Source organism: Amia ocellicauda, chromosome 11, assembly GCF_036373705.1.
Source record: "Amia ocellicauda isolate fAmiCal2 chromosome 11, fAmiCal2.hap1, whole genome shotgun sequence".
NCBI lineage: Eukaryota > Metazoa > Chordata > Actinopteri > Amiiformes > Amiidae > Amia > Amia ocellicauda.
In genome coordinates this window covers 3,433,339-3,562,461 of record NC_089860.1, presented here as the reverse complement: position 1 = coordinate 3,562,461, position 129,123 = coordinate 3,433,339, and the positions used below count along the sequence as shown (strand labels likewise).

The 129,123-nt window shown below is 39.6% G+C and overlaps 1 protein-coding gene across 2 annotated transcripts; it reads left to right on the top strand.

Moving 5' to 3' along the window:
- The first annotated feature begins 16,436 nt into the window (after positions 1 to 16,436).
- pfdn1 (prefoldin subunit 1) lies at positions 16,437 to 117,017 on the top strand. 2 transcript variants are annotated; one of them, XM_066716386.1, is made up of 5 exons: positions 16,437 to 16,582; positions 18,199 to 18,365; positions 49,427 to 49,511; positions 97,406 to 97,462; positions 116,418 to 117,017. In XM_066716386.1, exons 1-5 carry the CDS (start codon positions 16,445 to 16,447, stop codon positions 116,499 to 116,501), a joined length of 531 nt encoding a protein of 176 aa, XP_066572483.1. In that variant the 5' UTR covers positions 16,437 to 16,444; the 3' UTR covers positions 116,502 to 117,017. The 2 variants fall into 2 exon arrangements, with proteins under 2 accessions (XP_066572483.1, XP_066572484.1); XM_066716387.1 differs by lacking the exon at positions 97,406 to 97,462 and having other exon boundaries at positions 16,439 to 16,582.
- The last annotated feature ends 12,106 nt before the right edge of the window (positions 117,018 to 129,123 follow it).

Sequence of the window (129,123 nt, the reverse complement as noted above, 5' to 3'; positions counted from 1 at the left end):
CCTTTTGTTATTCATATTGCAAAGACTTATGTCTGGCACTGCAAAGACTGGCACTTTAACATTTTGTTGTGTTTGATATTGTTGGTGCATATAAAGAAAGTATTTATTTTGACCTATTGGCTTAATCTAGTCTTTTTGATAACCTTGATGGTTTTAATATTCAACTTGCACTTAAACACTTTGTTTATAATGTTGCTGCATTCAATATATTTGATGGGAATGACTACTCTGTAGTTCTGAGGAGAGTCTGTTTACAGTTAATTTAATTAGGTGATTCTACGTTTAAATATTGATGATTACAAGCTTGGGGAAAAAATGTGATTAATTGCGATTAATCACAGCAAATTGTGCAATTAATTAGTCAATTTTTTTAATCGATTCCCAACCCTAATATATATAAGTTTTGCCTTATAGTCTGCAATTACAATGCATTACAAAATGCATTTTGTAATGCATTTTAATTGCAGACTATAAGGCAAAACTAACTTTTTAAAGGGGGTGTAGACTTTCTATAGGCACTATAAGGCTTTGGAAGAGACCACTCCAAGTTCAGAAATCAATGTTAAGTGGTCTCTTATTTTTTTCCAGAGCTGTATATATATACACTAACCTAAAGGATTATTAGGAACACCTGTTCAATTTCTCATTAATGCAATTATCTAACCAACCAATCACATGGCAGTTGCTTCAATGCATTTAGGGGTGTGGTCCTGGTCAAGACAATCTCCTGAACTCCAAACTGAATGTCTGAATGGGAAAGAAAGGTGATTTAAGCAATTTTGAGCGTGGCATGGTTGTTGGTGCCAGACGGGCTGGTCTGAGTATTTCACAATCTGCTCAGTTACTGGGATTTTCACGCACAACCATTTCTAGGGTTTACAAAGAATGGTGTGAAAAGGGAAAAACATCAAGTATGCGGCAGTCCTGTGGGCGAAAATGCCTTGTTGATGCTAGAGGTCAGAGGAGAATGGGCCGACTGATTCAAGCTGATAGAAGAGCAACTTTGACTGAAATAACCAGTCGTTACAACCGAGGTATGCAGCAAAGCATTTGTGAAGCCACAACACGTACAACCTTGAGGTGGATGGGCTACAACAGCAGAAGACCCCACCGGGTACCACTCATCTCCACTACAAATAGGAAAAAGAGGCTACAATTTGCACAAGCTCACCAAAATTGGACAGTTGAAGACTGGAAAAATGTTGCCTGGTCTGATGAGTCTCGATTTCTGTTGAGACATTCAGATGGTAGAGTCAGAATTTGGCGTAAACAGATTGAGAACATGGATCCATCATGCCTTGTTACCACTGTGCAGGCTGGTGGTGGTGGTGTAATGGTGTGGGGGACACTTTAGGCCCCTTAGTGCCAATTGGGCATCGTTTAAATGCCACTGCCTACCTGAGCATTGTTTCTGACCATGTCCATCCCTTTATGACCACCATGTACCCATCCTCTGATGGCTACTTCCAGCAGGATAATGCACCATGTCACAAAGGTCGAATCATTTCAAATTGCTTTCTTGAACATGACAATGAGTTCACTGTACTAAACTGGCCCCCACAGTCACCAGATCTCAACCCAATAGAGCATCTTTGGGATGTGGTGGAACGGGAGCTTCGTGCCCTGGATGTGCATCCCACAAATCTCCATCAACTGCAAGATGCTATCCTATCAATATGGGCCAACATTTCTAAAGAATGCTTTCAGCACCTTGTTGAATCAATGCCACGTAGAATTAAGGCAGTTCTGAAGGCGAAAGGGGGTCAAACACAGTATTAGTATGGTGTTCCTAATAATCCTTTAGGTGAGTGTATATACAGTTAAGTCCATAATGTCTTGATCTGGCCAACAGTTGTGAAGTGTTTTTTTCTTCACCAGGGAAATAATTAGTCTGTCATTCACCACAGCTATTTTCCATGTAACTACCCTCAAAGATGACAGTCTACACTTAAAGAACATCTTGATTGTTGAATGATGACAATTGTGTCACTGTCCAGATATTTCTGGACCTAACTGTATGCAGCAGCAGTCTATATCTCTATGCTGGTGCATGAATGCCTTCCCGAAGATGTTTCAATCTATAGCTTCTCTTTTCCATGTCAAACCTGTAAAGTTGATTATTTAATCTTCGTATCTTTGATGTGGTCTTCTTCTATGTCTTTTTTTTATCTCTTGGCATCTATTAAATAGCTTCCTTTGCCCATCTGTGATCTGTTCTTCTTGCAATGTGTCAGGCCTATTGCCATTTTAACATTTTTACTCTTTCAGTGATGTATCATATTTTAATTTGTTCTCAGATCCATTCTTTTATATTTCTATATCTTCTTGTTATGCCAAGTATCTCCCCGTACTTCTTTGTGTTGTCTGCAGTCTCTGTAACATTTGTGTATTTACTGACAAGGGCTGGGATTAAATCAAAACTTGGACCCACCTGCTAATAGAAAACTACAGATCTGTATTCAGTTGCAGCATCATTTTTATTTAGATGCCACTTTCTTCTAATCATAAATGTAACCACTATGATGTACAGGTTTGTAGTTTGATATTAGCGGGTGGGTCAAAGTTTTGATTTAATCCGGCCCAAGGTATCAGAGGCATAAGTGAGTACTGGTAGTATGCATTGATCAAAAACTTTTCTCTTCAGCCAAATGGGGAGATTTCCTTTCAACAGAGTTCTGTTTCTTCCAAATGTTCTCAATCCCATTTTCACTATTCTTTTGATTTCTTCCATATCTCCATTTGTACTGATTTGTTTTCTAAAGTAGATATAATTTTTGACTTCTTTAAGTATCTGTTGATCTGCTTAAATTGTGTTAGATTTACAAACAAACACGAATCACCAGATTTGTCTTCCTCACAGCAAAAGGTATTATGAAGTAAATTCAGTCAATGGAAACTGCAATAAGATAGGAGTTTAATCCACAGAGGGGATTGCAAGTAAGCAATCTATTTTTTTTTAAATGATCACTTTTATCGCCTATGCTGGTTTGGATGAAATGTTAAATGATAAATCTGGTGATTCATAGTTTTTTTTCTGCTCAGCAGGATGTTATGACATGACATATCCGCAATAACTCAAGAGAGAGCTTACATGCTGAAGTTTGATATCTGCCATTATTTAAGTTTTAAATTTTACATTATAAAAAGTTGCTCATATGATGGACTTGATCTGGAATAGTGGTATGTATCTTACCTATACAATATAACAAGATATAAAGATGCATAAAACTGTGATTTTAGATCTAGTGGGACCTTCATTTTAACCAGCAGTAAACATAAGATAAGACTGGACTGGACTCCTAAACAGATTCAATACTTGAAGTGACCACAGAATGGTTTGGTGTAGAATTAATCTGAAAACCAAAGAGGAAAGAAGAAAACTAATGACGAAACCAAAAAAGCCAATCAATGAACCTCAGAAATCGTCAAGTGAAGAACCAATTTTAGTGTATTTCATGATCAACAAGAAGACCTAGATGCATCACAGTTTGCAATAGAATTATGAACACTATTGAAATTGCAATATAGTATAATATAATATATAATATAATTTGGAGGGCTCAATAACTCTAATACCTGATCTTCGTGAAACAAGAGAACTTATGATGAAAAGAAGAAAAATATAAATAGTCAAGACCCCAAATCAAAGGTTATATTACATAATTACATAGAGCTGTACAAAACAATAATACACAATGTATTACTGAAGATGTAAAAAATTTTAACTACACACACACACACACACACACACACAAACATTTATAAAACAGAAAAGCGATATTCAATGTTTAGGGTATGTTCTTCTCTTTTCTGTCTGCAGTCTGTTTAATTATAGTTACTCAGCATGACTTCCCTTCAGAGGAAGAGTAAAAGGAAGACAGATTAAAAAAACAAAAAGAAAATTAATCCTAATGCAGGTTGTCTAGTTACAGATATACAATATTGCATGATCATTGCTGATTTCTTCATTGAGAAAGAAAAATATAAATTCCTTGCTGAGTTTATTTCAGAAAGATAAACCACTTGCCAGGCAGTGAAAGCTATCAAGGATTGTTTCATTAGTGGAGCTGTGTTACAATGAAATCCCCATTGTATTAAAAACCACCTGTTAATACAGCATAGAAAGATGTGCTCTAGAAACTAAAAATTATGTAAGCGTGAAGATATGAAAAGTGATATTTTGTATATTGCTTCATAGGTGGTTATAAGATTTTAAAATAAACTGCTGATTAGATGCAATGAATTAGGTTAACAAGGAATAGATGTCACAAGAGCATAGATATAAAGATTGGCTTACCTGTACATATTGCAAAATATAGTATGGCATATAATAGTAAAGGTCAAAATCACGTTCTTATGTTCAATTTTATGATGGCTGAACAAATACCAAAATAAAGAAATATACTTGTGAAGATTTGCATTATTTTACACCGAGGAAAATCACCATAGGACTACATATTGTACGTGTTCATTTACAATGTTAGCACTTTTTTGGTTCCATTGCAATCTATTTAATTATGCGTAAGTTTGGGTGAGTTATTGGCCCTTGTCCAATAAAAATATCCTCAGCTCTTTGACGTGAGTAAATTCAAGTGTATTCAAAAAGCTGAGTTTCCTGGCAGGTTTTGCTTCCTTTCAAATCCACCCAGAACATTTTAATTAGACCAAAGTCTAGATAAAGTTGTGCTTTTTTAGTAAAAAAAAAAAAATCCCTGAGGTGAAAATTAAGAACCATAGAAATACCTGAATAACTGCTTATTTTGTATGTATGTATTTGTTTATTTATTTATTTACTTAGTTGTTCATTAATTTTACATGTCTAATGAAGCAAATCCATCCACCTTGTATTCTAGCCACACCCCTTCAATTTCCTGCCATGAGCTACTGATGTCAGACTGATTTCTCATAAATTGCTTGCTACACCTCTTGACCGCTATAGAAATATTGCACATTTAAAAAAAAAAAAGTTTTTTAAGCATCCTGCAGTTTTGCAACAAAACAAACTGCTGTGTTTTCCTGACATAAAAGAAAAGGATGTCATTTGATTTAGACTGCTAATGTTTCCTGTCAAGCCCAGTACCTATTGTATCAGCTAGGTCAACAAACTCAATTGAAAAAAAGGCGTGCAAAATTTTTAATACTGCCTTATAAAGGAATGGCATTGGTTGCAGCTTCGGTACCTCAAAGTGTTCTTATCCTTCTGAATATTTGCTATGATGTTATAGGCAGACTTAATTCAATTCAATTCAATTCTATCTATCTATCTATCTATGAGAGGCTCAGCTTTCATGGGATACCAAACACTTGGCAAACACAACAGTGAAGAGTACACATGGGATTAAAGAGAAGCACACTTATTTGGGGCCCTTTCAAGGGTACCAGAGGGGTTTGTCAGCTGATGCCCTGATCCAGGTCTGGGAGGAGATCCCCCAGGACACCATCCGCCGTCTCATCAGGAGCATGCCCAGACGTTGTCGGGAGTGCATACAGGCACGTGGGGGCCATACACACTACTTAGTCACATTATGAGTTGCCGTGATGAAATTCATGTAAGTTGGAACAGCCTGTGATTTCAATTGTTTACTTTGATTTTCTTTGTGAGTTTGAATCCAGCCCTCAATCGGTTGGTGATTTTGGTTTCCATTGACCGTTGTTAAGTCATTTTGTTCTCAACAAATTACACAATGTACAGTAAAGATTTTGATGTTTAATATATTTCATTCATCGAAATCCGATGTGTGATTTAAGTGTTCCCTTAATTTTTTTTGAGCAGCATTTCTTTAACAATCCATTTGAATTATTTTATGGCAATACGTCCCACTAGAATTACCTCTGTTAGCTGTCTCCTGCAATGTGCTGTCAAATATAACCATCCATTTTCAACTGAATCTGTATCCAGTGTGCTCCACTTAGAAGAGTTAGACTGGCGCACATTGGATACAGATTCAGTTGAAAATGGATGGTTATATTTTAAGAATATACTACTTGAGGCTCAGGAGAAATTTGTACCAAAACTTAGCAAATTGAGGACCAAAAAACATTGGCCAAAATGGTTTAATAGAGGCATGCATAAAGAGAAATGTTGTATAGCGCATACAAAAGGGATGGAGACAAAACAAAATACAAAGAATATTTTGATCTGCAAAGAGATCTTAAGAAAGGGATCAGGAAAGCAAAGAGGGAAATAAAAAGAAACATAGCTCTTGGAGCTAAAACTAATGCAAAGAGCTTTTTTTAATACTACAACAGCAAGAGGTCAATAAAGGAGGAAGTGAAACAGCTAAAGGGCAAAAATTGAAGTATCTTGGAAAACGAACAAGATGTGGCAAATATTCTAAATGAGTATTTCACAGAGGTTTTTACAAAAGAAAAAACGGATAACATACCACAGGTTAACAATCAGTCCAGTCAAACCCTAAGAGAGATCAGGATAAATAAGGAGGAGGTACTAAAGGGACTAGCAGAATTAAAAACAAACAAATCACCAGGGCCAGATGATATATTTCCAACAGTAATTAAAGAAATGAGGGAAATTATTTATATGCTGTTAACTCAAATATTCCAATTGACACTTAGAACAGGGGATGTGCCAACTGACTGGAAGACAGCAAATGTCATACCAATCCACGAGAAAGGGGACAAAACTGAGCCAGGAAATTACAGACCAATCAGTCTCACCTGCATCACCTGTAAAATGTTAGAAAAAATAGAAAATAGAGGAACATCTTAATGAAAACCATATTCTTGGAGATAGTCAACATGGGTTTAGATGAGGCAGATCATGTCTTACTAATTCATTAGAATTTTTTTAACATGCAACTGCAGCTGTAGATCATGTGAATGTATATGATATGATATACTTAGATTTTCAAAAAGCTTTTGATAAGGTTCCACACCAAAGACTGATCCTCAAATTGGATGCTGTAGGCATTCAGGGTAATGTAAGTAGATGGATTATGAACTGGTTGATGTATAGGAAACAGAGGGTGTCAATTAGAGGAGTTGCTTCTAACTGGAGTGAGGTTGTTAGTGGAGTTCCACATGGATCAGTACTAGGGCCTTTGCTATTTCTAATCTATATTAATGATCTGGACTCTGAAACTTGACAAATTTGCAGATGATACTAAAATAGGTGGCTCAGCAGATACAATCTCGGCGGCATAGGTTATTCAAAGGGACTTGGATAATATTCAGTTGTGGGCCGACACCTGGCAGATGAAATTAAATGTGGACAAGTGCAAGGTAATATTTGAAGATAACAAAAATGTCCACTATAATTACACTATGGGAGGAATAGAACTAGATGAAGTAACGCATGAGAAAGACCTAGGAGTCTACATGGACTCCCCACTTTCTCCATCCAAACAATGTGGGGAAGCAATAAAAAAAGGCAAACAGAATGTTAGGGTATATTATCAAAAGTGTAGAATTTAAAACAAGGGAAGTAATGTTAAGACTGTACAATGCACTAGTTATACCTCATCTGGAATACTGTGTACAGTTCTGGGCACTACACTTCAAGAAGGATATCGCTGCTCTAGAGGCAGTTCAGAGGAGGCAGTTCTGAAAAAGCTACTCTGGTTTGATGTGGTTGATGCCCTTTGTTACGAACCCGCACTTACTGCACAAGTGTGGGGTCGTTGTTTTCTTGTTGGTGCTGTGTTTCCCCCGCTGTCTCTCTCAGGTCCGGGTTCCTCCATCGTCACTCGTCATTGGTCTGTTTGTTTCCCGTGCTGTCCTGGGTCGTCCAATCAGAGGAGGATCACTGACTACTTGAACCCTCCCGTTTCGTCCCGCTAGAGGCTTGTCATTTTGAGTGTGTTGTCTGTGCTGTCCAGAGTTTTGTGCGGGTCTGGAAGCTCAACACCTCCCTGCTCGATGACCCTCATGTTATTAAGACCTTTAGCAGACGCCTCGAGGAGTGGAGGACCCTGAAGGACCTTTTTGATTCTCCCATAGAGTGGTGGGAGATGGTGAAGAAAAGGACCAAGGGCTACTTCATTCAGCTGGGGAAACGGAAAGCTCCTGAGAGGCGGGCGAGATATTCCCATCTAAACGCCCGCCTCCAGCGCCTGAGTCTTTTACAGCTCAGAGGCTTCGACCTAGCTGAGGAGGTGGCTTGGGTCAAACTGAGTCTCTCCGCCCTCTATCGGGAGGAGCAAGAGAAGATCAAGGTCCTTTCCAGGGTCCGCATCATGGAGGATGATGAGAAATGCAGCCGCTTCTTCTTCAAGAAAACGAAGGAGAGGCGGCCTGCAATGTCCTCCATGATCGACTCCTCGGGGCAAGAGGTGGAGGGCAGAGAGGCTGTTGAGACAGTGGTGCGGGATTTCTACAGGGAGTTAAGATCATTTACAGCGGTCTAAGCAGCAGGGTCCTTGTGAACCGCCACCTGACCGAACCATTTCCGGTCAGGTCGGGGGTCCGGCAGGGTTGTCCCCTGTCGGCCCTGATGTACGTCCTCTGTCTGGAGCCGTTCATGCAGGCGATCCGCTGGGACGTCCGGGTGACAGGTTTCCATCTCCCGGGTTCCGGCGGAGAGCAACTGAAGGCCCTGGCCTACATGGACGACGTGGCCGTGGTTTGCACGGACGCTCCGTCCGTGGCCAGGGTCGAGGAACTGCTGGACGGCTTCTGCAGGGCGACGGGGGCCGCTGTCAACAAGGCCAAGAGCGAGGTCTACCTCTCCAGGGCATGGCCTGTCGGCCGGGGCCCGCCGACCGTGTTCCCTGTGAAGCCGTTTATCAAGGTTCTGGGGATCACGATCGACGGGACCAACACGGGCACCCGGAGCTGGGAGGAGGCCATATCGAAGGTCCAAAAGAAGATCCACGGCTGGAGCACAAGGACCTTGACGATGGCTGGTAGGGTGCTGGTCGTAAAGGCCATCCTCTTCCCGATACTCCTCTACGTAGGAATGATCTTCCCCCCAGACAAGGTCATCGCAAAATTAGTGACCCGAATTATATTTCGGTTTGTCTGGGGGAGCAAAATGGAGAGGCTGAAAAGAGTGCAGATGGTGAAGGGTACCCTGGATGGAGGCAGGGGGGCTGGCCTATGTGGTCAAGAACATCCAGGCTGCTGGCAAGAAAGTGAGTTTCATGAACCGCTTTTATTTTGCCAGCAGCCTGAGACCATTCGGCCTCTGCGCCATGGATAACACCAGGCCGCACTCGTGGGATCCCCCGCCGTTCTACAGGGCGCTCCGAGCCTTTGCGCTCGAAGTAGGCCTCCATAAAGTCGTGCTGGCCTCCTGGGATTATAAGACCATCTGTAGCCAGATGAGATCTACCCAGGAGACCAGCCGGATAGAAGATTTCCTTCCCGAAACCTGCCGGTTTATCTGGGCTAACGCTACGCACGTTTGCCTCACGAATACGCAGAAAGATGTCTCCTGGATGGCTGTGAGTCGGTGTCTCCCCACCCGAGTGTTCATGCACAGAAGGGGCATAGCTCCTTATGACACCTGCCCCTATAAGGGTTGCCTGGGGAAGGAGACGGAGGCTTATATCTTTAGGGATTGCCCCTCCGCCTACAGGGTCTGGCTCCTGTTTTCTCCGTTCCTCCACAGGTTTGCCGTTCCTGCGCGGGCGACCGCCCAGCAGATCTTGTACGGTCCTACCAGGGGACTAACATCTTCCACCCTGAGGTGCTGGTGGCGTGTCGTCTGCGCAGTGAAGCAGGCCCTGTGGGAGGGACGGAACATCTGTCTATTCAATAAGCAGGAGCTGAACCCGATTGTCATCGCGCGGAGGGGCATGGTGCTCGTGAGGGACTTCGTCAATCTGGAGGTCCACCAGAGGGGCAAGGAGGAAGCCTATAAGAACTGGCACATACAAGATCTGGGGGAGCTCAGGATCCCATGATGGGACCCACCTCCGGGGACGGTCATTTCCCCCTGCTGGAGCCCGAGTCCAAGATCTTTTAACCATTTTATGGATGATTGTTTTTAAAATGCCTTTTAAAATGAATCTTAACTGTTTTTAAAGATTTAGTTGTTTTTAAATCACTAATTGTTTAGGGGTTTGTTGGTTTAGTTTTGTTATATTTTTTTGTCAAATACATTGCCCATTTTGGATTTAATTTTAAATGCATTGGACCTTTTTGTTTGTTTTTTATTTTTACCTTTTTAATTGTTTCTTTATTTTGTCCAATGCATTTTCAGTTATTTTCAATGTATTTGACTTTTATGTTGGTGAGCAGTTTTGCTTTAATCACGTTTGTTTTGTTGTTTTGTGCACATGTTTATTTAAAGTTAAGTTTTTTTTGTTCTTAATTTTGTTAAATCACAAAGATTTAAAATTTTTTAAGTGATTTTAAGAATTGATTTTAAATTTTTTTAATCATAAGTATTAAAAATTGAATTGATTTTATGTGTAATGTAAAATACTACACACAATAAAACAGAGTTTTGTGCGTGTGCTATTGTAATACCTGCGGGTTTCGTGTGTATTGTTGTTGTGTATCTTATCTGTGTCAATCCTACTGTCACCCATCCCTGTAGTAAGCCTGGGGAGGGCGAGGTAGGTAAGACGCCCCAGGGCTTACATATTCATCACGCAGGAGTGGGTTTTGTTGAAATACACCAGGTTAGTGCATCGCAGGGTGCCGCAATGTGTATTTTTGGGCTTAAATAGGTTGGGGTTTTGTTTATTTTTTTTTGATTTGGCACCCATCCTCCCTTTGGATCGGTGTTATTGTTCATTATTGTGTTTTATCCGGGGTAATTATCATGCCCCGGTATTCAGTATTATTGTGTTAACAATAAATATTTATTATTTTACCCCATTGTCCGTGGCCCCATCTGTCTCCCCACTGCTCGCTCCTCTCACCACACTTTCTCCAGCCATTTGTGCAGGCGCGTTATGTTGCGTTTTCCCCCCACACTTTCTACCCCTAGATCCTAAACCAAGAAGGGGGGGGAGCTCGTAACACCCTTCATGATTTTGAAGAGCATCAACCACATAAAACCTGAGGAGCTTTTTCAGATCAGCAGGGACACACGCACCCGGGGACACAAATGGATATTGGGCTTCAAGGCATTCAAAACGGAAAACAAGAGACACTTCTTCACACAGACAGTAGTCACAATCTGGAACAAACTCCCCAGTGATGTGGTAGAAGCAGAAAATTTGGGAACATTTAAAGTCAGACTGGATAGGATCCTTGGATCACTTAGTTATTAATGGACACCAAACGAGCAAGATGGGTCGAATGGCCTCCTCTCGTTTGTAAACTTTCTTATGTTCTTATCTGCTTCAGGGGAGATCATTAACTCATCTCCCAGGGGCCGTCTTTGCATTCTGTTGCCGGTGGCATGGTGAACTGGTGTGGCGGTCTGCTGCTTGCAGTCATCTGCTTCAGGAGAGGCGGAGGGCATTTTCCCCCATCTCCTCTGGCGCCAAACTCTCACGGCCATAGATGTGGTGGCCTGCCGAGAGGTTTCCTCATTGCTACCACCAGGGAATGTGAGTCGCGGTGCTAGGAAGTCCAACTTCGCCCCCAGGTTGGTGAAGAAATCTAGTCAAAGGAAACAGGCGTCACAGATCGGGGCCAGCCAGAACTTGTGCTGGAGCCAACGGCTGCTGACTTCCACCCACATCTGCTTACTCCCTTGCATCCGTGTCTCCTCAGATTCAGAGAGGTCACTTCCCCGTCACCTATGGAATAACGATGGCCCTGGAGTGTAGCAGAAAGATGGTGGAGCCCGAATCAACGAGGCCTTGACAGGTTTGTCCTTCTATGGTGCAGGGGAGATACAGGCTGCGGCCTTGTCCGATCCGGACCACTTCTGCAGCATCATCAGGCGCGGCTATTGAATCATATCCAGGCTTTGTGGCCTCTCTTGCCGCAGCGTTGGCAGTAAATGTCCAGGGTCCGGGGTCTTGGGGGCCAGCTCTGTAGCTTCGTAAGATATTCTTTGAAACTTTTTGTTTTGTTTTTGCAGCTTCAATTTGTCAAAATCAAAATTCCAGAGGGCTTTGGTGTTTTCTGGCTTTTGTTCCACTCAAACTCCCAGCAACTGAATGCATTAACTGGAATAATGCAATCGAAAGAATATGTTTATAAGATCTCAGATCACAGGTGTGGTGTACTTTATTACCATGTAGGAATGTAAAATCTCTTAAATGTATTTTAACGCTCACAAAACAATAACTAAAACAATAATTCCAGGTGTTTCCCTCTATCAGCAAGTATCAAGAAGTACACTGGTGTAAGTGAGTTGGTGAGGCCTACATAGGCCTAGACCAAATCAAAATTTTGACCTGCCAATTAATCACAAACTTAGGAATTTGTACTCAATCCCATTTTTTTGAGAGTATGAGTATGAGAAAGTAGCCTCTGGCAAAATAAAACAAACTAAGATTAGGTATGAGCTGGGAATTTGTGATTCACAACTAGGTCAAAGTTTTGATTTGGTCTAGGCCATAGTGGATACAAAAAGTTTGTACAAGGATAATGCCAGTTTGCAAAGGAGTTTAATTCAAGTTTTACACACTGTAAACTCCTTTAAACCCCTTTTTGTGATTTTTTGGGACTTATCCCGTAGGTAAAACCCTTTTTAATATATATAATTAACTCAAGAAAGATGTGCAATACAAGACTTTGTACCGAGAAAACACAATAATTGAATGATTATGCTTCATTATGGCTTCGCTCAACATCTTACTAGTGGCAAACCTTGCTTAACAGGAAGAATAGTCAAAGGACATGAGAAGAAAAAAGTGCATGTGCTGTGTGGAAACTTCACTGACAGCGTGGACTGCGCAACACAACAGTGAGCATCTGTTCAAACATTTATTTATTTATTTATTTATTTCCTTAATAGACAACAGACACAAGTAAGCTGTGTTTGATTTGTTACCTAATACAAAATATTTAAAAGTTTATTTGTGTTGTTTTCTTCTGAACAAACTGATGTCACCTTAGTTTGGTTGTAAATGGATGCTTATAAATTAAAATTGAACTAGGCCCAGTTTTTCAAAACTATTCTGCAAGGATTTAAGTAATTGGATTGGATTAACTTGGAGAATTGGGTATTTCAAAAATGAAAAAGGAGATTCTGATCTCTGAGATTGGGATTTGGATCTGGTAATCCAATCCTACCTTTAATCAAGCTTAAAGGGTGTTTTTGGGGTTCTCAAAATTCAAGGGTGAGATAAGGATAGTTTTGATGCTGAAAATCAGGATAATCTTGATTGCACTGGAAGGGTGGATTCAGGGTGGATTTAGACACATATTATGATGTTACTACAGTGGGGAATTTTGGAAAATATTGACTATAACTTGACTATAAATCATAAACAGTACTTAATGTTTACATATTATTAAATTGACACCATAAATGAGATGTTCCAATAATTAACAAATGCCTCAATATATAAACCAAAAATGTACCATTTAAGCAACAGAAAATAATAGCTGCAAAAAACTAATTGTTCTTCATTTGAAAAATTAACCCCAGCATCTTGCAGTTGTTTTTGAAGAAGACTAATGCACAATTTTGCTTCTTTATGTTGGAGCAAGGTGAGCTTGATTTGCTCTCCAGCTAGACAAATCTGTTTTTCAGCTTTTTCAGTTTCCCTCTTCACAAGTTCCCCATAATGATCATTATTTTTCTCAACATGTTTTCTTATTTTTGGGGGTGGATCTACCTCTGGAGAATGAGGATCCTCTAATTGTTGTGGTATGCCACTAGCTGGTCTCCACAGGAGTTAGGATGATGGAGGTCAGGAGGTGATCTTCTGACTCATTAAGGGATTCAGAATCCCTAAAATCATTCTCAGTCCCACAAAGCCCTGACTCACCTCCTTGTGAGACAGATGAAATGCCATGCAGAGCCTGAGATCTTGGTCCACCAATGATGTCAAGAATGATATCTGTGAATTCTCCTTGTTTGTGTGGCTTGTTCCCTGGGGGTATTTTGACTCACTGTGGTCTTTGGTGGCCTTCTGCTTTAAACTCTTCCATTGTAGTTTCACTTGCTCTACTGTTCGCAGCTGACCAGTTCCTGTGGCATTAAAATTGCTGATAATGTCAATCCACATGCCATGCTTCATCTTGGCTGTCACTGGGGTTCTCTGACCTGAGGTGTTGAATGTGCCCATTAGGTTGTCATAATTGGCCCGTACTCCCTCCAGTAGGGCATGCATTTCAGCAAAGGTGAAATTGGTCATCTTCGAGCTAGTTGCTGGTACATCCATTTTCTTTCTGTCTTTGCAGCTGTAACTGATTGTTTGTATTGACATGCTAAATCATGTTCAGGTGTCAAACCAGGAGAGGTTCATTGAGCAGTCTTTAAAGCAATTGTAGAAACAAGGGACCATTCCTCAACAATTACATCCATTGTTCACCATCATTTTACCAAGTAATTGGAGACAATTTGCGCCTCCATATATCCGCAATCAGTTCTTTGTTACACAGAGTTTCTTCTGCATTGGTCAGCCTTGTCAGCCAGTTTGTTTCTTTTCCAACTAATCCAGAACACATCAAGAGGATCAAGGGAAAAATGCCTAATATTATTGGGGTGATAGATTGCACCCATGTCCACATCCAGGCACCCCATGAGAGGGAATGGGAGTTTGTGATGCAGACCTCATCATCACCAACTGCATGGTGAAATGGCCAGGGTCCGTCCATGATGCACAAATTCTGAGAGAGAGTAATATCTTCCAAATCTTTAAACAAAACCCCCCAGAGGGCATCGTACTAGGTGACAGTGCGTGCCCAATCTTACCATGGCTAATGACACCTTTTGCCACAGCAAGCACTGATGCAGAGGAAAGATTCAACAGCGCCCATGGAACAACCAGGAACACAACTGAGCACCTAAATGTAGTGTTGAAGAGGCGCTTTGCATGCCTGAACTACCTACATGTTGAGCCACAGGGAGCATGCAATATAATTCTTGCCTGTACTGTCCTTCATAACATAGCTCAAACACGCGAAGTTCCTCTCCATGATGACAGTAGTGATCTTCCACATCCCCAAGTGGATGGCCCTGACAAACCACTGGCAGCATTGCAGCGGAATGGACCAGCTGGAAGGTCAATGAGAGATGCTCTAGTGAAACTTTGTTATTAAAAGGGTCCTTGAATTAATTAATTAATTATAACAGTTTTCACAGAAATGTGAAGTTTTGTTTTGTTAATTATTCTGTTATCCATTGAGAGTTGAATTTTGTCTATAAGTTATCTTATGCATTACATGTATGTATATGTGAATAAAAGTAATGTACAAACTTTGTGTTATACTGTTTTAGTCTAGTTCACTCACTCATTTATTTTTGGCTTAACATGCTAAACAGCGGCATATTCAAATCTGGATTCTGTAATTTTGATCTTGTGGTATGAATGATTATATCTGATTATTTTCTGAAAAACCAACCCAAAATCAGATAGATTACTCTAATCCTGGATTGCAGGAAAGGGGATTACAAAATCTGGATCATTCTGAACCAGATCAAAAGTTTTGAAAAACTGGGCTCTGGGTGATTGATTAAACCCAAAGATTATCTTCATATTTATTTAATTTGTTTTCTTTTATTATATTTGTCTGAAGAAAATTGATTTTTATGCAATCTAGAAGCTATACATAATTTCTAAATGTGGGCTCCACACTTCAAGAAACATTCTGCTGCTCTAGAGGCAGACTAGATTTATTTCAGGTTGGAAGGTTAAGGAATGTCCTACTCTGAAAGACTGAGGGAACCTTTTCACCCTGGAACAGAGGATACTACATGGGGACTTGATTCAAGTCTTCAAAATTATGAAAGGCATTGACCACATCAAACCAGAGGAGCTTTTCCAGATCAGCAGGGACACACGCACCTGGGGACACAAATGTAAATTGGGCTTTGAGGAATTCAAGATAGAAAACAATAGACACTTCTTCACATAGAGAGTTGTAACAATCTGGAACAAACTCCACAGTGATGTGGTTTAAGCTGAAAATTTGGGAACATTCAAAAATAGACTGGATAGGATCCTTGGATCACTTAGTAATTTATGGACACTAAATGAGCACGAAGGACCTCCTCTCATTTGTAAACTTTCTTATGTTCTAATATTTATTTCAGTTTTTTTTTAAATAATATAATAATGATTCTAAGGAATCGGGCCAACTCAGCATTGCAGGTGCAACAATAAGTCAATTTTATTTACTATCCACAGCAACACTACACTCAGAAAAATGCACACAATAGCACAGTGACTTACACTCCCCTTTCCTTTCGCTTCCATTCTGTTATCCCCGCTCTCTACGCTCCTCCCCACCGCGCCGTCTTTACCCATTAACCCTTCATGGTGCGGTGGCAAGCTACATAATAATAATAATAATAATAATAATAATAATAATAATAATAATAATAATAATAATAATAATAATAATATTATTGTATGTTTAATTGCATGTATATATATGATGTAGTGTAAGTATGTTTATCATGAAGCTTGTTGTCGACGTACTAGATCCCCTTGGCAACACAACGAGCACCATTCGTTCATGCAACCTACATACCTATCACTACGCATGCTCAGGCAAATCAAACATGGCAGCCCCCGTAGATTTAGAACTGAAAAAGGTAAAATGTTATATTTCTTTATTATTAAACACTACATGAGAAAATGTATTATGTTCGACAATATATATTAATAGTATTAGCATTGAGCAATGTCAGCTACTGCTTTATACGATGTTTAATATGATGTAGAGTCGGATATATTTTCTGAGAGCGTGAGCATGAATTGTCTGATGAAAAATAGAGAAACGAGCATAGCCCTCGTGTCAATATTATTTCATTTCTTGTATGCTTGTATTAATTTTGCGTAAACTTGCTTTCTTATTCTATTCGCTTACTCCGTGATTCGCATGCTTTAGTAGTAATACTAATTTAGAGTAATACAGTATCAATACTAACCATTTTCTCTTGGCTTTAATTAATTAATTTTAACATTTATTTCACACGACCAAAAATGAAGCTAACAGATTTACTAGGAAACTCCGGTAGTGTCAGTGCGTTTTTTTACAGTAAAATATTCATAACCTCACTCTCATGTAGGGCTACATGCAACTAAAAACGATTAAACCAAAAACATACATCTATGTAATAAAAGGCTTTTGTTTTCTTATAGACAAACGTGTGCAGATCCTTAGCAGACACAGTAACAGACATTGCAGCAGATATTCCGATTGACAGAAATATGAATAACATTGATTAAAATTGAAAACGCACAGATACAGACACATGTTCTGGAAATGTAGATGCTTGATATGGATTACAAATGACATGGGTAGTAGCATTCTAACTCAGCCCCGATTGTCAACTATATAAAGCATATAGGCCCTCGACACATAGCTGTCTATATACACTCCCCACAGGCCTGCTTGTGTTTTGGAAAAGAAACGTAGTTTGAACGTTGATTGCTGGCTAAATATAGGCAGACCTGTTTTTTTTTTTTGTCAAACACTAAAAGAAATAAACAGCAGTTTTTTTTCTTAAATTATGTTTTCCTACAGACATTTACTGCTTTAAACAGTTGCATGAGTGAAATACAGTTTAAAAGCCAAATAATGCAAAACACAGGGCCTTATGTGTGACTTATTGCAGCTCTTTATCAGTCTATCAAGTTCAAGTATTGTGTACATTTTTCCAGGGAACCCCTAAATATGAAACCCTATTGGTATGTAATGTTTCAGACTTGGATTACCAATCTGTGAAAAGTGCAGACCTTTGTGCTGGATTGCGTAGACAGACTTGGCAAAAGCAAATGCCTTTAATCATAAATTCCAACTAAATCAAAGTTGATTGAATTGATTGGATAGTAGGCCAATTGGTAGGGTGGTGAATACAATTTAAAAATATGAACAAAAACACTATTTTCTTTGTTTGCTTTTTTTGAATTCTGTAGGTCGAGTTTTAAGATGTATAAGTAAATATCCAACACTTTGCAGAAGTGTCACTTAATACTCAGCGCCAGCTCTGTCCAGAGCATGAAATCAAACAAACTGCACATAATCGTAATAAGGAAATCAAGTTCTTGTTAATATTAATTAAGGGTTAATTGTAATTTTAAACCAGTGCTTTCAATGCATTCAGTAATAAAGTGGTAAACAAAAAGGCTGATCTCTTGTGTAGGATTGTGCAGTATTCCTTCCCAACTGCAGCACTGTAAACTTGCCTTGTGTTTTGAACGGCAGGCCTTTGCAGAGCTGCAGGCGAAGGTGATTGACACCCAGCAGAAGGTGAAGCTGGCGGACCTGCAAATTGAGCAGCTTAGCCGCATGAAGAAGCATGCCCACCTGACAGACACCGAGATCACCACGCTGACTAATGACACGCGCATGTACGAGGGAGTGGGCAGGATGTAAGTACTCTTGTGCAAGTGTCACAGGACCCCTGTGTGCAAGAGCCTGTTATGTTGATATTACTCTACTACAGAGTAAAATCCTTCTCCACATCGGGGACTAGTATTTCAAAACATTTCATATCCAGCTGTTATCTGGTTTAAGATAATATATAACACATTTTCTGATTAGTTTTATTTAGATTTTTTTTCTTCTAAAGTTATTGGTGCTATATGTGAGACATTGAAAAACTATACCAAAATAACAGAAATCAGAAATGCAGGATTCCAGCTCCAGATCACTGATATCACGTCTTTTGGACATTTGTTGTCCGTTTTGGGGCTATGCAGATTTTCAGTATAGTTTAATAGAAAGTATGGATATGGTTTAAGTCTTGTCAGCTGCTGCATTCTTATATAATGGCAGTAGACCTCTGGTCAGTGAGGATTGTGTCTGCTGGCTGATTTTACTTGATTCCTATTACAATGTACAATGTATCTGGTCATATCTGCTTTCCATATTACCTTTTATGTTCTTATTCTGCATCATGAATGGTGATTGTTCAGCTTACTTGTAATTCAGCCTTGCAGACACTGCAGTAATTGTAATTATAGCTGACCCCAGCTCTGTGATACAGCTCTACAATCTTGTATATAATGGGCTTGCGCCAGCTTTGTCTCAACCAATTTGTTTACATAAATAGTACAGTCCGTCATCGTCATGCAGCTACTATTAAAGTAACAGAGGCTTAAAGTGTAAAGGAAACAGATACGTTTCTTTTTCTGTGTTGTAGCTTGTATGGAGTGGGAGTCAATGGGGGTTGACTACATGATAGTGCGGGAGAGGGTGGAACTGGACATTCAGAACAGGTGCTTATTAAATCCACTTGTATACACGAACCGCAACCAAAACTTTTTCTCTATATATATATATATATATATATATATATATATATATATATATATATGTTTCACATATAATTCTCTATAGAATTACATAGCATGAACCGCGACACACGCCCCTCTCCAAACCCAGCAGCCTGCCATCAGTTACTTGAGCTTTTTACACACACTACAATAAAATTCCACTACAACAAAATTAATTTTCTCATTTCACAGTACACATTACATGTAAATCATGAAATTATTATTCTATTTAGTTAGTAAGTTAAGGCAAGTATGACTTTACACTCATTTTAGCATCTTCCACTTACATGTCATGTGAACACTTTTCCAATCATGTGTCCATGCCTGCAAAGTTGAGCTCTTCAGTTATCTCAAGATGGCTAATAACCCTGAAATTGCAGACCCTCCCGGCACATACAACTCAGTAGTATGGGAATATTTTGGTTATCCAGTGGAGTATAGGGATGGCAATCATGTCGTAGACAGAGCACATACAATTTGCCATAAGTGTTTCACAAAACTTCCTCAGGTGACAGGCAACACATCAAATATGCACACGCATATCAGAAGACATCATCCCGACATTGATCTAAGCGGTACACGGAAGAAATCTCAACATCAGCAGGTTACTCTTCCTAATGCCTTTCAAATGAAGTTACCAGCCAACTCTGACTGTGCTCAAAATATTACCAACGCAATCAGCGCAATCTTCAGAATTAAACAAAACTAAATAATAAAAACATTTCTGTGTAAACATAGTTCAAGTAAGTTTAAAGTTTTTCTTTAGGAACACCATCATGTCCACATGTATTTGAATATTACAGTAACATCATGTACAATATATTACTGAATTTAAATTTACAGTATCTAACTGGCAGCAGGGTTGCCGGCATAGTACTGTTTTTTGTATTACTGCATCATTACTGTAAGCTAAGCATAATCTTACTGTAACCATAAATACAGTATCTTGTCATTTGAGTAAATATAGTAGATTACTATCTGTTGGTGACAGCCAATTATTGTACAGTTTACTGTAATCTAAATAAGCAGAATGCATGGTTTCAAATTATATATAATGTATTTAATTCTGAAGAGTACTGTTCACAAAGAGATATATATAAGTTATTTACTTAGTTCAGCTGGCCTGTTACCTCAGAGTGTGGAAGAGAATTTCAAATGATTTATCACTATTTATTTTCCTTATTAGTTTATGTGAACAGTTAATCTTGTTATTTAGTGTTATTTAGTCAATCTAGGTAATTATGTTGTTCATATTCTGTTCTTCTAGTGTTCCAAATTGTTGAACCTATTGGTGATTTAATAAAGAAACTTTTTTTTCTTATTCTCCCACCCCCACCAAAAAAGTAAAAAAACATATCGAGGTATGAACCGAACCGTGGCTCACTAATTGAGGTGTGAACCGAACCGTGGATTTTTTGTATCGTTACAGCCCTGATATTAACTGATATCAATCAATCAATCGATCAATACATTTTTATTTGTATAGCGCCCTTCGCAGGGTAGCCACAGAGCACTTTACAGACTGGTAAACATACAACAAACGTACAGCAAAATAAAAACCATAAATACAATAAAATAAAATATAGACCTGTAAACATTTTACATGATCTAGAATAAAGTGAGTGAACATTTAAGTAAATAAACCATTTAGGCACGGAGGAGAAAAAACAAAACAAAAAAAAAAACCTATGGATGGCATGTAGGAGAAAATGAATCTCTGGGGGTCCACGGCTTAGGGCCTAGGCCTAATGGTTGCCTCCCCTCCAGGCAGAAAGTTCTTTATCGGTGCTGCTGGCTGTGGTCTTCCCTCTCGCTGGCCATCGGGGGTGGGGGGGTTTGGACCATCAACAGGCTTTGGGTTGCGATGGCTCGTCAAACCTTGGGTGTGGATGCCCCGTTGACCCTCTGTGGTGAGGTGCCTCTGGGATGGATTGTGTCTCATCAGACTTCCATGGTGGGGGACGAAGTGCCTCGTTGGACCCTCAGAGGGGGCTGTTGCTGGAAGACAAGAGGGCAGTCGTGCTCAGATACTGGTCTTGCAGTGCAGGACATTTCCAAAGGCAGTTGTGCAATTGCATGTCCATGGCACACCGGCGGCACAATGGGCTAGAAAAACAGAGACTAAACAGATGAGTCTTCAGCCGTGATTTAAAGGCTAAGACAGAGGGGGCATCTCTTACATTACGCTTCGGGGCCCTACAACTGAATTCTCTACCACCTTATCTTATTGATATTATGACTCCATTGTCATCTTCTAGAGCCCAGCTATTCAGGATTAATAAGAAAGTGTCCAAAGTCTGATGTCTCATTCAGTTGCTGATAGTATTCTACACTGATCAGCCATAACATTATGACCACTGACAGGTGAAGTGAATAACACTGATAATCTCGTTATCCTGGCACCTGTCAGTGGGTGGGATATATTAGGCAGCAAGTGAACATTTTGTCCTCAAAGTTGATGTGTTAGAAGCAGTAAGAATGGGCAAGCGTAATGATCTGAGCGACTTTGACAAGGGCCAAATTGTGATGGCTAGATGACTGGGTCAGAGCATCTCCAAAACTGCAGCACTTGTGGGGTGTTCCTGGTCTGCAGTGGTCAGTACTGGTCAGTGGTCCAAGGAAGGAAAAGCGGTGAACCGGCGACAGGGTCCTGGGCAGCCAAGGCTCAGCGATGCACGTGGGGAGCAAAGGCTGACCCGTGTGGTCCGATCCAACAGATGAGCTACTGTAGCTCAAATTGCTGAAAAAGTTAATGCTGGTTCTGATAGAAAGGTGACAGAACACACAGTGCATCGCAGTTTGTTGTGTATGGGGCTGCGTAGCTGCAGAGCAGTCAGGGTGCCCATGCTGACCCCTGTCCACTGCCGAAAGCGCCTACAATGGTCACGTGAGCATCAGAACTGGACCACGGAGCATTGGAAGAACCTGGTCTGGTCCAATGAATCACAAGTTCAAGGTGTTGACTTGGCATCCAAATTCCCCAGATCTCAAGCCAATCGAGCATTTGTGGGATGTGCTGGACAAACAAGTCCGATTCATGGAGGCCCCACCTTGCAACTTACAGGACTTAAAGGATCTGCTGCTAACGTCTTGGTGCCAGATACCACAGCACACCTTCAGAGGTCTAGTGGAGTCCATGCCTCGATGGGTCAGGGCTGTTTTGGCGGCAAAAGGGGACCTACATGATATTAAGCAGGTGGTCATAATGTTATGGCTGATTGGTGTATATGACAATTCCATGTGATGTCACTAGTATAAGTAGGCTGCTGGCATCCCTGCCTCCAAAAAAAAATCTCACTCTCACTGTACATACTACGTAGGATTAAATGGGATTGTGTTGCAGGGAACGATGTTGCACAGACTCCTTGCATAGATAACCAAATGTTTAAGACTTCATCATTCTTTATACGTAGAGCTCCAGGACTTGCTATAGCCAGCAAGTCACACACAATCTTAAATAAGGAAATACAGTGGATAGTGTTAATATTGATTTGGTTTATGGAGTACTGCTCAGTAGAGCTTTAAGAGCATGAAGAGAGAAGGAAAACCAAAAAAGAAATCATTTTGTCAGTCTTGCTAATCCACATGCTGGTATTCTCTTTCTGATACCAAATTTTGTTTGTATTACATTTATTCTTTTATTTCATTCCATGCATCTGTACCTCTTTTTACTCCACTTCTGAAAATTCCATTGCTGCAGTCTGGACCTTGGTCTTGTTTTGACATGGAAGTATACGTTTGGCGCAATATTTTGGGAATGTTTTTCAGAATTTGTAATGCCTTGATGAAGCTGTCCCCAAGTGTACCCAACAGTATTGCTGATTTAGGATCGCTATATTTTGGCAGAGGCAGTAGAATTATGGTGGGAGGATGTGGTCAATATGTGCAGTATGTTAAAGCTAGGGTGTGCAATCCTGAGAAGCCAGCAGTTAGCAAGCTTGTTTTAAAGCATAGAGCCCGCCTTCGCTTCAGAGACGTCTCCAAAGCCACGCCCCCTCTATCACACATGCGCACACACACAGCAGAGTCTCAGCGCCAGGAGGAGAGATGTGTGGGTGGAATCAATCTCAACAGTTTCAGATTACCGCATGTCTCATTCATAGGTCAGACATTTTAAAAATAGTAGCTGCGGCTCGCCTTCCTTTCTTGCGCTCGCTCTGCACAGCGTCAAGGTTCCCGCGCTGATGACGTGTGATTGTCTGCGCAAACAAGTTGCGCGGCGGTATACGGTATATAGATTGACAGACAGGAAGGACATCCTATCATTACATTCGGACCGATTGCAATGATTGGTCGATTCTTTTTTAGTCCTGTCCCTTCCACAGAAGATATATATATATTTACATTTAGACCACTTAAATTATTGACTGCTATTAGGAAGTGAAGAGACTTTCAACCAGTATAACAAAAAATGTTTCTGGAAAAGATTGCATACCCTACCTTTAAGTTAGGAAGGTTACACTTGTGGTTGTAGAAAGATTCCAGCAACACTGCATTCCTGTGAGGAAATACCATGGTGCAGTGCTCTTCAAACGCAGTCCTCAAGGGCAAAAATCCAGCAGGTTTGTATAGGTCCCTTTAAACCATCACCTTCATCTGACAAAGGAAAGTTAGTAAACTAGTTCAATTTAAGGGATGCAAACCTGAAGTGTAGTGGACTATCCCTGTGTCTTCTGGGTTTTATTCAAGCTGAGCTCTAAATGACAAAATTGAACATTTAATTGAAGTAAAACCTTAACTGAGATCTCAGCTGGAACAAAATACGGAAGAGACCGCTATTCCAGGAGAAGGGTTGTGGTATGTAGAAGGGTAGAATAGTGGCCAGCAGTTATAAACATCAGTCACATAGGCAGTACCCCTCCTACCCAGATCGTTTGTCATGGCTTGTCTGCTAAACTGAAGGTAGAAGAGCTAAGGGAGCTGTGAGGAAAAGCAGTACTGTGACTAGCTGGCTTGGGCACAGGTAGAGGAGAGGGAGTGCTAATCCTCAGCTCAGGACAGACAGTATCATGTTCCACTTTCTCACTGGGGTCGATGGCCTTGGGTGGGCATTCTCCCTATATAGTACGCCATGACTCTCTGGGTCTTTGTTGCCTCCCTTGTGTAAGGGGACATTGTAGCATCATCACTCAGTAGTAAGTTAGGCAACATTAGCAAGTAAAATGAAAAACCAACCAACCAAAAAAAAGTAATGTTTTCAACATCTCTGGGCTTCATCTGCATTTTATTTTTGATATTGGTCTGTTCTCCGTTCTAAACCATAATTAAAAAAATTGCTATGTTATAGGTTTCCTCACTCCTGGACAAGGCTTTATGGATTACATTGGCATGTTAAAAAAAAAAACCCATTAGGTTAACTGGTAAGTAGTGTACATATGTGGCTGTCCTCCACCTAAGGTTGAGTGTTTGATTGAACAATTTTCCATCCAGCATTTTTTTTCTGTCCATTTTAAGCTACTGCTGTGTAGAAATCCTGATTCCTGTCCCAGAGTCTCAGCTGCAGCCTGTTGGAAGGCATTCTTATTGTCTGATAGGAGGAAGTGCTGGTGTTCTGATGGCATAGCGAACAATTCAAACAATGGGTCTTTTCCATAACAAATCATGGAAACACGCACACAGAGCCTTTTGCACTACAGTTGGAAATCTAATCATATTAGTTAACAGCTAGGACTGGGAGTTTGTTGCACCTTTATGGAACTATGGTATTTTATATATATATATAGTCATACTTACTGTTGGGTTTTTTATAGATCTCTTTATTTTCCAATAAACAAGTTGAATACAGTTTGATAGTCTCAAAAAAGATTTTTGACAGACAAATGCCTAACTAAAAGCATGTAAAACAAAACGGTGTAACAGATGCTAGCATTTCCTTTCCTTTATGAGCTCGGCACGGTTGTTGTGCTTGTTTGGTTTTCCCTGTGTTTTTTTGCTGTCACTGCCAAGTTTCTCTGTGTTGGATTTAGGGCTGGGAAGTGAGAAGTTTAAACTATTTATAACTGTACATTTTTCAAAGTTGACCTTACCTTGGTAGAATGCTTTGATTGGAATTTGCTCATTTGCTCTGTTTTAATAAAGGAATCTTAACCAATTGCAGGACATGATAAGGAAACAGATGACCACAGGCTGCTTTTTGCATAATGTGAGCCTGGTTGGCACCTAAACATGCTTTGGTGCCTACTCTCAACCTGTGGAAGCCATTTAAGGGAGAGTGCAGTGACTTAATGATACTGATGATTACCTTGTTTTTGTTATGGTCATTTTTTTTCTTAAAACACAGGAATTCGTAGAAACTTTTAGTTTACTTTTTTTTTTCTGACAAGGAGTGAGGCCATCTGAGAGGGCTATTCAGTAAAAAGCATTCCGATTTGTATAACTGGCTAGACAGTTTGTTCCCAACCAACTTATTTTGCTGTTTTTAGCTTGTTCTCACAGGATGCTCTTAACATAACATGCCCCTTCTCACCTGTTGATGCTAACCTGATGCATGGCTGCTTAACTGCTATACTACGGACTCCTATAGAAAACACCACTATAACCTCTGCTAACCGCTGAGCTGCTTTCCAGAAATGCTATGTGAAGCTGTAGGAGGTACACTCATTTGACTCACAATGTGGTGACATTTTGCGAAAAGTGATGAATGAGGTGCCGATCAGCCCATTATGGAAAACCGTGCTGTGAATAGTAAATGTCAGAGGAGTGAGTATGTATTTCAGCTCTGCGTCTGTCTTCTGTTTGTCTAAAGGATAATGATGGGTTGAGGAACAGGGCTGTGATGGATAGTCAGAGAGGGAATTCTGTACAGGATAAGTAACTGTCACTGTACTGGTATTCAAGTTTGTAGTCAAAATCAGGACATCATAAGCTTATTTATTTTCTTTATGTATTCATGTAGCCAGGCCCATTCTAAAATACTAACATAGTTTACTGTAGAGACTTGGCACCAGTTTTTTTTTAAGTTTGCTTGATGAAGGCAAAGGTTTGCTTTTTGATCTTGAGAAGAGTACTATCTACCTAACTGAAAGTGGAAAAAAATTACCGCATTCAAACCAAACCATATAATATTGTTTATCATTTAAAATATATGGACATTGTGATAGTTATTTACGACCAGAATAATTAAAAAATGTTTGTGTTAAGTGGAACTGGAAGGGACAACTTTTTAATAGACTACACAAAAGCACTTCTTGCCCTTTCCAGAGGATTTTAGCAACCAAATAAAAGACAATTGGCGATTACAGCATGAATTATTCTGTGCTAATAAAAATTGAACACAATATGCTCATCTCTCTTTTTAGAACCTTGCCTGTTATTGATATTTTTTGTCTGTGTTGTGATTCAACTCGGATAGGTAGGATTACACTAAGGAGAAAAGAACCTGCAGTACATTGTCTGATGTTAGTCATGCTTTTGGGACTTTTGTAGCTATAGCCTTACTAAACGCTGTGCAGTAGATTTTGGCTGGAAACCTTGCAGGGAGTGTACTGCTGGTTGGAAGGGAGTCATAGCCATCTCAACAGATGAATTGGAGTAGGCACTGTTTACTGGGTGTGACTTCAGTGCTTTGGAAAGGTTAGGAATCTCCAGAAGAAAAGAGGATCAACTTAGTACAAGAGTTTAGACAACCCTTGGTAAGATGTAGCCTAAATGTTAGAAGATAAAAATAAATTATTTGTTTTTAGCTGACTTGGCTGAGTAAAAATCTGTCTTTTCAGTCTTGAGGATGAGAATGTAACCCCCCACCAGGTGAATTGAGCCAGTGAGCTGCCTGCAGAGTTGGTTGTTTAAGCAGAGATGCGAGGCAATGATGGGAGGGGGTGCTTGTTACCTGGTTGGATGACTGTGAAAGTAGAGTGCTTGATTGGGGTTTACCCTTCTCAACTTTTTTTCAAATCTTAATTTAGTAAAAAGAGGAATGAATGTATTTTCCTGTAAATTCTTCCACATCTATGTTGCTTGCCTGGATAATCCAAAAACAGTTGCTGCAGAATGTGTATGGGTTGACCAAAAACAGATTAAAAAAGAAAAAGAAAACATCTCTCCAGTCTGGCATCCCTATTTACCCGTAGTTTGATTTACTAACCAGAATAAATACTTTCAGCAAGCAACATTAGTTGGTCTCTTCAGACTAAATGGTCACTTTTTCATAGTTGCCTCTTTGTTCATTGTCCCAATGGTGCTAAATGACCTTCTCTATATCAACTGCCAGTGAAGAATTTCTGAAATGCTTGTGTTTGATGCTACAGAACGAATTCACACTGATCAGAGGAGTGCTGCAGAAGCATGTTTCTGCGCAGTGTTAAATTGGTATGGATGGAGGTTCAGAAGGTTGCTGCCATATGGAAATAAATAACCACTGTACTGGCAAATATACTACTGTTCTGAAGCCTGCCAGCACATTCTCTGTTTGTTACTTCATCTTCCGAGGACGGCCATGTTATGTGTCCTGATAGTACTATACATTTCTGCCGGTCTATTTAAGACCGAGGTCCAAGGCCTGACTTCATCATGTTACAAAGACAGGCCTGAGGAGATGGAGGAGGGGAAACAGGATTTTTTTAAGCTTTTGTTTAGGAACTCTCCCACATGGGAAAGAAAGGCATTTGGCAGGGGAGCCTTCCCTTTTATGTCTGCAACCTTGAATGTGCAGAAACAGCTTCTCAGGGCAGTGCGGGAATACATCCAACAGCATTACATGTGTCATTCCAGTTGTTTGGGAAGACTGCAGAGGATGAATTTCACAAAGGCACATTTGTGAAAGCTTTGTGCTTGCAGAGGGGCAATGAAGCCAGCTGTACAGAAGCTTTTTTTTGTTGTTATTGTTTTGCTTGGTTTTTTTGCTTTGTGAAGGCAGGCAATGACAGAACAGCTCCAAAAGCTCTCAATTAAATTAGAAATGGAAAACAGTATGAACATTGCAAACACACACACACTTAAAATTGAAGTTTCTCTGGGCCGATTAATCTATGAATATCTAAACTGTTGAAAAGTTAGGCTACCTACATTGTACATTATCAACACACTATATCAGACCTTATCTAATTAAATGCACTAACTTACTGACACCGGTTGCTTCAGTCATCTAATTTGATGCAATAAAGACCATGTTTGACCTTTATCTACATCTTTTTATTCAGTACAACTTTATCTATAACTTTAGCAAGCATTTTGTCAGTATGCTTTTGCAGGCACTGCAGTTTCTACGCTTGCTGTACAGCTAAAATAAAAAGTCAATCAGCATCTCTGCTGATTCTCTTAGCAAAATACATTTTAGACAAAGTGTAATAGGTATAGTAAGCATCTTAGGTAAAATATGAGCCAACAGATTTTAGACTTTACCTATAGCATATGTTTTTGTATATGCATAACATATATTCCTTAGATGTGGAATTAACTAACAGGTTTAAGGTGGAATGTTGATCAAGAAATGACAGTGACAGCAGCTAATATTTTACTAGTTCACTAATGTTGTGACTGATAGTTGATTGATACATTTCCAATAATTGATAGGTACTGAAATTAATGACTGAGGTATGTTTTTCACTTCAGATACTACAGTTCTGACATCTTTATTAATGCCATGCTCTGGGTTTTTCAAGATACACTGCAAATTAAATGTTTTCACTGTGTTCTGCACAATACCCTGATAATATCACATCAGTTAAGATAACACTACATTAATTACAAATGAATCTCCATAGCTGATGACATGTTTAAGTGGGTGCTGTGACTTAAATGTAGTTGGAATTGATATCAGCACACGTCACAGACCTTCCACACACACAAGTAGAATTTTAATTAATAAAAAGCACTGAGGTGAGAGGCTGAGAGACTGGACAAACTGTTTATACCACTTGCCTGGGAGATGGAGCCCCACTGAGGGGCCAGTATGGGATCTATAGCATATATATATAAACAGAGCATTTTCAATCTTCGAGGTTCTGGTGGGAAATTAAGTCCATCTGCACATTCATTAAACAATGTTTAATGTCAAATTTGCATGTTCAACGCATGGACTGCTTTAATAGCAGTCATCAAATTAATGTCTCCTAGAGGTGGACCTAATATGAATTGTGGACAGTAACTGTTCTGAGGAAATAGTACTTAATGACTACTGCAGCATGTAGGGTCTAGCCTATTTTTCGCCTAAGTTCTCAATTAAATATTATTCAATAAGAATAAATTAAAATATTTAGTATTTGTTTTACCTTGTTCGCCATTAATTATTAATTAAAAACATTACATCTGTTTTGACATTTTATTTTATAAATACTACTTAAAGCCTAAATATTTATTTACAATATTTCTAGCTTCATCATTACTGTTAATGTATCAAACCAAAAAACAAACTTCTGAAATCAGGAATAAAATTATCAGAAAATTGAAAATAATTAAACTGATTTCATAGTGCCCTACTCAAAGTTACTATGACTATTGACAATGGCAGGAGCTTCAGTCACAAAGACTGCTCAGCTGGCTAGTGTTCTTGACAAGTGGGCGAGTGAATGTGTGGCATACACCAAGAGAACGGTACAGGCCTGACTGCTTGACCCCTACAGTGATGGTGTCCAGAGGGTCTTTTCATGCTGTCGGGGGCATTTTCTAGGCATAGTTTGGGTCCACTTGTCCTCTTAGAGGGAAGGGTCACTGCACTGTGATCACCTTTATCCTATGGTGAAACATTTCTATCCTGATGGGAGTGGTCTCTTCCAGCATAACAATGCCCCCATTAACGGGGCACAAGGGTTCACTGAATGGTTTGATAAGTATCAAAATTATGTGAATCATATGCTATGGCCTTCGCAGTCACCAGATCTCTACCAAACTGAACACCTATGGGAGATTTTGGACTGATGTGTTAGACAGCGCTCTCTACCACCATCATCAAAACACCAAATGAGGGAATATCTTTTGGAAGAATGGTGTACCATCCCTCCAGTAGAGTTCCAAGGTGCATTGAAGCTGTTCTGGTTGCTCGGGGTGGGCCAACACCTTGCGGATACACTTTGTTGGTTTTTCCTTTAATTTGTCACCTGTGTGTGTGTGTGTATGTGTGTGTATATATATATATATATATATATATATATATATATATATATATATAATTATATGTATGTATGTGTATGTATATATATATATATATAATTATATGTATGTATGTGTATGTATATATATATATATATATATATATTATATGTATGTATGTATGTATGTATGGTAGAGTTTAAGGGATGCATTAAATCAATTGCAGTTACATCTGGTTAATATTGTATGTGGGAAATAACCTGTCAGGAGGAAATACCATAATGTGAAATGCAGCAGGGGGTGGATGATGTGAATTCTGATGGTGCCTAACAATGACAAATGACCAGACAGAACTTCCTGGCTTGCATTAGAATACATTAGAAGTGGGAACTATTCCTTTAAGAGATGTCCCCCTTCTCTCTGTCCATATCAAACCCTAAATCAACAGCAGATGAGTGACAAGACTTTTTCTAGGACATAAATCTCCCTGCAGCTTTTCACTTCACAGCTCCTCTTTCCTCACATGTTGCTCCATTGAGTTGCAGTGACATTTGCAGTAATCTGAGGCTATAACTGTGTTGTGACGCTATAAACGGCAATTCTCTCCTTTCACTGTTTGTGCTTTTTCAGTTGGACAACGGTCAGGAGCTCATTGCTAGTCATCAATGAACTTAAGTTAAATTTTAGCTGCCTCTCTCTTGGAGGTGCTTTGGAATAATAGTTCAGCTCACTGGAGCAGGTCAGAGTCTAAGAATGTTAGGACTTCATGTGAGAAGCTTAGGGGAATTTCAGCGAGGTGAGGTAATTGAAAATATCCGGCATTACTGAAACAAAGATGTTTCTTCTTTCTCCAACTTGTACTGACAGGAGAGCGACTTTACAGTGGAACCTATTATGTCTGAAATACAAAAGCGTAGTTTATTCAAACAAAAAAAACTCTGAATACTATGTACCACCCCTAAAATGACATCTGTTGAGGGCTTTCAGTTGCATTGGAGGTCTGGATGTGTGGACAATTTATAAACCTCAAACATGTTACTGGTTAACCTTGAGGTTGATGTCATGTGCTGATTTCTCTCAGTGTAACATGTTTTAATATATAGGCCTATGTTGAAGTTATTGTGGGTAATCTAATCTAAGTGTGGATGTGTGTGTACTGGTTCAGCATTCAGTCTATAAATCAGAAGGCACATATTAGTCTTGAATTATTTTACTAAAGTACAATACTTATCTGAATCTTAAAACTTGCCCTTCTTAACCCTCCATGACCTCATGCCCACTAGCCAATCACTAGTACCTCCTCACTGGCCAATCACTATTAATCTATTTTTTTTATTTTTTATTAAAAAAAAAACAGTTGGCTGGTTATCATAATATAAACCTTGGGGATGGGGGCATGTGGCTGTCTAGGCCCATTATTTTTTTAATCACCTTAAATGAGAAAATACTAAACCCATATTTTTTATAATGTCTTCCACATTGTATTTGGTAGAACATCTGAAAAGCAACCTTTATGGTGGCATTTATTATAACTGTGATATGTAGGATAAGTGTAAGATAAAGGAAGACTGTAAAGTTCATCATATACACAAGCATGAGAATTCCAATTCTGATTTTTCCTGCAAAAGAGATGGAACATGCATCACATGTTCAAACTAATCTTCATTTCTGCATAGACCACTACTGCCTTAGTGTGAGTAGAATTGCTCTCCTAGATAAAAAAAAAAATTATACCTCTTCTTTACAATCCCTGAGTCCTAGCTTTTATAATAAAAGATAAGTTATTTATTTGCAAATTGTATTTACATTTAACAGCCTCCCCTATACACATACAGGTTAATATAAAGTTGCTGTCCATAAATTACATGGAAACAGCCTATTGTAACCTGTATCTTTTTTTCACAGTAGGTAGTTGTATCTTACATACTTTATCAAATGTTCCACAGTATTGGTTTTGAATTACATTAACATCAGTGAGTTATTGTACACTGGGTATAGAAACAGGCCTATGTGTTGGAGTCCTTTCATGTGTACTGTATACACCTTGTTGAAAAGTCACAAGAACTGACCTTTTAGATGGTTTCCCTGATGGTCATTTTCAGTTCTGGGGTTTTCCCATCCTATTCTTGACATTCCTTTCAAGGTAAATCCAGTACATAAGTCAACACTGCACAGAATTGTCTTGCTTAATAGAACAGAAATTTCCCTTTAAAAAAAAAAAAAGGTTCTTAAAAGTTTCTACCATGAGACGATAAGCACTTTCATTTGACTTTCACTAGAGATATTTTTCAGGAGTGAAGTAAGATTTATCAGAAAGAAGTGTGAAAGGGTGAAATTTGAAAACAAAGACAGTTGCGTGGGGCCTGACCTTCTGTTAATTGAACCTCTTTCAGGAGAAAGATTCAGCTTTTCTTTGAAGCTGAATGTCAGGGTATGCAGGCTTGAGGCTGCCCCACCCTCCCAGGTTTTAAGGCGAAAGGTCTAATTTTTAAGTTTTAAGCCCGCCATTGCCTACCTTTGTCCTGCTCAAGTTTCCTCTTTGTGATTAAGTCAGCTTAGCAAATGAATAACAAGGTCATCCAGTTTGTTAGTTCTGTGTGTAGAAATATTATTTTCAATAATAAATATTGCTGATTCTGGGTAGTGCAGATGGTATGTGCACAATTTGTTTCTTGCGTATTCTGCAAGCTCACACATGCACACACACTACCTAGAACAGAGTACAACATACTAACAGTTGGGCAGCCTTCTAAATGGTATCTTGTGAGGTGTGCATCCATATTGCAGTAACAACAATATCTCATATGTCAGTAACCACAGATTTGAGTTAAACACATTACTATCTATTATTCTCCAAGTCCACAGTGTTTGTATTTGGTTTCAAGCTTTTTCTGATTTCTAGCTTTCCCTATCCGCCTCTTGAATCATAACTGGTGTGTTTTGATAGTTTTCATACTTGGCAGGCACTGTATTGAAACAAGATCTGCAGATATAGTTGTGATTCAGACTGCAAATGACTCTAGACTGGAAACAGCATTTTTTCTCATTGGCACAGAATACAGAACTCCACTGTCAATTTAATATCACATTTGTGGTACTGACCTTCAAATGACTATTAAGAAAGGGGTCTAGATATTTGCTGAATCTGCATCCTGTTGACAATTAAGAACAGCTGTTTAAAATGAATAAGCTATGCAATCAGATAAGTACTTTAAATCAATTTGAAATAATATAAAAACTGTCCTTTGTTTTTCTACATCTATGATATACATTTACGGTCTTCTCACTTAAAGCACATTCTTGCTCTTGAAAAGATTCAAATATGATTGACTGCATTGATAGCATGCTTACAATGCACACTATGCTCTGAAAGCTTATGAAAATCGCATGTCTCTAACTTTGAACACAGAAACCCAGGTTAGTAAACACATTTTTCTTTTAAGAAATTTTGAATTACAAAATATTTGGCTGATTAATCTGTTTTGTAGAATTATTTTTTACCTTTTTTCTCTCAACATTATACTTCCTTTTTGGGCTGCATTTTTACTGAAATGTTGTTTCTTTACAAAGCAATCATTCAACATTTTTTCCTTTCTGAGTATTATTCGGAAAGAGTTATACTGAGTGTGGGTTTGTCTGGGTCCCATAGAATTTGATGACTCGCTTCTCTGAGCCACACCGCCCATTGTAGAGTGGCAGTCTGGTGAACTGGGCTGAATGCCAATTGAGCTGAGCCTCTGTATTTGCTGGGTCCTATAGCTTGACATTGGCACACTTTCTTCAGTCTCTCTGGGTGGCTGGTGAAAACTGCTATGATAAGTGTGTGAGTTGATTGCATGTTTTCCATACTAAGGAAAACAAAAAACAGCAGTGAGGGAATATTCAGAATTTAACCTGTATAGTATACCAATGTACAAGCCACATTCCCTCCATGACATCACTCTGTTAACCCTTTGTCCTCTTATGTCCATATGCAATGTGCATAGAATGGCTGAGCTATTTTTGGCATGTTGTATTTGAAATTTAAACAATAGTCTGTGCTGATGCAACAGACTTTCTGTTGTCAACTCCTGTTATTCCCAGTAAGCAGACTTTCATCTGATACACTTTGTGGAATTGGGGGTAGTCTATGTAAATCAGGGGTGAGGAACCTTTTTCCTATCAAGGGTCATTTGAGTGTTCACAAATGTATTCACGGGCCGCAACCTTAATTAATACACCTACATCAAAACATCAATACAGATGAAACTTACATTCTAATGCAAGAACAAATCACTTTTTTCTAAACGCAAACACTGCAGTCAAAACATAAATAACTATATAGCCTACAATAAGCAAAATGCTCAAAAATGGCACACAATAAGATAATGAAACAAGTGTAAATGTAAATATTGGAATAATGCTCAAAAGCAATATTTTATAGTTCAAAAATAACTGCATTAATATTGCATTTATCAAACATAATTGTACACTAAAGTAAACATTTTCAACATACAAAGCTCCAGTGAATAAAACCAGTGTATTTCAATAAACTATTTACTATATATTTAGCCTGCATACAGCTCGGGACAGTCCACACAGGACATGTTTCTGCACTTTCCCTGCATGAGCCCGTACCTCACACTGCATTTTGACAGCCCTCTCCAGGTGAACACTTTTACTCCACGAATATATAGCATCGCAATCAATGCTCCTCCGCTGATAATGTCCATGCATCACTCTGTACTTGTGTGCAGTAGCAATCGTGTATTGATCTGTAGAGTAAAAGCACTTGGTGCCATTTGGACTTGGTGTTTCACTTTCAATGTTTTCACACCACTGGCACAAGCCCACGAATGATCTGTCATTCCCAGTATCACTGATACCCCTGAATCAGTCATGTTCATATACATGGCATTTCCAAAATGCACTCTCTTCAATCTCCGTTTCGAGTCCATGTTTATTTGCGGGTAATCACTGTATCAACTTAATCTGGCTGTAAGAAAACACCTGTGATGCTGTACGATGCGTGTGTTTTTCAAGCACATGAAAAACTGTAGCCAGGTAGAGATCGCCACATGAGCACCAGACTGACTTTATGGTAAAGGGCAGGCAGGAATATGCGTTATATTTGATTTATTATGTATTTTAATGACCGGTCAAAATAACCCGATTTTGGCTATTCTATGTAAATGTGTTTATAACTTATTTATTTTCATGTTTATGCAGTTAATACGCAGTAGAGATGTTTATTACATAAGCTCGGCGCTTCTAGTCTTAAGTATATGTCACCACATTTTTTTTTTTTCAAATGGACTCTAGGGCCAGAGCAAACAGCCTCAGGGGCCGTATACGGCCAGTAGGCTGGACAGTCCCCACCCCTGATGTAAATCTTCATAAATGGTTAATGGTTTGATTATCAGAGGATAGGATATGCAGACTTCACTGATACAAAAGGTTCTTATTTTATTTTACATTTTTGGTCCATTTACAATGCATTTTGAAAATGTGCACCTGTGTCATGTCCTTAAACACAAAAGCAAGACCATACAGGAATTTTGTAACATGTTTTATTAGACTCAACAGGCATTCACCTTTTCGTTTCCCTTTTTGGACTCCTGACTTGAAATCCTGTCATAAACAATACATCTTTTGATTTCTCCTTTACCCTCCTGCCCCCATCTATCTTCTTCCTTTCCTCTCCAAAGCTCTCATTTCGTCTTCTCTTTTTTAATCCTTCTTTTGTTTTCAGTTGCTTCTCTGGCCATGAAATTTCAGACTTTTTTTCTGGATGTCTTCCAATACCTCCCTGACTGCTCATCCCTTCCACATTTTATGGTAAAGTTAATCTCACCTTCTCTCCACTGATGTTCCCCAAACAGCATTGGCTATGCTTACATGCAGAGAATTTTGTCAATCCAAATTAATTCATTCCGATTGAAGATTCTGAATGAACTGTTTTGAACCGCAATGCCAATTTGATTCAGATTATTAGCTTGATGCACTTGCAACACCTCAAAGTCTGCTTTTGTCCCAACCCCCATTCTATTTTACACCGCTTCCTCTTATCTCCATATCAATGTTACCCCTGATTCCATCACCAACACGCCCCGCATATGCCAAGATATTTTGCTTTCGATCTCCAGCTTTCCTACTCCTTCTCTTGCCACTTGCTGGTGTAGCCAGTGCGGTGGGACCTTCCCACTCAGGATTCGAACCGCACTTCCACTCAGTAGAGTGTTAAACACTGTACTGATATTTTCTGAGGGTTGCGCCACTTGTAATGTGATCATATACTATATGGTGCTGGCATGCTTGTGCTGTCTCTTTCTACAGAACACCTTCAGGAATCTTGTTTTCTTAATAACCTGCTCCATTCACCTGCTGTTTAAAACCCCTAATTTTTTCAAGACTCTAATATAGTTCTCACCTGGCTATACTCATTGTGTTTGTATCTCATCTTCCTTAATTCATGGAAAAACTCTACTGCTTGCTTGGTATCTGTCTGCCTTGCTTCATCATGCAGTTCCTTTCACTTCTAACTTTTCACTGGCTACTTGTTTGTTTAACTAACTTTGTTTGTTTTAATCAGTTACTTAGTTCCTTGCATGTGAGTAGCTTTGGATAAGGGAGTCAGTCAAAGAAAACCTTAATTAATATACATTAAAGCGCAGACTGAAATGTAAAGCACAAACTTACATCCAATACACAGTTATTCAGTACCCAAAACCAATTAGCCTACATTTTATTATAGGGAAAACTGAAACTGGATAAGTGCAACAAGGCTGTGTCACCTGTTTCTGTCTAATGGATCCAAAGAATGACAAGCCTGCTGTTGTCTTTTGATATATTTTGATTTGTTCCTTCATGATATTTTGAAATCAAGAGTTGATTTTCTGTTTAGTGCACTTACAACCCTAAAAGTACAATAATCATTGCCAGCTGTCCAATGCCAAATACTCATTGTCCTTAAATTAATTAAAACACATTTGTAAAGAACATGACATACTTTTCTTTTCTTTATATGCTTAATAGACCAAACTAAGTTTAATTGTGTTATAGTTTGGAAATCCCAGTGCCCTGTTTCACCTTGCTCTTTTTATAAGATGGGCAGATGAATGCTCTCTGATTTTTGTATTCATATTTTGTGTCAGTACTCATATCCCTATAATTAGACAGGGTGTGATTTAGGATGGGTCTCTGCTGTACAACATGACAAAATGCCAGTGCCTGCACCACTGTACTAATAACACAGTGGTTAGTCAGTACATTCTGCCAGGGAGTTTCCACCTTCCTGTCTCCATTCCTCACAGGAGATGAGACTCCTTACCTTAATGGGAATCTGCACCTGAATACCCTGATTGTGTGATATTGTGTGGTTCTTATAAATACCTTCTAACTATATGATTACAATAGGAAGAGTATCTCTCTTTATTACACCTGTAGAAACAGTATCTGCCTGACACTGAGTTGTGACATTTATTTTCCAGTAAGAATACCTTGCTTCTGTTGTTTTAGTGACCACAATGTAGTCTCAAATTAACTATATCAGAAAATAAGGAGTTTCTTTGTCCATAGAGCCCATATTGGAATAACATGGACAGTAATGCACATTCAGAGAAAAATAGAATAGTTAGTAATAGTTAGACATACTAACAGTATATATGCCTAACTAACTTTTTTTTGTCAAAATATTTAATTTGTTAGTCTGACTATCTGCTTGAAATAGTATTTTGTCAACAAAAACTTAAATTTCAGGTTCTTTTTGTGGCGTGCAAGAAAATAATTACATTAAGGTCAGGATGTCTTTATCAATCCCACTAATTCTTGATTAATCATCTACTATTTACTAATTATTTCAATAATTAAATTACTCCAGGCATGAAGTTGTCATACATTTTGCAGACCCAAGGCTGGGATCAGCAGGGATCTGCTTCTTTCAAGGGTAGTGAAAGAATTCGAAGGTTTCAAATGAAGTCTGTTACTCAGATGAAACTCAGTTTGAAGTATAAGTTGCAATAAAGTTATTTTGCTCAATGGGACTCAAAAATGATTTGTTTGCTGTAATTCAAGGCTAGGCTGTAACCTTGTCTGTGGTGACTGAACAGTTGAAATTAATGGGCTGTGACCTGAGGCAACACGCTAGTTCTTAATTGGCTTTCCAATTAGAGGGCAGCACACCATTGTTGATTGGTCAAGTGTAAAACCAATGTGTGATGGCTGATATGCATTTATCAGCAGATTTATGACTTGTCAGCCCACCCTCTCTGTTGATGTTTTTGGTTGTCTTCTGGATACACAACTAAAATTAAGTGTCCTGGTCTCCATTGTGTTTGGGACATGCTCTCACCTTGTATACATAAACCTGTATTTCATGATAACAAGGGGTCAGCCTAGATTTTTGTATTAATCAGCTCCATTCAGAGGACAAATGTAGAGACAGAGAGTAATTTGGCTTCAAATCCATCATCATATTTAATTTGTTATTTCACAATCAGTTATCGGTTGGTATAATATTAACTGCATGATGCTACTCTACTAATTAATACTAATTAATCATCCCTATGAGGCTTCAAGCTCCATAGGGTTTTCAGGACAGTAGGTAATGGGGAATTCAAGGTTAAATAGTTTAAACAAATTACTGATTACACCTTTTGATTGAGCTCCATTAAAAGGCTGGTAAAGGAAAAAAGTGGACTTAGAAGTCTACAATAATTCTAACTAGCAAATACAACAGAATAGTACAGTAGATATTTCTGCGGAAATTGTTAAAATCTGTTGTCAAGAAATGGAACAATAGGCTCTCAACACCATTTGTGTGACAAGGAAAGAAATCCCAATTAAACCATAATAAGTGATTGGAAGCAAGCAGGAGTTGGAGGAAACTGCTTCCATGTGTGACTTAGCAGGGTTGGTTTGTTGTAGGTGGGAGTAAAGACTATTTCAGATATTGGTTGACTAAAACAAAAACAAAAACTTCATGACAGAAACAAGAGGACAGGAGATAGTTAGCTCTTCAAAGATCCTTTAAAACACTGATCAGATTCTATAAATAGTTTATACTATATGCAATTTATTGTATTTAACTATTTGAACTCAGTCCCTTTTTTCTCCATTAAAGTCTATGGGAATGTTTGAGATGAAGATTTTATGTTGAAATACCACTCATTGAAATTTGTAGAAGTTGATTGATGACAATAGTATAAGAAATGAAGGAATAATGTGGATTTTAAAAAAAAACAGCCAATGCGGAAAGTTTTCGAGAATTTGTATCACATTTGTAATTTGTAACTACTAGCAAAAGGGCCAATTTTCCATTATAAGGGCCACAAGCATGTGGGCCACTCAAATGAAAGCATACAAACTACAGAATCAGGTTATGCATTGTATGTCATGATTAGACGCACTATATTGCAACACTGCAATCAGTTTTTCAAAGATAAATAATAACATAATTATTAATTATTAATAATGACATTTGGGGATTTTATGAAAAATAATTCAATGTAAACTTACTTTTCTTACAATTGTTGCTTAAAGTACTAGTCAAATTACAACTTTTAAGACAAACTGGGTGAAAATTTGATAAAAACTGAAGGAATTATGATCATTTATTTAAAATTGGCCGAAAATGTCTTTTTTTTTTCCTCCCCTACATTTCACAGTCTATCTCCTCACAGCAACATCAGATCTTAACAATCTTGGTATCATTTGAAAGCCCAAAGTCTCTAGTTTTCAGGCTATAATAATACCAGTGTTAATATATATGTATCTCTATGACAACAATAGGGGTGGGTATTGGCAAGTACCTTGCAATACGATATATATCACGATACACGTTACCATTCAATACATCAGGATTCATCACAATATCACAACCAAATCACGATACTTGCTGAAGTGCTAAATAAAACCTCAAATAATATTAGGCTATATACTTCAAAGGACAATCTTTATCTAATCCCCATTAGCAACCCCTAATGAAAAAAACAACCACTCAATTTGAAATTACTAAATTACTATTTTCTAAATTTAAGGATTGACCTTCAGGACAGTTTAACACAAAGACTTTAGCAGTGTACAATTCTGCAAAATACATTATTAGAGAAACCTTAAGCAACTTAATAATAATAATAATAATAATAATAATAATAATAATAATAATAATGCTGACGTTGATTTCTCCGGTAAGACCGGGGGGTGCTGACGGTGTTTTCGTATTATGTTTTCACACGTCAGCATAATATAATCACGCAGAAATGCCGTTATGGGAAATAATCAGAATTGGATCAAAGACCCGTGGCTGTTACTAAGAGACCCAGGGCTTAAGTCCCGGAAGCCTGGGTCTAATGACGCCGATGGTCTGAAACCATCGTTTTCCACAACGCTATATGGGTGCATGTCTTTACAAATGAAATATACTACAGACTTTTTCTTTGCACGCTCTGATCCCGGAGGTAATTTTGCGGTGTGCATTGTGTCTAATCGTTGTTGCATAGGGTCAACACGTTTCATTTGCCTCTGTTTGCCATACCTCAGGATGGTGTCTTTATAAATGTGCACGCAGATTGGTCGTGTTTCCAGAATATTTGATTCTGATATGACACATTTTGCAAATGTCCGTGTCCAAATCATGGCTGTCTGTTTTTTTTGAGGAATCCAAAATGCGCCCATACATTCGATTTAAATGTCGCAGGTGCTGGTCAAATTATCTCTGCCATAATGGCGTTTGTGACATTGGCTGATTTCTAGAAATGAGTGTTCCTGGGTAAGGGGGACCAGAACTCCAAGCGGCTCCCCTGCTTACTGCCATCTATAGGATTGTGCTTAATACTACATTCGTGTTACTTCAACTGCAAACCTTATTTCTCACATATTACTGGCATAAAAAATAAAATAAACATCAATTCTAGAGATCAGAGTATCGATACAATATTGTGAAAAAACAAATCGCGATTCTACATTAAATCGTCAAATCGGCACAGCACTAAACAACAATAGGGGTGAGTATAATGGGTTCAGAATGTGCAGGTACTCACTCAGGACATTATTCCATGATATGGAGTACTATTGTACTTGCATACATATGCTGTTTTTAGCATTGATGATTATTGTTCAAAAATATTTATTGAGTACTTGTCTTGTAGTCTTTTTCAGTACTCTAATTTTTTTTCAGTACTGGCTCATTTGTAAAGGATGGTTCTGTGCTGACATAGGGCAGTGTAAACACTACTGTTGGAACAAACCTCACCCCTTGTTATCATCCATTGCTGTAGTATGTTTGCCATTTTAGGGGATGTCCCAATTCCAGAATGATTGAAGGGAGCTCTATATACAAGTAATATGTAGAAGAAATTACATAGCCTATATTCTTGCCAAATAGAACAGTTAATGATTTAAAATTGTCATGCATTTGTTTTTTCTTCCACTTGGCAGTGTTGCCTAAAAATTATGCTTTGAAGTCATAATTCATTGCCTATAAGAACATGATAAAGTTTACAAACGAGAGGGGGCCATTCGACCCGTCTTGCTTGTTTGGTGTACATCAATACTATAGGTGATATAATTGATACATTTCTATTTGTCATCTTATCTTTTTGGTTAGAACTTTTGTCTAGCTTTGAGTAATCCCTTTAAAAAGTTGATCAAAAAAGCAGGCATACTATTAAATAAGAAAAATAATTGAAAGCGACCATACAAGTATTGCAATGCACATAATGTAGGCTACGTACTTTTTTAAACTATTAATATGTATTACCATTCTGGAGTAAAATTGTCTCAGCCTCACCGTTACAATTCCATGCATTTTATTTCAAAATTCTTATACTTAATGTCTAGGGTGTGTCCTTTGTATTAAATAGACCCTCAGTACTGCTTGGTATAGGCTGTGACTCAGAAGGAGTAAAGATTGTTGCAACACTAATACTCTCCCATGAAGTCATTGCCTATTAAATTAAAAACCACTGGAAGTGTAGGAGGCAGCAGGCAAGAAGAGAGGGTTCTTCAGAAGGAGCAGCTGTAACTAAGTGACCCTGACCAACAGCACTTTCCCTATTGGTAAAACAAACAAAAAAAATGCCAGAGATCTGGAACCTGTTCCTAATTAATTAACCTTCAGGGCACATTCTTCACCTGATAGTGAAGAATGTTTATGCTTATTATTTTTCACAAATGGAAAGTGAAAATTGTTAAACAAGAAGCAAAAGATGAATAGGTTGTAGGTTAGGTTCTTCTTTGCCTTCAAGACTACAACAAGGTAGTGCTTACACTGTGGATGCTTTACCCACTTAACCTTATAATTATAATAAAAGAGAAAGGAAATTTAGTGTTTGAGTGCCGCTGACATTGTGAACATGGAGTTTTGGAAATGTGTAGTTTCTGTATCTAATATAAGTTAGGCTTATTGAGATTCATGAATGTTGTATTTTAGGGGGTGTTCATCATACTAGGTAAATATTGCCCCACAGTAGTACTGCATTCCCACCGAATGAACTGTGTGATTGAACATGGTTGAACACCTGGCATGGGTGATCAAAACCACCAGCTTTTTTTCACATCAGGTAAGTATTAGTGCTTTTCAGTTGCTCCCAGTAGTAAAGCAATGCAGGACTATACATAGAAATTGGAATGTGTACATTTCAGCCAATGACGCACATGACCTGGCTTTTCTCTTATGACTGAGGTCTCACACACAGTGGTGGGGGAATATTGATCATAGCCTGTCCCTCTTGGAAGGAAATACCAAGGGCCAAGATCTACCAAAGTGACACCCACCCTCATCTCAAATCCCACATAAAGACGACCTCTTGCTGTGCGATATTGAGTGTGTTTATGCTGGTGGAATCCCCCTGCTCCCTCCTGTGAGAATCCACATATTTGGAGTCAGTCAAAGCATTAATGACATCAGATACTTATGTTTCGGGTTTTCATTTTGATTCATCATCTGTGAATTCCAAAAAGATAACTCATAAAATCCAGTTATGCTTTAGTGTGGTTAACAGCAGCAGTCCCTGCGAGATGGGAATTAGAGTAAGTTTCAGCCACAGGTGTGCAATATCCAGTTAGTCATTCAGCTCTTAGGTAGTTGCAACAGAATCCTGCTCCTCTCATGGTAAAATTGGGTCTAACTTAAAGGTGAAGGAAGAACTTTAACTTCATCCAATGTCAGATTGGAGACTGTAGACAAATTCACAAGGAAAAAAAAAGATCCCCTTCGATGTTGTGCTTCATTGCATATGCATATCTTTTCAGTGGCAGTTCATAGAGGAAGTAGCATGCATTTCTGTACGAAATCCTCACTAACTAGGTATTTAACTGCGTTACTTCATCAATGTTATTTATACAACAGTACTCATTTTATAATTCTTCATTGTTACCTGAAGATCAGCACTGAAAATGTGGTAGGCTCAGAGCTTTGAGTAGCTAATCAGCATTGAACTTTAGATGTTTGGAAGTTCTGTATGGCACATAATTATAGGTTTTTATCATAACCTCAGATCCCTGAAAAAGAAAGACAGTCATTACCAAATGGGAAGAGCCTTCTGATCTGCCAGTAATGAAAACATGTACCAAAGCTGCCCTATAGGGGCCCAGCTGGCAGGAGGAAGTCCCACCACCGGTGGGTCTCCTTCCTGCCAGCTGCCATTTCTTCATCATGAAGGTTGTTTGGCCGAGCGATCCCTGAAGGGTAATGGCTGTCTTTCTTTTCAGGGAATCTGGGGTTAATGATAATAACATATGTGATGTGATGAGATGTATTCAGGCATGGGGACTTTAGCAGTCTCATAGGTGATCCGGATCGTGTCCACCACGAAGTGTGCCAGTCAGTTTTTGGAAAGAGCCTGGTGGGAGAACTGAGTCTGAGAAGAAGGATGCTCGATGCAGCCACCATCAGACCCAATAATTTTTGGAATTGGACCAGTTGGAGAGTTGATGCCCTCTTGAATAACGCAAGGCAGGTCTCCAACAACTTGAACATGTATTACGACAGATAGGCAAGCATGTCCACAGAGTCTACCTGCGTTCCCAAGAACACTATAGTCTGTGCGGACTTGAGAGAGCTCTTCTACACTCACCTAAAGGATTATTAGGAACACCTGTTCAATTTCTCATTAATGCAATTATCTAACCAACCAATCACATGGCAGTTGCTTCAATGCATTTAGGGGTGTGGTCCTGGTCAAGACAATCTCCTGAACTCCAAACTGAATGTCTGAATGGGAAAGAAAGGTGATTTAAGCAATTTTGAGCGTGGCCTGGTTGTTGGTGCCAGAATTTGTAATGATTGATGCCTTTTACTTAACTGTATTTTTGCACTGTGTTTTACACTTATGTTGTAAGTCGCCCTGGATAAGGGTGTCTGCCAAGAAATATTAATAATAATAATAATAATAATAATAATAAAGAAGACACTTCTATTTATAGTAGTATAGAGAGTTATTGGTTAAAAATAAATAAATAAAATAAACATTTTCTGTTGTTTATTATAAAGATGTTTACCTAACATAATTTTATACATTACACATGCTTTCCAAAATTGCATCTGCTCCTCATCTAAACACATGCTTTGTTTTTCATCATGTGACAATGAAGATCATGGGTGAAGGGGTGACACCTCAGGAAGTGTTTTTGCAGGTCACGCCCATCACACCCATATATATATATATATATACACTCACCTAAAGGATTATTAGGAACACCTGTTCAATTTCTCATTAATGCAATTATCTAATCAACCAATCACATGGCAGTTGCTTCAATGCATTTAGGGGTGTGGTCCTGGTCAAGACAATCTCCTGAACTCCAAACTGAATGTCTGAATGGGAAAGAAAGGTGATTTAAGCAATTTTGAGCGTGGCATGGTTGTTGGTGCAAGACGGGCCGGTCTGAGTATTTCACAATCTGCTCAGTTACTGGGATTTTCACGCACAACCATTTCTAGGGTTTACAAAGAATGGTGTGAAAAGGGAAAAACATCCAGTATGTGGCAGTCCTGTGGGCGAAAATGCCTTGTTGATGCTAGAGGTCAGAGGAGAATGGGCCAACTGATTTAAGCTGATAGAAGAGCAACTTTGACTGAAATAACCACTCGTTACAACCGAGGTATGCAGCAAAGCATTTGTGAAGCCACAACATGTACAACCTTGAGGCGGATGGGCTACAACAGCAGAAGACCCCACCGGGCACTACTCATCTCTACTACAAATAGGAAAAAGAGGCTACAATTTGCACAAGCTCACCAAAATTGGACAGTTGAAGACTGGAAAAATGTTGCCTGGTCTGATGAGTCTCGATTTCTGTTGAGACATTCAGATGGTAGAGTCAGAATTTGGCATAAACAGAATGAGAACATGGATCCATCATGCCTTGTTACCACTGTGCAGGCTGGTGGTGGTGGTGTAATGGTGTGGGGGATGTTTTCTTGGCACACTTTAGGCCCCTTAGTGCCAATTGGGCATCGTTTAAATGCCACGGCCTACCTGAGCATTGTTTCTGACCATGTCCATCCCTTTATGACCACCATGTACCCATCCTCTGATGGCTACTTCCAGCAGGATAATGCACCATGTCACAAAGGTCGAATCATTTCAAATTGGTTTCTTGAACATGACAATGAGTTCACTGTACTAAACTGGCCCCCACAGTCACCAGATCTCAACCCAATAGAGCATCTTTGGGATGTGGTGGAACGGGAGCTTCGTGCCCTGGATGTGCATCCCACAAATCTCCATCAACTGCAAGATGCTATCCTATCAATATGGGCCAACATTTCTAAAGAATGCTTTCAGCACCTTGTTGAATCAATGCCATGTAGAATTAAGGCAGTTCTGAAGGCGAAAGGGGGTCAAACACAGTATTAGTATGGTGTTCCTAATAATCCTTTAGGTGAGTGTATGTGTGAACTGAAAAGACCTGTAGTCACGTGACATATGACTTCTGCCGTCTGTTCTTCCGCCTGAAGCCTGGAGTCTGCGCACACCAGGCAGTCATCCATGTAGTTCAGGAACCTTATCCCCTTCGCTCTGAGTGGGGCCACAGCTGCATCCATGCATTTTGAGAAGTGCAGTGCGCCAGCGACATGCCGAACGGCAACACACAGAACTCATACACCTGGGCCTGGAAGGTGAAGATATTTCCTGTGCGCTGGGAGAATGGGGACATGGATGTAGGCATCACTGAAGTAAATTGACGTGAACCAGTCTCACGGCCAGATAGACTGGAGGATACAATGTGCAGGAATTTACGCAAGTTTCTTTTCTTCAGAAACATGTTGAGGCCCCTCAGATCGAGAATGGGCCTGAAGACTCCATCCTTGTTTGAGTAGAACCCTGTTCGGAGTCCTCTGTCTCCACTAGTTGTATCGCTCATTTCTCCCACGTCGCAGAGATCTCCTGCGACAGGGCTCTCACCCTTTCAGGGCATCCGACAACAGTGGCTAGCACCCCCCTGAAGGGTGGAATTGGAGGGCGTATCCGTGGGTCATTGTCCTGCGTGTAGTCTTGCCAAGGGTTGTTTCCCGGTGGGGGTGGTGGCATTGGAGATGGTGTCCATGCAGCTTCAGGGACGCTCTTCCTGAGGCTTCGCGGGTAGTTTATGGGTGTCGCTCCTTTCTCTAGGCCTCCAACCCAAAAGCCTGTTTTTTCCCCTCGCCTGTGTCTGGCCCTTGCGGTGGAAGTCCAGTTGTGGGCTGCCGCTTGGTTGTGGCCTTTGGGGAGGTTTTGACGGCCTGGGCCATTGCCTGCCTGCCTGGCTGCTGCTGGTATAGCCAGTGGTGTTGTTGTGGTTGCCTGCTGGAGGTCAGCATATTTGGAGGCAATCTCCTTAGCCTTGGCTAAGCGCTCAGTGCTGAGATCGACCATTTTGCCGAACATCTTGCCTGGTGCGATAGGTGCGTCCAGGAGCACGGCCTTCTCAGAATCCTGCAGTTTAGCCTGGGTATGTTTTTTTTTTCTGTGGTCCTGCACTGCTTGTTCGGACACAAGGGCTGCTTGCCCAGCAGTGCATTTGCCTGGACCAGTTTCGCAACCGAGTCCCCCATTAGTGAAAAAGCCCCAGGACCCTTCTGGTCAGCTTCTGCCATAGTGAACAGGGCATCTGCCTGTCTGGATGTTGCTGGCGCCGAGGCCAGGTGCGACCACGAGGACTGCATGATGTCAGAAATGTTTTCAAAGAGAGGGAGGGTTTCCGTTAGGTTTTGACGGCTTCTCCCTCATCAGCCTGTTTCTCTGGGCCTCCTCTGCAGGGGACCACGGGATGTCGACTGCCTCCGTCGCATGCCTCATCAAGGCCCTGAACAGTGCACTCAGGCCTGCGTAGTGCTCTGTTGTAGAGTTGGCCTCCTCCGTGTCTCCCCTCGATGGAGGGGGTTCTGAAATATGTGAGAGGCAGGTGGTGAAGGAGAACTTCTCCTCAGTCACTGTAGGGGGGGTGGGAGGGACGGTGATGGTTGAGCCTCCTGTTGGGTTGACATGCTCTTCTCCGCCCATATGGCGTCCATCATGTGCTGGTGGCTCGCCATGGTCTAGGAGATCTCCCCCATTTTTTGGAGCAGCGTGGTCTTGAACATCTCCTCCTCTTCCCTCCAGGATGGTTACGTCCCTCATCTCCTCAGAGTCGGGGCATCGATGTCGATCTGTTGAGGTCGACATTGAGGTGTAGAGCATCGATGGAGAAGTCAAGGTCGAAATGTTTGAGGTCAACGCGAAGGTCAATGTTGACGTGGATGAAGGTGGAGCTCCTTGATGACGTCCGGCGGTGTTCCGTTGACGGAAGGTCGAGGAGTCGACGCGGGTGTTCAGAAGCTCCTGTTGATCTAGATGCCGACAATTTTTGAAGGGGTTGACCAGGGAGGTTGCTCCAACAGCGGTGTGTCGACTTAGAGGGATTCTCGACGACAAAGATGTCGAGAAGTGGACGTGGGTCGAGACCAAGGTTGCATGAGGGCCGTTGGGTAAGGGGGTATAGAACGACCTCTCTTCTTCTCTTATCCACGAGTTTCTGTATGGAAATATTACAGGAGGTTTCAATCATACAGCAGATTTCATATAGAGGGACCGAAGTCGGCTACTTGGGAGACTGCTGCTGTACACTTCCCTCCATAGAGAAGTAAAGCTCCTGAATAAGCAAACCAAAGTAGCATTAAAACTCAGAAGAGTGCAAACATTTTTTTTGAATACTCTGAAGAGATGTGTAGAAAAACGGCAGAGGAGCACACTTCTCATACAAACAGAAGTGAAACTGCTAAGCTCATTCACTGGCAAGGAGAAAGAAGAAATGTCAGGTTGCAGGGTGGGACTTCCTCCTGCCATAAGGTCCCCTTTATGGCAGCTTTGGTACGTGTTTTCATTATTGGCAGGTCAGAAGGCTCTTCTCATTTGGTAATGCTGTCTTTTGACTTGCAAGGGAACAAAGTTGTTAAATAATTCACAAAGTTACTGACACATGTTTTATGTAAATCCTCAAGTGCCTATTGGATTTGTTCTATGACGTTACATTAACTTTACAGTAGGGGAATGTATGTAATATCCAATTGCTCATTGTCAGATCATGCCAATACTGTAAAATTAAAATAAGTTTGTATTGTTTACATTAACCCACAAATCCCTTGAAAAACACTTCACAGTTAGAATTAATGTAGAACTAGGGCCTGTGATATTGTCCTTGTGTCCTATACTTCAGTTTTAAGATGCAGTTGAATCAATAGAAAATGACAATAGAATGTGCCAGTCTCATTACTGTTTAAGGAGCAAATAGACTGATACAATTCGCCTATGTCTCCCCAAATATTGACCAACTGTTACTGTGAATTTCTCTCAGATTCCTGATTGCTCATCAGTGTAATTTAGTAGCACCCTTTTAATGGAAATGTAGAATCCATTCTCTTGGTGGTTTTATTGTAAACTGCATATTTTATTTATGCGGATTGTGTGCAGATTTGCAACTGAACTAAAGTTCTACTTTGTGTACTGTGTTTTAAATTCCAGTTAAAACATTTATCAAACTAAAATGGACATGATAAAGTACTGCTATTATGAATTTCCATTCTTTGTTAAACAGACAGGTCTTTGCCTTCTAAAGCTAGACTTCCTTTGCTGTGAATACTGCTTTTCTTTTGCGAGCCTCATGTCGGATCCCTTTATTTTTTTTTGTAGGTTCATCCTGCAGTCAAAGGATGTGATTCACAGTCAGCTTCTGGAGAAGCAGAAAAGCGCTGATGAGAAGATCAAAGAACTTGAGGTGAGATCAGTAAACTGCAGGACACAACCCTGTCTTTTTGCTCTGGATAAATCACACCTTAGGGAACACATACACTGTATAGTACATAGCTCAGACTGTCTCCTACGTCTTGGAAAACGAGAGATAGAGATGAAAATGTCCAAGTCTTGAATTGTGAGTTTTTGTCTGCATTTTAGTGAATGTAGTCTTCTCTATAGTTTTAATCCTTTATAAAGGACTGTGTGCTTGTTTTCATTAAAAAAATATATAAAACAAGTCTATATGACAGAGAGAGAAACTTTGTGACTGTTAAAAACTCTTGTTGGCAGCAATGGCTGATATTACCGGACAGATCCTAGGCGTGAGAAATAGAGGAATTTAGGGCCTGACTGCCTACTTGAGCCAAGCATTCTGAAACCACATTTTTGTAATTTCTTTGAATTTCATTTATCAAAATCAGGGGCTATTCTTTACTCCGAAAGAAGACCTTTTGTGAATAGTTTTATCCATTCTCTTTTAACTATGTGTTGTCCAGGACATAGCTATACCACAACTAGCAGAGCTGCTGAGCTTCTGGCAAAATATATGAACCTCATTGATCACTTGCATGCTAGGATTGTCTAATCCCTGTGAAAGGATCCTAGTATGTACACTTTCCAGGACTCCCTCATACAAACACAGTGCCAGGAATGTGGTTTCGAAACAATGATGTAACCAGCTGGAAATTGGAAAGGTGAGGCAATCCTCATAATATTTTGTTACTGTATTGAAAACCTTTTAGGTGCACTGGGTAATCTCATTGGGTTTGAAGTATTTTGGAGAAAATTAAGCTCTCATTTTACAATGCATTCATAGTTGAGGCATTTTTAAAAGGGAGTTTAAGAACATAAGAAAGTTTACAAACGAGAGGAGGCCGTTCGACCCATCGTGCTCGTTTGGTGTCCATTAATAACTAAGTAATCCAAGGATCCTATCCAGACTATTTGTAAATGTTCCCAAATGTATTAATTGCTCAGTCTAATTTGGAAGAATATTTTACCATTTGTAATTACAGCAGTGTATTCTTTGAGTGCTGTTTAATAGAAATATTTGGTAGAAGTATGTTGTTGCTGGCCCTGTACTGTAAGTTTAATAATATACATAATTTGTCACGGGGGTTAAGGACAGAGAGAATTCCTTTCATATAGTTTATATTTATTCTAGGTGTCCAGAACACTTGTATGGCATACATTGGTGTAACACATTTCAATTACTTAATGCCAATCATATGTGTTTTAATAAGTCTTCCTAATAATTAGTATTTGCCATCAGTGTGAATTTATAGCATAATTTGGTCCTGCCAATTTATCTTGCATTAAGCTCACAATTTTCCTCACATTTGTTGATTCATATTTGGTCCAGTCATTTAAAAAGCATAAGCATGTTTTTAACCCTAACATTTGCTGATTATTATTCACTTCACCTTGTCAACTAAGACCATTAAAAAAAGTATTAATTGTGGCCATCATTATCTTCAGTGTGGCTGAGAAATACCCAAGTGAAGTCCAGTCTGAAAATGGACAGATACATTTCAAATTCTAAGACTTTTTAAACCTTTTTCCAAATGGACTGGACTCTAAAGCAGCGAGCATATGGTGACATGATTTTTTTCACCTTTTATTTGTCATCTTTTCCTATTTTTCTTGAATGTAACTCTTCTTCTCAGGCCATCTTTAGTAGCTGTGTCACTCCCCTCCCACACGCCCAGACAAGAAGGAAAAAGCTCAGTGTTATTGGAGAGATGGCAGTGTGCAAACATTTTGAGTCTATTTGCAGCCAGTGTCAATGAGGTTATCAGGCCAAGGGGAAGAGGGGACCACAACACATTGTCTCTCAGGAAATGTTAAAGCACTTCTGTTCTGTGTCCGTTTTCCCTATATATGGTCATATTGAGTGTCACAACCCTCTGACGCTCTGTTGCTTTTGAAAGAGGAAAACACTTTTTTTTATTTGGAAAAGGAAGAGATTGTTATTGTTGCTTATTAGCAACATATGATATGCCTGCTCCTGCTTTCCTTAGGGCAGCTATTCTGGGATGGGGTTTAGAGTAGGGTGTTAGCAGCAAAAAAAAAAAAATCTTCTAAAAATAACTTGAGGGCAGTACAGGGGGCTTTCTCTGTCAAAGATCTGGGCAGCTGAAATCCAGCAGACAACAATGTGACGTCTGCCTGTCCCCCCCTTCCTTCCCCCTCCTTGCCGCCCAGCATCTCTACATGCCAGTCTCTGAAAGTGCTGACACCGCCAGTGACTCTCTGGGAGATTGCTTTGTGTTGAGCGCCACCCTGACACAGCTCTGCCCACACACTGTAACCCTCTGTCTGCTTCCATAGAGCTACGGGGGTTTCTATTTTCACATAGAATACGAGACATGGATTCCTTCACCTGCCCTGTGTTTCAGATGGGCCCCCGCTCTCTACACTGCGCACCACTTTACAAAAGTAAAACACTGACACTGAATGCTTTGAAAAAGCTCCAAAGTTGTGTACAGTTCTCCAGATACCTTGCAACCTCTAGACACACCCTCTAACATTTACATTTACCGACTGTGTAGTTTACTTGTAAAAGTTACCTTCACATTTATTTTCAGATATCAAGGAAGCAGGCTAGTTGGTAGGCTTTGCAACAGTTTCCCATTTTATTTTGGGATCCTTGTAGCTGTTTTCACCCTTGGCAGCATATACAATTTTTACTTTCTGTTCCTTTTTCTTAAGTGCTAAACTTCATGAGAAATTCTCATAAGGACAAAGCACAATGATCCTTGTATTACATATGATGGCGGGTGTGCAGCACATGAGAAAATTAGAAGAATAAGTTGATGCAGCTCATTAGAAGCATTATATCCATGTATAGAAGTCTGAATACCTCTCACTTCACAATGATCTGCACCACAACTGAACCCACTGAACTGAACACAGCAATTTATTCAAATTCAATGCTGAATTCCTGACCTGAGGATCACACTCAGTATGCAGAAAGAGAACTCTGATAAATGTCAACAGACTTGTTTAGTGTCCTGTATGGAGCTGGGCACAAAACATTTAAATAAAACTGGACCCTAGCAGGAAATTAACTCTGCACATAATACTGTACCCTAGGAGGAGTGTGTTATTGCCCATGCATGTCATGTTCAAATTTGTCATTCTCCTACTCATTCAGGCCTGTGATATAGCATTTTAATGGTAAAGAGCCCTACATAGAGGGCTCTGATGTAGCAGTATTTTAAGTTTTATCTTTAAATATTTGGACAGTGACACAATTGTCATCATTGTGGCTTTGTATGCCACCACCATTAAGATGTGCTTTAAGTGTAGACTTTCATCTTTAATGTGAGGGTAGTTACATCCAAATTATGTGAACGGTGTAGGAATTACACCTATTTTTATATGTGGTCCCCCCAATTTTAGGGGATCAAAAGTAATTGGACAAACTAACATAATCATTAATTAAATTAAGTTTCAATACTTGGTTGCAAATCCTTTGTAGTGAATGAACTCATAGTCTGGAAGTCTGGAACCCATAGACATCACCAGATGCTGGGTTTCTTCCCTGGTGATGCTCTGCTTGTTTTGGGGGCATTTTGCCTTCAGTTTTGGCTTCAGCAAGTGACATGTATGCATGGATTAAGGTCAGGTGATTAACTTGGCAATTGCAGAAAATTCCACTTCTTCTCCCTAAGAAAGTATTGGGTTGCTTTCACAGTATGCTTTGGGTCATTGTCCATCTGCACTGTGAAGTGCCATCCAATGAGTTTCGAAGCATTTGGCTGAATCTGAGCAGATAATATAGCCCTAAACACTTCAGAATTCATCCTGCTGCTTTTGTCAGCAGTCACATCATCAGTAAATACAAGGGAACCAGTTCCCTTGGCAGCCATGCATGACCATGACATAACACTACCTCCACCATGCTTCACAGATGAGGTGGTATGCTTCTGATCATGAGCAGTTCCTTCCCTTCTTCATACTCTTCTCTTCACATTCTGGTGGAAGTTGATCTTTGTCTCATCTGTCCATAGGATGTTGTTCCAGAACTGTACAGAGTTCTTTTAGATGTTTTTTGGCAAAGTCTAATCTGGTCTTCCTGTTTTTGGGGCTTACTTTTGAGCCCCTAAAATTGGGGGAACCACATATAAAAATGGGTGTAATTCCTACACCGTTCACCCAATTTGGATGTAACTACCCTCAAATTAAAGATGAAAGTCTATACTTAAAGTATACATCGATCAGCCATAACATGACCACTGACAGGTGAAGTGAATAACACTGATAATCTCGTTATCATGGCACCTGTCAATGGGTGGGTTATATTAGGCAGCAAGTGAACATTTTGTCCTCAAATATGATGTGTTAGAAGCAGGAAAAATGGGCAAGCGTAAGGATCTGAGCGACTTTAACAAGGGCCAAATTGTGATGGCTAGACGACTGGGTCAGAGCATCTCCAAAACTGCAGCTCTTGTGGGGTGTTCCTGGTCTGCAGTGGTCAGTACCTATCAAAAGTGGTCCAAGGAAGTAAAAGCAGTGAACCGGTGACAGGGTCATGGGCGGCCAAGGCTCATTGATGCACGTGGGGATCGAAGGCTGGCCCGTGTGGTCCAATCCAACAGACAAGCTACTGTAACTCAAATTGCTGAAAAAGTTAATGCTGGTTCTGATAGAAAGGTGTCAGAACACACAGTGCATTGCAGTTTGTTGCGTATGGGGCTGCGTAGCCGCAGACCATTCAGGGTGCCCATGCCCCTGTCCACTGCTGAAAGCGCCTACAATGGGCACGTGAGCATCAGAACTGGACCACGGAGCAATGGAAGAAGGTGGCCTGGTCTGATGAATCACGAGTTCAAGGTGTTGACTTGGCCTCCAAATTCCCCAGATCTCAATCCAATCGAGCATCTGTGGGATGTGCTGGACAAACAAGTCCGATCCATGGAGGCTCCACCTCGCAACTTACAGGACTTAAAGGATCTGCTGCTAACGTCTTGGTGCCAGATACCACAGCACACCTTCAGAGGTCTAGTGGAGTCTATGCCTTGATGGGTCAGGGCTGTTTTGGCGGCAAAAGGGGGACCTACACAATATTAGGAAGGTGGTCATAATGTTATGGCTGATCGGTGTATCTTGATTGTTTCCTTTCAAATCCATTGTGGTGCCGTACAGAGCCAAAATTATGACAGTTGTTTCACTGTCCAATTTACGGACCTAACTGAACATATTGTGCCTTCCAAAACTATTCAGACCATCTCATATTTTGTTTCCTTTAAAGCTTTACAACATTCATGACACTTAGGAATTAATCAGTGTTATACACACCACCTACTCCACAAATTAAAAGCAAAAACAAAAGTAAGTAAATAGATACTTAATATGAAATAGAAATGGAAAAGTCATGATTGCTTACATTACACCATAGGAAGGATCTGAATACTTTTGCAAGGCACTGAATGCATATAACCATTCAAAAGTGTGGTAGTTCAGGATGTTTTTCAGGTACTTGCAGTTGTTGTCCAGATGCAGATGCTGAGTCCAGTTGCAAGTCTCTTCATTGACATTTCTGTCATGTGTTGATTCAGACAGCATTCAAATTCCTTGTTTTTTGTCAGGTCCATGGCTACTGATGCAAAAACTTCAATGAAATACCATTCAAGAAGTGTGCATGCTGCTCTCTAAGAAGTATATAAGATTATCTATTTTCCAAATGGGCAATGTTTTTCTTTGTTTCCTTTTAAATTCATTGTGGTGGTGTACTGAGCCAAAATGATGACAACTGTGTCACTGTCCAAATGTTTATTGACCTAACTGTATATTGTTGTTCCCATAATGACAAAAGAAAAAACAATAATATATTAGTTGTTGAACCTAAACTAATTTGCAAATATAGCTGCAAGCAGCAATGTAGGGGGCCAAGCATATGTGTAGGGATATGGCATATTTAACATACTTCGGGGTTTCTGCCATGGTGAGACTCAAACCTGGTTCTCCCACACCACAGTGCAACAACCTAGTTATATATATATAAAGCTGTTATACAGTTAAATGGTTAGATATAACTTAGATATAAGCAATACCTAAAAACCTATATTGCGACTTTGCCGCTAATAAATATGGCTTGTTATGCACCAGAAACGGGTATTTTGTTTTATCAAATCTGCCATCTTGGATTTTCTTTACCTAGTGTCATTAAAAAGAGGTTTTAAAATGTAATAAAAGTAAACCTATAAATAACTACCACATGTATCTTAGTACAAGAACCTAGTCTAATGTTTGTATGGGATAGTTGATATGTTTTTATCCATTGTGTGAACTACATCCCAAAACATTATCAAATGGTGCGAGTCCACCGTTTGGAGAGAAACTGCACTGAAACGCAGCTCCGCACAGCTGCTCTGAGTGTTCAGATTGGAATGTAGAGACAGAGCAGAGACTGATCCTCCTGCATTCCTGTCAGAGCCACCCGCCACGTTTTTACTTCACTATATACAAATCCGGGTGATAAGATACTAAAAAAAATATTTACTGCGATTTAGAAACACCGGGGATCATTTAATGTGAAGCACATGCACGAAAATAATGTATCAGACTATGTATATACAAACTATTTAGATTATAATCGGAATGGAGGAGCAGACTTATAACCTGATCGGCTGTTCATTCAGTTTCTGTGTCCCTGTCCCAATTTGGAAAACACTTGTTTTAGTTTTTTCGTATGCAAATGCCAAAACGTGATTGCTTATATGATTTCTACTATAATATTACCTAAAATAAAAGGTTTAATTCATCATCCAGCAGCCAGCTCCCCATCACCAAACTTGAAATGCCACATATCTAACACAGCGAATGTCATCAAACCTGGTCAAATTGGACCAAATTGGTCAAATTGAGAGGAATTTCACAACTTGGGAGTGAAAAACAAAGCAACTGCCAATTACAACTGGAAGTACAGTGAAACTCTGATACAACCTTAGGACCATAAAATTGTGATAACCAGCCAGGTACTGTACCTGCATAACATCCCCAGATTAAAAAGTAATGTACTGCAAAAACTAATACTGCTTGATTAATGTACATAATGTATGTAAAGTAGTATACATGTGTATTGTATTAGAAACCCCCTCCCCCGTCAGTTCGTTTTGAATGATAGGCTTATTTAGATGTTTTAATGGAGTCATGGTATTATTTACCATTGGTAATGGTTGATGCTTAAGTTATAAATTTTAGTGTAGGCATTGTCACGTTTACTTCAATCTATTTTGAAGTAAATCAACCCACTACTGTCAAACTCGTTTGCCGAGCGCTAAACGAGTGTCTCTCTTACTCAAAAAGAAAGTGACAGGGAGCAGTGCCTCCCAGGACATTATCAGTGAATTCAAAAAGGGACAAAAGCAGCCACAATTATGTAGCAAATGGGTTTCCCATAAGCAAAGACCTTGGTGTTATTACATGTTGTGTAATCAACAAACCAAGTGCAGATTAGTTCATGGTTAAACCTGAAGAGCTAAAGTTTAAACAGCAGGAGTCCTGCAGCGGATATCTGTGAAAGATTTTCTAAACACGTAATGTAGAACATGCACTTTGTATGTTAAAGTGCACTGTATGGAGTTTATTTCTGTATACAATGATTATCCTTTAAAAAAAAATTCTATCTCAAACAAAATTGGAAGCAAAAAACATGATATTGTACCACAGCTCCGTGGAGGTAGTTATTTGATTATGAGAGGAAGGATCCTGTCCGCACACTGCATGTAAAAGTTTGACCAAAGCCATGAGAAATTACATATTATTTATTTTAAAAAAATCATCAGGTCTTGAAGTGCAAAGGGTGTGTCTAAACATACAAGCACAGCTGACACAGCTCATGCTTTCATTGGAGAGACAAGTGTCTGAAGGTAATTCGGTGCAGTATGGTCAAGACAGCGGTAGGTGAGGTGGCAGTGGAGGGAGCGGAGCAATGGAGTAGCGTCTCCGAATCGGGGCTGAGTGATTACCAGATAAGCCGCAAAGTTCTGGATGAGCTGGAGCGGGCGTGTAGTAGTTGCAGGCAGGCAGGCCGACCAGGAGGGAGTTGCAGTAGTACAGGCAGGAGAGGACCGGTCAGAGGAGGGAAAAGACAGGAAAATCTGGGCATCATCTGCATAGAAGTGGTAAGAGAAACCATGGGATGTGATGAGGGGGCCCAGGGACCGAGAGTAGAGAGAGAACCAGCCTTGGGGTATGCCTGTGGAACCTTGCCATGTCACTTGGTAAGTCCGGTCGTTGAGGTAGGAGAAGCAGGTGAGAGCAGTCCCAGAGGTTCTAAGGTCAGCGAGGCAGGAGAGGAGGATGGAATGATCGACAGTGTCAAATGCTGTGGAGAGATCAAGGAGGATGTGTTTTTCATTACCCCTATATGCTTTATGTGTTCTACATATCCATGTTCAATAAAGAGATGAGTACAAGGTTGTTTTCTTATGTTTGAACAAAGAAAACAATGCAAATGCATTCTTATATTATACTTCATAATAAATAATGAACTTTTGTAATAAAAACAATAAACAATACACTGAAACGCAAATGAAAATAATACACTGAAATGCTGTAATAAACAATGAACCGTAATTATCAACTCAAACTCTTATTAAAACCTGTGCCATCAGCGGCTTGTTTTGTGCAATTTATTGAAATGTTCAATCCAATAAGCTTGGAAGGATGGGCTAGAAATGCGGTACAGGGCTTTGCACAGCATTGTGATGGATCTGGTTGCCGCAAATGCTGCTTCATTGCCTTGTATTCAGCACTGTTTTCTGAACGTCTCTCGTCACAGCCCTGTATAGCTTTTGCTAAAAACTACATAAACTACAACTAATAATAAAACTAGCAATAATAATATAGAACTGTTTTTATATACTTGTAAAAGTTGAATGGATTGCTGCAATAGACAGAAAACTTCTAGACGCACACAGGTATATGGAGGCTCTAAACAACATGCGATTGGATAAAAACATGGAATGATCACGGTCCCTGGCTTTCAATTCACATTCTAGAGTATCATCATTGGCTTTTGGAATGGCATGAAACTACATGGTACTGAGGGATTTCATTTGAGGTGTGTGCATTGATCATGGTATTCAAGTGATTAAATGCTCAGTCCTGTTCTCCATAGCACCCAGAGTCTACATTTCAAAAATCTATAACACAAATTTTGACATGCCTGAAACATGCACATAATCCATGCGTCTTCCATCACGGCGCATGTATGCGCAATATCCCACATACTAAGATCAAGGATATTATTTAGAATGGCTAAGATAGAAGCAACATAGCTAAATGACTGTTCAACGGCTGAAATAGAAGTCGACTAATCGTTGCAGCCCTAGCCAGGACAGCAGTCTCAGTGAGCTGTGTTGTCATTAACCTTGTAAATGGAATTCGGGGGGTTCGTGCGCCTTCCATTGCTGAGGGAAAATGATGGCTGGTGTTCAAAAAAATAGTTTTCCAGAAATATATTGTGTATGTTGTATTTCAAAACTTGTGTATTACAGAGCCCAAAAAGTTTGGCTTAGGTCTGTATAAAAATTGAATGTAGATGGGTATGGCCATCATATCAGTGGCAACACAGGCATTTTATATTGAGACTAGCAGCGCTTGTGTTAAAGTAAACAAACCTATTTTTTTTCTAACCTCCTGTCTTCAGGTACAAAACGCCTGTTAATGTAAGCTATCAAATGACACCTTCATTAGAGGTGTGCGTGAAACCACCATTTGGGCTTGAGCTTTTAGAGAAGGGGAGGAACCGAAAATCTTGGTGCCGCTGCGCCCTGGGAGGCGCTGCTCCCTGTCACTTTATAGGAAAAGATGGCTTTTCACACCGGTATGCAGAGAAAAAACCTTTAGTTTAGACACAAAGCTTTACGTTTACTTTATGTGATGTGTTTTTTATTACTAATCTATGTAGTATTTGGATTGGATGTTTTTTTGTTTTTTTTTAATAGTAATTTGAAAACGGCGCACATAAATGCTTGTAACCTCTTCACTGAGAGCTGATGTTGGGGAACATTTGACTTCCCTATTAAATGGCTCAGCGTTCTTAGCAAGCCTTCAGAATAGCTACACTTTGATAATCCTAGTACATAAAGATAAGATCCAATATAAATGCAGGCAGCCAAATATACCTGTATAGCAGGCATTCTTGAGAAGAGGGACAAAACACATGTTTTGTTCACAATTTTTTTTTTTTTATGTAAGTTAAATGATAAACTGACTTTTTGATAGACAGGACTACGAGCTACCAATTGAGTATAAGGAACAAACTCATGACTTTTGCATTATTTTGTGAAAAGCTCTTTTTGTAATTGAGGACCAATATTTGGTCAACTCCGTCAGACACTATAAACAAAAATATATATATTCTGATATAAACAACCTAAGAGAAGTTTGAATAATTGAAATATTTGATTATAGTTATTGTGTTTGGAAATATGTGATAAAAGTGTTATATCCATTTATTTTTATACCTGTACTTACATGAAATCCTCCATCACCAATTGCCACTTCATTGGTTGGCCCCCTAAATATGTTTTTTTTTTTTACTTTGGTGGAGAATAAAATAAGGAAAATAGTGCATGGAAATAGATTTAAAGAAATAAAGGTATACATGTATTTAATGTATTTAAGGCAGCTCATTCTAACATATTTGTATTTTTCTAACCATGAACGGTTAAGTCCCAGTATAAGCCAACTAAGCCATATGTCAGAAACTCTTCTTTTGTCTAATGTGAACTAGTTTTAACCTGACTAAAGAAAAGAACAATATACACTCACATTGTGGAACTCGAATGCTTGAAATAAAAAATGTGGGGTTTAAATTGTTAAAGGGGCTACTCTTGTGAAAATAAACTCTAATGTATTGTTATTATTATTTAGTGTTATCTTTATTTAAGTGAATCACCCATTTTTCCACTGAGTTTCATTATAAAATAAACTAACAGCTCTTGTATAAAACTCATTCCATTATTTGTAATTTATATAGAAAGGTGGTTGTAGTCTAATTGTAATGCTCTCTTTAAATCATAGGGCATCTTTTCACTGTATTAATTGTGATGCAAAATAAAATAAAATGCAGTGATTAAGCCACATAATAGTCTTAATTTTATTTTCTGTTTTCAATAAATAGTAGCCTATACCCTTACCTACATTTCCTGCAAGTTTTGTTTTGTGTCAAATGTTAGTTGAGCCACAGCTCAGAGTTCCTAGTCTTATGTAGGGGTATTCTTCCCTCATCAAGTGGTATAGCTAAGCACTAGTCAGCCATCTGTACAAATTCATCTCACGCTCCAGTCAGTATTAATGGTATGTGCACTGGCTATAAGCCTAAAATTCAGCTTAAAATCACATAGTATGTCTTTATATCCCAATTAGAAGAGTTCTCTCTGACGCAATGGAAATCTTGAGCTAAAATAACAAATAAGAACTACCTAGCAACCAAAGCCATAAACCTGTGTCAGCCTTGAACCTTAAAGACTTACATAGGCTTTACAGTGGGGCCCAATACATGGATTCCTAGCGAGATGGTTCCTTATTGTAGTAAACAATTTGAGTTTTATAGTTTAGTGTAACCCCCCACAATTATGGCAGCTATACACAGACATAAACCATAAGATACATTTTATATTTAATCCAGTGTTTTGTTTATGGAGTCTTGAGTATTGTTTATTATTAATGGGGGTGACACTCCTCTAAATATACAACTTATTCACCACACTAAAATGAGTCCAAGAATTTCCTAAAATAGTCATTATAAATAATCATTATTTGTATTTCACAACAATCAATTGTATATATTATCTGGTTTAGCATTTGTACCTCTGTAAAGTTGTTAATGGAAGTGCATCGTGTTACCCAAGCTACGTTTACTAGGCTTTAGAACAAGTTTAACTGTAACTGTTTGATTAAGAAACTGAATCACATTCACATGAGTTATACATGTTTTTTTAAGTTTTGCAGTGACAATTTATATAAATAAATCATGTGTGTGTTTGTTTGTGTGTTTACATATATATTATGAGTAATTTTCCTAAAACAAACATGTACCACTGAAGGTGATCACCAACTTGTCAATGGTTCAAAAACATGAATACATATCTTAAAATACATTGTTATTGTGCATTCAAAATGAATATATGAATATTATAGTTTCTGTAGTGAAATCCTTACCATTGTCGTGTAATTAATAGTTTGATAATGAAAAGTTCCAGTTTTTAGATGCCATTCTGTCACAAACATAAGTGTATACAGTGAGGGAAAAAAGTATTTGATCCCCTGCTGATTTTGTACGTTTGCCCACTGACAAAGAAATGATCAGTCTATGGTAGGTGTATTTTAACAGTGAGAGACAGAATAACAACAACAACAAAAAACGCATTTCAAAAAAGTTATAAATTGATTTGCATGTTAATGAGGGAAATAAGTATTTGACCCCTTCGACTTAGTAATTGGTGACAAAACCCTTGTTGGAAATCACAGAGGTCAGACGTTTCTTGTAGTTGGCCACCAGGTTTGCACACATCTCAGGAGGGATTTTGTCCCACTCCTCTTTGCAGATCCTCTCCAAGTCATTAAGGTTTCGAGGTTGACGTTTGGCGTCTTGAACCTTCAGCTCCCTCCACAGATTTTCTATGGGATTAAGGTCTGGAGACTGGCTAGGCCACTCCAGGACCTTAATGTGCTTCTTCTTGAGCCACTCCTTTGTTGCCTTGGCTGTGTGTTTTGGGTCATTGTCATGCTGGAATACCCATCCACAACCCATTTTCAATGAGGGAAGGAGGTTCTCACCCAAGATTTGACGGTACATGGCCCCATCCATCGTCCCTTTGATGCGGTGCAGTTGTCCTGTCCCCTTAGCAGAAAAACACCCCCAAAGCATAATGTTTCCACCTCCATGTTTGACGGTGGGGATGGTGTTCTTGGGGTCATTCCTCCTCCTCCAAACACGGCGAGTTGAGTTTGATTTTGGTCTCATCTGACCACAACACTTTCACCCAGTTCTCCTCTGAATCATTCAGATGTTCATTGGCAAACTTCAGACGGTCCTGTACATGTGCTTTCTTGAGCAGGGGGACCTTGCAGGCGCTGTAGGATTTCAGTCCTTCACGGCATAGTGTGTTACCAATTGTTTTCTTGGTGACTATGGTCCCAGCTGCCTTGAGATCATTAACAAGATCCTCCCGTGTAGTTCTGGGCTGATTCCTCACCGTTCTCATGATCATTGAAACTCCACGAGGTGAGATCTTGCATGGAGCCCCAGACCGAGGGAGACTGACAGTTATTTTGTGTTTCTTCCATTTGTGAATAATCGCACCAACTGTTGTCACCTTCTCACCAAACTGCTTGGCGATGGTCTTGTAGCCCATTCCAGCCTTGTGTAGGTCTACAGTCTTGTCCCTGACATCCTTGGACAGCTCTTTGGTCTTGGCCATGGTGGAGAGTTTGGAATGTGATTGATTGATTGCTTCTGTGGACAGGTGTCTTTTATACAGGTAACGAACTGAGATTAGGAGCACTCCCTTTAAGAGAGTGCTCCTAATCTCAGCTCGTTACCTGTATAAAAGACACCTGGGAGCCAGAAATCTTGCTGATTGATAGGGGATCAAATACTTATTTCCCTCATTAACATGCAAATCAATGTATAACTTTTTTGAAATGCGTTTTTCTGGATTTTTGTGTTGTTATTCTGTCTCTCACTGTTAAAATACACCTACCATTAAAATTATAGACTGATCATTTTTTTGTCAGTGGGCAAACGTACAAAATCAGCAGGGGATCAAATACTTTTTTCCCCCACTGTATATAGTGGCCTCCAAGATTATTCTCACCTTTGATAAAGATGAACAAAAAGGACTGTATAAAATAAATACAGGTAATGCAAAGGTAAGTGTTCAGACAAAAATGTTCAGTGTTTTTTCACCTCAAGAAAATATTATTGTCACAATTATCTAAACCCCTAATAATTTTGTTAAATAAAATCCAACAAAAATAAATCTGCATTAAAATGCTACTTTGTAAAGTTAATCTCAATCTTATGTTGTGCGTGCAAATTTTGAATATAATTATTTTCCTCTTTTTTTTTTTTTTTTACCGATACCAATCAATTGTATGATACTATACTATACTATATAAGAGAGAGGAGACATTGCACACATCCTCTCAGAAATGCATGGTTTGAAGCCATCCTCTGTATCACACTTGCCAGCCTAGAATGCCTACGGCACCAGCCATTCCACAAATTGGAGTATCTGAAGCAGTTACAACTGCTAGGAACTTGAACATACAGGCACCTGTGAAGCAGCAGGAGGTTGCCGGTGTGTGACTAGACAGACAGTTGTGTGCCACCCCCTTTACATCTCCAGTCTCAGCTTTAAGAGTGTGACCAACTCAATACAGGAAATAGGGTGCACCTTGCACATTGGCAGAGGCTTTGTGTCTTGTATTAACTACGTTTTAAGTAATACTTTTTAAACTTATATATTTCACCATGGTACATGGTAAGGGATTACAACCGTTATCCACTTTATTTAAAGATCCTTTTTACACTTGGATACTTTGATACTTTCTTTTCCTGTCACATTTCTTGACTGCATAACATTACAAGAAATTTGATAAGGGCATAGGGGAGAGATTCCTGTAAATACTTCTGTAGCACTATATACTGCTTTTTTAGCATCTGGGCTGGTGAGGGATTTCTGAAGTAGCTGGTTACATTTTTTTTTTTTACATGGAAATTTATTAGATTTTTCTTTGGGAATGTCATTGAGCTGGATATTTGTAGTGTGCTTGTGACTGCAAGTGGTAGGCTGTTCTCAGTGAGAAGCTATGTGTCTCTGTCTTATAGGCTAACTCTTGATTTCCTTCTGATAGCTTGTGTTCTGTTAAGCTTAGGGATCATTCACAAAGCATTTTTCTCTGGGGAGAACTCCATACTTCTTGCCAGTCAAAGGATTGTTCTTTGTTATTGGCTGAAACATTCTCTCAAAATCAGGGCCTGGGCTGTTTTCTACCTTCATTATACTAACCTGATTATTTATATTTGGTGCAGTCAAACCTGTGCAATCACTTCTAGTTGAGATTGATAAAGGAACGGGTCATACAGGCTGACTTTGATCTTTTCAAAGGAGACATGCTAGGCTTTGAAAAGATCAAAGGCTCCCTTTGTGTGCCACCCCCAGTCGACAGTCCGCCAGGGAATTCCAGGGCCGATTCAAAGTCTCAGTCCGTCCCTGGTGGTATGGGTTAGCGAATGGGTGCAGTGGGGGCATAGCGATACCGAACGAGAGCACACTTTTTGTACTTTCAAGTACTACATCACAGTATGTTCATTTTTTTTAAAGCAGAGTTTGAGGCCATATCTTCTGTATCTTTGGGCAGGACCAGAAAATATGTAGATAAGTTGCAACCTTTTCCCCACAAAGCCTCCAACATTGTGAAGTTATGTATTTGTGCTGTGCTTGCATACTAGGTCTGATAAATAAATTAACTGTTTTTCCAACCAAAGTCTCTTTAAGTATGTGAGTTAGATAAGCTTTGTTGAAATCTAGCCTACATATATCTTCCCATTGTTCACCAGATATTACAATATTATTCTCTTTTAGCCTTTATGTACTGGTGATTATTGTTTAGCATTTTGGAGTTTATTATAGGATCTAGAAACATTACCTTACAGATTACCTTGTTGATAAGCTGCAATAAATATATCAAGAATATACTGATGTAACCCTGTATTCCCAGTTGTTTCCTTTGCCTACATGGTGTTGTATTTAAAGGTATCTGAAGAAATCCTCTTTCTAAATTCAATTTGTGTGTTAACTCATCAGAACTATTTTGCAGATAGCAGCAATACCTCTTGCAACCCTGAATTTAAATCTCTGAACAAGATGAGCTGGGGGAAAATATATCAAAAGAAATATACCTTCACAGTGCCATTTCCTTGTGGTAGGTTTTCAAGATTTTAAACCAAATCTTAACGGGTTGTATTACCCATGGCACTTTAGTTTTATCTAGGACTTACCCTGATTAGCCACAACATTATGACCAATGACAGGTGAAGTGAATAACACTTCAGTGTTACACTGTACACACTGTCAGTGGGTGGGATATATTAGGCAGCAAGTGAACATTTTGTCTTCAAAGTTGATGTGTTAGAAGCAGGAAGAATGGGCAAGCGTAAGGATCTGAGTGACTTTGAAAAGGGCCAAATTGTGATGGCTAGACGACTGGGTCAGAGCATCTCCAACACTGCAGCTCTTGTGGGGTGTTCCCGGTCTGCAGTGGTCAGTACGTATCAAAAGTGGTCCAAGGAAGGAAAAGCGGTGAACCGCCGACAGGGTCATGGGCAGCCAAGGCTCATTGATGCACATGGGGAGCAAAGGCTGGCCCGTGTGGTCCGATCCAACAGACAAGTTACTGTAACTCAAATTGCTGAAATAGTTAATGCTGGTTCTGATAGAAAGGTGTCAGAACACACAGTGCATCGCAGTTTGTTGCGTATGGGGCTGCATAGCCGCAGACCAGTCAGGGTGCCCATGCTGACCCCTGTCCACTGCCGAAAGTGCCTACAATGGGCATGTGAGCATCAGAACTGGACCACGGAGCAATGGAAGAAGGTGGCCTGGTCTGATGAATCACGAGTTCAAGGTATTGACTTGGCCTCCAAATTCCCCAGATCTCAATCCAATGGAGCATCTGTGGGATGTGCTGGACAAACAAGTCTGATCCATGGATGCCCCACCTCACAACTTACAGGACTTAAAGGATCTGCTGCTTACATCTTGGTGCCAGATTCCACAGCACACCTTCAGAGGTCTAGTGGAGTCCATGCCACGACGGGTCAGGGCTGTTTTGATGGCAAAAGGGGGACCTATGCAATATTAGGCAGGTGGTCATAATGTTATGGCTGATCGATGTATATTAGCACTTTTCACCCAGAATTGGAAAATAGTTATTTAAATGTTAGTTTATATTTTTGGGAGAGTATCAGTGTGACAGGAGTGTCAGTACTTGCCAAACTCATAAATGTCAGACATTTTTTTTTCTTTCTCTAATGATATTCCCGTAAGATTCTAATTATGAAATGTAGAAATCCAACCGCCATTCACAAAACGGTGGAATTTTAGCTTAATCCCTTTGCGTAATCCTGAAGCAATCATGCATAGCTTCAATTGTGGTGCAGTAGGCTGTTCACTGTTTTTTGTATTATTAGCATTACTACGACAGGAACAATCCATGTATATCAATGTCATGTTTAATTGCCTTTCCCTGAATGGGTCAGAGGAAAGGATCGTCACATTGAGAATCTAGTCCGGAACAGGATGAAGCAATCTCCGATAACGCAGACTCTAAGAATTACATGATAAGCAAAGATGTATGACATCAGCACGATAGAGTGCCGGGGCGTGTCTGTGTTTCTTAGGGCTTGTCAGGACACAGCTTGCATTTCAACGTCACTCTGTATCACCTGTAACACAGACTCTGTTTGTTTCTTTGGCAACCATGAAGCAACAGCTAGATGACGAGGCATGGAGGTTGTCCTGCCTTCCGCCCACTTTCTGATCCAGACAGATGTACTATGTTCTAGAGGCATGTAGTTTAAGGTGACACGAATGGGTGGGGTGTCCCACTTCCAGAGGGACATCTTGAAAAGTGTCCCACCAAAGCATACAGGAAACTCTATATGGGGAGGGGAGCTTTCTGACTCAAACTAACACCTGTGTTTCCTATTTTCATTCTGTGTGTGTTTTGTTACTCCCAAGGCTACAGGCTAATGCAGTGGCACAGTGTAATCTAAGATTATAGGAGTTTATTATTATTATTATTATTATTATTATTATTTATTTATTTTTTTACTGAAAACGAAACCCTTTCAAAGAAGCACTCATATACATAAATAATGCTCATATACACATACAGGCCAGCCTTCCCACACAGTATGATTAAAACATTAACCACAATATTGACTCACAAATGAAATCTAGAATTTAAAAGGTAGAATTCCATTCTATAGGAAACAATGGTCACAGAATGACTGGCACTAGTGAGTTTTCTACTAAATGAGTGTGTACCTGTTTTATTGGTCTGATCCCTGGTTACACTCATAAACATTGCCTTAAAGCATCCCTACTTTGGTGAGCAATGCTTCTCCTGTGCAGTATACATGAATCGGCTAGCAGCTGTTTCTGCTACAAACTGTGTGAGGAAAAGCATGTCCTTTCAGTGACTCAGTGGTTTAAGATTTGCCTGCTACACTCTGTTTTGGTCTCATTACTCTAGTTTATCATGATTGCTCACTTGTTTTACAAGCACTGGAGGCTATAGCAATGCTATAGTACCACCAGGAAATGTCAATTGAAGTAAAGTCATGTTTTGCTGAGGTTGCCAACTTTCTTGAAGGAAATAAGACTGTGGACATTCAACACAGATGAGCTTGTATGTCCGATTTTTAATATTATATTTTGGTATACAATCTTTGCCTTACTGCCATATGTCAGTGTAAAATGACAATGATAATATGTATGTTTAAGACTTCAGAATGGGTTTGTTTTGTGACAAATAAATCCATTCTTAAAAACTAATTCTTTCCTCATAAACATTTTCTTCATAACTGTTAACTCAGGTGTTGCTTTTTAATGAATTAAAAAACATTTCTTCATCAAAATGTGTGTTTCTCTGTTTCATGATAAGTGATTTGCTATTTGTTTAACATCAATTAATATAGAAGTTAGTATTTGTATAAGGTAGTGTATGACCTAAGCCTATGTTACAGTTAAACTGATTTTTCTTTTGACAATTTTTTAAAGCTTGTTGTTACAATTGAAAAGGAAAGATAATTGTACTTATTAATGAAAAACATACTTCTTTGTATGCTGTGAAATAAAAAGGTGGCATTGGCTTTTGTATCCGGCAATAAATAGCCTAATACTTACAAGTGCAAAATACAATTTAGAGGGAGGCAATGGAGTGTCTGAGCATGTCATGCCGCACCCTGAGTCTCTTTTAAGTTTTTACACTTTATTTACTTCTGTAGCACACTCTGCTGCTTCATTGCAGTGTTATTTTCTTTTAGGAAATGAACAAAAAAGCAAAAACTGACAAGGTCTATAAGAATATAAGAAAGTTTAAAACAAGAGGAGGCCATTCGACCCATCATGCTCATCTGGTGTCCATTGGTATCTAAACCCCATTCACACTGAATTGCCGCCAAATTGCTGGCAAATTGCCGGCAACGTTTTGCTGCTTTTTTCCTGTTGCCCGCCATTCACACTGGTTTTGAATGCCGGAAAATTGCCGGCAAGGATGCATTCACACAGAAAACAGACATTACCGGCAAGAGCGCTGTAGCCATCGGAACGAGACGATACAGAAGTCTGTGGATCTGGAGAGCAGACCCGGACTGACACTCTGGACATGTCTGTGAAAGTGCAATCATTTCCCCCATTTAAAGATATGGCAGTAGCAGTTAAATACTCAGAGATAGATATTTAGGAGACTTCACACTACTGTGTTATTGTATATTTTTATGTAGGCAAAATAATCACCATTCGGCAGCGCAACGCTGATTATAATATTCACAAATATGGTAGCCTATTGTTGTGTTCTGTATAACTGCATACAGTGTGTTTAAATAGACTGTTGGATGCGTCACTATTCAATAACTTGAATAACTTTGCTGGTCAGATCTGCGCACATTCTGCACAACGTGAATGCACCCATGTATTATTTGGTTGTATCAGAAGTAGTCAAATGTGTTAGACTACATGTAGTAACTTTATTGCCATCATTATTATTATTATTTATTTAGTGGCAGACGCCCTTTCCAGGGTGACTTACAAATAAGAGCAATGCAAAACTACAGAACAGTTCAAAGCATAATGAAATTTATAAATTCAAATTTACACACGTATATAGGAAATATACAGTAAACAATACAGTGTAGTCACATGTATTTGTTATTGTATGCATTATGCTGCCATTTCTTATATGCACTTATCATGTAAAATGTAAATCTGGTGTTTTATTAATACACAAATAACCAATCTCACTTGATTATCGCAATATGATCGCAATCCTGAGAAAACATGGAAGTGAATCACAAAAATGAACCCAAGTTACAAACTGAGCACGTTTGTACACAAGGCAATTGTGAATGGCGAGCTCACTGATGCAGTTTCAAAGCAAACGAACCGAACTGATTTAGTTTGAAATTAACTCAGTGTGAGGGTTAACACGTTTGCCTATATAGAGAGAATTTATTTTGTATTATTTATTGGTACATAACTTCTGACATGTGTGACAATAGTTAACATTACATACGCCAACCTGTTGGTTCAGTAACACTCAGAATTGCTGCAACTGTATTATTTTCAACTCCTGCCATTTCTAACAACAATTTCTCATTACGGTCACAAGTTCTTGTTCAAAGGTGGCTTAACCTTGTCATGTTGTGGTCACAAAAATGCACCCCTATTCTGATTGGTTACGGCAGTTAGCTGACACACTGCATCAACACGCAAGGACCTTACGCTGAATTTGCCGGCAATCATCTTCCTGCTCCATTCACACAGAAACGTACCCGGCAAAGGACCCTTTCTGGAAAATTGTCGGCAACAAAATTCTGGCAAATTGCCGGAAAATTGCTGGCAATTGTTTCAGTGTGAATGGGGTTTAGTGTTCCAAGGATCCTATCCAGTCTATTTTTAAATGTTCCCAAATTAACTTCAACCACATCGCTGGGGAGTTTGTTCCAGATTGTAACAACTCTGTGTAAAGAAGTGTCTGTTTTCTGTCTTGAATGCTTTGAAGCCCAATTTCCATTTGTGTCCCCAGGTGCATGTGTCCCTTGCTCATCTGCCCTTCGTGATTTTGAAGACTTGAATCAAGTCCCCATGTAGTCTTCTCTGTTCTAAGGTGAAAAGGTTCGGTTCCCTCATCAGTTATACCTGATAGCATTTTCTGCTCATTGTAATGTAAGCTTGGTGCCTTGATTTGCAAGTTTTGGCAAAAGGCCGTTTTTGTATAATATTGAACATGGTTCTGTGTTTCATTATTTAAATCAAATGGCCTTTTTGTTATGGACACCGCTTTTGCACTTTAAAAAGTATTTTATTTCCTTGTGTTTTGGATCCTTTTGAATACAGAAAATGCAGAATGAGAAGTAGTCAATATTTCTATACACTTGTGTAAATTGAAATTTGTAAATTGCATTATGCTTTGAACTGTACTGTGTTATTGCACTTTGTATTGCTCTTATATTTTGTAGGTTGCCCTGGATAAGGGTATCAGCTAATAAATAATAATAATAATAATGGAAAGAACACTGACAGTGTCTGACTTTGAGGTTGATGCTTAAGGCGTTTTGACCTGGCCCTTCCTAAATAATTTCCTAAGAGAGTCAGCTAGGTGTTGAATAAGTCTGTCCTTTGCCAGCAAACATGACAGCCTAAAATTGGTTATCAGCAGCAGCTTGGGTTACTCCTTTATTCCCCATTATCCTAGTCCATCCTAACTGGGAAGTCTAACATGCAATACGCCTGCTTTCTATCCAGTATAGTGTACTGTACTGCTCATGCCACAGGAAGCAGGAGTACGCACAGGCACATACAGTGAGGGGAAAAAAGTATTTGTTCCCCTACTGATTTTGTACGTTTGCCCACTGACAAAGAAATGATCAGTCTATAATTTTAATGGTAGGTGTATTTGAACAGTGAGAGACAGAATAACAACAAAAAAATCCAGAAAAACGCATTTCAAAAAAGTTATAAATTGATTTGCATGTTAATGAGCGAAATAAGTATTTGATCCCCTATCAATCAGCAAGATTTCTGGCTCCCAGGTGTCTTTTATACAGGTAACGAGCTGAGATTAGGAGCACTCCCTTTAAGAGAGTGCTCCTAATCTCAGCTCGTTACCTGTATAAAAGACACCTGTCCACAGAAGCAATCAATCAAACAGATTCCAAACTCTCCACCATGGCCAAGACCAAAGAGCTGTCCAAGGATGTCAGGGACAAGACTGTAGACCTACACAAGGCTGGAATGGGCTACAAGACCATCGCCAAGCAGTTTGGTGAGAAGGTGACAACAGTTGGTGCGATTATTCACAAATGGAAGAAACACAAAATAACTGTCAGTCTCCCTCGGTCTGGGGCTCCATGCAAGATCTCACCTCGTGGAGTTTCAAAGATCATGAGAACGGTGAGGAATCAGCCCAGAACTACACGGGAGGATCTTGTTAATGATCTCAAGGCAGCAGGGACCATAGTAACCAAGAAAACAATTGGTAACACACTACACCGTGAAGGACTAAAATCCTGCAGCGCCCGCAAGGTCCCCCTGCTCAAGAAAGCACATGTACAGGCCCGCCTGAAGTTTGCCAATGAACATCTGAATGATTCAGAGGAGAACTGGGTGAAAGTGTTGTGGTCAGATGAGACCAAAATCAAGCTCTTTGGCATCAACTCAACTCGCCGTGTTTGGAGGAGGAGGAATGACCCCAAGAACACCATCCCCACCGTCAAACATGGAGGTGGAAACATTATGCTTTGGGGGTGTTTTTCTGCTAAGGGGACAGGACAACTGCACTGCATCAAAGGGACGATGGATGGGGCCATGTACCGTCAAATCTTGGGTGAGAACCTCCTTCCCTCAGCCAGGGCATTGAAAATGGGTCGTGGATGGGTATTCCAGCATGACAATGACCCAAAACACACAGCCAAGGCAACAAAGGAGTGGCTCAAGAAGAAGCACATTAAGGTCCTGGAGTGGCCTAGCCAGTCTCCAGACCTTAATCCCATAGAAAATCTGTGGAGGGAGCTGAAGGTTCGAGTTGCCAAACGTCAGCCTCGAAGCCTTAATGACTTGGAGAGGATCTGCAAAGAGGAGTGGGACAAAATCCCTCCTGAGATGTGTGCAAACCTGGTGGCCAACTACAAGAAACGTCTGACCTCTGTGATTGCCAGCAAGGGTTTTGCCACCAAGTACTAAGTCGAAGGGGTCAAATACTTATTTCCCTCATTAACATGCAAATCAATTTATAACTTTTTTGAAATGCATTTTTCTGGATTTTTTTGTTGTTATTCTGTCTCTCACTGTTAAAATACACCTACCATTACAATTATAGACTGATCATTTCTTTGTCAGTGGGCAAACATACAAAATCAGCAGGGGATCAAATACTTTTTTCCCTCATTGTATGAGCCACTTGCTTGAAAGAGGGTTTAGTAAACTAGTTGTAAACAGAAAAGCAACTAATCAGTATACCTGTAGCCTTGAAACAAATCTGCTATTCACTGGCTACAGAGCTCTGGAGTCAACTTCATAATACATTCATGTAGGGTGTCTGCTAAGAAATTGAGTAATAATAATGTTGTGAAAGGTGTCAAACTTTTTTTCTACCCTATTTGAATCCAATTAAATATCTCTCTCCCCACTGTGATCTAGAGGGTTCAGAAAATGAGCTAAGTGGGGGAGGTCCATGTTATGTCGTGGGGTTTGACCCACTTCAGTCACACCCCTTTCATCTTCTCCATAATCTGTAGGAACTCTAAAGGTTCATTTTTGAGCCCAGACAAAGTCACCAGTTTAACTGAGACATGAGCTTGTAGTGGTCCTAATGTGGGGTGCATGCTGTGTTTTTGGTCTTTGTGCAGTTTTGTCACTGGGGTCATCAAGGTTGCCATTTAGTTTTATTTTCATCCTTAAGGAGAACTGTTCCTGGAAAGTGTGACTATGCATTTAATTAGAGAATAATTCACAAATCAATAGATCTTTGTTGCTTTTTTTGTATTGGATATGCAATAGGCCCTGTGCAGGTAACCCTGGCAGGGGCATTGTCTCACTGTTTACCCAGCTTGTGGATCAATGCAAAACATTTCAAATTTTCCTGTGAGCTATACTTTGGTCACCCTTGTTACTTTGCCTCACCCGGAAAGATGTCTAAGGTCCAATTTCTCTAGCCCCAGGGGAGCCCTTTGATGTGATGGGTTGATTTGTGCTTCTGTTGCAACAGTGACTCACATTCTTTTCTGTATATGCATGCTCTGTTGCTGAACAAACTGCTTCTTTAACAGCTTTTGATTAAATGGGAAAAGGACCCTACAAGCAAGAAATTCAAGTATTTGTTTTTTATGTCATTATACACGGCAGCCTTTTTTTTCTGGATATATTAAACATAGGCCTGGATCTAGGCAAATCTTTTACCTATCTGAGGTTTACGCAATGTGACTCAGGATTCATGATGTGTCGAATGGCCCATTCTCGTTTGTAATTTTTTCGTATGATTCCTCCCTCATTTTTGTTTATTGAAATGTGCAGGGGTGTGATCTGTTTTAGTGAAGGAAACACTTTTTTTGGCTTGTAGATTTGCACATACACTCTTCTGTGCTGCGCTTCAAGTTGGTTCAGTTTGTTTGGATTAACGTGCTGTTCTGCTCTGTGTGTGATGTCACGGGAGCAGAATTCAGGCAGTGAGATAATAGTGTGAAATAGTGGCCAGCCTCCATCAAAACCACTTGATGGAGTCTGCCATTATTTTATTTATGAATACCTAGAATTAGAGCTCCAGAACCTAATCAAGCAATCAGACGTCACATAATCATCATTCCAGTTAGAAAATTTGTTTTTTGTAATATTTGTATTTTAAGAAATACTGTTCAGATAATTTTTAAGCTGTCCTTCATTGACATATGTGCCCCAGCCACACCTGAAGGTCATGTACTATGGAGCAGAACTGCCACGCTGCATCTAGCTTTTCCATGTAAGCAACCTGAGTGAAGAATGAAGCTGATGGGAAACCTTTAATGATGTCATTCAAAGAGGGCAGTAGTGTTGAAGCTGAAAATTTTGGGAACATTTAAAAATAGACTGGATAGTATCCTTGGATCACTTAGTGGACACCAAACGAGCATGATGGGGCAAATGGCCTCCTCTCATTTGTAAAATTTATGTTGCTATCAGCCAACAGCATTTTGTCTGCTTTGTTGTTTGTTCTTTGTTTGCCTTTGAAAATAATATAAAACTGCAATACCCAGGAAGGTAGCCTTTTCAAGTAATTGGAATGGCAGCAACCTATTCAGAGATGTATCACATCTTTGGGACACAGTAGAGATTTATAGGTGGCTGAAACTCATCAGTTAATCTTATCTCACCAGGATGGTAAATAGCAGTGTATACACGTGTACACTACATGGCAAAAAGTATGTGGACACCAGCTCGTCGAGCATCTCATTCCAAAATCATGGGCATTAATATGGAGTTGGTCCCCTCTTTGCTGCTAGAACAGCCTCCACTTTTCTCTAGAAGGCTTTCCAATTGATGTTGGAACATTGCTGCAGAGATTTTCTTCCATTCAGCCACAAAAGCATTAGTGAGGTCTGGCACTGATGTTGGGCGATTAGGCCTGGCTCGCAGTCGGTGTTACAATTCATGCCAAAGGTGTTCAAAGGGGTTGAGGTCAGGGCTCTGTGCAGGCCAGACACGTTCTTCCACACCGATCACGACAAACCATTTCTGTATGTACCTTGCTTTGTGCATGGGGGCATTGTCATGCTGAAACATGAAAGGGCCTTCCCCAAACTTTCCACAAAGTTGGAAGCGCAAAATCATCTAGAATGTCATTGTCATTGTATGCTGTAGTTTTAAGATCGACCCAGTTTGCATTGCTGAGGACTGTGGTGAAAGCTAAAGATATCAGTGCTGGAGGGCAAATGGATTGTTTCGGCAGGGAGAGGGTGGCAAGACTCGGGTATGTTAATTACAATGTGCAGATCAGAGGTTATTATGCTTGGAAGATAAACAATAGAGTAAGCATGGTCAAGTCTGCATAGCAAGTGGTTTTCAGAAAGGTACCGTTTCAGTGTTTGCCTTCTTTGCAGAATAAGATCTGCATGGTGTGGTCTAGCCATTTCTGCAGCATAATAATAATGGGGTTAAGGGTAAATCACATTCTGCTGTACTGTAACATTTCTTTAGCCAGATTGCATGTATAATAGGTTGTGTACTGTTTCCTGTTTGTATTTGATATTAATGCATTCTCAAAGTCATTTGAAATTTGCTTTTCAAAAAATCTCACAATCTTTGAATGTACCAAAACTTCTTACAAAGCAGACAATATTCCAGGCAAACATGATTTAGGCAATATCACATGCTGCATCCCAATTTCATTAATTTCGAAGTATCAACATTTTCAGCTTCCATTATGACTTAATGATTCATAGAGCTTATCTGTTTAATTTGAAATTATAATCTGATGATGCTAAGCCTATGATGCAATTATAAGAAACCTTATTTTTTATTCTCACAGTTGTAATCTCTGCTATTGTCCACTTTCACTTTTTGTTGGATAAACATCAGATTGGAGTATTTATTGTGGCATTAAACTCCTCAGACAGTATGACTAAGCAGCCTCTTCACAGCAATGAATAGGCAACTACCCACTCTGCATACCTGAGCTGCATATTGCTAAAAGCTGAAATTCAGTCTGTTTGTGATGTGTGGAAAGTTCTATTGTTACCAGGCCCACCTTCCTGGTGACTCAGCTGCCCTTAACCAGCTGCCACTCGTGAAATCATGGCCCTTCCTGTCTTTGAAGCCACGTTTCTTAAAAGTTATTTGCATCCAGACAGAGAAAGTTTACATAGATTAGCAATACCAGGTGATAATCTGAGGATCGGATTTAAAGCAAATTAAAACAAAGCAAATTCTGATTATTTCTGTGCAACGATTGAAAAGTTTGATGTGAACTGGTTTATTAAAAAGGCTTTTGTCTTTGATCTACTTGCTGTGCACAGTCACCTTCAATCTTAATAGTGGTTACATAAGATTGTAATGCTTTTCAGGTAGTCAGTTAGTTCATAACCTTCACTGCCATTGATGTCTGATTAGACTTCACCTGTTCTTACTATTCCAGTTCTTTAGTTCTTTACTTCCTGTTTGTACTGGGTTTTTCCTTGGCTCTGGAGAGGTGTAGCTCTTCCACCTGCTAGATTCCTGTTAGCAATGGCATCATTACAGGCTGTCCTTAGATTGAGGAAATGCTCTATATTGCTCAAACAAGAGAATTACAAATGCATTAAAACGTTATCTTTATATGTTTATTACAGGCATTAGGCCTACATACAGCCTGACCGAAACAGGACTTAGAGGTAAAAAATGTTTTCAAAATGGATGACAAATAGTGCAAAAGTCATGATCTACATCCTGGAAGGCAAATAATTAGCCTAGATGTCATTCTAATTATGAAGCAAGTCTGTGTTTAGATATTATATATTTGAAAGTAGCTGCACTTTGACTATATGGTAGATGAACGGTTATGCACAATTGAGGAAGACTTAAGGTTGGCTTAGGAAATTAGATATAACAGTTGAATAATGTTTGCAGTCTACAGTCCTGTAGCTTTTCTCAACCTGGAATAGGAGCAGAGTTCACCCTTCGTGGCCATTGCTGAGAATGGTTCAGCTTTTAATGGAATGCAGCCCCGCATACAGATCACCCCAGCCACGGTTTTTCATATAATTTTTTATTTATATTGGTTGATTGCTCTCTGTCATTCTCAACATATATTTGAATTAATTTATTATTATTTTTGCATGACATTTGGAAAAGTGACTTTAGTTTATTTTTATTGGCAGTTTTTGCTAAAGTGTCCACACATGGGAATTGAACTCACAAACCTCCAATCTGGAGTCCAGCTGTCTTGTGCCATTTCATCAGCTTTGTCATTTCTGGTTCACTTTCCCCCACCAGAATATCAGTAATATAGCAGGTCATCATTTTAACATTTTAGTCTGTGAAAGTGCTTAAAACGGATGCCTGCCCTTTTAACTCTGGTTGGTCACAACACTTAAGCTGAATTAAATTGTATATTTGGCTGACTTAACTGAATTACAATTGAGTTGTGGTTTTAATTACTGCTGTACAAATTATTATTCCACTATTCAGATGCTGCTTTACGGGAGGGGTATAGGAGGAAGACGACTGAGGTGGCTGATGCTTAAACATGAAGAGCAGCTGCAGGAGGCCTGATGAATCAGTGCTGTGTGAAGAAATTAAGGAAACTGATTCACTTGGTGAGAGAGGAGAGCAATTCTTCACATGCCCTTGTTTTTGAGGTTTATTGGTCTATCTTATTCCACCAGATCAATCAGTTTCCCTCATTTCTCCCCATAGTGTTAACTAATCAATTTCAAACTCTTAGTTGTTCTTTAAATGTTGGTGTCAATCACCTCGGCCAGCATCCATATACACCTCTCCCTGAAAGCACCATCCGAATATTCACACAATCGTTTTGTGCAGCACTAGTTTAAAGTATTTAGTTTGCGAAGCTGTTAAATATTTCACCTAAAACAATATGAGATCAGTGTGTTCAGGCAGGCTGCACCATTGTACCTGGGGAGAACCCTTGACAAGTATCAAAGTTCCTTTAAAAAACTTTTTGTCTTTTAATTCCAAAAATGATGACTTAATTTTGTTTGTATATCAGCTGCTGGTTGGAAGATGAACAGGAACTACAAGAGAGGGGGGCACCATGTACTCTGAGAGCGCATGTGTATGTACTTTACCACATATAATATACGAATAGACATTGTACCACTATTTAAATATAAGAGTTATAATACAAATACAGATACAAATAATAATACCCAACTTTAACTTTACAATGTTACTCACGATATGCACCTAACTGATCATATGCAAGCAAATCAACAGATCGACAGAAAATCTATAATGGCAGGAAAGCATATCGATTAAATGTAAAACATAACTTACCGTTGTCATGAAGAAAAAGCCAAATCCTTCTCAAAGACCAATTGTATGAGGTGCACTTTGTGGTTGTGAAGCATGCTCCTTCTTTGTGGTGTCAGTATGTTGGAAAGGGTAGAAAATTAGTTTTCCCATATAGCAGTAGATGGCCCAAACGTCAAAGTCTTAACACTTGGCGTTTTCAGCACAGCCTGGGTCGTGCACTTTTCATTCTCATTCTTGAACTGCCAATTTGGATTCAACAGTGTCCATCTTTGTTAAATTAACTAAGGTTTGTAAATCAGCAAGTTGGAGAAACGTTGAGCTGTTTGGGCGCTGCAATTAGTTTTGCATTACTTTAATTGAAATAAGCTGATGGTTTAACTAGTACAGCATCTAGCACACCATAGAAAATCATCTTGATCATAATCATTATCATCTTCACCCCCTGGCTGATCAATAGATCTTGAAAGTGCTTGTTCACAGGTAAAACCGTTTCTTGTAATGGCACAGATATTTCATGACAGTCATTCAGCAGATCATTAAAAACTGCATCACAACATAGTTTCGCAATACCCTTTGAAGCACTATGAATGACATTTAGAGCATTTTTCCCCATCATAGCAGTGGCTTAAAATTGTAGAATGGTTGAGTCCTGCTACTATTATTTCAGTTACAATTGTTTGCAACTGCTTCTGCACCAAAACTGTCAGTTGTAGCTATACTCAAAATTCTTCCCTGATTTCATTATTTGCATTTACAAAACAAACTACAATTGAGATATTTTTGCAACTAGTTGAGTCCTATGTTCCATCAGCTTTTACTGTATACAAGGGCTGCAACAACTAATCGATTAAATCGATTACGTTGATTAAAAATCGTTGGCAACGAATTTCTTCGTCGATTAGTTGGGTCTACCGTGACGCAGCTACAAAAAAGAAAAAAAAAAACTGTAAAGACGGCGCCGGCTGCAGCTACACCCGTGGAAAGCCGTGAAAGTCTTCTGAAGTATGGGAGCACTTTACACTGAACACTCCACAGAAGACGGTTTGCTGCGACATGAGCAGAGCTGAATTCAATGGTGCGGGAGCGAGACAATGATGCATGACCACCTGAAGAGAAAACACTGGAGCCGTGAGGACAGGGAGGAAGAGCTCAGTGGCACTGGATCCAACACGGCATTTATAGTCTGACATCCGAAAAGGTATGCGTCAAGGACATGGCACTTTGTATTATTATTATTATTATTATTATTATTATTATTATTATTATTATTATTATTACTTCACTTTGGATCTGTTAAAACCACACTAAGTACACAGCCTTTCAGTTTCTTGAACTGGTATGTGTCAAACAAGCTACTTATGTTTCTTTACCTCCTCAACTACATTATTATTAGTGTTCATATTATACATTTTATTTATAACACAATCTTATACCCGCGCGCTACACGCAAGTTAAAACAGACACAGTGAAAAGACAAAGTAAGCAAGAAAACAAGCAGGGTAGCCAATAAAGGGGAGCAAGCAATAAAAAAGCCTAAGAGGATTTTAAAACTTGCAACTAACAGAGATCCTTAAAAACTTATTTAAACGGGTAATTTTTAAGACATTTCTTTAAACTAGCATGTGTAGCGGTGCTTCTCAGAGCCTCTGGAAGTACGGTGCACAGCCGCGGTGCAGTGCTGCAGGCTCGGACAATATGATCGAATTAGTGCCGTAAATATTGAATTCAAAATATAAATATATATCGTAAACGAAAAAAACAAATGGAAAACGTTTGAGTTTGCAACGGGGCTGCTGAAGAAATAATTATCTTTTACATAATGTTTACGAAATATGTAAAAAATATCGCACATAAACTACACCTCACCATAAAGACACACGCAGAGTGCATGTTAAACTATTTATTTAAAATACTATTTTACTATTAAAATAATATTTTACTTTTAATGTTTTTTTTTATCTGTGCTTAACCACTTTGTAGAATTCTAGCTACATCAGACAGTCGGTACTTTTCCTGCCCGGCTCCTCCACGATAACTTATCATATATTGTCGGTCTATATTTATTTGGTCTGTTGTAAAGTTATTCATGGTTAGACACGCAGATGATGAGCTTTTCCACCAATCCATGTCTTCCTCTCGTGCTTCATTGTCCGATGTCATTTTTAACATACATGAAATCAGATCGAATTGCACTCGTATCAGTCAGTGTGCGAGGTGGTAACGGGAATATCAACACACTTGTGTTTTTTTCTTTTCACGCAAGTTGTGATCATATTGTTATGAATGCCTAAATGCCAAATAACGTTATGTGGGTAACTGTTCTGTGTTGAAAATAGTCTATGGGCTAGCCAATTAGAAGGCTTGTTCTGCCCGGGAACAGTGGGGTATGACCTGTCGCAAAAGAGTGTGCCCCGGTTGTAAAAGAGAGTTGGTGGCTTGGAAGCTCATGGCATGGACGTCTAGCGTTCTGTGCTGGAGCTAAGCGCCAAATTACAAACACTTATCTTCACTGCTTACTTCGGTGAGTGTTCTGTTCTGTATACTTCTGCAACATACAAATAAATGTGCTTGAGTTATATGGCAATCCTTGTCGTGTCATTATATAGACCCACGCTGAACGAAAGAAAGATGCGACAGTATGCATCATCCAGTGTGCATGTACATTTAAATATTGTGCTACTATGCATACTCGTATCATCTCTCATTTCAGGAAAAAAAAATCTACCTCCACAGTCCAGTATTGGACTGCCGTGGAAGCTATTTGATGTAGAAAAGCCTGTGAACACTGAATTTAATGTTTACTTTATTTTTCATTATTTATCAAAAGCGTTTAGCACCAGATCAATGTGAAAACACCTGTTAATATATACACTATATACAATAAAGCCCTTTATTTTGTGCACATATGTTTTCGATTGGTTTTATAGCTGCCATCTCAATTTGTTTTAAAGAGAGCATTACGCAAGATGAGGAAAAGTTCAAAATTTTAAAGGTAGGGTATGTAATCTTTTCCAGAAACATTTTTGTTATACTGGTTGAAAGTCTCTTCACATCCTGATAGAAATCAATAATTTAAGTGGTCTAAATTTAAATTAAAAAAAAAAAATATATATATATATATATATATATATATATATATATATATATATATATATATATATATATATCTTCTGTGGAAAGGACAAGACTCAAAAAGGATCGACCAATCGTTGCATTCGGTCCGAATGTAATGATAGGATGTCCTTCCTGTCTGTCAGTCTATATTTGCATACCGCCGCGCAACTTGTTCGCACAGAGAATCACACGTCATCAGCGCGGGAACCTTGACGCTGTGCAGAGCGAGTGCGAGAATGTAAGGCGAGCCGTAGCTACTATTTTTAAAAACACAATAACCATAAATAAGATGTTTACGTTCGTTATTATTGTAATGTCTAACTTAAGAATGAGACATGTGGTAATCTGAAACTGTTGCGATCGATTCCACCCACACGTCTCTGCTCTGTGTGACAGATTCATCGATTATCAAAATAGTTGTTTGTTGCAGCCCTACTGTATACCACGATTCCTTGATTTCTCATGCTATCTCTTCCTCCACAGTTTCACACATCATTTCAATTATTTCATTATGTGTATTGTGCGAGGTGCACTTAGCAATGTCTGGTATGGTTTGGTACAATTTTGCCAGTTCTGGATCTTTTCTTAAAATGTATTCAAATAACCCCAGGAAAACTCCTCTAGAATTGTTTGCAATTTCAACAGATTTGTCACTACCCCTGAATGGAAGTTTGTGTATTGCAAGGAATTCAATAATTTCAATAATTGCAGCCATATAGTACCGGTTCCTCTCAAGCTGACCGGTATTCATAAGGGGGTATACAGACTTTCCCAGAGTGCCTCATACTTTCCTTTCATTCCAAGCAGCTATACATTGTAGATGTCCCTTACTTAATGCATGTTTATTTAAACATTTGTTGGATTCAATTGTGTGCTTCCAATCACAATATCCGTTAACAGTAAATGCAAGATCGGCATTTCCTGTTAAAGATCCAAATGATCTGCACGGAAAACAAGAAACTGGAGTCTTAATGGAGTACTCTAACCATTCCCTATTGTGATACTAAGCAAGGTTGAATTATCTTTTTGTATCTCCAAAACAGCGAGTTGGAAACCTCTTAAGGCCTGGTTGAGCAAGGTTTTCCATACCTAAATCATCTGGGGCTGTTGCTGCTCCAGGGGCCTGCAAGTTGTTTGACCTGGCTGTTGGATTGTCATCCGACTTGTTTTTATTTATCCACTTTCTTGTATTCATAACTCTAGATGATACGAGTGCTACTCAAAATATTTACCATGTTTCACTTCACATATAAGACCCGTCACCTGCTAGACTATTTCCAGTATGCGTCAGTGTGTAGTATGTAATACGCGGTGTTGGTGTCGTTATTGATAACACGTAATATATTTTTCGTTATTCGTTTCTTGAGAAAAAGGTACTAATATTAATATTACATATTAGTTCATTTAAAATCTAGCGAGTTATATTACTCGTTATATTACCCGTGTTTTTAAATAATAATCTGTAACTTAAATCAATGTTACCTTAGTTCATGGTTCAGAAGTGTAGAAAACTGCGATTGAATCTGGCTGGACGATATTATCTTACTGCGACAAGTTTTATTAATCGGCAAAGTCATTACAAATGCTCAGCAATAATAGAAAACAAAGTAATCTGACAGTAGTCTGCTCTAAACAAGGGTAACAATTAAAACAGTAAATACAGTGGAAGTGGAAGCTCACTGCACAAATTCACGGAATGATTGGTTGTGTTAAAAATGGATTGACAAGAATTTTCTGAAAAGTGATTGACAGTTACTCCAACGACCAATGCCAGCATTTCAAATCGTGTGTGGCCGCGGCTTGCCCGGAGAAGGAGTGGGTTTCATAATAATGCCAACAATTCAGCTCTCTGTGTGACGACAGCAGCACATACACAAGCACCCCTGTGCATAAGGCATGGGGCTATTTTCTCAACACTGGGAAGCTATTTTTTTAAATTACGACAGTCCAAGTGGCATTACATGCTGTGCAGACTGTTTTTGTGTTTTTGATATGGTGCACATGAGTAAATAAGTCTTGTTGAATTTACTGCTACCTCCTTCCTATTTAAACACATAATTTAAATGAATGTAGGGAGAAACCTCTCCTTTATTTATTTTTTAACAAAGTAATATTACTTGAATTAAAACTCTAATGCATTATATTAACTCGTTATTAAGACAAGTAATATTATTACAGTAGCGCATTACGTTACTAATGTGTTACCCCCAACTCTGGTAACATGTATGTGAGGATTCAGAACGATCTGGTAACTGAGGTGTGGACACTTTGGACTTTGTTTGTAAATAACATACAATAAATATAAATGACTAAAAAACACTAAATGTTCAGTAAATTATTTAGCATATTAATTGTGTATCAAAGCAAAGAATAATCAGACTAGGTGAGCACCAGCTTCACTTTGGATGGGCACTGCCCCCCGGTGACCCCTGTGGCGCCGTCCCTGAAGATGAACCAAGATAAGTGGGGGCCAAATTTTGAGCCTGGCTGTCATCTAATATTGGAAATCAATACTTCTGACAGAAACTACAGGAAATTTTGAAAAGGCTGGTTTTGCTTCCCAATTAATCTGGGAACAATTATACAATTCAACAATTATAGCTACACTACGAAAGCCTTTCTCAAGATAAGTGCCTTATGCTGCTGCCTTAATCAAATTCCACTTCTGAGAAAACACCCCGTGCTCCTTGTCTCCATCTGTTTATGGTGTTTTCTGTGGCAGGGCACTAGAATTTCCTCATATGTTCCTTACTCAGGTGAAAGTTTCAAAAGCTCTAAGCCATTTCCTGGGATCTGTGTCAGTGTAAGGAAGGGTAGTGTAACATTTTTCAATATCAGTGACATGCCCCACTGCCAATGTACTGGGCCGCAGGTTTGACAGACCATATCAGACCCTGTGATTAAACACTGCCAGAAACAGACCATCCACAGCTTTGCATTAAGGTTTTGATGTTGCTAACAATACCAGAATAGCGGTCTGCTGTGCTCTGGATTGATGCAGTTCAAAGAAAAATAAACCAAACATTGGGTGTTTGAGGTACATTTAAAGGTACATTTAACATGAGCCTTATTTGGAGCAAAATAACTGTTAAACTTTTTCATAAGTTCAAGACCTGGGTGTGATCACTTTAATGCATGAAAGGCTATATTACATAGAGCTGTTGTATATGCTAATTTTAAAGTAGTATCCTGTTTTCAGTGTAATTAAAATATGCAAATCCCAGGAAGGAGACAACAAATTATCTTCAAACGTTTATGAAACTACAGGTATGTTTGTGATATGTAGCCTGTCATCACTGTGCATCAGTAAAGTACTGTATGTGCTGTTCCTTACAAGGTGGTCTGGCATTGCAATTGATCTTGTTAGGACTTGCAAATGAAGTCACTATATCCCTTTAATCATATATCACACAATGAAATCACATCTGCCTGGAATGATTAATGCTTGGGTAACTCTTAAATCCATCTGAACATAACAGCAATGGAATTTGAACTTTGCATGTGGGTCTGTTTATGGTCTCCCAGATGTTTACATCTCTATCAAACAGATGTCTTATTTTAGTTTTTATTATGGGTTTAGGTTTCTGTTTTTTTCCTTAGGTGTGTCACAAACAATCAGCATTCTCTATGGTTACTTGTTGCCACATTGCACAACCCCTGCCTGTGTGACAGCCATAACCAAAAAAAAAAAAACACATTATCAGCAACTTTTTATTATTATTATGCTTGGAATGTAAGTGTGCCACCTCTCCTTTATGAGTAATCAGATTAATTAGCCCTTAATTATGTACCTTTTATTTAGTGTTAGTATTAAAGGTCTGCAATCTACAAATTACAATCTGCAGGGTTACGTTTTATAGTGAACTGTTCTTTCAGGTGGGCCATGTAGAAAGTGCAGTGGAATGGACTAGTGAACCCAACAAATCTACACATTTTATTGTAATTTCAAATTACATTAAAAACATACCCAGAGGTACATCTTCATACATACATTTTGTTTACAAGTAGAACAACCTTACTGATTTTGAGAAAATATTGAATTTACTAATTCATAATGTCGTAACATTTTATTCCCTTGGACTCGTGTAATCTTGGAATCTTCCCCCTATATACAAAAAGCACAGTAGATGGCAACAGAAGGGCCCGCACATTGTGTACAAGAGCACAGAAAAGCATAATAACCATGACCTGTAAAGTCTACCATAAATAATCACATGAAGAGAGTCTTTTTTTTTTTTTACAGTGAGTAATTAAAAATGTTGAATGCGGAGATCATTTTCAAAAGGCTCATCAATGCTTGTCTGATGTTATATTATAAGGTAAACCCAGAAACACGTTACACTGCTCACATTTTCTATGGCTTTATGAAACAGGGGAGGTGGAGGAGATGTAAGCTCAGTAGTGTGTAATTGGAATAAAATAATATAATTTCCGATAAAGCAACAGATTTGACCTTTAATCAAAAAGTTAACAATCTAAAGTGAATGAGAGAGTACAACAAAAGTGGTCAGCATACACAACAGGGTAACACGTTATAAACTGCATAGCTTGATTGCATTCTAAATGCATTTTTGGGGTATTTCTTTAAATGTACAGCAGAGAGAAAATTAAAATATGGACATGCTTTTAAGTACTTTGTTTTCTGTCTCATGTTGCAAAATAACATCTATACTTTCAAACACGTTTCTTCCAAAGTTAACCACCGCAAGGACTGGATCAAAAACTTAAACGCTGCATTGATGCAGACAGCGAGGTGAGGGCCTAACACACAGGCTTCGAAGAGACAGTACTGCAGCCGGTGGGGTCTTGGGAAAACAGATTATAGCGTTGCATTCCAATGTGCCTTCATCATTGCAATGAGATGCTCCGGTGAACTAAATTTAAGCCCCCCCGTTGAGCGGCTTATATGATGGGGCAGAAGAGCTTTGCATTTTTACAGGGGAGGAGGGGAGGACACTTTCGTGAGATAGCTAAGGGAGCCGCAGCAAAATAACTGGGTGCCTTTGCTGCTACAGCATGGCATAGTGTACATTCTTCTGCCCGTATTTAGAACAATTTTTCAGGCTGGCGCTGAAAGAACACATGACTTCATGACCGAGGATCCTGCTATTCTCATGTCTGGGGCTGTTTTGCTACTCTGGCAGGGGCACAAATATTTCAGATCAATCTTATCTTTAAAAAAAGAGTCCAGCTCAATTGATTCAATATTTGATGCAAATTGTTACTGATTATTTGCTAATTTAAATCTTGTTTTGGTGCCTTCTTTTATTACCTTACCTATATTACCTATATATATAAATTGTATGTATGCGTTTGTATGTGTATGTACATACTTATATATATATATATATATATATATATATATATATATATATATACAATTAGTTATTGTTTACAAACAGACTATTAATACCTGCAAGCAGTTGTGGTGTCAGAGCCTGTCAGCTTTGATACGAAACTCCCTACAAGGACTTAAGTGGAGCTGCTCTCTGTCTGAAACATACCAGCTGCTCCCTGACTATGGAGTTCCTCTGTCAATCAGCATGTCTGACTTCATTGCTCCTGTACAGACCTGGAAAATGCAGCTCCTGCCCAAATTATGAAAGTAAAATTGGTACCGCGTATCAATATACCACATTGTTCTGTTGCTAAGTGACTTGGCTGCATCATTGGGCTTGGTTCAAGTGCAGCCTTACTTTGAAGAGCTGAACTAATGAGGCTAGCCTGTTGTTCTGCATTATAACCCTGTCCAATCTGTAACAATATTGTTTCTCATGTTCGCATATTGCTATCTCCTGTAGATTTATTGTAATGAGAGACTACCTACTCTGTCAAAACTATCCCTACTGTCCACTCTATTCAAGTGCACAGATTTACTTTTTCTCAAGATGAATAGTATGAAAATATTATTGCATACTTTACTACTATTACATGCTATACTATAAACGGAATCCTGTTTGTTGTGCTGGGAAAAAATAAAGCTATTTAGGGATAGCCAGCTTATGAAGTGTTAGCTACACTTTCTTATTTTTCTGCATTTCTTTTGTGTGCAGCGTATATTGTAATTTAACACAGGCCACTAATTTGTCTTTGAAAGCCTTTAATTTAAATGAAAACCTAATATGCTAGTTAATTAGCTTCAACAACAGAGTCCATGACCACTTTCTGTCGATTACTCAAGATACATATGTTCAGACTGCAACTTATTCTCCTGACCTCTTCAGCACTCATGTACTTTTGCACTTTAGGCTATATAAATATTCTTCATTATACTGCTGCTTACTTATACATGGATAGATCTCTCCTATGCTCCCTCTCTTTAGCTCTTATCTAGGACTTCACTGCATCATGTCTGCACTGCTTTTGTATTAATGCTTAATTTTAATTGTATTCCTGCACTTTTGTAATGCTTGATTAACCCATTATTCACCTTGGATAAGGATGTTTCCAATAAATATTATTAATAATAATAATCATCATATTAAATCATTTAATAGTAATTTCTGCCATCTAAAATAACCATTAAAATATAGCTTGCATACTTCTAGGTAAAGATTTATGTGTTCAGGAAAGGAAAGTAAACTCCGTAAACTTTTTAGTACAATCAGTGAGCAATTTATACTTTGAACAACAACCATAACAGTGCAGAATATCTAATTTCCTCAACATCTTTCACTTAGTCAGTCATATTAATTATGTCCCTGTCAACAGCTCTTTGTGGCCTACAGGCAAGGAATATATTTTGGTTAGTTGTGTCAGTCTAAGTATCAGCATCAATAGGCTTCCTAAGTGTTCAAAGCAAATTACTGACAGATCAACAAATAGCCTGTTTGTCCTGTTTCTTCCCACATAGTTTCTTCTGAAGGTGGAAATGATATTACTGTTTTTATGATATTGTCATAAGAGTTCAAATTGGCAAAGTTAAATAATGCACATCTGAAACTGGAAATGATATTACTGTTTTTGTTTTATATTTGACAAGGTATTGCTTTCTTGCTTAACTTGTTTTTGTTAAGTAGGTGTTCTCACACATGCCATGTTTTTGCAGAGATGTATATTGAGCTTAATGTATAAACAAATTTGTACCTAGGTTATTTTTTGTTGTATGCTTTTTTCTTTTTGTGTACCTACAGAAGTGAATGTTTTCATTTCAGATTGGACTAAACATGATAAACAATAATATCTATGAACAATAATTATGATCATTATGGTCCTACATTGTTTAAATAATATTTTTGTAGGTGGTGCAGTCACCTCAGGCTGGAGTGTTGGAACAGCATTTATCTTAAATAAAATAAATAGTAAAAGTAAAATTTCCCACTACACAACTGAAGTGTTGGAGTTGTTTATTATTTATTATTTATTTCTTAGCAGACATATAAGCACAATACAAAATGCAATAATACAGTGTTTGAGTGACTGACACAGGGTCCTATAGGCAGCTTTGATTGAAAGATGTTTCGATGAGGTTCCAATGGAAACAAGTTAAAACCCTTCCCCCATTGGCAGTGCTTCCGAATTTGGAGGTACGCAAAGGACATTTGTATCTCTCCTTAAGGTTATTATTTCTAAGTCTTAAATACTCTTTTGCATGTAACTAACTAAAACTTATTTTATTAATATTACAATTTTAAAATAAATATTAAAAAAGTACAACAGACACTAACATGTTTCGGTCCATCCTTAGATGCTGCTCGGAGGAAAATAATGCCCTCTAAATGTTAAAAAATGTTCAGTTGTTTTAATCCTGTATTCCTACAGATAATTTAATTTGGCTGCTCCATTATGTTGGCCTATGAGCCAACAGATCCGTGAACCTCACAATGTGAAGCACTTGCAATTGGAATTTTGCACAATCCATTTTTCAAAGTCAGCTAAGCCAGTGCCACTGTGATAGGTACAGTAGTGAGGTTTCACTACAACCAAAAATATTGACTTTATTCCTAGTTTCCTCTGTCTCTCCATCCTCAACTTCCCTTTTTCTGCCTCAATCTGAATCAATCTAAAGCTTTCCACTGGCAAATATACAAACTAGGAAGCAAATAAGAAAAATTATAATTTGGGGCTGCAAAAGCACTATAATTCTTGGCTGACCATTTCCGGTCTGTATGCTGAGCAGATCTTTAACAGTGCAGCTGAGCTCTGGGATGCAATGTGAAGTCTGAGCCCTGTCCGACACTGGCTGGGTCATCCGCCTACGGATGAGTCATTGCTGAATAGACAATGTGATATCAGACCAGTCTACAGTTACATTCAGTGCTGTCAGTGCTTTGCACCCGTGCCAGGGTTTGCCTCCGAGATGTGTTACAGTGTCGTTTGCAGCTAGATGTTTATTTATAAATTAAGCAGAGGAGGAGACTGATTTTTAAATTGATGAAGTCAGGATTCTAATTTAGTGGGGGATCCACAGCGCTGGCAAAAACATCAGTTGTTCATCCTGGTGTTTAACAAGCCTCAAGTCAGTCCCAAAACAAATTACACTAGGTATAGCCCCCACCCCCTTAAAGTTTACACTTCCTTTCATACCTTTCAAGAGTCACAGCATCTTTGATGACAGAGCTACACCTTATATTACACTCTCCAGTAAAAGTCCAGACAGCTGAGCTGTGTCATATAGCTAGTTTCCTATGAGGCGGTGTTAAATCATGCTACAGTTGGATGGGCTTGGGACAGACAGTTTCCTCATCTAGTCAACAGTGGTTTACTGCTGCTGGTGTGCTCCGCAGTGTTATCAGTAAGAGCTTACTCAGTGCTCTAGCTCTGCTGTTTCCACTTATTTGTAAAAAGATGCAGATGGCTTGGAAGCGCCTAGGAGAATGTTAATACAGGAAGTGGTGAGCTCAGTTTAAGAATTGACAGTTCAAAATTGGTAGGCTATTTTGAAAAATGAAAATGACTCGTATATCTAGTTAAATATGGTATATCAAAGTAGGTATAGTCCAGTATGCCAAGTACCATAGGCGTAGGTTTAGGGTGGAATTGTGGGGAATGTTGAAAGAACGTTACATTGTCCCCCCCAATGTTGTATGCCCGCCTCCATAGGCGTAGGGGACGCTTCCCCACCAATATTGATAGCTCCCCCCAATTATGAAATGAAACCAACACCCCTCCCAAGTAAATTAAGACTGTAGGATTATTATTTATGTTAATTAATGACCTAGGCCTATATATTGAATGTGTTGATACTACATCCAGTTAGTTACATAAATAGACAATTTGGTCATTTCTTTGGTAACCTTAAGGTAAGGATTACCTTTCCAAATAGCCTTATTTAAAAGTAATGAATTAATCAATCTTGTGTTTTAACTCTTACAGTATTTATTTTCACCAAGTACTTTGTACTTTTATGTGTATGTGCATGTGAATGTACTTACAGTTTATAGTTTAAAGTATTGACACCCTTAATTTGAATGGTGTTATTTGGTGATTTATTTTAACTGCCAGTCTAGAAATTCATGTAACTACTTTCAATCTGGTCCTGGGGACCCGATTTCCTGCTGGTTTTGGGTATTTCAGTTCCTTAATTGAACTAATAAATGCCCTAATCAGAGCTTATTAAGAATTTTAAACCATTGGAGATGTCAAGTTGAATATTAGGCACCCAAATTCTCCATTTAGTAATTTTAAATCTTTAAGTCAAATACAGCAAATTATTTAAATTAAGTTTTTAGTTAATTTATGGTGGATCAAAATCCAGCAGGACACTTGGTCCCCAGGACCAGGATTGGGAACAACTGCTCTAACTGATGGAAATACAGGGTACTTGTAAACTGTTCTGGTTTATTAATTGGATATTTTACTTTCACTCTATTGTGAAACTGTAGAGCAATGTGTGTTACTCATGCAAAAATAAGGGCGTCTGCCAAGAAATAAATAATAACATTACATTCACTCTTTAACAGAACAGCTAATGCAACTGTGTCCCATGTCCTTTTAAGTCATGCAGAGATCATGCAGAAGTAGATTCATTATTTTTATGAGCAAGCATTGAACATTTAAGGTAATTGCTATTTGACATGATTGTGAATTCTAAACTTAACTAAGAAACTGACTCTAAGAAATTGGTATTTCTCATTCAGACTAACATGTAGTTTATCTACAGTAATAGATTTCTCCTGTACATGGATTAAAGAAGGGGTTATTTTTGAGCATATCAAATTCTTGATATAATTCTTTAGAGATTACACCTACATATTTAGTCTTTTGTAATTGCTTATCTTCCTGGGAAAGATATAGGGACGTTCACATGATTCCACATCATTTCTGCAACAAAAATATTTTTAATTTTAATGGTGTTCTGCACCCTGACCGAGTATCTCAGTGTGGTGCACCTACGGACTCAAAAGCTAACACATCAATCAATCAATCAATACATTTTTATTTGTATAGCACCATTCACAGGGTAGCCATAGAGCACTTTACAGACTGGTAAACATACAACAAATGTACAGCAAAATAAAATACATAAATAATAGAATAACGTAAAAATAAAAATAGACCATTAACAGTTTAAGTGATCTAAAATAATGTAAATGAAAAATTTAAATAAACCATTAGGCACGGAGGAGAGAAAAAACTCCTATGGATGGCATGTAGGAGAAAATAAATCTCTGGGGGTCCACGCCTAGGCCTAATGGTTGCCTCCCCTCCAGGCAGTATAGTTATTACAGCAGCAAGGAGATCAGAAAGTTCTTAATCAGTGCTGCTGGCTGTGGTCTTCCCTCTGGAGGAGGCCTCTCACCGGCCTTCAGGAGGAGGGGTTGGACCATCAACAGACGTTGGGTGGCAATGGCTCGTCAGACCTTGGGGTGTGGGTGCCTCGTTAGCCTTCCATAGTGGTATACCTCTGGGGTGGGTTGTGCCTCATTGGGCTTGCCTCATCGGACCATCAGAGGGGGCTGTTGCTGGAAGACAAAGACAATTGTGCTCAGATACTGGTCATGCAATGCAGGACATCTCCAAAAACAGTTGTGCATTGTATGTCCATGGCACACCGGTGGCACTATGTGCTAGAAAAACAGAGACTTAACAGATGAGTCTCAGCTGTGATTTAAAGACTAAGACAGAGGGGGCATCTCTATAACTAAATGCTCTACCACCTGCGGTTTTCTTTTGAATTTTAGGGACCGGCTTCCTAGGATCTCAATGGCCGACCTGGAGTGTATTCGATAAGAAGATCTTTTAAGTAGGGAGGTGGCAATCCCTTTAGTACTTTAAATGCTGATAAGATAACTTTGAAATCTATCCTGTAGCTCATAAGTTATAAGTCGGAGGACTGAAACACGTCATTTAATACTTTTAACAGTATTACATGCCATCCATATGAGTTTTTTTTTTGTTTTCTCCTCCGTGCCTACATGGTTTATTTACTTAAATGTTCACTCATTTTATTCTAGATAATGTAAAATGTTTACAGGTCTATATTTTATTTTATTGTATGTATGCATTTTATTTTGCTGTACGTTTGTTGTATGTTTACCAGTCTGAAAAGCGCTCTGTGGCTACCCTGCGATGGGTGCTATACAAATAAAAATTGATTGATTGATTGATTTCTGCACTGTGGAAGCCTGATTGAAATTTTTCATGAAGATGATTATCAGTTAAATAAGCTTGCCATTGGTTTGCAACTACTTTCTCTAGAATCTTAGAAAGGAAGGGAAGGTTTGAAATAGGTCGGTAGTGTTTAAGTGTGAGTTAGGGTTGGCACTGGATTTTTTAAGAAGTGATTTAATTACAGCTATTTTAAACGATTCAGGAACAGATCCTGAGGATAAAGAGGCATTAATAATATTGTGTATTAGGTGAATAATTAATGGCAAAGATTGTTTTAGTAGTTTAGTGGGTATAGGGTCGCAGGTTGTGGTTTTCATTTTATTAATTAAGGAGACTGATTCCAAGATGAGTCCAAGGTAGGCAGGGACTGTGAAGGACTGCATGCGTCGGCTATAGTATTTGTGTGTGTTTCCAGTTCTATCTGTTTTCTAATGCTGTTAACTTTGCTATTTAAATGATCCATAATGTCAATGCAGGTGAATTGGGGGGGATAGCCTCTGAAGGCTTTACCTGTTGATTAGTAAGTGTCACTTTGTGTTAAAAAGAAAATGCGGTATTCTTATGCATCTCTATTAAATTCGAGTAGTAGGCAGTCCTAGTAGAGGACAGGGCTTGCTTGTATCATATTATATTGTCATTCCATGCCATGTGGAAGACCTCTAATTTTGTTGCTCTCCATTTATGTTCATATCTATGGCATTCTGTTTTAAGTGAGCGAGTGACTCGTTAAACCACGGTGAGCGTTTTGTTGGTTTAATTAGCCTTGTCCTTAATGGGGCTACTTTAAAGCTGTGCTTAGTGTATTGTTGAAATGATTTAATAAGTCATCTACAGATCCTGTTTTGATGAAGCTAACATTAGGCAACAGAGTAGTACATTTATGAATAGCAGTAGGATTTAGGTAACGAGTTTCTATGTTCCCCTCCTGTGTGTCTGTTGCTATTCCAAGCAGCTCAAATGTAGTGAGGCAGTGGTCAGAGATCGTCTGGTTTTGGGGTGATATTATTAGGTTGTGAATCTCTACCCCACAGGTAATAACTAGATCTAGTGTGTGATTGTGACAATGTCTGGGTCCTGACACATGCTGACTGAAGCCTACAGACACCAACAAGGACAATAAACTAACAGTAAGATGAGCCTCTTTAATGTGAATATGTATGTTAAAGTCCCCCAAAATAATGAGTTCATCATGATTTACAGGCAGACTGCAGTGTAGGACTCTGAAGAGTCACATTTTTAAACAACTAGCTATATTATCAGATAACATTAGGGCTCCTCTCCAGCTGGGATGGAGACCGTCTCTTCTGTATAAGCCAGGCCTTTCCCAAAAACAATTCCAAATGTTCACAAAAACTAAATTATTTGTTGCACACCAGTTTGACAACCTGCTGTTCAGAGCGGACAACCTGCTAAAGGCTTCATCCCTGTGTAATCTTGGTAGAGGGCCAGAGACAATTATATTCTGACATTGTTTTTGGCTTTTTTGCAAAGCGATGTAAAGTTTTTTTTAAATCTCGGATTGTATAGGTCTAATATCGTTAGTGCCAGCGTGAATTACCAGAGTAGAAACTTTCATGCTGGGCACACAATCTTTATATTTCTAACTATGGAGTCTCCAATAATGAGCACCTTCTCAGCTGAGGGGTTCGAATCTGTTTCCACTCCGAATGGGAGACTGGTGCACCGGAGCTCTAGCTTTTGATTTCGTGCTTCTAGAGCCCCTTTTTACTGAGACCCAGCGATCCTGCTGTGACTGTGGAGCTGCCGATATGGGCATATCGCTGGCTACAGAGGACCGGGTTTCTACAGTGCTAGTCTAGCCAATATTTGACCTCTTTTATATTTCTAACGGTATTTACCTGCTCCTTCAACATGCGTACTCATTCCACCAACTCCTTATTAACTACACATTTTATGCATGTAAACTTATCGACAAACAGTAAATAGCATCGAGGGTAGCAGTACTCCCCTTTTGTGTGTCGCTGTTGTATTTGTTTAATTTCTCTGAAGTCCACAGTTGAGTCACTCCTTTGTGTGTCACTGTTCGATAGCTCGCTCGGTCATCCAAAACTACATGACTCATTGTATGAATTATCCATGAGTTGTTATATGCCTCCTCAATCAAAATGCAAGTAGCATACGTGTGTGTGTATGTGTGTATATATATATATATATATATATATACACACAGTGGGGGGGAAAAGTATTTGATCCCCTGCTGATTTTGTATGTTTGCCCACTGACAAAGAAATGATCAGTCTATTATTTGAATGGTAGGTGTATTTTAGCAGTGAGAGACAGAATAACAACAAAAAAATCCAGAAAAATGCATTTCAAAAAAGTTATACATTGATTCGCATGTTAATGAGGGAAATAAGTATTTGACCCCTTCGACTTAGTACTTGGTGGCAAAACTCTTGTTGGCAATCACAGAGGTCAGACGTTTCTTGTAGTTGGCCATCAGGTTTGCCCACTCCTCTTTGCAGATCCTCTCCAAGACATTAAGGTTTCGAGGCTGACGTTTGGCAACTCGAACCTTCAGCTCCCTCCACAGATTTTCTATGGGATTAAGGTCTGGAGACTGGTTAGGTCACTCCAGGACCTTAATGTGCTTCTTCTTGAGCCACTCCTTTGTTGCCTTGGCTGTGTGTTTTGGGTCATTGTCATGCTGGAATACCCATCCACGACCCATTTTCAATGCCCTGGCTGAGGGAAGGAGGTTCTCACCCAAGATTTGACGGTACATGGCCCCATCCATCGTCCCTTTGATGCAGTGCAGTTGTCCTGTCCCCTTAGCAGAAAAACACCCCCAAAGCATAATGTTTCCACCTCCATGTTTGACGGTGGGGATGGTGTTCTTGGGGTCATTCCTCCTCCTCCAAACACGGCGAGTTGAGTTGATGCCAAAGAGCTTGATTTTAGTCTCATCTGACCACAACACTTTCACCCAGTTCTCCTCTGAATCATTCAGATGTTCATTGGCAAACTTCAGGCGGGCCTGTACATGTGCTTTCTTGAGCAGGGGGACCTTGTGGGCGCTGCAGGATTTCAGTCCTTCACGGCATATTGTGTTACCAATTGTTTTCTTGGTGACTATGGTCCCAGCTGCCTTGAGATCATTAACAAGATCCTCCCGTGTAGTTCTGGGCTGATTCCTCACTGTTCTCATGATCATTGAAACTCCACGAGGTGAGATCTTGCATGGAGCCCCAGACCGAGGGAGACTGACAGTTATTTTGTGTTTCTTCCATTTGCGAATAATCGCACCGACTGTTGTCACCATCTCACCAAGCTACTTGGCGATGGTCATGTAGCCCATTCCAGCCTTGTGTAGGTCTACAGTCTTGTCCCTGACATCCTTGGACAGCTCTTTGGTCTTGGCCATGGTGGAGAGTTTGGAATCTGATTGATTGATTGCTTCTGTGGACAGGTGTCTTTTATACAGGTAACGAGCTGAGACTAGGAGCACGCCCTTTAAGAGAGTGCTCCTAATCTCAGCTCGTTACCTGTATAAAAGACACCTGGGAGCCAGAAATCTTGCTGATTGATAGGGGCTCAAATATTTCCCTCATTAACATGCAAATCAATTTATAACTTTTTTGAAATGCGTTTTTCTGGATTTCTTTGTTGTTATTCTGTCTCTCACTGTTAAAATACACCTACCATTAAAATTATAGACTGATCATTTCTTTGTCAGTGGGCAAACGTACAAAATCAGCAGGGGACCCAATACTTTTTTTCCCTCACTGTATTATTTATATATATATATATATATATATATATATATGTATATGTGTGTGTGTGTGTGTATATATATATACAGTGAGGGAAAAAAGTATTTGATCCCCTGCTGATTTTGTACGTTTGCCCACTGACAAAAAAATGATCAGTCTACACTCACCTAAAGGATTATTAGGAACACCATACTAATACTGTGTTTGACCCCCTTTCGCCTTCAGAACTGCTGAAAGCATTCTTTAGAAATGTTGGCCCATATTGATAGGATAGCATCTTGCAGTTGATGGAGATTTGTGGGATGCACATCCAGGGCACGAAGCTCCCGTTCCACCACATCCCAAAGATGCTCTATTGGGTTGAGATCTGGTGACTGTGGGGGCCAGTTTAGTACAGTGAACTCATTGTCATGTTCAAGAAACCAATTTGAAATGATTCGACCTTTGTGACATGGTGCATTATCCTGCTGGAAGTAGCCATCAGAGGATGGGTACATGGTGGTCATAAAGGGATGGACATGGTCAGAAACAATGCTCAGGTAGGCAGTGGCATTTAAACGATGCCCAATTGGCACTAAGGGGCCTAAAGTGTGCCAAGAAAACATCCCCCACACCATTACACCACCACCACCAGCCTGCACAGTGGTAACAAGGCATGATGGATCCATGTTCTCATTCTGTTTACGCCAAATTCTGACTCTACCATCTGAATGTCTCAACAGAAATCGAGACTCATCAGACCAGGCAACATTTTTCCAGTCTTCAACTGTCCAAATTTGGTGAGCTTGTGCAAATTGTAGCCTCTTTTTCCTATTTGTAGTGGAGATGAGTGGTACCCGGTGGGGTTTTCTGCTGTTGTAGCCCATCCACCTCAAGGTTGTACGTGTTGTGGCTTCACAAATGCTTTGCTGCATACCTCGGTTGTAACGAGTGGTTATTTCAGTCAAAGTTGCTCTTCTATCAGCTTGAATCAGTCGGCCCATTCTCCTCTGACCTCTAGCATGAACAAGGCATTTTCGCCCACAGGACTGCCGCATACTGGATGTTTTTCCCTTTTCACACCATTCTTTGTAAACCCTAGAAATGGTTGTGCGTGAAAATCCCGGTAACTGAGCAGATTGTGAAATACTCAGACCGGCCCGTCTGGCACCAACATGCCACGCTCAAAATTGCTTAAATCACCTTTCTTTCCCATTCAGACATTCAGTTTGGAGTTCAGGAGATTGTCTTGACCAGGACCACACCCCTAAATGCATTGAAGCAACTGCCATGTGATTGGTTGGTTAGATAATTGCATTAATGAGAAATTGAACAGGTGTTCCTAATAATCCTTTAGGTGAGTGTATATACATTACGGGGTGCAGGAGCTGGCTCATGCGCCACACGTGGAACAAAGGAGCAGTTGACAGCTGTCGAATAGCGCAGCTAACGCAGGACAACTACAGCTCTACCGTGCGTATAAATGAACTACACAGCGGGGCACTGGAGAACTCAAGTGCCCTCCGCTGGAGGACAACAACAGCGGTCCCCTGCTCTATGGCGTAATACAGCCAGAGCGGGCCACAGACCTGCTGACCAATACACAGAGCGGGGTACAGGCCAAACGCATGCACCACCGCAACACAATTACAATGAACAAACTATATACAGGGCGGCCTCTTAAAGCAACATGGCTGTAGGCCGCACGAGAAGCCCCGGGAACACATCGACAGGGCTGTCTGTACATCCAGGAGCAGCTCGTGTGGGTGCTTGACTGGAAGGCATAGTCCGATGGAAGGGAAAGACATGGTTCACTAGCTCCCTCAGGATGCACTTACAGGGGCAGACTGGGAGAGGAAAGTTAGGAGCCAGAGCCTGCAGGCTACTGGGGCTCGACTACAGCCAAAACCGGGTTCCCAATGGAAGGGACCGGTCCCTTCACATCCAACCTGTAGAACCGGGCATATGTAAGCGGCGAGGCCCAAGCTGCAGCCGAACAAATGTCTGCCAAGGGGGCACCTTGAAAAAGGGCCCACGATGTGGCAACGCCTCGAGTCGAGTGGGCCACCAGGTGATCAGGCACTCATAGGCCATGGTAATGGTGTCCACAATCCAATGCGATAGGCGCTGCTTTGAAAGCAACTGGTCCTGTGTCCGCGCTCCATAAAACACAAACAGTTGGTCTGAGTGCCGAATGTCCTTAGTGCATTCCGAATAGCACCTTACGGCCCGCACAGGGCAGAGCAGGTGAAGCCAACTATCTTGCTATGAAGCGAAGGGAGGAGGATGAAAAGCCATCAACTCAATAGGCCTGTTGACATGAAATGGAGACAGCACTTTCGGGAGGAACGCAAGGTTAGGCCGTAGCGTGACCCTGGAGCCATCTCCCACAAAACGGACACACGATGGGTGTACGGACAGGGCGTGTAACTCGCTCACGCGTTTTGCAGAGGTGATTGCCAGCAAAAACGCAGTCTTAATTGACACCAGCTTCAGCTCAGCACTACATCAAGGCGCCATGCGGGCAGTGAAAGGGTTCGGGGAGGCTGTAGCCGTCAAGCTCCCTTCAGAAACTGCACAGCCAGAAAATGAGACCCAGGAGGCTCGCCATCAATCCGAACATGACATGTCGAGATGGCCGCCAGATACACTTTGAGCGTGGACGGGGACTTGCCCTGGTCCAACAGCTCTTGTAGAAATTGCAATATGACCCCGATGGGGCAATTAATTGGGTCTTGACTGCTGTCTTGGCACCAGGTGTTAAACGTCCGCCAGCAGTAGGAATACTGCGACCTCGTAGAGGGAGCTCTCGCCGACTGAATAGTGGCAACTACCGCGTCTGACAGACCCCAGGCAGTCAATCGCTCCCGCTCAGGGGCCAGGCCCAGAGCTGGAGGAGGCCCGGATTGGGTTGCCAAAGCGTGCCCTGCACCTGGGACAACAAGTCCGCTCTCACTGGGAGCTGCCAAGGCTCTCTGTGGAGGAGGGCGATCAGGTCCACGAACCAGAATCTGCGAGACCACCGCGGGGCTATCAGCAGAACTGTCGCTCGTTCTCTCCTGACCTTGTCCAGGACTACCGAGACAGCGCAGCCACATGTGAGCTAGCGCGTCGATCCCTAGGGTTCCTGAGCGGTCTTGGACGGAGAACCATAGTGGGCAGTGTGTGGACTCTGCCGAGGCAAAGAGATCCACGTCCACCCTGCCGAACCGGCTCCACAGCTCCACGGGTGGAGGCGCCATTCCGAGACCGGGGGGCCTCCCCGAGAGGTGTTGGACAGGCCTGGGAGGTGAACTGCTCTGATGGAGCAGAACCGTGGTTGCGCCCACAGAAGCAGATGGCGTGCTAAACAGTACAGTGTGCGCGACCGGAGACCTCCTTGCCTGTTGATATAGGCAACCACCGCTGTGTTGTCCGTCCGGACCAGCACGTGTCTGTCCCGCAGGACTGGCAGGAAACGAGACAGTCCAAGGAGTACTGCTCGTAACTCCAGGATGTTGATATGGAGGGCCCGTGCGGGCTCCGTCCACCTGCCTCGGACTCCACATCCGTCACAGACTGCTCCTCAACCCTGCTTGGAGGCATCTGTCTTCATGACTGCTCGGTGGTAAACTGGCCCCAGGGGTACACCGAGGGTCAAATTGTGGGGGCTCCGCCACAAACGGAGCGCCTTCCAGCACGCCGGAGTGACTGTGACTCAGGGTGCTCGATCGCGGAGAGGGTGCATCCTGAACCACCACTGCATCGCCCTCAAATGGAGGAGGCCGAGGGGGAGGGTCTGTGATCCAGCCGCTAGGAGGCCCAGCAGCCTCTGGCAAAGGGACACCCTGACACGAGCTCTCAGTCGGAAGAGGGAGAGACACGTGTGTATTGAGGCAACTCTCTCTGGTGCCAGCGTGGCGAGCATGGCAACAGAATTGAGGCGCAGTCCGAGGAACTGTGCCTGCTGAGTTGGCGTCAGGCGGCTCTTCTCTCAATTGACCCGAAGGCCCAATTCTGAGAGGCGGCCTAAAATCAGGTCCGTGTGAATCCGAACCTGCTCCCTCGAGTGAGAACAAACCAGCTTGTCGTCTAGATAATTGAGGACGCGGACCCCCTGGCAAGGCAAGGGGGCTAGCACGACGTCCATGCACTTGGAAAAAGTGTGTGGCGCTAGCGACAGGCCGAAGGGGAGAACAGCAAAATCGAACGCTCGGCCCTCGAAGGCGAAGCGGAGAAAACGTCCTGTGAGCCTGCGCAATGGGGATGTGAAAGTAAGCATCTTTCAGATCCACCGTGGTGAACCAGTCGCCGGGCTTGATGGCCTGGGACATGGTGCGCAGGTTGAGCATCTTGAAGCGCAGCACCTTGAGGTGGCGGTTCAGGCACCTCAGATCCAAGATGGGGCGGAAACCACCATCTTTCTTGGGCACAAGGAAGTATGGGGAATAAAATCCCTCATGCTGCCCCGGCGGGGGCACTTCGCGGATTGCTCGCTTCTCCAGGAGAGCAGCGATTTCGACGCAAAGCGCCGCACACTTCAACGGGTCCCTCACTCGCGTCCATACCACGCCCTGGAAGGGGGGTGGACGTGTCTGAAATTGCAGGGAGTAGCCAACTGATATAATTTGGAGCACCCAAGAGACTTGGGTGCAGTGTTGCCAATTGGAGAGTTGCGGGGGGGTGTAAAGGTGGGTCAGAGGCTGCTGGAACGCCTCAGGGACGGGGCTCAGGCCGGGTCCCCTCCTACCACGAGCTGCCGTGGGCCACGAGCCTGGGGGGACGCCTGCCTGCCAGTGAGACGCTGGCGGAAATCGGCAGGTGGGCGGGGCTGTGACCTGGGCTGTGGTACTATATATATATAGTAAAATGCACAAAAATATGCAATAACAAACAATCACCTGAAAGCTATATATAATGTGCAATTGTGTCAATGGTCTATCTGTGTTTTTGTACTGTGTGATACTTCTTGAAGCATTAATCTGGGTGTAAAACAGCCTTTCTGCTGCAGGTTTTGCATACCTATATAGTCTCATTTCTGCCTCCAACTAAATAACTATTGACTTCACTGTCTGCTTATTCTAACATCTGTAACAGTTGTGCAGATGTGTATGCTGTTTTCTGACTCCATGATGCTGATGCGGCGATGTTTAGCCTGCAGTGAGAGCCTGCATCTCTCTGTCACTCCCTGAATACAGACTCTCGCAGGGGGGCGTTATCCCATAAGTTCAGAGTGTTTTCCAACTTATCGCGATGTTTCAGAGGCTGCTGAAGCCTGTGCTTGGCTTTTTCCAGAAGAGAATAGTCTTTTTCTATCCAAAAGACATGTTTAAAGAGATGTCGGATCCAGTCTGACATAGGACCGCAAAGGGTTAAATGAACTCATCCAGGAAGGCAGTAATTCTGCAAACATGACACTTTAGTGGCTACATGCTTCTAAATTTAGTAAGTTGTTGGAGATGTAAAGATGTAAGAGATGTAGCCAAGCTTCTCACTGGCAAATATGACCATGGCTGTTAACAGGACAACAATGAGATATTGGAGGTTTTTATTTATTTATTTATTTTTGTGTTTGGATCACTGGTCTTGACCTGTGATGGTTTGTGACTTTCCATAAACAGCCTCGTATTGTTCCAGTGTGGCACCAATCTAGCTCAGATCACATTTACCCCCCAAACCCCATAAACAATCAATGACAAGAAAACCCTTTGTGTTTGACATTCAATACCTGATGAAAGTGATATCCTGCACTGGCCACTAGAGGAAATGTAGCCCATTTATTTATAAAACAAACACAAAAGCCAAAAAAGAGTACCAGATGTAGCACTGTATGGATTATGGTACTCCATGATACAGATACCTTTTTAATGTTCACAGTACTATAGCCATATTTTCTAATCAGGCACATCACATACCAACTGTGACTTACGTGTTGCCTTTAGTTTCATTAATAAGAGCAATATTTTTGTTGTGTCAGCAGTTGTTAGTGGGTTTTGCTTCAATCCTCTGAATAGAAGATCTTGATTATCTTTTGTTGCCAGGTGCTTTATAAAGGCCTCAGCCAGAGGTCTGAGTAATCCAACTCTCTGTCCACTGAAAAGCTATGCTTGTTTTGTTGGCTGGCAGCTACGGTCTATGTAGGATTGAAATATTCAGACCATCTGCAGTATAACATTGGGTTATAGAATGCCAAACAATCCATAGAGCCATCAATCTGTAAGATTTCACAATTTGCAATACTGCTTCTCATAGGTTGAAATGGTATTATTGTTATTATTATTATGTTTGTTGTCATTAAGTAATTTAGCAGACACCTCTTCGCAACTTAGATTTTTTTTTTTTTTATACAAACACTAAGTGTTTGACTGTTATTGTAAGAATAATTAATTATGCTATAGAAATTAATTTTGTATTGTATACTCTATACAATGGTACAATATATTTCTTCTAAAGTGGTAAAGACACAGTAGCCTTGTAACAGCTGGTTTGGCATCTGTGATTTCAGTTATCTGAGAATTTTTCCACCTCCTGTGAGAAACACATTATGGTCACAGAAAATAAAAAAGTGTTTGGACTGTTGTTAACCCCATTAAGCATTTGAAATATGGTAGATATTATCATTGAATTGTTTCCCTTAAGCGTTTGGCTTTGTACCTCTTATTGCCATATGGTTGTGTAAATGTTATATCAGTTGTAAGCAAAACAAAAATACTGGAATCAGGAAAACACATGGAAAAATCAGGGCGTATTGTTGAGCACATCTATGAGGCAGTATTTAAAAAATAGCCTCTCCCAGTTGTTTCCACAGCAAAGTAATTTGTTTTTCTGAAATTCCAATAACAGGTACAATTTACTATAATTGAGCATGGCCCCACTGTTGTTAATTTTTTAAGGATTCTCAGATAGAAGTTTAGGCTGATTTAAATGCAGTTCACTGGATCTGCCGTTAGGTGTATTGACTTTATTTTAATTGGAATGCATATTATTAGACACTTCAATCGATGCCCTCAGATCTTCACGCAAACTGCATTCATGCTTTAATGCTTCTATGTTAGTTATTTCAGTTTCAGTGGAGCTTTGATAATAAGCCATTTTGATGCAGTCATTGAATATCTTCTGACTTATTGTGACAATGCTATTTAAAGGAAGGTGTTGGGAGAGACATATTTGTAGTAGCTCTGCTGTAAATAAAGGAAATGTTTTTAATTACAAACTCGTCTGTGTGGTATCTTATTCTCATACCACCTGTTTCATCACAAATATAGTGGTATCTCAAGTCTCTCATTTTTAAGATAATATGCATGCAGGTTAGCCCAGCGTCACATTGCAGACAGCATACATTTTCCTTGTTTATTTTAAAACAAGAAACTGGGCGGACAAGATACTTAACTTAAATCTTGTTCTAAGGCAGTGTGAAGTATTTTGAAGACATTTAAATCTTATAGCATAGTGTTTATAAGGTCAATACCATCTGAATTAAGCTATAAATGTAACATAAATAGAAAATGGAACAAACTGGTTTAAAGAAGATGCACTCTCTCACAGCCTCAAACATCTTTATTTTAATTTCACTTTATTTTCATTTGCCTGCACATTGAATTATTGGCACTTCATCTGCAAAGATCTATTAATCAGAAAATGATTTTAAATAGAAAGGAAGCTCTTTCACATCCATGTTTGGTAGAAAAGGAAATTTAGGATCAGTCTTAAAAAATATTTTCTTGGAACTCTATTACTCTCTTATTAAAGAGTTTATAATAAATTATCGATCTATTTATGGACACCTTTTGCTTCCTTGTCAAGATGATTGAATCAGATTAGATCTTTTTCACAAATATTGCAATCTGAAAGGCAATTATAAATTATTTATAAATGTAAACTTGTATGTTCTGTCAGAGGCTATATACACTTCATCTTCCTGGACATATTGAATATGTCACAGCCTGTGGCTTTTGTGATGAAATAATAATAATTAACCATTTATTTAGCTTGTTATTAATGTATTTTATTTAGTTCCATATTTACTTCAGTAACGTTAAAGATTTGTATTTGTAGTTACACAATTGACATTTGTTACGCAGTCAAGCAAAATAAGCGTATAGTTGGTCCATAAATATTTGGACAGTGACACTACAAAGACTTTCATCTTTAATTTGAGGGTAGTTACTAGCCCCTAAAATTGGGGGGACCACATCTAAAAATTGGTGTAATTCCTACACCGTTCACACAATTTGGATGTAACTACCCTCAAATTAAAGATGAAAGTCTACACTTAAAGCACATCTTGTTTCCTTTCAAATCCATTGTGGTGGTGTACAGAGCCAAAATTATGACAATTGTTTCAATGTCCAAATATTTATTGACCTAACTGTAAAACACAACTACAGTCTGTGTGTAGCTCGGTATTCTTGTATGTGTTATCAAGAATGTATATATTGCCTAAAGGTGTGTATAATTATAGTGATTGCTTCTGTGCTAGAAGTTCAGAAGGTCATGTTCTATGACGTACTAACTACTTTCAGGAAGATTATGTTGCCCGTTGGTATGCTTCTGCTGTTTGGGATTAAGCAGAACCTCCTTTGCATTTTTTAGATTGTGGAGTATGTTTCACATTTATGTGAGACTTTAGTTAAGCATGACATAAATAGCACAAATTGGGAGAAAAGAGTAACCAATCTGATATATTTAACAGAATGAATGCTTTACTTACCCAGTTGGCTATATTGGGTGTGCTAATGTTCAATAGAGGGAGTGGAAATATTTCTGACACACTTCAGTGGTGGTCTATGTGAAAGTATTCTGACTAAATTCTCCTGGTGGTTATTTCTTTTCCATGTCATCTAATTTAGTTTAATTGTTTGTAGCACAAATATCACAGTAAGTTTAAACTGATGGTTATTTAATTAATTATCCCACCCTCCCCATTGCAAACCAAAACTCTCACCTCCATGATCATCAAGCAGAAATGTTGCCTTACCAGGGCAGTTTATTTTCATATTTGTGTTTCCGTTGAAGATTGACGGTCAAGTTGTATTTCTGGTGTAATTTCCATTGTTTATATTGTGTTCGACCAATGTATATTTGTATGGAAAAAACATTGGGCACCCCTGCCCAAATTATATGTTTTGTTGATTTTCTATGTGAAAAGAAGTTAATACAACATCTGCAGCCAACAAACTCAAACTTGACATATTTCTGAAAATTTTAATGCACAGTTACTATTTATTGATTTAATTTTTATAAATTTAACAGATTAGAAAAATAAAACAGTAAATGTGGCATTGTGAAAAAATATGGACACCCTAACTGATCCGTTAGTGTTATTTTTCTGTAAGGTCTCAGAACTTAATTGACTCGTTAGGCCCTAATCTAAGTCAGATGATGACAATTACAGAGCAAATTCTCTGACTCTTTGAACCTCTCAGGGTTACATTCAACAACCATGGGCTCCTCTAAGCAGCTGACTGAGGATCAGAAAATAAAGATAATTGACTCTTACAAAGCAGGGAAAGGCAATAAAAATATATCTAAATGTTCCTTCATGCAATTTCCACTGTCTGAAATGCCATTAAGAAATGGAAGTTAAGGAGAACTGTTGAAGTCAAGGAAAGATGTGGGAGACCAAGAAAAATCTCAGATAGAATTGCTTGTAGACTGGTCAGGCATGCAAAGCAAAACCCCCATATCACTCCAAAGGACCTGCAGGAAGGTTTAGCTGGCACGGAAGTAGTGGCACTGTGCAGCGTTGCTTGCTCAAACATGATCTGCATGGAAGAAGAGTCATCAGAAGGAAACCTTACCTGCGATCTCATCACAAAAGTCAGCGTCTTAAATATGCACTTAGATAAACAGCACTTAGATAAGCCAGAGGCATTTTGGAACTAAGTGCTGTGGTCTGATTAAGTACAAATTTGGCCACAATCACCAAATGTAGGTTTGGAGAAGAAATGAGAAGCATTTGAAGAAAATAACACCTTGCCAACTGTTAAGCATGGGGGTGGATCTATCATGCTTTGGGGTTGTATGGCAGCCAGTGGCACAGAAAATATTGTGTGGGTAGATTCTACTAAGTATCAACAAATTCTGGAAGCTAATGTCCCACAGTCAGTGAAGAAACTGAAGCTGAAAAGATGTTGGATATTACAACCAAAATACCTAAAAATCAACCATAAACTATTAAAAAAGATAAAGGTTTTGGAATGGCCTTCTCGGTCCCCAGACTTGAATATTATTGAAAATAATGCAGTGCGTTCAAGACGATCTAAGAATATTTCTGAACTAGAAGTGTTCAGAAAGGAAGAGTGGGGGAAGAAAATCCTAAACGCTGTTCACTGCAAAGGTTGTGTTAACTACTTTTCGCTTAGAAAATCAATAAAACATGTAATTTGGCCAGGGGTGCCCAATCTTTTGCATACAACTGAAGCATAAGCTGTATTTTGAGTAGTGGGTGCTCATGAGTCATATTGTTTTATTTTTACCTTTGAAAACCCTGACCAAACCCTGACCCTTGACCCGATAGATCATAAAATGTAAATGCATTGCCAGGTAATTTATTTTTCTTTGGCATGAAGCCTCATTAGTTAAGATGAGCTTATAATTCTTCTGAGGTGTGACTTTCTAGGATAGGTACATGCTTAAGTTTATATTGTGTACTAGGTCTCAGTTTGTTTCTATGCCAATGCGTTATTTAATCTCCCAAGAGGAATTTGAGGATTGTGTGAAAATTGTTTTCCTATTGACAGCTGGTGAACTGCCCATAATTTACTTCAGTGTAGCAATAATTAATGTAATTCCATTGTTGTTCCTCAGTTAGGTTTGCTTCCTAGTTCTAATCCGCATCATTATGAACCGTTTTGGAAAATTCACCAAGTTTTTTAATTTATTATAAAAGTTTACAACAAGCAGGTTAAATACTCATTTGATTATAACTGCCTCCAGAGATGCAACTTCCCTGAAAGGAGACTACCTGTGATATTAATGGTTGTTTTAAAATAACCAGACTTCTGTAGTTACCAGTCTGCCAATCAAGCCACTCCCTGTAAAGAATCTAAAGAATTTGAGTAGTCAGCACATCAGCTACTAGCTAATTATTACATTTCTCCTAATAATGTAAATTATGACCATTCTACAATTTATTAATTTCAAATTAAAGCTTTAAATTGGAAATGTAGTATGACAAAAAACATATAGGCAAGTGTTATTGGGTAAAAAAAAAATATATATATATATATTTGTTTGGAATCAAATAAGCAAACTGAACATTTAATTGTATGTGACAGGCAATTTTAACTTCTTTACTTATAACTCCCTAAATTCTTTTGGAAACGAAGGAAATCATAGCAAAGTGCTATGGTTTACATTTAAGATCGGTTTTAATAATGTTCATAGGTTCACAGTGTGTAGCAGTAATGTACATAATAAGATTGTCAAAGTCTGTGATGACCTACATACATACAGACAATATTGTTTGTACTATGCGTATGAGCCTCATTGTTTGACCTGTCAGGACAATGGCATAGATGTGTGCACTACTGTATTACCGAGGAAGTATACATTCGGGATGTGTCCACATTATAGTGATTTGTAATGATATATATACTCTCTCTCTCTCTCTCTCTCTCGCTCTCTACCGGTCAAAAGTTTTAGAACACCCCAATTTTTCCTGTTTTTATTTAACTTTTTTGGCCAAATCGCATATTTTGTGCAGTTTGAATATCAGGCCCATATTGTGTATCTATTTAATTAAAGTGCCTTTGAAGTTTACTGTTAGGGTGCTATGTCAGCCTGGTTAAGAATTATTACAAAACAATGGCCATAGGGCACATGTAATGCCACAGTGCTTCGTTGCTTAATCACCAGGTGCAAGCATTCCCATTCTTAAAGAGGTTTTCCTTTTTGGACCTTTTCTTAGGGTGTTGTTACAATGGGCGATCTTTGTCCCAGCTTGTCTTTCTTTTCTTTATAAACCCTCAGGCTCTCTATTCAGCCCTTCTTCCGGAATCGTTGCCCTTATATGTTCTGAAGGATTTTGCTTGACAAGTTCTTGTCTGTTTAACAACTAAGTTGTATCATCAGTAGTGCAAAGACCACCAGTCACCGCGGACCCCCTTTCAAACTGAATGCGCAGCAGATGTTGCAGGGCAGTCAGTGGGCGGGCTCTCGTATTTTCAAAGCTCTATGACTTTTGATTACCAAGCAATACTTCTGAAATTACATCAGGAATGGAGAAGACCTGCATAATTATTTTAACCCCCAACTCCTCCAGTACCACAATCATAATCTCCCACACAATAACCTGTGTATAGTCGTTCGTTAATAGTATGCTATTTATTTTAATTGAGCTTAAATCTGCCCATCCACCATTTATTGACTATCACATAGGCTACAGTTTAATTTGATCGTAGCATTGCTGTGTTGCACAATCCACAGAGCAATGTACTATGAATTGCAACCAGGAAGAATTTAAGTTAAGGATGTCCACAATTTAATCACAGATCTTTTATAACAAAACATTTCCTGTGGCATAATACTTTATTATTTTAATATATTGCTTACATAATAATATCAAGGAAATTTTTATTGAACTCTAGTATTTAGAGCCGGGCGGCCCTATACGCTCACTACGCAAGTTGCGTAGGGCCCCGCAAATTACGCATGGGCCCCGCCCAGGACCAGCCCAATGTAAAGGCGAGCTAGGTGGTCGCTTAGGGCCCCATACTATCAAAGGGACCGTAAAATATGACAAATAATATTTAAAACAAATTAAAATCCAACTGAGCGCTTTTGCGCTGCACACAATGTCAGCTACGAACGAAGTGACAGATGTAGCGTGAGCATGCCTAAAAACGTGAACTAGTGCAGAGGGGCAGGTGAGGCGCGGGTTACAGCGGGGCTGCTGAGGTGAAGAGAGCGAGCTATGGCATCTTTTAAAAGAGTGCAGAAAAAAGTACGAGGACAAGAAGGCATACATTGCTGAGGAATTTATGAAGAGAATGTCACCGGAACTTTAATAACAGTTTTGTATATTCCAAGTAGTGGGACTATAAAATGTCATAACTTTGTGAGCAATGAACTATTATAAATAAAGCAATAATCCAGATCAATCAGATTAAGTAATAATCAGATTTTTGAAAATGTTGGTGATGTGATCACTTTGATAGATAGCTAATGATTATTGATAGTATTTTCTTTTTTTTAATACATTTTGTATTTATGGCGTTGGTGTTTTTTTTTACCTAAACTCTTTATTAGTTATTGTTGTTATTTCAGTGTGCACAGTGTACTATTTAAATGTGTATGTATTACTAAATCTATTTCAATGTCTGTTAACGTGCAATACATGTTCTGTGATGTGCACTAAACATTTTCTCTACACCATAAAGATGGGCACAACAAAAATGTTTTGCGGCAAGGTGGGGGCCCCCACAATCAAATCTTGCCTATGGCCCCCAAAAGGCTAGGGTCGGCTATAAAGCTGCCATATCAACCTGCTGCTCACATCACTTCGAACTAGATTGGCTTCTGCAATTTTAATTGTATTGACAGTTATCGTATCAATATTAAATATCAAAACAGTCATGTTTCTACTCCATTTGAACTATTTCTATATCTCCATTGAGTCTCCTAATTGAAAAGTTGAAAATGTTATCTCCTGCGTGTGAAAGCCCCTTAAGAGAGGCAATCAGCTGGCAATACAAATAATTATATAATTAACTTAGAGAGCTATGCTGAAAAGCACAAAACATTTTTAATCAATTGAATATCCAATCAATATTTAAAAGTACGTAATTCATCTAGCCTACATCCTCTTACACTGCTGAACAAGGATAGAGCACCACCTCCTGGTGCATCAAACCTAAAGAAGCTGTTTTATCATATTAGCACCATTTTTCACTATTTCCAGAAGTGTATCCTGAGTTAATAGGACTGCAGGCCATTTGGATCATCATTTATAAACACTGTATTTGGCTCCCAGATTTTGATTATATTTGGTTCATGCTGAATATTAAAGAGACCCGCTCTTTATTTTTAGCAGTCCCTAATGTTGAAAATGAACTGCGGTGTCAGACATGCAGACATGACCTGTACGCATCTTTAAATTCAGACTGACTCTTGTGCACTGCAGCCAAGCTATTCTGTCAATGTGCTAACGGGATTATATCATCGTCCCGTCAGTGGCCCTTTTTATAGAACTGGATTTGTTTACATTGCACTGGGATTTAATTTAAATAGTTCATGTAAGGTAGTGTGTCTAGTCATATACCAAAAAAAGTCTGTAGGTAATTTATTTAGCATGCGAACAAACCTGGAAAGGCAGATGCCTGTACAGGACGATGATGCTGCAAATGCAGGACTTAATGTGCATAGGCTTCAGAATGCACTTGACTTCAGAGAACCCGTGTTGACCTGAATTCTCTGAAAATCCATTCTTGATGTTTTCCTGAACAAGTGTAAATGTCAATAGAAACTAAAAAACAATACAGTAATGGCTTTAGTACTGTAAATTGTCCCAGATTCATAGTTCAACATACAATCTACAGTTTCTGGTATTGTATACATATAATTATGAATAAAATATCTCGAAGAGCACAACTGCAGAAATACAGACCAAGTATTGATATAGTTAAAACTAAATTTATCTAGATTTGAGAAGGAAGCCTGTCTCACTTGCTGTGTTTTGGAAAATTGTCCACCCCCCCGCCCCCCCCTCCATATCTGCAATACTTCTGAAAGTATTTAAAGATTAAACATAAACTGACAGAAATAAACTGCTGGACAGGGGGAAAGACTGAGAAATAGATTGATCAGGTTTGCTGCATACTTTACATTCAATTAAAATGAGGAAACAGATTTGTGAAGGAACACTAAAAAAAGGAATTAAGAGAGCACAAAAGTATAAAAACTGGTATAGAAATTAAATCAGCTTTAATTAATCGCCCCTCAACCCCAACTCAGATGTAGTATTGTGAGCAAAACTATTTTCGACGTTGGTCCAGTATCATTAAAAAAATACCTGAAAAACGTTACAACAGGTTTTTCCTTTGGTTATCAGAATCGGGAAGAGTGATAAACCGCAGTGGGAGTATGGAAACGTGTAAAACAATAATAAACATGTGGTCGTGCTCACTGCCATGCTTTTTTTTCCATTAGATAATTGTCTTCTATTTATGTATGATTGATTGGATTTGGAGGCGACTGTGCCACTAGATAGCCAGTGAACTAATTACATACACATCCTGTACAGTCAGGAATTATTGAGAAATCCATGCTTCCTGTATGTCTGATTCGCTGTATAATACAGTTTCTGGGGCTTGGCGGTTAATGATGATTGTTGGTTGTTGTTGTTTTTTTGTTTGTTTGTTTGTTTGTTTGTTTTGTTACTGCTGCTGCAGTTGTCATGAAATACTCACATTTCAAGGAACAGTAGGAAAAAGTAAAGTAACTGGCGAACCAATTAGAGCAACAATTACTAATAGCAAAATACAAAATACACCGGATGATGCTACTCAGGGCAGGGTTTTACGGCTGGCAAATGCCAGCTTTTCGCCGGTGTAGTTGTCCGGCAGATGAAAATATCAACAGCCAAAATGTCCGGTGGGAAACAAATAAATAAATAGCGACGCAGGGCAGGGGTTTCTGGGTTAGCGCAGCCCGCAGATGCCCGCAGTCCTCCGAAATCCCAACAGCGCGTCTTTGCGTCCTGTGCGTGAGGCCAACGCTGATTGGTTGAGATGTGACATTCTGAGAGCCATGGCCAATCGCTTAGTGCGGGGGCGGCTGGTGTACGATGTCTGTCTGAAGGCGCTGCAGCAATCACAGAGACGATGTGGAGACATACAGTGAGGGAAAAAAGTATTTGATCCCCTGCTGATTTTGTACGTTTGCCCACTGACAAATAAATGATCAGTCTATAATTTTAATGGTAGGTGTATTTTAACAGTGAGAGACAGAATAACAACACAAAAATCCAGAAAAACGCATTTCAAAAAAGTTATAAATTGATTTGCATGTTAATGAGGGAAATAAGTATTTGATCCCCTATCAATCAGCAAGATTTCTGGCTCCCAGGTGTCTTTTGTACAGGTAACGAGCTGAGATTAGGAGCACTCTCTTAAAGAGAAGCAATCAATCAATCAGATTCCAAACTCTTCACCATGGCCAATACCAAAGAGCTGTCCAAGGATATCAGGGACAAGATTGTAGACCTACACAAGGCTGGAATGGGCTACAAGACCATCGCCAAGCAGCTTGGTAAGAAGGTGACAACAGTTGGTGTGATTATTCGCAAATGGAAGAAACACAAAATAACTGTCAGTCTCCCTTGGTCTGGGGCTCCATGCAAGATCTCACCTCGTGGAGTTTCAATGATCATGAGAACGGTGAGGAATCAGCCCAGAACTACACGGGAGGATCTTGTTAATGATCTCAAGGCAGCTGGGACCATAGTCACCAAGAAAACAATTGGTAACACACTATGCCGTGAAGGACTGAAATCCTGCAGCGCCCGCAAGGTCCCCCTGCTCAAGAAAGCACATGTACAGGCCCGTCTGAAGTTTGCCAATGAACATCTGAATGATTCAGAGGAGAACTGGGTGAAAGTGTTGTGGTCAGATGAGACCAAAATCGAGCTCTTTGGCATCAACTCAACTCGCTGTGTTTGGAGGAGGAGGAATGACCCCAAGAACACCATCCCCACCGTCAAACATGGAGGTGGAAACATTATGCTTTGGGGGTGTTTATCTGCTAAGGGGACAGGACAACTGCACTGCATCAAAGGGACGATGGATGGGGCCATGTACCGTCAAATCTTGGGTGAGAACCTCCTTCCCTCAGCCAGGGCATTGAAAATGGGTCGTGGATGGGTATTCCAGCATGACAATGACCCAAAACACACAGCCAAGGCAACAAAGGAGTGGCTCAAGAAGAAGCACATTAAGGTCCTGGAGTGGCCTAGCCAGTCTCCAGACCTTAATCCCATAGAAAATCTGTGGAGGGAGCTGAAGGTTCGAGTTGCCAAACGTCAGCCTCGAAACCTTAATGACTTGGAGAGGATCTGCAAAGAGGAGTGGGACAAAATCCCTCCTGAGATGTGTGCAAACTTGGTGGCCAACTACAAGAAACGTCTGACCTCTGTGATTGCCAACAAGGGTTTTGCCACCAAGTACTAAGTCGAAGGGGTCAAATACTTATTTCCCTCATTAACATGCAAATCAATTTATAACTTTTTTGAAATGCGTTTTGTTTTTTGTTGTTATTCTGTCTCTCACTGTTAAAATACACCTACCATTAAAATTATAGACTGATCATTTCTTTGTCAGTGGGCAAACGTACAAAATCAGCAGGGGATCAAATACTTTTTTCCCTCACTGTACGAAAGTATTTAAAATGCATCTCCTTATCCACAAAACGCATTTGTGCACATAATTAGTATTTTGTCCCTCAAACTGCACATTTTGTTAATATAATTCACATTTTATCCCACGAAATGCCGGTCTGGTGGTTGGAGAAGAACGTATTTATAGCTCATTAATTTTGAGAAATTTAACAGCTGAAATGCCATATATGTATTTAATTCAAATATTTAGTAACACATAAGAATGGATATGCAGGAGAAATTCACATACACAGAGACGTGTGTATGTATGTTCTAGTGTTAAGTCTACCCAACTATAGCAAGACAATAGAGATCTGCACATACAGGATGAAATTTGTATTTGTGTGTGTGTGCTCGTGTAGTTTCTGTAACATGTCATTAACAGTATGTGTTAATTTACATCCATACAATCGTAGGTGCACCAAAGAAATCGGGTTTTGTTTTCTGAAGATTGCGATGTGTTAATGCCACACTACCCCCTATGGACACGTCAATCTTATGTGCAAGTATGTTAGCAGACAGCTATGCGAATGTCTGCGTACGACACCCGCTCATGTACACAAAGACGCAGACGCAGAAGTATAAATCAGCCTGCACTCCTTCGTAATGTCAACAGCGCGTCGTGCATCTCTGCGTCCTGTGTGTCAGGCCAGGGCTGATTGGTTAAGCAGGACATTCTGACAGCCACGGCCAATCGCTCAGTGCTGGGGCCATTGGTCTACGATGTCTGTCTGTAGGCGCTGCAGCAGGTCAGAAAAACGACATACGAAACGCATTTGTGCACATAATGAGTATTTTGTCCCTCGAACTGCACATTTCGTTAATATAATTCACATTTTATCCCACAGATTGCCCACGTATTTCGTGGTTAGCAATTGTGGACTAAAGGTAAAATGTACTTTGCTATCCGTGGACAGAATGAACAATTAGCATTCATGATCAAACAGGTGACTGATCAAGGCATTGATCCAGAGACCTGGGTTTGCAACATGAACAAGATTGAATGCCAAAGGAAAGTTAGAAGCTTGCTGAGCCGATCAGACGAGCGCTATATCAGGTGCAAATCTAATACAATAAATAATAATGAATATACACCAATCAGCCATAACATTATGACCACTGACAGGTGAAGTGAATTACACTGATAATCTCGTTATCATGGCACCTGTCAGTGGGTGGGATATATTAGGCAGCAAGTGAGCATTTTGTCCTCAAAGTTGATGTGTTAGAAGCAGGAAAAATGGGCAAGTGTAACTCAGCGACTTTGACAAGGGTCAAATTGTGATGGCTAGATGACTGGGTCAGAGCATCTCCAAAACTGCAGCTCTTGTGGGGTGTTCCCGGTCTGCAGTGGTCAGTACCTATCAAAAGTGGTCCAAGGAAGGAAAAGCGGTGAACCGGCGACGGTCATGGGCGGCTAAGGCTCATTAATGCACGTGGAGAGCGAAGGCTAGCCCATGTGGTCCGATCCAACAGACAAACTGCTGCAGCTCAAATTGCTGAAAAAGTTAATGCTGGTTCTGATAGAAAGGTGTCAGAACACACAGTGCATCGCAGTTTGTTGCGTATGGGGCTGCATAGCCGCAGACCAGTCAGGGTGCCCATGCTGACCCCTGTCCACTGCCGAAAGTGCCTACAATGGGCATGTGAGCATCAGAACTGGACCACGGAGCAATGGAAGAAGGTGGCCTGGTCTGATGAATCACGAGTTGGCCTCCAAATTCCCCAGATCTCAATCCAATTGAGCATCTGTGGGATGTGCTGGACAAACAAGTCCGAGGCCCCACCTCGCAACTTACAGGACTTAAAGGATCTGCTGCTAACGTCTTGGTGCCAGATACCACAGCACACCTTCAGAGGTCTAGTGTAGTCCATGCCTCGATGGGTCATGGCTGTTTTGGCGACAAAAAGGGGACCTACACAATATTAGGCAGGTGGTCATAATGTTATGGCTGATCGTTGTATACCTACTGTATAACTCTCTTTTTAGTATAAGAGGGTTTTCGCTAGCAGTTGAATCACGTTGTTAGTCAAACTTTTAATCCAGAGGGTTGCAATCATAATGATGATAGTAGAGAACATAAGTTCATATAAGCTGATTCATATAACACCATAAACAGCAACAGTGGTGGAGTAGTGGTCTGGACTCTAGACTTGTCACTGGAGGGTTGTAGGTTCAAAACCCCAGTGAGACTCTGCTGTTTTACTCTTGAAGGTATTCTACCTAGGTCACTAATGGGTAGCCATGTAAATTGCTTTGCAGAAAAGCGTCAGGCAAAATAAAGAACTAATGAAGAATATGTTTTGTGAAATGGTCATTCATCATGTTGCTGTATGTTTTATCAATTTGACCGGATGTGGAAATTGATGGGATTTTTTTTATTTTTCCTAACTTCTTGTAGCAAAGGAAGACATACCTGGAGCGCAGTGTGAAGGATGCAGAAGACAACATCCGTGAGATGCTGATGGCTAGGAGGACTCAATGAAGATGAATATGAAGATCCAGATACACACAATTACTAGTTGTTGTTTTTTTTACTTACTAGAATTACAGTGAAGCCTCTGATAGTATGGTCACCTCTAATTGACTCATTACTATAATCTTACTTATTTAAATGTAAATATAAAACCATTAAGTGTACATGGAGTTCTGTACTTGCATCGGATATTCTATTGGCAAGCAAGTTGATTGTCTCCTGGTAGTTGGGTTGTTTTGAATGGAATGCAAGCCTGGATTGGGCTTTTCCACGATCTAAATTTGGAAATTGGTGCACTCAGCTAAAAGCATTTTAAACAGCTGCAGTTATTCAAAACTTTGAAAATAGTACGTTTTTCAGGTTTCTTCTGATTTTGTTTTGTTTTTTGAGTCAATTAGAGATCGTCATACTTCCAGGTCCCAGCTGTACATCTCTCCTTTACCTTGGATACCACTCTGTTATTTTTTTCATTTTTTTTTGTTAAACCAGACATTGAGTTACACAATAAAATATTTAAAAAATTAAGTTAATTGAGACCCTTTTCTAAATAAATAACCCTCTTTGAATGTCTCTATCCTGTACCAGGCAGCTTTAAACATTGAAGTTGCTGTTGTCTCCTTCAGTACCTGTCTGGGTCTGCCGGTTTCCTGAGAGCTGAGCATGTCTCGTCTGACAGCAGCCCCACAGGTCTTGACAAACTGCTTCCACATGTCAAGTTCAACAGTGCACTCCCGAGTCTGTCTGAGCCTCACTCACACTTGTCTGTAAAGGAGTGTGTTTTTGTCTCCACATTTAAGGGCTTGACCTGACTGGAAGCAGGAGCAAAGCCTTGACGAAGCTATTATCTCAGATACCCTCCTCAGGAAACCTTCTACACAGAGATCGGGTTCATTAGCACCTCTGCACAGTATTTCTGTAGCATATCGGACGCAGCCAGTCAGCTTTAGCGTTACAGATGGTTGAGAATGTGAACTCATGGGGATTATAGCTAGGTTATGTACAGTGCATCCGGAAAGTATTCACAGCGCTTCACTTTTTCCACATTTTGTTATGTTACAGCCTTATTCCAAAATGGATTAAATTCATTATTTTCCTCAAAATTCTACAAACAATACCCCATAATGACAATGTGAAAGAAGTTTGTTTGAAATCTTTGTAAATGTATTAAAAAAATAAAAAAGCACATGTACATAAGTATTCACAGCCTTTGCCATGACACTCAAAATTGAGCTCAGGTGCATCCTGTTTCCACTGATCATCCTTGAGATGTTTCTACAACTTGATTGGAGTCCACCTGTGGTAAATTCAGTTGATTGGACATGATTTGGAAAGGCACACACGTCTATATAAGGTCCCACAGTTAACAGTGCATGTCAGAGAACAAACCAAGCCATGAAGTCCAAGGAATTGTCTGTAGACCTCTGAGACAGGATTGTATCGAGGCACAGATCTGGGGAAGGGTACAGAAAAAATTCTGCAGCATTGAGCACAGTGGCCTCCATCATCTGTAAATGGAAGAAGTTTGGAACCACCAGGACTCTTCCTAGAGCTGGCCGCCCGGCCAAACTGAGCGATCGGGGGAGAAGGGCCTTAGTCAGGGAGGTGACCAAGAACCCGATGGTCACTCTGACAGAGCTCCAGCGTGTCTCTGTGGAGAGAGGAGAACCTTCCAGAAGAACAACCATCCTTGCAGCACTCCACCAATCAGGCCTGTATGGTAGAATGGCCAGACGGAAGCCACTCCTCAGTAAAAGGCACATTACAGCCCGCCTAGAGTTTGCCAAAAGGCACCTGAAGGACTCTTGGACCATGAGAAACACAATTCTCTGGTCTGATGAAACCAAGATTGAACTCATGTCTGGAGGAAACCAGGCACCGCTCATCACCTGGCCAATACCATCCCTACAGTGAAGCATGGTGGTGGCAGCATCATGCTGTGGGGATGTTTTTCAGCGGCAGGAACTGGGAGACTAGTCAGGATCGAGGGAAAGATGAATGCAGCAATGTACAGAGACATCCTTGATGAAAACCTGCTCCAGAGCGCTCTGGACCTCAGACTGGGGTGAAGGTTCATCTTCCAACAGGACAACAACCCTAAGCACACAGCCAAGATAACAAAGGAGTGGCTACAGGACAACTCTGTGAATGTCCTTGAGTGGCCCAGCCAGAGCCCAGACTTGAACCCGATTGAACATCTCTGAAGAGATCTGAAAATGGCTGTGCACCTACATGTGCTTTTTTTGTTTTTTTATTTTTAATACATTTGCAAAGATTTCTAACAAACTTCTTTCACATTGTCATTATGGGGTATTGTTTGTAGAATTTTGAGGAAAATTATGACTTTAATCCATTTTGGAATAAGCCTGTAACTTGAACTTGAACTGAATGCGTGCCGGTATTGGGAGCCAGTGGAGGGAGCAGAGCAGTGGAGTAGCATGTGCGAACCATGGCAGAGGGAATACCAGACGAGCCGCAGAGTTCTGGATGGTAGTCCATGGTAGTCTCTTATTATAAGCAGAATAAAAACTACAATCTGTTTCCCTCCGATTTGTATTCCAATGTTATCCAACTCGCCACAACACCACTAAAGCCAGCTGAAGAGACACACACACACACACTCACACCATTTATTTTAGTTTTTCTCCTACTGCTAACATGAAAACATATGAGCTTAAGCAGTGTGTAATGGACAAACACTCCTCTTTGAGACTGTAGTTCTACAAATGTCCTACACTCTCTTGGGAGGCTATATTTATACTAAGGGTGCTCCGATCGATCGGCTGCTAATCATTATCAGATGATAATCGTTTTAAATAGTTTGATCGGTGGTCTCTATGAAGGCCAATCAGAAGAGCCGATCAGATTATGCAAAACTCGCAAGATTTTTCTACGCGCAGCTAAAATGGCTTCAGCGGTCTGGCAGTTCTACCAGGTGTCTGAAAAAGACAATAAATTAGCATTTTGTAACGTGTGTGCCAAGGAAATCCCACGAGGCGGAAAGCACCAAAAACATTTAAATACCACCAACCTCATCAGACATTTGAAGGTTAATCACGCTATGTGTCTCTAAGAGAGGGAGTGGAATATTTTGCACATGTTTCCTGCACATGTCAATAAACAGTTGTCAATTCATGATACTTCATAATTTCTTCATTTTAATACTTAATATACATTGTTGTTAAGAATAGTTAAATAAATAAATAATGCTACATGATAAATAGAAGGCTTCAAATAGACCCCGTGATCGCGATCGGTGATCGGTACTGCTTCCAGTGATCGGTAATTGGTGATCAGCCCCAAAAATCCTGATCGGAACACCCTTAATTTATACCATTATTATTTCTTATATATTTATTTTTATTTTTTTATTTGCTATTTACATTAATGTCATTAATGGTATACCACCCTCATTAGCACATTCTCTCATTCTCTCTCAAGTCAATAACACCCATTCCTGCCAGCAGTCAGATGGAGTGAAGAGCTGATCTGTATTGCTTATCTAATCAGGCAGTTTTGGTATAATAAATTCCCTATTGGGGTATTAAATACTCCTAGCAATTGCATGTTCCAAACTTAAATAAATAAAAGTAGAATAATACAGATACATGAAATATAAAATGCAGAAATACAACATGAATTGCAAATGTAGAAATGTATGGTGGTGATGATTCCTGGTATATAGTAACTTAGCAAAGTTTGGATATTCAAGTTACACATTCATTATTTTCAAATAATACTGATTCCTTCTGTATTTTACAGTAACATTTGCTTACTGAGGTAAGTCATAATGCATAATATCTTGAGAATGTGGCATACAGAACAAAGGTTCATGTCCCTTTGCTTACAAATGTTTTCAAATACATAAAAGTGACCCTAAGTACAAATGATAGAAAAATGTACATGCCTTATAGAATTGCAACATAAAGTAATTAGCTTGGATCATTTCAACCAATGTGAACAGCTGCTCACTGTATTCACCCTTCTGTTGTTGTGCCTGCAGCCTGATGAAATGGTGTACTTTCCAATTAACTATAACTTGGCCTGTGTTTTTTTATGGCTGGCCATACCACTTCCACACGGTACAGGTAGAAAACGCACCACACCTTTGTGACATTTCAGGCATAAAGTCATTATACGCCAACTGGAGGGCACTCCTTTAGGGATTGTGAGATTGTTTGTTTTAACAAAGTTGGTTTGTAAAATATTTAGCCTCATCTATCTATCTTCTTGTCTGTCTGTATATATATATATATATATATATATATATATATATATATATATATATATATATATATCAATCGTTTAATCTATCTATCTATCTCTATATCTGTTTGATTTAAGAAATTAAAAGATAACTTCAATGAAAAGCAGAATATTTGGAAATTTGCATTGACATTGTAAAGTGAAAAATGCAACTGAGGATGTGGTTTTGCTTTGATTTTATGGTAAATGTTTCCCTTCCACTTACCCCACTTTTCAAGCAATTACAGCTGCATGTGCTTTGGGCATTCTATCACACAGTCTATCACCATCAAGTTTGGTCTGTTCTTCTTGATTCAGCTGTCACTTCACTCCAGGTGTGCCTTTTCTTTTTTGCCTTAGATTGTAAAGTTTCATTAGTAAAAATCGTTATTCCTGCTCATTGTTGGGACACTTAAGGCTTAAATACTCACATATTGATCAAATTCATTACAACTATTTTTTTGTGTATAATATCATATTTACACTGGATTACAATATACATTTAATGTGTGCTTTGAGAGAAATACACATGTAAAACACATGTATGTTATGTATTTCCTTGGCAGCTATGCACTTACAAATGCATGGAACACATTGAAATTGTGTTATAATGTATACATATACTACTAAAACATGCATGTTCTTTTATTGATGAGCTGACAAACTTTGAAATATTATATTTCTGTTCATACTTTGCCATGTACCATGAAATCCATAAGATCAAGCCCTTGAGGCAATTCACTCCTCCTGCTAAGGGGGCGCTTGCACATGCAGTGAACTTTGTCTCTGGAGATGCACACGTCTTTGTCACACAGTGCTCGTTGAATGTTTTGCAGCCATGGCTGCTCCGGTGCAGTACCTCTTGAGAAGCTGCGCTGCTGTGCAGACTTTAGTGGCCTGCGGCTGCGTCGCCTGGTGACGTCTGTTCCGGCTGCATTCATGCAAACGCCGATCTTGGACAGTTTCTTCGCAGAGTATGCGAGAAGTCTATGGGCTCAAATTAGCGCCATAGGTAACGAATTCAAAATAAAAAATATTGTAAACAAAAAAAAAGAGAACTTTGATGTTGAGATCTAAAATAAAACAATCGAAAGCAAAATGTATAGAATTGTAAACACAAATAATTATATCAAAAGCAAAAAAATTATAATTGAAAGGAAATAATGTTAAAGCGAGAGCACTGAAGTCCCTGCCTGTGGTTGCGAAGCTGCAAGCCTCCCTTGTGCTGCCAGTGTCTTTGCTTTCGTTTTTTTTTTTTTTTTCATTTTTTCATTTAAGAGTTTTGGCACTGTTTTGTCGTGAGGGTGGGGCATAGAGGGAGGCGTAGGTCATGGCTCTCCATTGGTCCACTAGGTTTGAGTGACAGTCTTTCCTAACCCAATCAGTGATCAGGGTGGACTGGTCTCGGGTGATCTCTGTGTGGGATGGTAATTGATTGTCTCGGTTTCAACAGCACCGCTGATTCTAGCAACTCCTTAGAGCAGTGGTTCTCAACCTTGTTTTAGGAAGGCACACCCAGGCACTTGGAATTATCCTGAGGCACATGACATTATATACTCTTAAAACTGGAGTTTAATCACAGATTGTATTGCTTTTATATTGCTAATTGTATATAGGCAATCAGTGCAACATGCATTCCCAACAGGCAAATAATTACTGATGAAAATATAAAATAGAAACAACTGAGCTAATAAAGCATTGTGTTAATTTTAAATTATTAATTAATTATTAATCAAAGTATTAATTCAGAGATCGATAATGCGTGTCAAATGAAATGTATTGTGAACCATATTTTGAATGCAGGCGTTAGTTTGTTTTCTGATAATCACTGACTGTGCGATATGACCAAAATCTCATATCCTGATATAGGTCCTTTCAACGATACATATCACGATATAGCACCTTTTCTGTAAAATGAATGAAGTGTTTTTGGCTTGGCATTGTGTACCTTGGGTCGAGTGTTAGCACCAACTCACGAAACCCCCATTTCTCGATTGGGGCCATGTCTTTGCAGATGTAAGTTGCAACGGCAGCCGTTATCTCCTTCCATCTTCGTGATTCTTTGCCATATGGTGTGCCGTAATATATATACACTCACCTAAAGGATTATTAGGAACACCATACTAATATTGTGTTTGACCCCCTTTCGCCTTCAGAACTGCCTTAATTCTACGTGGCATTGATTCAACAAGGTGCTGAAAGCATTCTTTAGAAATGTTGGCCCATATTGATAGGATAGCATCTTGCAGTTGATGGAGATTTGTGGGATGCACATCCAGGGCACGAAGCTCCCATTCCACCACATCCCAAAGATGCTCTATTGGGTTGAGATCTGGTGACTGTGGGGGCCAGTTTAGTACAGTGTATCGTTATGTTGGGTGTATTTGGATAAGAGCATTTGGGCTCTGAGCTGAAGCACTGATCTAAAGAAGACCTTCTCCCCCCCAAAGTTATCAGATTTCCTTAGCTCATCAGCTTGGAACTGGTTTGCATCAAAGTGACAGTTTTGGGGAGGATGGCACCAAGAAGAGGCCAAATAGTTTGGAATTCTGCTATGAGATGTCTGGAGAAAGGGGCCTGTAGGTGATAAAAACTCTTTGAAGTGGATGAGAGACGAAATCCCGACATAGAGCTACGAACCCAGGCCAACCGGCATTTCCAAAAGATGGCATGGATTGACATCAGTCATAAATCAAGCCCCCCTCCAATAGGACACTGGGGGCTGAAACCGAAATCCAATCTCAAGAACTGAGGGACCAATCACCTATTGATCTGACAGACTATAAGGAACAGCGGACAGTCTTTCTCTCTCTCTCTCTCACCTGAACCAGAAACTCGCTGCCACAGCCTGTAGCTCTGTTGCCAGAACCGGAACCAGAAACCAACCAAGTCTTTGCCGGCAACAGAAGAGTTAAACTGGGAGAAGGAGATTGAGCCGTACGAAGAATTCTTTTAAAGGACTTTATTAAATAAAGAACTTTACAGACTGCGCTGCCCACCTGTGCCCACCTGATCAGTGGAGTTTTACAGCTGGACAATTGACTAAGTCAACTGTATACGAAAGTGTCAGCCATTTAAATAGCTATTTGAGTCTTAAGAAACTTGACCCTTGGAACAAACAGGGCCCTGCTTTCCTCAAAGACTTCGTCTTCAAGTAACTACGGTGGAACCCCTGCTTACAAAGAAGATTTTGTGCACAACCTTGGAGCCTTCAAACCAGTGGAAAATCTGTTTGGAAACGACTCTACTTTCGTGAAACCCCAACTTCCAGGTGCATCGACTGAGTGGAAGTTCTTGGACAAAGCCGAACCGGACTGCCTTTGTTCCAAACCACACGGACCTCGTGCCGTGTGCTGTTATCTGAGCCCGAAGACAGAGAGGCCTCTCTGCGACGAAGTTCAGATAAGTTTAACAGTTTGGAGTTCATGATTCATGACATTTGAGAAATCAATTAGAAATGTTAATCTGTGATTCATAACTCTAGAATGTGTAATATCATTTAGTTTTCTTAAATATAAATGTGTGTTGCATTAAACTGTTTTGTTGATAATTTTAGAAATAAAATCTGTCAATGCCGAGAAATATTCTCTCATTCCTGTTTAACTGTTTAGTCTGAAATTGACACAAGTTAATAGACATTAGATTATTGGTGGCCCTGCCTATCCTTAATCATTGAATAATAATCAGTTAAGGGAAATGGTGGTAACAAGTAATGATAGGATGTTTCTCGGCACCTAAACATAAATGAGACTGATATATATATAACGAGAAGTTACCTGACTTTAAATACTAACCTGCATAGTTATTTAATGTCTGACTAACAATACTAATGAGAGACTCACCTTCATCTTACTAACCGGTATTGTAGTCAATGTGTTTATAACCTTTTTTTGTTTAACGATTTGTGTGATATCATATGCGATCCCATGGTCTTTGATTTGGTCACGGAAGTGATTTGTCTTTGATTTGTTGATCTAGAGTTGAATTTTAATTAGTTTTTCCCTTTTGTATAATTAGCATAGTGCTACATTTAGTCTTTGTTTTGAATAAATTTGACAATTTATATCTTTGGAATTGGTGTCTGCATCCAATTATTACAGAAATTGAGTTCTACAAGATTCCAGGATTCGTGATAAGGTGATACTATAAATTCACTTCTTTAATTGAAATTTATAAGTGTACCTTACGCTACAACAGTGAACTCATTGTCATGTTCAAGAAACCAATTTGAAATGATTCGACCTTTGTGACATGGTGCATTATCCTGCTGGAAGTAGCCATTAGAGGATGGGTACATGGTGGTCATAAAGGGATGGACATGGTCAGAAACAATGCTCAGGTAGGCCGTGGCATTTAAACGATGCCCAATTGGCACTAAGGGGCCTAAAGTGTGCCAAGAAAACATCCCCCACACCATTACACCACCACCACCAGCCTGCACAGTGGTAACAAGGCATGATGGATCCATGTTCTCATTCTGTTTACGCCAAATTCTGACTCTACCATCTGAATGTCTCAACAGAAATCGAGACTCATCAGACCAGGCAACATTTTTCCAGTCTTCAACTGTCCAATTTTGGTGAGCTTGTGCAAATTGTAGCCTCTTTTTCCTATTTGTAGTGGAGATGAGTGGTACCCGGTGGGGTCTTCTGCTGTTGTAGCCCATCCGCCTCAAGGTTGTACGTGTTGTGGCTTCACAAATGCTTTGCTGCATACCTCGGTTGTAACGAGTGGTTATTTCAGTCAAAGTTGCTCATCTATCAGCTTGAATCAGTCGGCCCATTCTCCTCTGACCTCTAGCATCAACAAGGCATTTTCGCCCACAGGACTGCCGCATACTGGATGTTTTTCCCTTTTCACACCATTCTTTGTAAACCCTAGAAATGGTTGTGCGTGAAAATCCCAGTAACTGAGCAGATTGTGAAATACTCAGACCGGCCCGTCTGGCACCAACAACCATGCCACGCTCAAAATTGCTTAAATCACCTTTCTTTCCCATTCAGACATTCAGTTTGGAGTTCAGGAGATTGTCTTGACCAGGACCACACCCCTAAATGCATTGAAGCAACTGCCATGTGATTGGTTGGTTAGATAATTGCATTAATGAGAAATTGAACAGGTGTTCCTAATAATCCTTTAGGTGAGTGTATGTATATATATATATATATATATATATATATATATATATATATATATATATATATATATATGAAAAAAGTACCGACTGGGGAAATACATTTTCTTGAGAGGATATTGTGTTTGTTATCTGGAGGTCTGGGGGGTTGATTGTTTTGACTGTGACGATGTCTATTCAACCTTAAAGCAACGTATATTTCGACATTGATCAATCGTTGCCAAATCCACGTTGAATAGCAGTTGTATTCTTGTTGACCCACGTCGCAACCAGATTTCAACCACGAAACAACGTTGAAATGACGTCGAGTGCCTGCTGGGATGTATTGTTCTAGCCATGAGAAACGCTGTCACTGGTTTCAATTCACCAGCACCGAAAACACACATTGAAATCAATGTTATTTTTAAGTATCAACACCTGATACTATGCATCTTGTTTCTGCAATGAACACATTATTGCTGTCTTAACTTCGTTTAAGTGATATCTATCGGTTTGTAAAAGTTTGAACTTTAAACTTGATATGTGATGATCCCGTTAATAGTTATACTCTTTTTGACATGTTAAAGAGCCACGCCACTGGTTAGGACGAGTTTATTCAGTTTGTGTGATTTGTTTTGTTTTAGGCTATAAATTGCATGTTACTTTGGTATTAAATTAAGTATTTCATTGTTAATGTCGCACAGGAATTATTTGTAATTTACGTGGATTTCTCTTAAATTTAGATAGGATTGCTTTTATTACCGCAAACACAAACTATCGATATCATTTTTGGTTATACTATGCACGTGCTGCCGTTTTGCTTATTATTATGCTTTCATAAAAATATGTAATGCAATTGTATTTATTATCATTTTTAATAAAATGCGTATTTTCTACTTGCATAAGCCTAACTGTATTACGGAGGCACACATTTAAAAAATAAAATCTGACCTCCAGATGTTTGTTTTTTTTAGATGTTGAGTCCTTTAAGCCAGATAGTACATTGTCCCATGTTGGGCACAACTTGCACTTTCATATTTTTTCAGTTTTTTTCTTTGAAAGTGAACAATTGCCTGTACTTCCACGAGTTCAATCCCTGCTCACACACAGCATCGCACAGCGCTATAGAACTGTGTGTAGCTGGGATGATGATAGCGTCCATTCTGCCCGCTTGTTGGTGCTGAATCAGACACTCTTTGGCGAAAGATGCGCAAATAAGAACACATTTGCAAAACTACTACAAGTGGGCAATTCCGTTACACATGTACACTTTCATGTAAATGATCCAGAAGTAATCAGTAATCTCTTACTCTTTTTAAAAAGTATTGGTAATCAGAATACTCGTCTGACAGGAGTAACTGTAACTGGAATACAAGTATCAAAATATCTGAAAACGCCAATACTTGTATTCAGTTACTGCCCAACCCTGTATATATACCCTGTATATATATATATATATATATATATATATATATATACGTACACGTTAAAATAACTTATTTAAATGGAAAACCGTTTAAATTAAAAACAATTGGTTGACAAATACAGTGTGTACTGCTATTCATAGTCTGTTGTGAAAAGTAAAAAAATTAATAGAAAGAATCAGTGCAATACCTGTGCCTGTTTTGTGGCACAGAGGTGTTACTCCTGGGGGGAGCTGTTGGCAGTGACTCTCTGAGCTCTTGTTCCTCAGATTGCAGCCTCTCTGTGTTTGTTCTGGGTGTTTTGAGAGCTTATTTGCTCACCTGTAACAGTTCGGTTGTTGTCAAAAAGTGTTCACCTGCATGCCAGCTCCTTTTTAGAGGCTGGCTGACATAATTTCCTTTCAGACCTTATATAAAAAAGAAATGCCAACCTAAAGTATGAAGGGGGATTGAAAGGATTTGAAATTTCATAAATATCGGGTATAGTTTCAGTTTTATATAACATTGCCTGAGAGGCCCGTTTTCTTACTTTATCGTTTTCTTTTTCTTTTTCACTGTGATCTCCTGTCAACTGCTGATGTGTAGTGATCGTCATCTGAAACATTTACCATAAGTTCTTTAATTTGTGAATTTTGAAAAGCAATTTATTTTTCTTTTTAGTAAAAATACGCTTCTATGCCACGGTCTACGGTAATCTGCATAACGAGAAAAAACACTAACCAAAGCACACTGAAATGCAGGGTCACTTTAAAAAATATTTTCTATTGGTTTAGAAGGTTTTAGAAAACATGTTTTATTGGTTTATAAGCCCTATGTTTGTCAATTGTATGAGTTATGAGCAACAATGTATTAGCTAACTTTAGTTTACTATTTAAAACGTGAATTGGGGTTTAATTTAAATGTAACGTTAGCTGTAATATTTTCTATTTTTTTCACGGAACATCTGCACCCATCCTACCCATTCCGCGGAACAGCGGTTGAGAAACACTGCCCTACAGCACTGAAACAAAACACAGGATTTACCTGCTACGTGCACAGCAAAATGTTTAATATCATGTACATATTAATTTAACCTGCAGAGCGTTTAATCCAGCTGCTCAGATAACACAGCGCCAGACTGATGGAGCTCACATCATTTAGCAAGAGGCAAATGGAGGGGCATCGTATTCATTAAGAGCATGTGATGTCCCAGTTTATGTTTAGGTAAGAAACAAACACACACACACATATGAGCGAAATCAGCAGCAAACAGCGGCCTGTCAGAAAGAGACACTTCAGTAAGTATATGGTCTCACCAGGTCAATAACTAGGAGTTGGCAAATGGCAGCAATGAGAGACGACTGAGCTCACCTTCCGTGAAAGGAAAGACGTGTTACAGCGATATTATGATGGGAGAGTTAATGCGACGATATAGATTGGACAGAAATTGAATATTGTTTATAAATGAACTGGTCATTAACTGGTCCTTAACTGTACAGTTTCTTCCGGCACTGGTAGAAATTAGGTGTTACCCTGAGGTGTTCAGTGCCCCCTACGAATAATGTGTCCCTGGTTAGTTTGCGCATGATTCATACATTCATTTTCTTAGCACTGGGCGAATTACATAAAACATACATATTTTACAGTAAGAGAACTTCAAATACACAATGACGTGTGTGCTGATGATGAGTGCAACTTTAACTACGTATGTATATACAGATTGATTATCACACTGTACATGGAATACTTACGTCCTAAAAGTGTAACTAATTTAAACACGTCAAGAAACACAATTTACATTGTTGTTGCTGATGTATTTCAACAATTGCACAAACACAATCACTGCCGTGCAGAAGCACTGAACTCGTTGTGC

What these genes read in the sequence shown, in the direction of transcription:
- pfdn1 (XM_066716386.1), top strand. Translation starts at nt 16,445, where the DNA reads ATGAAGCTTGTTGTCGACGTACTAGATCCCCTTGGCAACACAACGAGC. An exon ending in TAGATTTAGAACTGAAAAAG is followed by an intron (nt 16,583 to 18,198) that starts GTAAAATGTTAT and finishes TTTGAACGGCAG; the next exon opens with GCCTTTGCAGAGCTGCAGGC. An exon ending in TCTTCAACTGTCCAAATTTG is followed by an intron (nt 97,463 to 116,417) that starts GTGAGCTTGTGC and finishes AACTTCTTGTAG; the next exon opens with CAAAGGAAGACATACCTGGA.